This window comes from Rhodamnia argentea, chromosome 4 (assembly GCF_020921035.1).
Source record: "Rhodamnia argentea isolate NSW1041297 chromosome 4, ASM2092103v1, whole genome shotgun sequence".
Lineage (NCBI taxonomy): Eukaryota > Viridiplantae > Streptophyta > Magnoliopsida > Myrtales > Myrtaceae > Rhodamnia > Rhodamnia argentea.
Window position 1 is genome coordinate 14,715,051 of NC_063153.1, and position 108,033 is coordinate 14,823,083.

General features: G+C 40.2%; 11 protein-coding genes and 1 long non-coding RNA gene across 20 annotated transcripts; 7 read left to right on the forward strand and 5 right to left on the reverse strand.

The window, feature by feature from the left end:
- Nucleotides 1-5,160: 5,160 nt before the first annotated feature.
- On the forward strand, nucleotides 5,161-30,639 carry LOC115749121 (signal recognition particle 54 kDa protein 2-like). 4 transcript variants are annotated; one of them, XR_007198039.1, is made up of 9 exons: nucleotides 5,161-5,317; nucleotides 5,944-6,155; nucleotides 6,976-7,075; nucleotides 7,255-7,408; nucleotides 7,673-7,823; nucleotides 7,904-8,052; nucleotides 8,629-8,730; nucleotides 30,207-30,363; nucleotides 30,570-30,639. XR_007198039.1 is itself a non-coding variant. In XM_048277106.1 (9 exons), exons 3-9 carry the CDS (start codon nucleotides 5,925-5,927, stop codon nucleotides 9,042-9,044), a joined length of 1,098 nt encoding a protein of 365 aa, XP_048133063.1. In that variant the 5' UTR covers nucleotides 5,161-5,271; nucleotides 5,851-5,858; the 3' UTR covers nucleotides 9,045-9,059. The 4 variants fall into 4 exon arrangements, 3 of the variants coding, with proteins under 3 accessions (XP_048133063.1, XP_048133064.1, XP_030541679.2); XM_048277106.1 differs by lacking the exons at nucleotides 30,207-30,363; nucleotides 30,570-30,639 and adding exons at nucleotides 5,851-5,858; nucleotides 8,833-9,059 and having other exon boundaries at nucleotides 5,161-5,271; nucleotides 5,925-6,155; nucleotides 8,629-8,729; XM_048277107.1 differs by having other exon boundaries at nucleotides 30,207-30,638.
- On the forward strand, nucleotides 12,981-18,013 carry LOC115749122 (mitogen-activated protein kinase kinase 6). Its single transcript, XM_030685820.2, has 8 exons — nucleotides 12,981-13,186; nucleotides 13,780-13,864; nucleotides 14,555-14,689; nucleotides 15,913-16,137; nucleotides 16,227-16,409; nucleotides 16,563-16,786; nucleotides 17,312-17,357; nucleotides 17,472-18,013. The coding sequence occupies exons 1-8, from the start codon at nucleotides 13,104-13,106 to the stop codon at nucleotides 17,565-17,567; spliced, it is 1,077 nt and encodes a 358-aa protein (XP_030541680.1). The 5' UTR covers nucleotides 12,981-13,103; the 3' UTR covers nucleotides 17,568-18,013.
- LOC115749118 (UDP-glucose 6-dehydrogenase 1-like) lies at nucleotides 23,096-24,845 on the reverse strand. The gene has a single exon (XM_030685816.2). The coding sequence runs from the start codon at nucleotides 24,822-24,824 to the stop codon at nucleotides 23,382-23,384; it is 1,443 nt and encodes a 480-aa protein (XP_030541676.1). The 5' UTR covers nucleotides 24,825-24,845; the 3' UTR covers nucleotides 23,096-23,381.
- Nucleotides 30,640-38,325: 7,686 nt separating the features above from the next.
- Nucleotides 38,326-39,444, forward strand: LOC115749124 (uncharacterized protein DDB_G0271670-like). Its single transcript, XM_030685821.2, has 2 exons — nucleotides 38,326-38,754; nucleotides 39,076-39,444. Exons 1-2 carry the CDS (start codon nucleotides 38,417-38,419, stop codon nucleotides 39,389-39,391), a joined length of 654 nt encoding a protein of 217 aa, XP_030541681.2. The 5' UTR covers nucleotides 38,326-38,416; the 3' UTR covers nucleotides 39,392-39,444.
- A 1,518-nt stretch (nucleotides 39,445-40,962) lies between these two features.
- On the reverse strand, nucleotides 40,963-51,099 carry LOC115749119 (arginine--tRNA ligase, chloroplastic/mitochondrial-like). Of its 3 annotated transcripts, none has more exons than XM_048277626.1 (19): nucleotides 50,883-51,099; nucleotides 50,251-50,321; nucleotides 49,999-50,135; nucleotides 49,760-49,835; nucleotides 49,573-49,674; nucleotides 49,221-49,436; nucleotides 48,807-48,887; nucleotides 46,296-46,379; nucleotides 46,082-46,186; nucleotides 45,386-45,564; nucleotides 43,902-43,986; nucleotides 43,486-43,672; nucleotides 43,222-43,291; nucleotides 42,672-42,741; nucleotides 42,388-42,477; nucleotides 42,113-42,181; nucleotides 41,917-42,015; nucleotides 41,168-41,288; nucleotides 40,963-41,124 (listed from the first exon to the last, which is right to left on the reverse strand). In XM_048277626.1, exons 1-18 carry the CDS (start codon nucleotides 50,995-50,997, stop codon nucleotides 41,178-41,180), a joined length of 1,947 nt encoding a protein of 648 aa, XP_048133583.1. In that variant the 5' UTR covers nucleotides 50,998-51,099; the 3' UTR covers nucleotides 40,963-41,124; nucleotides 41,168-41,177. The 3 variants fall into 3 exon arrangements, with proteins under 3 accessions (XP_048133583.1, XP_048133581.1, XP_048133584.1); XM_048277624.1 differs by having other exon boundaries at nucleotides 40,963-41,130; nucleotides 41,174-41,288; nucleotides 50,883-51,098; XM_048277627.1 differs by having other exon boundaries at nucleotides 40,963-41,130; nucleotides 41,174-41,288; nucleotides 50,251-50,325; nucleotides 50,883-51,035.
- Nucleotides 51,100-56,787: 5,688 nt separating this feature from the next.
- Nucleotides 56,788-66,846, forward strand: LOC115749115 (serine/threonine-protein kinase VPS15). The gene is made up of 11 exons (XM_030685812.2): nucleotides 56,788-57,214; nucleotides 58,179-58,301; nucleotides 58,380-58,425; nucleotides 58,520-58,680; nucleotides 59,672-59,751; nucleotides 60,510-60,615; nucleotides 60,716-60,892; nucleotides 60,979-64,095; nucleotides 65,254-65,501; nucleotides 65,579-65,678; nucleotides 66,434-66,846. The coding sequence occupies exons 1-11, from the start codon at nucleotides 56,942-56,944 to the stop codon at nucleotides 66,608-66,610; spliced, it is 4,608 nt and encodes a 1,535-aa protein (XP_030541672.2). The 5' UTR covers nucleotides 56,788-56,941; the 3' UTR covers nucleotides 66,611-66,846.
- Nucleotides 66,847-67,562: 716 nt separating this feature from the next.
- LOC115749116 (probable glutamate carboxypeptidase LAMP1) lies at nucleotides 67,563-72,519 on the reverse strand. 2 transcript variants are annotated; one of them, XM_030685813.2, is made up of 12 exons: nucleotides 71,332-72,519; nucleotides 71,160-71,227; nucleotides 70,934-71,015; nucleotides 70,683-70,775; nucleotides 70,434-70,586; nucleotides 70,145-70,216; nucleotides 69,850-69,952; nucleotides 68,794-68,877; nucleotides 68,461-68,549; nucleotides 68,230-68,346; nucleotides 68,014-68,157; nucleotides 67,563-67,892 (listed from the first exon to the last, which is right to left on the reverse strand). In XM_030685813.2, the coding sequence occupies exons 1-12, from the start codon at nucleotides 72,280-72,282 to the stop codon at nucleotides 67,710-67,712; spliced, it is 2,139 nt and encodes a 712-aa protein (XP_030541673.2). In that variant the 5' UTR covers nucleotides 72,283-72,519; the 3' UTR covers nucleotides 67,563-67,709. The 2 variants fall into 2 exon arrangements, with proteins under 2 accessions (XP_030541673.2, XP_030541674.2); XM_030685814.2 differs by having other exon boundaries at nucleotides 69,850-69,937; nucleotides 71,332-72,518.
- A 3,109-nt stretch (nucleotides 72,520-75,628) lies between these two features.
- LOC115749113 (probable pectinesterase 53) lies at nucleotides 75,629-80,385 on the forward strand. Of its 2 annotated transcripts, XM_030685810.2 has the most exons (6): nucleotides 75,629-76,084; nucleotides 76,956-77,145; nucleotides 77,552-77,758; nucleotides 78,244-78,297; nucleotides 78,642-78,877; nucleotides 80,125-80,385. In XM_030685810.2, exons 1-6 carry the CDS (start codon nucleotides 75,714-75,716, stop codon nucleotides 80,270-80,272), a joined length of 1,206 nt encoding a protein of 401 aa, XP_030541670.1. In that variant the 5' UTR covers nucleotides 75,629-75,713; the 3' UTR covers nucleotides 80,273-80,385. The 2 variants fall into 2 exon arrangements, with proteins under 2 accessions (XP_030541670.1, XP_030541671.1); XM_030685811.2 differs by lacking the exon at nucleotides 78,244-78,297.
- An 84-nt stretch (nucleotides 80,386-80,469) lies between these two features.
- On the reverse strand, nucleotides 80,470-81,144 carry LOC125314895 (protein IQ-DOMAIN 25-like). The gene has a single exon (XM_048278185.1). The coding sequence runs from the start codon at nucleotides 81,127-81,129 to the stop codon at nucleotides 80,605-80,607; it is 525 nt and encodes a 174-aa protein (XP_048134142.1). The 5' UTR covers nucleotides 81,130-81,144; the 3' UTR covers nucleotides 80,470-80,604.
- Nucleotides 81,145-81,183: 39 nt separating this feature from the next.
- LOC115749112 (protein IQ-DOMAIN 25-like) lies at nucleotides 81,184-82,568 on the reverse strand. Its single transcript, XM_030685809.2, has 3 exons — nucleotides 81,922-82,568; nucleotides 81,644-81,854; nucleotides 81,184-81,310 (listed from the first exon to the last, which is right to left on the reverse strand). Exons 1-3 carry the CDS (start codon nucleotides 82,282-82,284, stop codon nucleotides 81,297-81,299), a joined length of 588 nt encoding a protein of 195 aa, XP_030541669.2. The 5' UTR covers nucleotides 82,285-82,568; the 3' UTR covers nucleotides 81,184-81,296.
- Nucleotides 82,569-85,877: 3,309 nt separating this feature from the next.
- On the forward strand, nucleotides 85,878-88,277 carry LOC115749114. The gene is made up of 3 exons (XR_004016299.2): nucleotides 85,878-86,023; nucleotides 88,083-88,146; nucleotides 88,240-88,277. It is a non-coding gene; the product is annotated as an uncharacterized LOC115749114 (long non-coding RNA).
- Nucleotides 88,278-95,925: 7,648 nt separating this feature from the next.
- Nucleotides 95,926-101,181, forward strand: LOC115749111 (hexokinase-1-like). Of its 2 annotated transcripts, XM_030685806.2 has the most exons (9): nucleotides 95,927-96,580; nucleotides 97,462-97,612; nucleotides 97,694-97,876; nucleotides 98,541-98,615; nucleotides 98,737-98,892; nucleotides 99,064-99,162; nucleotides 99,233-99,363; nucleotides 100,300-100,381; nucleotides 100,665-101,181. In XM_030685806.2, the coding sequence occupies exons 1-9, from the start codon at nucleotides 96,300-96,302 to the stop codon at nucleotides 101,013-101,015; spliced, it is 1,509 nt and encodes a 502-aa protein (XP_030541666.2). In that variant the 5' UTR covers nucleotides 95,927-96,299; the 3' UTR covers nucleotides 101,016-101,181. The 2 variants fall into 2 exon arrangements, with proteins under 2 accessions (XP_048133243.1, XP_030541666.2); XM_048277286.1 differs by lacking the exon at nucleotides 100,300-100,381 and having other exon boundaries at nucleotides 95,926-96,580; nucleotides 100,665-100,724.
- The last annotated feature ends 6,852 nt before the right edge of the window (nucleotides 101,182-108,033 follow it).

Sequence of the window (108,033 nt, forward strand, 5' to 3'; positions counted from 1 at the left end):
AAAAAGATCGAGCTATTGTTTCAACTCTCCACTCCTCTTTTTCTGTATAAATCGGATCTATCCAACTGATAGTGCTTGTTGGGGCTGGGCATGAGCCAAAATGAATGCAAAAGATGAATCACGATACTTTCCTCGACTTTCTCCTCATCTTCTCCTTGTAGAATCAGAACTCACTATTGTTTTTTGACATGCACTTTCCTCTGCGGTTCTCAGCATACAAAAGGAGCCTCAACAAAGATCTACATCTTTGGACCTTTTTTGGTAAGTGACATGTGATTGTAAACTGTTTGAGATCTAACATTCTGCCTAATGGTTATTTGACAATGAATTCCATCTGTCATTTCTGAGTCATCCTTTCTTAAAAAAGTTTGAAGACAAAGATATCGATCTCGGGATTCTTGTAGGTAGCTTGGAACCTCTCGTGAGTTTTCTGAGATATCAAGGGCCTGTTTGGTAACGTTTTTGTTTTTCTATTTTCATTTCCTGAAAGAAAAAAGAATCAGAAATATGTTTGGTAACGCAAATGATTTTGATTCTGCTCCAAAAATAAGAAAAAAAAAGTTATTTCTAAAAAAAAATTGCACTTTTGAGAATAAAAAAGGCAACAATAGTCTTCTTTCACTTTTGTCGGGTGCCCGCGAGGCGTGGGCCGGGTCAACCCGACCCGGTCCGGATAATTTTTTAAATAAAAATTATGAAATTAATAAAAAATAAAAAATAGAAAATGATTAAAAAATCCAAAAAATGGAAAATTCATAAAAAAAAATCTAAAAAAATCAGAAAAAGTTCCAAAAAATTTCAAAAAAATCTAAAAAATTAGGAGATGGACCATTTCAATTGGTCAATCTTATTTTTGACAATTTTGCCTTTCGATTTCTCTCAAATGACGATTTTTTCTCTCATGGACAAATCATTCCAAAAAATCTCGAAAATTCTAAAAAAAATTCAATTGGCCAATCCCGCTTTTGGTAATTTTGCCTTTCGATTTTTCCTAATCGGTGACCATCCGCATGGTATCAAATGTGATTATGTAATTATTTGATTGAAATGATAAATTGGGAGGAGAAATTATTTTCCAGAATAGAAATTTTGTGCAGTTATCAAATGCATTTGCGTTCCGAGAACAGAAATTTTATGCGATTACCTAACGCGTTCTGATTTTCTAAAACTCATCCAGAGAACAAAATCAAAAAAATTGATTCTAATCAGAATCACTTTTTTGGAACATAAAAGTTACCAAATAGGCCCTAAGCTGCAGGTGTTTACGATGTAAACATCCTCCTGCTCGTATGTATCCATCATCATGTGTGCGTGGTTGAGAATTCGAACAATGTTACTTCCCCTAAGCAGTTGAGCAGATGATGATATAAGTCTCTTACATATAGAAAGAGCATGCCAAGGTTCTATACTCAAGATTCTGCCTTGTACTTAATCCTACCAGCATAAGTAAGCTTACCCGGGACGTATTTGTTTTGGCTCCTAACCTTAAAGAGCTGATTCCGAAATAAGAAGAAGAAGAAAAGCGAGGAGACAGGCATCTATAATCCATGCTTAGCCCTTGTAATCCATCTTCATTACTATTTTCTGCTCATGTATGCGAGAAGACAGGCAGATGCATCAAGCTTTTGCTGATATTACCCATTGAACAAATCGTAATGTTACACTATTCCACATTGCTTATCTTCAAGGTTTATATGTTTTTTCACCTACATGTGGCTTCTATCCACCTTTTTGCAGTCGAATGTTCTAACAAGATATTAGAGGAAAATTCGCCCGAGTTTATTTTGAATGTGCAGCCCCTCATGTGTTGTCTTGACCTGGTAAGAGAGAGAGAGAGAGAGAGAGAGAGAGAGAGAGAGGTTGTCTTGCATGGGAGAAGGGTTTTGAATGTATCCTCTCCTTGTTTACGTGATTAATATGCTGTTTATATACATGGAATTTCTCTCTATCTATTAGCTTAAGATTGAACTTTTGGCATATCCTTTCACATTATTCAAGTTCTCCTTTCCTTTTATTTTCAGTATTTTTTTTTTGTTGCTTTTAACACACATAAACTCAACGTGAACGGCATATGTAAAGATCCGTGAACTCGAGAGACCTTTGAATCAAATTGATTCAAACCAAGACATTTAGTACATCCTTGCCATCTTTAGGGGGTCGCGACCTAAAAATTATATTTAGGTTAATGGATTATTAAGTTAATTAAATTAACTAACCTAGTTCGAGTTCTCCTAAACTCTATTAAAACGCAACTTAGGTTCAATTTCATAAAGAATATTCAATAGGAGTTGCCACTAATCATTGTAGGTAAGTTGATTAGAAACCTAAATAAAATAGCGGGAGAAAACTATTTTATTTTTATGAACCATATATTATGAGTCCAGGGACTTGGTTATGCTAGATTACTTTAACGTCCTTTTGGTACCATTTTATTTCATGAAAACATTTGGAGCATGCGCCAAGTAATATTCTCTCTTTTTGGATTCACTTTTTAAGTGAAATCTAATCTATATGCAATGCATGAATTTTAATCTAAATGCAATTATATAGATGAAAGCCATCTTCCCTAAGAATGCATATGAAAACTAATGTCGCGCAAATGTTTGCTAACCTAACATGGGATGAATTCAATTAACTATATGACTAACTCTATATGACATGCAATTAAATTAATTCTAACATGCAATCTACACGATGAATTAATTAACTTAACATGCGACTCTAAATGACATACTTAAATGACATGGCAAATACGACATGTATACATGATGACATTTTTTTGCTATTTTCGAAATTAATTATGACCCTAATTGAAACTATGCCTAAAGATAATTATCTTGCATATTTTAGGGTTTGAATTTTGCCAAAAAGTTAGTTTTAGACATAAAAATCTATTTGAACATGAAAATTCTATCCTAGAATGCAATCTAATCTAAATGATTTTAAGATTTAATTTAACATGCAAATATTATCTAGAATGCTCTAATCCAGGAATGTAAATTGAATATGCAATCTATCCCGTATGGCATGCAATCTAAACCTATATGGAAATTTATCTCCATGCAATATCTTTTAAAATCTTCAATCATGCGATCAAATATTCTAAAGATAAAATGCTTCAAAATTGGAAAGTGGATAACCAAAGATATCGCGATATTTAAATCCCATTTTTAATTTGTAATTTTACAGATCAACCTATCGGATTTAAATCTCTGCATGATTAGATGTTCTTTCTATAAGCTTAGAGATGATGCAATATGCTCAAAGTAGGCATGTAAATATTCTAATTCTAAAAAAAAGTCAGAATTTTACCTTATCTTGCGAAATTCACTTTCCTAATTCGAATTGGGTTTGCGAACCAATGGACTGGCTCGGGAGGGTCTTGTACGCACGGCCGGACAGAGGCTGGGTAGCTCGGCAACGGCTCAGCTTGTTATTGCATGGCCTGTTTCTTCCTTCAGAATCCGCGGTCATCACCTGTTCAAGCTTTCCCTGTCAAAGTATTCTTTGACTTGCATAAAAACAAAATCAAAAGCCTACAGCGTTAGTGTCACATCTGGACAACAGCTGAAAGAAGACGGATTCATGATTTAGGCTCAATTAATCAAAAGACTCTAATAGCTCTTCCTTGACCGTGGACTTCGGGGAAACAAGAGACGCTGCTTAGACTTGATAGATGATTATCACCCGTAGTACAGCAGGAACGCGTTTGAGGATCCACGGCGGGGATTACGACAAGGCCTAGCCACGGTGGCAGCTGCGGCGTCGGTGACAGCTCGACTTCAACGGGTTGCGGCGGGACTCATGGCTCAACGGAGATGACCGTGGGATCACAACAACGGCTCGGTGACTCGTGGGATGACTCAGACGACTTTGACTAAACCAGTGAATAATCCAATAATCACCGCTTGGTATCTCTTCAATTGTGCATGAGATTTTGTGGTGTCTTATTGGGTCACTCACAGATTGGAAGCAATGGATGACCCGCAGAAGAAAATATCGGCACGTAGGGGCTGTTTTTGGGGACACGACCATAAACTGGGCCGGATGAAACCATCTGGAAAAGACATCTGAAACAGCAAAGTATAATTGGAGAATTTGATCACCTGTTGGTGTCTTTGGCAAAAAGACAAGCGTGACCCGCACACACAATAAGCGATACGACATGTTGACATGACATTTCTAAAAAAATAGAAATTTTCGACACGTTTAAAATACGTTATGTATTAGGATTGCACTAGGGATGCCATGACTTTCCAATGTTTTTTTTTTTTGGTCGAAACTATCTAATGGATGACAAACAATAAATAAAACCCTTTTGAATCTATTCTAACTTTAAAAAATGTAGACATAGGGTTAAATGATTTTTCCTAAAATTTTTGGGGTTTAATACAAATCTTGCATTATCATCAATTTTGAGCACACATCGAAAAATCCATCTTAACTAGCTACGGCTTTGCCAAAAGGCGGTGCATGCTGCTTATAAGTCACTCCGGAGGGCGAGGACACGTGCGAGAATTCCTTGCATCAATCTTCGCCTTCTCTATCGATCCGTTCCATCGCTCGAAGTTCATAAGTAGGAAAGCGCCGATCTTTTATGAATTTGCAATTTTGCGGGATTGAGCCAACATTCTTGTTAAAAGAACGTGCAAGTTTCTGATTACGTTGCAATTGATATCGGCTAATGATAAATTTCTCGTGCGAATGAAGACTTCATTCGAACCAAATCCAAGGGATAAGAATTTGAATCCATTGTTGGTTTTGCTTTCTTCGTGCTCATGCAAGTTTGCTTCGATTTTGTAACCGACCGACCCTCGTTGTACCCTCACCGCCTGGTTTACGCTCCTTCTCTTTTTTCTTTAATTTTTAATTCTTTAAATTAATTTAAATAGTTGATTAAAAAAAACTTAATTTAAACACTAACTAAATTAAAAAAAGATTCGATTTGAATCAAAACGTAAATTTTTTGACTCGTTTTTTTTTTTATGTTTTTATCTACGTCCATGTTACGTAGAATAGAGAAAAACTAATAAGAAAAAAGTCAGATTAGTCAAGTGAAATGAATTTAAATGGAAAGGTTTGATTGTTAATGATACGCTGATTACACGTTCTGAAAGAAGTTCAGGATTCAGCAGATGCAAGATAATGATAAGTCTGGCAAGGAATTACGTGAAAGACCAGAAACTCTCGATCGCCATTCGTCTGTCGAATCCTCGGCCCTAGAGTCTCAGATTCTTCATCGCGATCGGTTTACGTGTTCGTCTCCTTCGTCCTCGTTTTCCGGCTGCGCGAGCGAAGATGGTGTTGGCACAGTTAGGCGGGAGTCGTGGCCGGTTAGACGGAACCGCCGGTTCCGGTTACCGCCGGTTCCGGTTCCGGGTTTGGAACCGCCGGTTCCGGGCCGGTTCCGGTTCCGGTTTGAAACCGCCGGTTCCAAAGCTCAATTGCTCTTTTCACCCAACTTACTTTTTTTTTTTTTTTTAAACCGGCCCGGAACCGGCAGTTCCGGGCCGGTTCCAACAATTTACAAACCGGAACCGGCCCTTGACGGCCGATTCCGGTTCCGGTTCCGGGTTGGAACCGTGGGCCCGGTCAACGGGCCGGTTCCGGGCCCACGGGTCCATTTGGCCACCTCTAGGCGGGACCATAACCCGCGCGGTACAACTGAAACCGCGCCCAAGAAGATACTCCCCAAATTCCCTCAATCTTATTTTCCAATTATTATTATTATTATCATCAAAATAAGATAATAATTATCTTAATTTTTCTCTTCACCCTCTTGCCCTAGAAAGGAATCTGTGAGATCAGAAACCCTGAATCGCCATTCCTCCGTCGATTACCCGGCCCTAGAGTCTCAGATTCCTCATCACGATCGGTTTCTTGTTCGTAAACTTCGTCCTCGTTTTCCGGCTGCGCGAGCGGATATGGTGTTGGCACAGTTAGGCGGGACCATAACCCGCGCGATACAGCGGATGCGCAATGCGACGATCATAGACGAGAATGTTCTGAACGAGTGCCTCACCGAGATCTACCGGGCCCTCCTCCTCGCCGACGTCCAGTTCCAGCTCGTCCGCAACATGCAGAACAACATCAGGCTCATCATCTGCTCCGGCGATCTCGCCGGCGGGCACTACGAGCGCAGGATCATCCAAAAGGTACTTTTTTTTTTTTTGGGACTCATGTTTTTTCGGATTGATTTATCTATAAGCAGTCCCTGCATTTGACTGGGCTTTTTGATGAAATTTTGCTGAATAATTGCATGCAATTTGATGAAGTTTATATAGAAGTTTTCTTGGATTGAATTAGGAGAATGCTCAACCGCGATGCGTATGAAGGTGCTTCATCCATATAGAGTTATTGGTATGCCTGTATTGGACAGTAGGCTGGGAGCTCCGTGTTATTACAAGATTCGGCATGTTTCACTGTATGAATCAGCAGTCGTGATTAAGTTTTCTTTGATTGAAGTTGGAATATATTAATCTTATTTCTTCATATGATTGGAATTTGTCAATTTGGATGGTGTGTTAGACTTTGGACTTCAATTTGGTAGGCGCTCATTCTGAAAAAGTGCCTTGATAGGAAGCATTAATTAGGAAATGTCCTATTTTCCTTTCTAGATTTGTAGTTAATTTTGATTTGCTATGTGGAGATCAAATATAATGTGTTACTTCTGCTGGCATCTCGTGTGGAAGAGCTTTAGCTCATTAAGACATGAATGCGACTGTAAATGCTTGTTCTTGTTTTTGGTGTCAATATAGTCTTTGCTTTCAGCATAGCCCTATTCCAAATAAAATTCTGTGTTTTGGGGATAAGTGGAATATCCCGGATATGTGCATATTGTGTTATTTGATCTGTTTGGGGATAATTTAAGGACATGTGTGTCACTGGCATTGTTTGTCAGGCTTTTGTCTCTCATGCGACTGAATGTGATCAAGAAGTACTCGTGTGGTTCACTTGTGGCTACTTTTGTTTCAGGCCATATTTGATGAGCTATGCAACATGTTGGATCTGGGGAAGCCTTTCTTTACTCCTAAGAAAGGAAAGACAAGTGTCATTATGTTTGTCGGTTTACAAGGTGATTAAAGGTTTCTTTAACTTGAGTTTATGCTTGTGAATTTAGTTACTTGGGATATGGATTATGCTTTGTTGCATCCATGCATTCTCTTCAAGTGCTTACAATTTGTTTGGAGGCTTTATACACTGCTTATGCTTTGATATGTATATAGAATTTTCAAGTATGCATTATTATGGCAGGATCGGGTAAGACCACGACATGTACCAAGTATGCATATTATCATCAAAAGAAAGGTTGGAAGCCAGCTCTTGTTTGTGCTGATACTTTTAGAGCTGGTGCCTTTGATCAGTTGAAGCAGAATGCCACTAAAGCTAAAATTCCATTTTACGGAAGGTACTTTCTTTCAAGCATTGCATTTTGATCTGCTCCTGTATGCAGACACCTAGTTCCTCAACCAAAATGAGTAGGACTGTCAGATTTCGTAAAAGTTAAAGTTAAGGTCTCCAAGTGCACTTTTTTTCATCATGCGTGAATTCTTTCGCATGTTGATTGGTTTATCCTTCATTTACTCACGAGTGGGCTCACAGAATTGAGCATTTAAGACTGTCATGTTTCGATGCAATTTCTTGGCCATCAATGATACAAGTTCCGTGACAGTTATACGGAATCGGATCCTGTGAAAATTGCTGTTGAAGGTGTGGAAACATTTAAAAAGGAGAATTGTGATCTCATAATTGTTGACACAAGTGGGCGTCACAAGCAGGAGGCTGTTCTTTTTGAAGAAATGCGTCAAGTTTCTGAAGCAACGGTAGCATATGATCCTTTTGGGCATTTTCAATTGGATCTCTGCTTCTCTGAGATTTTAACATGTTGCTTGATATGCTGCAGAAACCAGATCTGATTGTACTTGTTATGGACAGTAGCATTGGTCAAGCTGCATTTGATCAAGCACAGGCATTCAAGCAAAGTGTTCCTGTTGGGGCTGTTATTTTGACTAAGATGGATGGTCATGCAAAGGGTGGTGGTGCTCTTAGTGCGTAAGTGTTATTTTTGTTAAGTCAGAGACATACCATTTCATTTTCCAATTTTTCCCTTTTCATAGTTCCCACCATTGAAGTGGTTTTCCAGTATTCGAATGGGTTACTATAGTGGATTCATGCACAAAATGTTTGCAAACGGTTGCTAAATGCGTCTTTGGAGGAGATTGCTGCTTGCTTGCAGTCGCATATATATGTTGTGTGTGTATGTGTGTGTTTCTTTAAATCGTGGCGGCTGTGATCCTATTCTGAATTATAGCTCAGGAATGAGTATCACTGGTTATATTCTTTACTGAATTCTAATTGTTAGAGCATCATACTTTAGGAGTTATGTTAATATACGTCAGTTTGGGTGAAAGATCACCAAAGAAAAATTTCTACTTGTTGTAATAGAAAGTGATTATTATTTTCATGGGACCGAAGGTGAAATATTCTCTATAGGGAAAAAAAATAGTTGGGAATGCAACGTGGATAAGTTTTACCCTGTGAAAGGTTACTCAAACTTATGATACTTTCGGAATATAAAAATGCTTATGTATGTACCTTTGGTCTGAGTTTATTTGTTCACATGTGCAGCGTTGCAGCAACGAAAAGTCATGTGATCTTTATTGGAACTGGAGAACATATGGATGAGTTTGGAGTGTTTGATGTTAAGCCTTTTGTTAGCCGGCTATTAGGTAGGTAATTTCATGTGGGTTCTGCCTTTCAATTTGTCTTTTTGATATGTATGAGCGGGAGATGCATTCTTTAGTGGTTTGATATTTTGGTGGACACACATAGGTATGGGTGGGTTTATGGAAGAAATTCACGAAGTGGTCACTAAAGATCAACAGCCCGAGCTTCTACAAAAGCTTTCTGAACCGAAGCTTACCTTGAGAACTATGTATGGACTTGTTCAGAACACTCTTAAAATGGGTCCCATAGGCCAGGTATGTATTTTTTCCATCGTTGGATATGATGCTTTATCTTATCATCCGATGCTTGTATTTTGAGATTCGTGCAAAGTGAATGCATGATAATGCACAAGCATGTGCCACGTCAAGATCAGTCGATGATCTAGGCTAATGGTTTGGTTCTCTTGAATCAAGTTTTTTCCCATGGAACCGGGGGTCAATGCGAAGATGAAAAGTTACATGACCATGATGGACTCAATGACAGACGAAGGCAAGTCATGCTGTAATTTATAGTTTAGCTGTTTATTATTGTCTTATGGCTGCAGCAGTGTGTTAAATTCAAATCCTGAGCCTGATTAAACAAGTTCGGTTTGTTCCAGAGCTAGACAGTTCAAATCCAAAGATTATGAATGAAGGGAGAATCATGCGGATAGCAAGGGGTTCCGGTCACCAAGACGGAGAAGTTAGGGAAATGTTGGCAGGGTATAAGCAGATTGCAAAGATGTGGAGCCAAATGAAGGGAATTAAAATCCCAAGGAGGGGTGATATGAATATGCATTGTCGAAACGATGCACGGCACATGATCATTTAATCGGAAGCTTCAGCATTGGCGTGTCAAGTGGGAATGGTTCCTGACTCACTGACCAGACCAAAGTCTTTTGGTTTTGTATCAAACTACAAATTTAGCTTGTATTCAGGCAAAACAGTTTTACACGGATATATGGCGAGGAATGGTAGTTTTGCGTTACTTGTAATATAAGAAATTGTTCTTGGTAACATCAAAACTGAAGAAGACTCGGGCATTCCTAGAGACCGAAACACTCGACTGGGGAAGCTTCAACATTGCGCGTAACTAGTGCTAACTTGCTATTCTGTAACGTTGAGAGAGTGCCATCAAAGCAATCCACTTTTATTACTACGGAGCAGGGCTAATTATACTCATCCTCAAAACACATAGGCAAGGTGATTTTGATCTTCACCAATTATAGTTAATAAAATTGTTGTTATTGTTAGCCGCCTGAATGAGACCTTGGGATTATCACTGCTATAATCTAGAAATACAGTAATACTTTATTTGATGCGGAATAGTGGCGATTCAAAGTTCAAATATTGATCATATCCCATTCATAAAGTAACCCATTTTAGCCAAGTAGGCGAGCCGTAAAGGAGCTCACTAGGGCAAGATCCCAATCAGATTGTTCGGATCATTGATGCAAGAGCGGTCATGTGGCCCCAATCCGATGATTGCCACGATTCTCGACGGGAAAATCAAGAGGCGAGTACTCTTCTCCGTACTTAACTAACTTCAATGTCACCCTCTGCCTTTTTCCCTATAGGTCAAGTCAAATAGTCCAGTTGAATTAGGGAGAGGCCTCCACCAGAGTCTCCTAGCAACATGGTTGCTGCCATATTCATTCGAGGCCCGCCATCTTTCACTGCCTCTCGATGACGCCATCGCTTACTGCCTGCAACCATGTCACCCAATTCGTGCGAGGCGATAGTCGCTTGATGTGACCCATTCTGACAGAAAGTGGGGCAAGCCTTAGGATCCGAAGGATATGAAGTATATAGTGATGCTTCCAAGAGAGGATTTGGTTGTGTCTTAATATAATAAGGGAAGGTTGTTGCATGCGTCTCTAGGTAATTAAAGCCATACAGACTGAACTATTCAACGCATGGTCGGCTGCGATTGTCTTTGCCTTGAAAATATGGAGACATTACCTCTACGTAGAAAAGTTCGAGGTGTATATAGACCATAAAATCCTCATATATTTGTTCTTACAAAAAGGGTTAAACACGAGCCAAAGACGATGGATGGAATTATTGAAGGATTACGATTGCGAGATACTATATCACTCGGGAAAGGCCAAACGGAGTTGCGAATACCCTTAGTGGGAAATCCGCAATAATGCCAAACATGATGATCCAAAAGTGGAATCTGTTGAAAGGAGCATCATGTTTAGAATTTAAATTAGAAATAGGAAGCCTCACGAGTATTTTAGTAACTTTGAGGATTGAACTGGATATTATCCAAAGGGTCAAAGCATCACAACAAAAGGACCTTGAAATTTTAGAAGGGACTATTTTTTTTTTTCTTTTGGGTCAGAAGAAGGGACCATGTGTTGCATATTACATGATAATGTTTCATTTCACTTCTAACCCTTTTGCTTTATTCTTCACTTCTTCTAATGAGATATTTAGATATGTGAATTGTACTATGGTACTTGATTTTTGAAGATAGTAAAATTCTCTCTCTCACGTGGCTTTTCTCATTTTGGATTTTTCACGTACATCGTATCTCGTGCGATTTAATTTTTCTTTCATCTTTTGCTATTTTACGCTTCGACTTCAGTATCTTTTGGCGTTCTTCCGCAACAGATGCTTTCCTGGGTTCCTTGAACATGCAAAGTAAGAGGATTTGATTTTTCTTTTCTTTGTTAACCCCACTTTGCCCTGGGAAACTCCCCATTCACATAGAAATTCACTGGCCATAATCTCCCCTCTGGTGTGGTGAGGAAAGCTCTCCGCATAGTCACTCGTGCACCTGCACCGAACCCCGAATATAATTCCATAGGAGCTCGCATTCGAGTCCTTTTCTTTATATACATGAACACTTCTTTCCCCTACTTTTAGCGAAGTTCCAAGATATGCCTCGTTCGCAAGATGGAAGACCCGTTAATGTTAATATCACGGTGGATCGATTGATATGTTCCCACGCAGGATAGTTTCATTCCATTCGAGCAGACCCTTCATCACTTCGCGGTTGCATTCACACTTCCAAAGAGCAACAGCATCGCCAACCAAATCACGAGCAGCATCAACATAACCAAAGAACGCAATCAGCGGAACCCCAGGTAAGAATGCGCCGGTGCTCTCGATCCGCGGTTTCACGCGCGAGGGCGACTGAACGGCGAACATCTCAAATCACTCCAAACATGACTAACGGGTCAAATTTGAAAAATGTACCAGCTGGAAGCTAGGAGAAAAATCCAATATCGCTGAAGCTTTGATTCAGCAATAATTTCGCCGACAAAAAGGAAACGTGAAATCTAATCCATCGTGTGGTTTAAAAATTTGGAATTCATCGGTAGATGAAGACCCTTTGAGGAGCTTACCTGCAGCGACGTGATCTCGGAGCCTTCAGCTTGATTTCGACGAGGCAGAGACTGGAGCAGAGTCGCAAGAGAGTTCCCGAAGAGATGATGGAGAGCGCTGAGATGTTGTAACTAGATATGGCCACGGGCCGATTTGGGCCTAGAACTGGCTCGTGGAAGAACCGGAACCGACCCGGCCCCTCACGGGCCGGTTCCGATTTTAAAAAATTAGGAACCAGCAAAAAAAAGAAAATTAGGGAAAGAGCCCTCCCTCCCCCTCGGGCCCCGCCCCAAAACCGGAACTACCCCTTCAAGGGATGGTTCCGATTCCATAGTGGCCAGGAATCGGAACCAGCGGTTCCCGACCCGTGGCCATGCCTAGTTGTAACTTGGGAAAAAGCAATTTGTATTTATGTCTCGAATTTTTTGAAGAAATAAAATAAAATAAAAACATAAAATACTGGTTAACCACTACATGCATATTATAAAAATACCAATAAAAAAATGAATTCCCTTGCACCACCGAAAATATTACTCGATCTTTTTAAAGAAAATAATTAAGTATGATACGAATAAAATTACGAGAAGTCATCACTTGATTGAGCCCCGTTATATATTATCTTTCATTGGGATATATGGAAATCGATAAACATTGCAACGTCGAGAATTAAAGATGTATTCGTGCCTTTAATTGGCAAGCTATATTTCATTTCTTAACTACTGCATGCATATAAAAATAGCAATAAAATTTTCTTTATTATGGCCAATGTTTTTTTTTTTGGTCGGAATTATTATGGCCAATGTCATATGCATATATTTTTTGGCCAATATATGTGAATTAATTTATTGATACACGAAGCTTTCTTTTTAGAATTACGAAATATTCTCCCGTCTTTACTGTATTCTGCGCGGCCATTCCGGTTTGAATTTTCGGTCCTCCAACGGACTTCTCGTCACCATCTTCTTTCAAGACACAGACTAAACAATTCTCTCTCTCTCTCTCTCTCTCTCTGCCATTAAAGCATCACGAGCCATTCTGAGCTTCTGGCGAACCCTAACAATCATGAAGACGATGAGGAGCACGAAGCCGCTGAAGCCACTCAAGCTCTCGGTCCCCGTCCAGGACGCCCCGATAGCCTCCTTCTTGTAAGCTCCGCTCCCCGCTTAAACATCGTTTGCGCAGCGCGATTTGTCCGTTCAGTTCGTGAGCTGTTGGTTTAGGCGTCGGATTCAGCTTCGATTGCTTCGAAACCGACCTGGATTTCGGTTTCTCCGCTGGCCGTTTCGGTTCTCTGCGGAAGCTAAGCAGGGGATCACTGAGAAAACTGACGATATTTGAGGTTTCCGACTGAGATTAGTTTGCCGTGCTGCTGAAAACAGGAGGAGAAAATGAGATGTGGATCGGAATTCCAATTGCCGTGTAGTAGTAGCCCGTAGGATTGGGTTATGTATCCGTTGCTTGAAGAATGCTCAACTTTGGTTTAGTGGAAATGCCAGATGTACAATTAAGGACATGCGATTGAGGCATTGCGTAAATAAAGTTACCTTGGGAACCGTTCACTTGGTTTTGAGTTGAGATTGAGGCAGCATCTTGATTCAACCACTTGATTTGTTTCAGTTGATGTGCAACTTTATATCCATGGATACCTTACCAGCTAAAGTTTTCTTCAAAATCTACTGATCTAGTCTTATAAAGTCTGTTTAACTTGTGGCTAATCCAAACGACACAACTAATGCAGGACTGCAAGTGGCACATTCCATGATGGCGATTTGCTGTTAAATCACAAAGGTTTGCGGCTCGTGTCTGAAGAAAAAGATTCTCGAGTAAGTCTTCTTTAAGATCAGGTCACTAAAAGAGAGGTGATCATCTATATCCTCCTACAAATGATAGGATTGGTCACTAGGCAGGATTGTGGAATTTTTGGGGGAAGCTGATTTCACCTAGTAGGCATAGTTGTTTGAAGCTGCTCAAATGTACTGTGGACTGATACTGCTCAATTTGCATGTGATACACTGTTAGATCTGTGTCTAGGCGAGAGTAATTAGATAAGTGCACAGGAAAGAAGTCATGGATGGCGTAATTGTTTTGCTCTGAATTTTTGGATTCCAAGATGTCATCAAGTACTCTTATATGTTACATCAGATTTAGCTGTTCCCGCTGTTACTCTCTGCATACTTCACCACATAGAGTTTCCTTTGTACCACTGTTCTCTGCGTGAAGTAACTTTTTGGATTACTTGACTTTTAGATATAGCATTTGAGCTCTGTTAAGCAGTGTATTTGCCAATGCTGGTAGAAGACATCAGCATGAATGTTCTATATTGAGGATTGTGTTTCTCTATTAGAACTTCTGTGAATTAGAATTCAGTTCCTTGTCCACTTGAACTTCCTATGATGCTGGATTTGATTCTCACTTTTTTCCATTTGACATAGCTGTTTGTTTGATTTCATAGCACTTCTGTCTTAATCCAGTTTGAGCTCATGAGATTTGCTTTCCTTTTTCCACGTGGACAGCCTTCCAATGGTAAGGAATTTGACCTTGACTTCTCGTTGGAAGACCTTGAGACTATCAAAGTCATAGGAAAGGGAAGTGGTGGTGTGGTACAACTTGTTCGCCATAAATGGGTTGGAAACCTATTTGCCCTGAAGGTAATAATAGTAACATGAAAGGCTTCTCTGTTGCTCAGCAGGATTTCTTATTTATTCTCTTTTTCTACGTTGCCTAAGGTCTACAAAGAAATCCCTTGTACGAGTAACTGAGTAAGTCTGCAGTATTTCTTTTCCATCAAACAAATTTCTGATGTGATCTAGGCAGGAGTAGCATTGCAAAGGAGGATATATCCCAGGGTCAACAAATGATGGGGGCATCCTTTCTGCATTTTGCACAACATAGCAATTAAAATCTATTTATCACCTTTTTACTTTGTTAGGATATAGTTCAGTTTGAGACTCAAGCAACATATCTCTCTCAAAGGCACAGAAATCCGTAAAACACGGAATTGTATGAGGATTTATTGATTTTGCATATAGATATGTCTAATACAAAACAAATGAAAGTTCCTAGTAATCATGATTTATCATATCTTGCTGAAATAATAATCTGATCCACAGTCTATTATGTAAATCAAAACTTAGTTGTTCTACTACGATATATGCGACAGTTTTGCTATCTAGCATCATGCTATTCGAATGTCAATTTTTTTTATTATCGGCACAACTTCATTAGAGAAAGTAATTGTTAGCTATACTTTTTAAAGTAGATGTCAATAGTGTCCATTTGGAGTCATTAGGGAATTTCTAACTGGTAACGAGACAACTTCCATCACCCAAAACACCATATTTTACAATATAATTTGCTTAATATATACATGTCAATATTAAGGAGCGTGGTATTAGGACTTCACTGGATTTTATGATTTAGTTCAATTCATGTTTAAACCTAAGATTTCCATTCATAATTTGTGTATTGATCTCGCAACTATGTCACACCACCACCAAACCTCAGGGGTTGGATGTTTATCGTTAGATTAAGTTCAGTTTCTTAAATGGAAAGTGACTATTACCAACAAGCTCGAATAGCAGTGCTGTTCCTGAATGAACTATCTGTATACATGCGGCTTAGATGTTAGTCTATTATCTTCAAAATCAAAGTCACAGAATATTTTGCTAAGTGACCTGTGTTTCTGCATTAGCTTCTGCAGTTTCTATCTATGTTGGTTAGAGTATCATGCTGAATATACCTATGGCCATCTGCTTACAATTTGTCAACGACAGCTACTGCATAGAGCTAGAATATTCTTCTATTACTACTGAGTCTCTTTCATGGATGTGTCTGGTCTTTGCTTGATCGGAGTTGTATTTCGGATTTGTAGGTCATCCAGATGAATATACAAGAAGAGATCCGTAAACAGATTGTACAAGAGCTAAAGATAAATCAAGCTTCTCAATGTCCACATGTAGTGATTTGCTACCACTCGTTCTACCACAATGGAGCTTTCTCCTTGGTGTTGGAGTACATGGACCGTGGATCCTTGGTTGACGTGGTTAGACAAGTTAAGACTATCCTAGAACCGTATTTAGCAGTGGTCTGTAAGCAGGTATTGAGTTCTCAGATAAAAATCTCCAGTAAAACATGAAGAGTTTCAACGAAACTTGTCAACACTAAAGGATGATTATTTGTGTCCAGGTGTTACAAGGTCTTGTTTATTTGCACAATGAGAGACATGTAATACACAGGGATATAAAACCATCCAATCTGCTTGTGAACCACAGAGGTGAAGTGAAGATTACAGATTTCGGGGTCAGTGCAATGCTAGCAAGCTCAATGGGTCAACGAGATACATTTGTTGGAACGTACAATTATATGTCGGTATGTGGGCACCACTGCTTTTGAACTACCTTCATGAAACTGAAACTCATTTTGTATCTGAGTCAAGAAATCTAGCTGTGTTGGCACATAGAACAGACATTTTGCGTAGAACTGATATATAGAAGTTAAATTAGCTGACATTATTACTTGTAGCCTGAGAGGATTAGCGGAAGTACATACGACTACAGCAGTGATATCTGGAGTTTGGGTATGGTAGTACTTGAATGTGCTATAGGACGCTTTCCTTACATGCAATCCGAAGATCAGCAAGGCTGGCCAAGTTTTTATGAGCTTTTAGAGGCAATTGTCGAAAGCCCACCACCTTCTGCTCCGCCAGATCAGTTTTCCCCAGAGTTCTGCTCATTTGTATCTTCCTGGTAAGGATTAAACACTCACGTCACTTGTTTGCTGTACCCTCATTTTTGACCTCACGTGTAGCCAAGCTTGTGCCTTACCTTTCTGGGATTTTCATAATTCATGCTTTTAGGATTTTAATATTGGGATAAGTCCTCCGCAAAATATAAACTCTATCTAGCACATTCTTTGCCTCCGACTGGATTGACAGCAAGCTATCTGCATCCCTCAAAACTAGTGTTTGATCTCACCATAATTGTGATGTTTATGGGTTGAGACATTAATTGGTTTTGGTTCATTGTCTATATATGTCCGTTATATGTCACTTCTGTGATCAATTAGCAGCATTTGGTATTGATTATCTCCGTTGGAAATGTGAGAGATGTGCAAATCGGATCTATAAATTAGGAAGTGACCAATAGTGCTTGTTGGGGCTGGGCATGAGCCAATATGAATGCAAAGATAAATCACGATACTTACCTTAGCTTTCTTCTCGTATCAGAACTCAATATAGTATTTTGATGTGCACCTTCCTCTGTGGTTCTCAGCATACAAAAGGACCCTCAACAAAGGTCTTCATCTCTGGACCTTTTGGTAAGTGATATGTGATTGTAAGCTGTGTCTATTTCACATCTAACATTCTGCCTGATGTTTTTTTTTTTTTTTTGCCTCATGGTTATTTGACAATGAATTCTGTCGTCGTTTCAGAGTCATCCTTTCATAAAAAAGTTTGAAGACAAAGATATCAATCTCGGGATTCTCGTAGGTAGCTTGGAACCTCCTGTGAGTTTTCCGAGATATTAAGCTGCGGGTGTTTATGGAATGAACATCCTCTTGCTCATATGTATCCATCATCATCTGCGTGGTTGAAAATTTGAACAGCGTTACTTCGCTTGAGCAATTGAGCAGATGATGATATAACTCTCTTACATATAGAAAGAGCATACTGAGGTTCTGTACTCAAGATTCTACCTTGTACTTAATCCTACCAGCATAAGTAAGCTTACCCGGGACGTATTTGTTTTGGCTCCTAACCTTAAAGAGCTGATTCCGAAAGAAGAAGAAGAAGAAGAAGAAGAAGAAGCAAAGCAAGAAGACAGGCATCTGTAATCCATGCTTAGCCCTTATAATCCATCTTCATTACCATTTTCTGTTCATGAACGCGAGAAGACAGGCAGATGCCTCAAGCTTTTGCTGATATTAGCCATTGAACAAATTGTTCGGTTACACTAGTCCACATTGCTTTTCTTCAAGGTTTATATGCTTTTTTCACCTATATATGGCTTCTATCCATTTTTTGCGGTCCACTGTTCTAACATGGTGTTAGAGCAAATTCGCCTAATTTTATTTTGAATGTGCGGCCCCTCATGGTTGTCTTGTACGGGAAAAGGGTTTTGAAAGTATCATTTGCTTGTTTATGTGATTAATATGCTCTTTACATACATGCAATTTCTCTCTATCTATTAGCTTAAGCTTGGACTTTTGACATATTTTTTCACATTATTCAAATTGTCCTTTCTTTTTATTTTCAATATTTTTTAGTCGCTTTTAACACGCGTAAACTCAACGTGAACGACATACGTAAAGGTCTGTGAACTAGAGAGAGCTTTGAATCGAATTGATTTAAACCAAGACATTTAGCACATCCTTGCCATCTTTAGGATTTTTGCCCTTCCTTGTGGCGAGATAATTATGAAGTCACAACCTCCTCAACCCCCTCTCCAAAATCTCCCAAGCAATTGGTTTCTTGAGACCGTCCCGACTTTCTGCACATACCTCGCGTTTCAAGTCAATGAAGACAAGTAACATTGGTGAAATTTGGGTGTCTCCGGGTTCATATTTGGATGAGGCGGTTGCAAGACGCTCTAAGGATGTCCGCGCGGCTTGTACCATTGTCGAAGATGCGTCTCTTGACATATTTGATAGTCGAAACTTAGGTTTTGTGCATGAATTGCGTAGGGGTTGCCCAAGCCGAAACTTGTCGATGAGAGCAGGTCGTAGTCGAACTATCCAGGGAACAAAGGGCTTTACTTGGATTACAAGAAATGGCAGCCATGTGGTTCATGTATTGGCCGGGAAAATTCTCCAAAAATTCTTAAATCAATTGGAATTTTGCCAATTTGGCCCTAAACCTTTTAATTTTCTCAATTCAGCCCTGAATCTTTTTATCTTTTGCCAATTAAATCCACCCAATCAATTTTTGCCGTAAACTGCTGACTTGGATGCCGACCGTCTTACGTGGTATGTCTTCTGATTTTGGATCATTCTAGGGAATGGTTCAAACCAACTATATGTTTCGTCCTTGGCGACAATGTTCCTTTATACATTATAGAATGACTCGAAGTAGACAGTGTCTTCCTATCTATGAAAATAGATAAAAGGAGAAGGGTGCCGACATCAAATGAACAGAACATCTTGCTTTTTTTTTTTTCTTGTTTTCTGAATGCAATTTATTCAAGTTCATCCGGAAAGCATTTTTTTTGAAAAATGATTGTTTATATTGCTCACAAAAATGAATAATTGAAAGAAGTTTTTATTATCTGTGTAAAAAGTTAGAAATAAAATAATATCGACAATGAAAATATTTTTCATGGGTTGATTTTTTTTTTTAAGAGATACAATTGATTATTTTTAAAAAATGTTTTCCAAGACCCGGACTTTTCCATGAAACAAAGGCACTCACTAGGTTATAATGCGAATCCATCAATTACCCATTGACTTATAGAATTGATTTCGCAGATGGGGTAATTGTGAGTTCAATATATGGTTTTGACTTCGATTTGGACTGATGTACTCTTCACCTTAGACTTGATTTATGGGATGGACCTAATCCGGTGTGTACCATACATGACATTGATTGTTTGTCCATGAGTCACTTACTTGCAAGAATTATTTGCATCATCTTTTGCCTCCTCCGTTTTTCCGTTCCCGTCGCTCAACTCCTCAGAGCAAAAGATAACGAAGAAGAGTGATTCACAATGACAAATATCTTAGATTCTCAGGCAGATATCTGTGCAAAATGTCCTCCACAAAACTAATGGAAATTAGAACCATTGACTAGCTAAAACTAAGCTTGAATTTGTGTGCGTGAGAGAGATGACACACTTCTACTTGGTATCACGAGGATCTGCAAGGGAGGTAGCGTGCCTTCAATCTTCAAGTCAAGGGGTAAAATTTTTCTTAGCATTCTGCAGCAGAGCCACACTTTGTTCAGACATTACATTACACAGATTTTCAGAAGCGGCATGGACATAGTCCAATGGGCAGTCAATTTAATTATCAAAGAAAAATTTGAATAATACAATTTCAAATCCAGTGATTTGATATTCTCAAGGTAAACTAAATCACAAAAAGAGAAAAAGTTGAACAGCTTTTGTTAGATAGAAGTCATGAGAACATGTTTTCATGAGGAAGAGTCGTCTCAATACTAAAACTCCAAAAAGAGATTTTGTTTCGTTATTTCAAATCTTATGAGAGAGAATAAGGTTGGACAAGACCACTCCTCTCATCCTTTATAAATTCTAACACAAAATGCAAGCTCAGGTAGTAACAAACCTTGTACCAAGAATCAATGGCGATTTTAGCCAATCTAATTGTTGAAAGAACTCTCTAATAAATTAGGAGGCCTACCTTGCATTACTGTCCGGCAACTAATAGCCACCACACCTTCAAGTTCGGCAACAAAAATAAAGCTCCCACGCCAGTAAAATATGTACAAGTAATCATCTGTCAGAGCTATTGCCTTTGCAACCTCAAAATCTGGAGACATCTGTTACAAAACAACCACGCAAGGAAAGCTTAAGCAAAAGAATTGCTCTAAACCGAAACGCAAGATACTCTCCTACAATGCAAACTTGTTCCTGCTTCCTAGGACGTTGGCATAATAAGAGAGGGCAACCAGAAACACTTGTGTCGGTAGCAGCAGAAGAGAAGACCCAATGCTTTCAAGAAACCATTTTCAGCAAGTCTGACCTTGGTCCAGTTTTCGCAACAGATCAGATCAGCGTAGGAGTTCAACCAAATCGATTAAACTAAACCAATAAAAAGTGCAACAACATTCCACTGAAAACTCCTATAGTAGATATTTCTATTAAATTGAAAAATTAAAGGTTAGTCATTTGTTGTTTATACAAATATTAATACCGTGTTATAGAATTCCTGAAAATTTATTGTTAGTGTCTTGAAACTTGGTAACATGTACAATAAATCGAAAAGATAAGTTTCAGGTCATATAATTGGATTTGAGAAGAAGATGAAGATATAAAAGTACATATATTTATTTTTCCCAACTAATTAAACTATACCATTTATTTCACACTCATTTAACTAAAAATTCGCTAAATTTGCTAAATTATATGATTTATTGAATAAAAAAAATACTATATCACATTTAAGATATTTTTCATTTATCCTTCTTGAAAATTTAGATGGAATTTGTAGACTGCAAATCAATAACAAATATTGTTAACTTCGGCTTTAACTGGAAAAAAAATCAAATTAAATAAAAAATACACTATTTTCAGAGTGGGTTATGGGGCTCGGGTTCACTTTGCTCTGTCATGTCCCTTGGTTACAAACAGTATCGTGAAAGCGATGATATGTAATGTATGGTCTTCTTTGGCGAGCAGGAATTTTGAATAATGCGATATGTGATTGCTTTGATTCTCATTACGAGAACAAGTTTGACAAGTTGATGAGACATAAAACAGGTCAGGCTGCAAACTTGTCAAGCAATCTGATATAACTTAATCAATCCTCAAAGCTATGATATGTATGGCCTTCTTTGGCGAGTCTCTCGATACAGTGTTGACACATTTTGTCTCTGTACTTGTTCTTTTATATTTGATCCTTTTCTTTTTCTCTTTTTTAGTTTTGTTTTGGCAAGGGGAAGTGCAACTGTGGAATTTGTGTTTGGTGTTGTTCTTCTCGTTCAAGTTCTAATGAATTTTACTGACCAAAAAAAAAGAAAGTTCTAATGAATTTCAATATGTTTTTGGCATATTAGCATTTCACTCCTGCTAATACAAAATCATCAAAAGAATATCAGTAGGATTCGTTATGGAAGATCGTTGTAGACCTGATTATACGAGTATTGTATTGTGCTTTGATGCTTGGTGTCAAATTCAAGCCATTTTCCAAAGGTAGGATTAGCTTTGGTTTGTTTGTATTCCTTTACTTTTGAATATCCATATGAGGATTTGATGCATGAGTGGCCCCTGCCAATATCTAAGAAATACAGGGTTTTTGCGCAATTAAGTTGGGAGTTCTGTTAGTTAGTAACCTAGTATGGGAGATCCTTCTACAATTTCATTGGATCAACGAGTCTTTTACAGAAAACAACCTGTATGGAGTGATCAGAGGCATTGCCGGCGCGATCTTGTTGAGGAGTTTTGCATTCTAGCATCGTTCTTTTCTACATGTCTTCTTTAAGAGTTGCTTCTTTTGGATACCCTTGCACCTCTTGGAGAAATCTCGGAGACACTGCTTAGATTTATCTTCGTGAGAAACGGCCTTTGGAGCTTGAACTTGGACCGTCAAAGCTTCTTGCTTGCACTTCTTCTTTGCCGCTGTTGGGTCGAGTACGTTTAGTATCCTGGAATCTGTAAAAGGCCACTATTTATAGGGCTAGACTGATGAAAGAGTAATGATATTCTGAGAAATACATGATAAAGGTGCAGTTACTTTTGCCGGGTCAATCTGTAAAAAGCCACTATTTATATGTAAGGATCAAGAAGAGAACTCGCTTCCCCGAATCATTCTTCATTTTTCATAAGCAGTAGGTATATTAGAGCAAGCCACTGAGCTTTTGGTGAGATATAAAGCGAGGAATTTCTGATTGGCTTGTATAAAGAATAAGCTGTTTAATAGTTGAGTTGGCATCTTCAGTCATATACATAATGATAATGGACTGTAGATCCAATTGCTTTGACCGTCACAGGAGCGCTTTGAGAGGCTCCAGTGACAAAACTAGAGATGAGGTTGGATTAGTTGGAGCTAGGGCGACTATAAAGCCGATTGCTAGATCGGGGAAAGCAAGAGACCCTGCAGCGGTTAAGGCGACAACCAGAGTAGCTGTCGCTGCTATCGAAGGAGATAAGGGAGAGGCATTTTTGTAGTTTTCGTTAGACGCCGAAGAAAGTGATTTCTCTATTGTCTGCACCATAGCATTACTGTTGTCACTGTCTGTATATGCAAGTTCATTGAAAAATGTCAGTGCAACTTACCAGTTGATTTCCCGCTTACACAACAGTCATCATCCTGAATAGAGTTGACCCAACAGCAGTTTGCCAGTAACAAATGTAGACACAAATAGAAAACAAGGTAGTCAAGCGTTCTAGAACAACAAGAGAGTGTCTTTCTCAGAGTTGCTAACCAATCGTAAAAATATCGAACCGACAAAAATGTAACCAAAATGTAGCCGAAAAGCAGTAACAGACAGATGGAAAAATAGCTGAATACAATGTAGAATAAAAGAGTGAATTACCCTGACTACTCTAGGGAAGTAGGAGAACACTCGAAACCATCAAAAAGCGAACATGGAGGGATAAAAACGGCTGCTTTAAGAATGTAGAATCCTTGGCCATCGACAAACAAATGCCGATATCAGGTGCATCTCCATTATGCCACGGAGGGTATGTCCTTGAGCCAGGGATCCAGCGGCTTGCCGATGGAATAGACAATGAATCCGATCTCACGCAGCTTATCCACATTGGCGACATTCCTGCCATCAAAGACGAAAGCCGGCTTCTGCATGTTGTCATATATCCGCTTGTAATCGAGAGTCTTGAACTCATCCCACTCGGTGAGGATGCAGAGGGCGTGGGCATCCTTGACTGCGCTGTAGGCGTCCCAGACTACAGAAACCTGCTTCACAGTGGTGGGACTCATGGGCTGAAGGTGGACTGGGTGGTCCCAATCAAACTTTTTCATGGTAAGGTCCCTCTGGATCTGCTCCTCAGTGACCTGAGGATCATAAATGCTTAGCCTGGCCTTGTCGCCCAAGAGACCCTTGCAGACGTCGATTGCAGGGGTCTCGCGCGTGTCCCCAGTATCTTTCTTGAAGGCAAACCCGAGAATGGCAATCTTCTTGTTCGACACGGTGTTGAACATGGAGGAAACTAGGCGGTTCACGAAGCGGGTCTTCTGGTAGTCGTTGATCTTAATCACTTGTTTCCAGTACTCAGCCACTTCAGGAAGGCCATTGCACTCGCAGATGTACACCAGGTTGAGAATATCCTTTTGGAAGCAGGATCCACCAAAGCCGACACTAGCATTAAGGAACTTGGGACCAATTCTCGAGTCCTTACCCACAGCATAAGACACTTGAGTAACATCTGCCCCGGTCGCCTCGCAAAGCGAGGACATGGCATTCACAGAAGAGATCCTCTGGGCCAAGAAAGCATTGGCAGCCAATTTAGAGAGCTCTGCAGACCAAAGGTTGGTGGTCAAGATCCGATCTTCGGGAACCCAATGAGAATAGACGTCCTTCAAGGCTTGGATGGCTTTCTGGCCTTCCGGAGTTTCCCTGCCACCGATGAGGACACGATCCGGAGCAAACAAATCCTCGATCGCCGTCCCCTCGGCGAGAAACTCCGGGTTCGACAGAATCTGGAATTTGATTCCCTTGCTGTTATGGGTCAGGATCTTCTCTATCGCCTCGGCTGTCTTAACGGGGACGGTCGATTTCTCCACGACGATTTTATCCGATTTCGAGACGTCGGCAATCATGCGGGCTGCGCTTTCCCAGTAGGTCAGATCCGCTGCTTTGCCGGCACCGAGGCCTCGAGTCTTGGTCGGGGTGTTGACAGACACGAAGACAATGTCAGCCTCGGACACATGTTTCTCCACATCGGTGCTGAAGAAGAGGTTCTTCCCTCGGCACTGCTGCACCACCGCATCAAGGCCTGGCTCGTATATCGGGAGCTGGTCGCTGTTCCAGGCTTGTATACGAGAGGCGGAGATATCAACGACCGCAACTTCTATCGACGGGCATTTGAGAGCAATCACGGCCATAGTAGGCCCGCCGACGTAGCCAGCGCCAATGCAGCAGATCTTCACCATCTCTCCGCACTGATTCAGAACATCGCAGCGCACATCAGATCCCAAACGATTTTGAAAAAACACGCACGGCCCAATCGGTTGCAGAACACAGAGGATCACGCAGTCAATCGAGCAATTCGAAGATGAAGACGAAGATTTACCTTCGACGAGGAGGGCCCGCTTCTGCGTCCGGAGATGGAAGATCGCGGGATCGATCGGGAGAGAGATGACGCGGTCAATGGGGTTGCAGTAAATGTTCACGCGGTTAGTGGGAGGACACAATCTGTGAAAGGAGAGCACCCTCGCCGTATGATTATGCTTTGCGATCGCTCGTCGTGTCGAGAGAAAATTCCGAAAATACCCCCCTAAATAAAATGACATTTATTTCTCAAAACTCTTCCCCCAACTTGATATTATTCCAAGTCTCCGTTTATTTTTTACCAAAAAAAAAAAAATAGTCTCCGTTCATTTCAAAAAATAAATAATTTAAAATTTATTTTCTTAAAATCTATCATTTGTTATTGAGATATAAGTTGTTTTAGATAAAACAACATCGTAGACATTAACGCATCATCTTAAGTAGCGTGGCTAATGATGACGTGAACAGTTTTAAATATGTTATTTCTTTAAAAAATTTATTTAATTTTTTTTCTCTTTCACTTTGGCCGAACAGACGGCGGTGACCCTAGGCGAGGCCATTACGGCCTCAAAAGGCCATCGCCTAGGGCCACGACCCTCGCAATGGCCGGCGAGGGCTGCCGATGGCCCTTGCCTCCCAAAGTGAAAGAAAAAAATAATTAAAAAATAGATGCACGTAGTTCAAAGTTAATTCCAAATAAAAAGGATTTCGATTATAATTTTCCTTCGACAGTCTAGGACAAGGCTACTTGTGATATTTTCGCTTGAGACACGTTTTATTTGGTAGTTTTCTAGATGTTAAATACCATTGGGTGGGTTGCTTTTTCCAATCAACGTTGGTTACATTTATTTATGTTGTATGTAATAGTAACCAGTTTATGGGTAAGTGTTCTTAGAGTAGTTGGTCTAGCTTTGAACTCACATGCCTAATGCCTATGACTTCGGTTTTCGGGAGATTCGTGTAGCGGGAAATCCTGAATTTGAATCAAAGATCAGCTTTCACGTCAGCAATTTTCGGTCAAAATTGATCGTATGGATTGAAATTGGTATCAATGAAAAAAGGTTTGTTACTAAATTGATCAAATTGAAGAGATTAAGTTGAATTGGTAGGATTGAAATATGTTTAGAACTATTTTTTTGTACTTTTCCCCACTGTTTTCGATCGCCGACACCAAAACAACTCCTGGAATGGGAAAACTATTGTTTGCATCCATTGAAGTGCCAAGTATTGTTTGCATCCATGGAAGTTCTGATTTGACCACAATTACAACCATTGATCATTCCTCAATCTCATGGTGGAAATCGCACCTCCCTGTCTACCAATGAGAGTGCACATCCCTGTTAACCAATCACATTACAAGTAATTTTCTAGAATATGGTACATTTACTCGATTGCCCACCCCTAGTAATATTTTAGAGAACCCCGACAGGGACGTCCGTTCTTCTTACATTGTTCACTGTCGTTCGAGCTTGCAAACCTCCAGACCGTGACATAAGCATGTCCTTACTTAATTTTATCTTGTCCATGCTATAGATGGGCCAATTTAAAATACACAACATGCTGTTGTACAGACTGTTTGTTTCTATTAGCTTACAATTGTTTAGGTGGGTTTAACTAAACAAGTTAACATATTCTTCTCAACATGGTATACTTGGATATATTAAGATACATTTTTATCTATGAGATAAGTGCAACATTTACTAATTTATGAACTTCATTTCGTCGATTCAAATAACTTTTGATTTGTGCAATTAACTCTCATAATCATGTCTTTTCGTCGTCAACCCATAAAATCACCGTGTTCATGCTGCTGCTGACATGTCTAAATTTTAAGTGTCACGACTCGTCACTCGCCAAAGCCTCTCGATATAAACCTCTATGATAACATACCATTGGCATCAAAGCCTAGAGTCAACTAGGAAGTTAATCAAAACCTGAAGATCAAAGCAATCAAACAAATTGCCCGCCACGAGTGTTTGGTGATCCGGAGATACCCGTAGCCGCAGATATCACCGAGAAGTGGAGAAATCCATTTGCCAAAATGAGAAAAGGTGTCGAACTCACTTGCAAAGACTTTATGTGTGTTGGAATATATAAATATTAAAACCACGCATTCTTTTATAAGTTTAAGCTTTTAGAGCGGTTGGCCGTGGTCCCATAAAATCTTTCATGGTATCAGAGCAACATGAGGTCCCGAGTTCAAATCTTTTCAGACCCCTATTTGCCTCTCCAATGAATATTTCCACGTTTTGTACTAGTAAAAAAAACCAGATTAAGCGAGAGGGGGAGTGTTGGAATATATAAATATTAAAACCACTCCTTCTTCTATAAATTTAAGCTTTTAGAGCAGTTGGTCCCGAGTTCAAATCTTTTCGGGCTCCTATTTGTCTCCCCAATGAATATTTCCACGCTTTGTACTAGTCAAAAAGACAAGACTAAGCGTGAGGGGAAGTATTGGAATATATAAATATTAAAACCACACATTCTTCTATAAGTTTAAGCTATTTGCCTCCCTAATGAATATTTCCACGCTTTGTACTAGTCAAAAAGACCAGATTAAGCGTGAGGGGGAGTATTGGAATATATAACTATTAAAACCACACCCTCTTCTATAAGTTTAAGCTTTTAGAGCGGTTAGCTGCGGTCCCATAAAATCTTTGTAAATGAAGTCCACTGCATGGCCAATGTCAATGAAAGATGGAGCAAGGAGATAATCCCTGGTAGGTATTACAAGGCGGTCAATCGCATGGCCCTGAAGCAAACAAGCAATTTAAGTAATGAGCAGGATATCATAAGCAACTCATACATAGACCAGCACACAAAAGAAAGATATCTCTAGAATATGTGATAAACATGACAGTCCTAAATGTTCAATTCCGTGAGCCCAGTGAAACGATAAACTAATCAACATGAGAAAGAATTTGCGCATGATGAGAACATGTCCACTTACTTAGAGACCTTAACTTCAACTCTTACGAAATCTGACAGCCCTGCTCATTTTGTTTGGAGGCACTTAGGTGCGAGAACATATCAAAATGCAATGCACGAAAGGAAGTACCTTTTATAAAATGGAATTTTAGCTCTAGTGGCATTCTCCTTCAACTAAGCTCCAGAATGAGCCGCTGTCAAATTGGGGTCCAAAATCTGAAACACCTGTCCAAATTGACAAATTCCAATCACACGAAGAAATAAGATTAATATATTCCAACTTCATTCAAAGAAAACGTAATTGCTAATAACACTGAGCTCACAGCCTACTGTCCAACACAGGCGTACCAACAACTCATACGGATGAAGAACCTTCCTACGCATCGTGGTTGACTGTTTTCCGAATTCAATCCAAGACAAGCTTCTACATAAACTTCATCAAATTATATGCAATTATTCAGAAAAAATTCATCAAAAGCCCAGGCGAATTCACGGACAACTTATAGATAAATCAATCCAAAACAAAAACATGAATTCCACACCCCCCCAAAAAAAAAGAAAAAAGAAAAAACACATACATGTTGGATGATTCTTCGTTAAATTCGGTAATCAAACTAATTTTCCCATGCTAATGGTTGGTCTTGGATTCTTAATCCATATGACCCGAATCGCAAATCCGGATCGGTCGGGTTTTCGAGTGCCTTTGGTACGCAATTAATTGATCTTGAATTGACACAATTGCAATAGGTTTAAGATTTTTTTGATAATTTTCTCGAAAAAGAACAAATGGATTGGGCGGGGGTCCTTATGCTTATCCATGATGCAATTAGCCGGCTCCACGCTTATTTTATCCATCGGTCAAGGATGATAAAAAGGGAGACTAATTCCTTAAAGCTTCCGTCGAAAGATACGTTGTTATTTTCTTATATGCGTATGTATTTCATGGAAAAATTATCAAAACAGTCATAAATCTATTATGCATATATCAATTTAGTCTTAGCTTTTTTAATTTGATCAATTTAGTCTTGAATCTTTTAACAGTTCGCCAATATGATCGTTCAAGCCAATTTTGTTTTGAGAATCGGATGAATCTATCCTCGATTTTCCTTGGGAGGGGTTTCAGTTGATGGATCTCAAAGGGCTGCGGTTTGGGCTCAAGTCTGAAGGCATTGGAGGCTTGACATGTAACTTGGGCCTGTCGTGGTCTCTGACCGAAGCAAACTCATGTGTGCACGACGAAAGCAAAATCGATGATAGATTCAAAATGTGATCGGTTGGAATCCAATCGTTGGACTCTGTTCGAAGGAAGTCTTCATTTGCGTGAGGAATTTATCATTACGTTCTTTCGACGAGAATGATGGCTCAAACCTTCAATTGGATCTCTGATCCTTTGAGATTTTAACTTGTTGCATGATATGCTGCAGAAACCAGACCTCATTGTATTTGTTATGGACAGTAGCGTTGGTCAAGCCGCATTTTATCAAGCACAGGCATTCAAGTAAAGTGTTCCTGTTGGGGCTGTTATTGTGACTAAGATGGATGGTCATGCAAAGGGTGGTGGTGCTCTTAGTGCGTAAGTGTTATTTTGGTTAAGTCAGCGACATACCATTTCATTTTCCAAATTTTCCCTCTTCACAGTCGCCACCATTGAAGTGGTTGTCTAGCATTTGAATGGGGCAGTGGAGTGGATTCATGCACAAAATGTTTGCAAACGGTTGCAATGTGAGTCTTCAGAGTAGAGTGCCGCTAGCTTGCAGTCGCGTATATATGTTTTGTATATGTGTGTGTGTTTCTTTCAATCGTAGCGGCTATAATCCTACTCTGAATTATGGCTCAGGAATGAATATCACTGGTTATATTCTTGGTTGGATATACGTCAGTTATATATGTTTTGTATGTTTTGTTAGAGCTTCATACTTTACGGGTTATGTTAATATACGTCAGTTTAGGTGAAAGATCACCTAAAGAAACATTTATACTTGTTGTAATTGAAAGTGATTATCATTTTCATGGGACTGAAGCTGAAATATTCTCTATAGAAATTTTTTTTGTTGGGAATCTAGCATGGATAAGTTTTACCCTTGGATGTTCCTTTGGTCTGAATTTATTTGTTTACAAGTGCAACGTTGCAGCAGCAAAAAGTCGTGCGATCTTTATAGGTACTGGAGAACATATGGATGAGCATGAAGTGTTTGATGTGAAGCATTTTGTTAGCCGGCTATTATGTAGGTAATTTCATTTGGATTCTTCCTTTCATTGTGTCTTTTTGATATGTATGAGTGAGATGCATTCTTTAGTGGTTTAATATTTTTGTGGAAACTATTTTTCCACAAGGATATGGGCGACTGGTCTGGGTTTATGAGATAAATTCACGAAGTGGTGACTAAAGATCGACAACCAGAGCTTCTACAAATGCTCTCTGAAGGGAAGTTTACCTTGAGAGTTATGCATGAACGTTATCAGGACATTCTTAAAGTGGATCCAACAGGCCAGGTTTGTATTTCTTCCATCACTGGATATGATGCTTTATCTTGTCATCCCATGCTTTTATTTTGAGATTCGTGCAAAGTGAATACTCATGGATGCATGCATGAGAATACACAAGCATGCGGTATGTCAAGATCAGTCCATGATCTAGGCTAATGGTTTGGTTCTCTTGAATCAAGTGTATTTCCATGCTGCGGGGTTTCATGCCAAAGGGTGGAGAGAAAGAAAGCCAGGCCAAGATGAAAAGATACATGATCATGATGGACTTGACGACAAACGAAGGCAAGTCCTGCTGTAATACATAGTTTAGCTGTTTATTATTTTGTCGTATGGCTGCAGGAAGGTTTTAAATTCAAATCCTTGCCTGATTAAACAAGTTCGATTTGCTCGAGAGCTAGACGGTTCAAATCCAGAGATGATGTCTGAATCGAGAATCATGCGGATAGCAAGGGATTCTAGTCGTCATTTGGAAGAAGTTAAGGAAATGTTGAAAGTGCATAAGCGGCATGCGAAGATTTGGAGGAAAATGAAAGGACGAGATAAAATGCACAGCACATTGATTGATTGACATTCTGATGTAACTAGTCAAAATGCGCAGAATTTTTGTTTGAGTTAGGATAACAGAAGAGTAGGTGTATGTTTTTTTTCAAACTGAAGTTTTTTTTGCCTGTTTCCTCCCTTTGTCTTTATTATATTCTACACGGTATGAATTGGTATTATTAAAAGGCTTAGGACTAAATCAGCACCAATGTAATAAGTTGAGCACTTTTCTGGCACCAATTACTAGAGCTTTTCGATCAATCTAAAACTGCTCTCTTCCGTGAGGTTTACAAGTCTAACATGGCCAATGCTCGAGACTTGCAATGTACCCCTTGAGATTTGGTTGATTTTTCTTCAAGTCTTTCTATTAACTTGATTTTTTGAAGTTCCCAGATTCTCAGAAGTCAAGTACCAGTCATGAGTGACAATTAGCCCGAGAAATACCCTTCACGAAATATTGTCATCACAGGTAGAACAAGCCACTCCAGGCATCTGCTCAAGCCGTCACTAATGGAACTCACTCTGTGTCAGAATTTTCCAATCATCATTGAAGTTGCTTAGGTCTGTGGATCTTCTGTCGAGGTCAACCATGTTGCAGATTCTCCTTCTGAAGTTTCCTTCTCTGATGGGCAAAAGACTGCTTTTGTTGCAGACTTACATTCATTATGGCTGTGTCTGCTCTCTTCTTATGTCTCTCCTATACTTCTCTTGCAGAATGAAGGTCCATCTGAGCTATGTATCATCTAGAAAGGACTAGTGAAGATCACTTTCAACCCAGAGATGATTAAGAGTCCTAATATCTGTAGTCTCAAATGTGATTATGTAGAGGATTAATCGACAGAGCAGTAAAGAGATCTGAATGGAGAAGAATGAGGGAAGTTATTTTGGTGAATGGTGCTTCTTGGTGAGACCAATCAGGACATATACAGGTTAGTGTTCTCTAAAGAGCTGTGTCTCCTGATGTTCTAATGCTGGACCAATCAGGACATATACAGGTTAGTGTTGTCAATAAGTATTCTTTTAGGGTGAATTTGCTCGCCAATTACCAGCTGAAGATAATCTCATCTTCTCTCATTGAAGTAGCAGTTCACTTTCGCATTGTAAGTGGTAGGCTTCAGATTTGGGAAGAAGTTGGCTGGTGAGAGAACATTTACCATATGTGGAAGGACAGACTCTTTAGCACCAGAAGTCATCCAGGGAAGAGGCCATGGTTTCCCGGCCAACTTCTACATATTAGGTCTTCAAATAGATGCTCAATCTGGCCTGATAATCAGAAATTTTGTGAAGACGCCCCTTTTGATTTGGTTGTTTTGATTGCTCCTTGCTGCGAACTAGATCACTCTACTCTTGCTGCAGAGTGTTCGTTCCTGATGTGACACTGGGACACTCTGTGCTGCCATAGTGTCTTGGATATGGTATGCTTGTCCCCGGTCGTTTTATTTGTTCCAAAGTCCATAATGCTCACAGTGGTGTGGTGATTGCACAATGGAAGACGTCTCCAATCTGAATACTACATGCTCCATCTTATAAAAGACACCTGGATGTAATGAAGCTATAGGTGAATATTTTGGAAATTCTAGTACTAAGTTATGAGGGTGACTGCAAAACTGGTATGAGGAATAGATTTCTCCTGATCCATAGCTAAGCAGGAAATATGTAATGTAGTTCTACTGCTGTCTTTGTAAAACAGACGAGATTGTCAAACCTCTAGCACAATGGCTTTTTTTGGAAACAAGGCATGGTCAATGGATTGTGCTGAAAAGAAGTCACTTTGTTTGACACTTGTCTCAAGCAGTTAGCGTGGTTCGTTCTGCCATTTCACCGTGTTTGCAATATCTCAGTGAGATATAGCAACTGATGTGAATGACTTTCTCCTTCTGTCATCCTGAATAGCGTGAGGGTAAAAGGGTGATCAAAACAAAGATCTTTCTATAGTAATGCCACTACTACATTACCCTTTCCCTTTCTTGTGATGCTCACTTGATGCTGCTCACTAAGATGTTCTTAGTTAGGTTTAAGAGACTGGATTTTGTTATACTTTGCATCTCGAAGACTTCCATTGAAGTTCAGAAGTCTACTTTATATTGACAGCAAACCTTGAATAACATGATGGCAATAGGCACGAAGAAATTCATGCCGATTCGGATGCGGTTTCCAGGAATATGATCTAGGACTATAAATACTATGACTATTAGACATGTGTTTAGAAGATAATCCTGGAAGTGCTTGTGCCTTTGCGAGGGCAATGGAGGCCAAGGATTCTCATGTAGTTAAAGCGTACTTTAGTATTGCAGTAGCAGTGTAGACCGACTTTTGTGTTCCGTGTTCCATGTTGCTTTGAAGCTGCCTCTGCAGCATCCTGAATACCCGATGTTATGCAATGTGACACGGACCGGTTGTTCCGTGTCCCCATCCGTACAAGTGTACGATGTGGCGGATCTAGAAAACAATAACGACCCAGTTAACACGTACACTTAAGCATCTTGTTGCCAGAACTTGTCTCACCTAATTATTCGAATACAATTAATGAAATTATTAAACTACTTATTGAATATCATCACTGGTTGTTAGCAAACGAGTGAACTAGCAGCCTAGTTCCGTCGATGATACTAAGTATCTGAGGACTAAATTGGCCAAGAGGACTATATTGACAAATAATGAAAAGATTTATAACTAAACTAAAAATCATCAAAATATTTAGGATTAAATTGGATTGAAATGTTTAGGATTGAATTGACCATTGTACATTAATTCTAGGACTTTTTTGGACACTCATCCCCATATTGTCACACTCTACGATTGGCACTGAAGTATCCGAATACAATTAATGAAATTGTTATACTAATTATAGGATCATTATCATCACTCATCATTAGCAGACGAGTGAAGTAGTTCCTTCGATGATACTAAGTGTTTTAGGACTAAATTGGCCGAGAGGACTACATTGGCAAATCGTCAAAAGATTGAGGACTAAAATTACAAATCATCCACATATTTAGGATTAAATTGAATTGAAAGATTTATGATTGAATTGGCCGCAGTACAATAGTTTTAGGACTTTTTTGGGCAATCATGCCAATATGGTCAAACTCTACGATGGGACTAGTTGGAACAAAGTTAGAACCGGTAAATTTAACTATAATTAGAGGCAATGTGCGCCGAATATAATTAAAATTTTTTATAAATGTAATTGTAACTGTTGACCACTTTTTTTTCGATTGGTCGAGTAACCTTTTTATTTATTTATTTGTGGTCGGAGGTCGAGTACCCTTTACTAATTTACTAACTTAGAATTAATTGTAGATGTAAGGGTGACATTGTAAATTCGGTGTGGACACCGAAAATCGAAATCTTTATACATATTATAGCCAAACCTTGTTGCAAGAACTAGTCCCACCTGATTATTTTAATACAATTAATGAAATTATTATACAAATTATTAGATAATCATCGGTTATCATTAGCAGACGAGTGAACTAGTAGCCTAGTTCCGGTGAGGATACTAAGTGTTTTAGGAATAAATTGGCCGAGAGGACTACATTGACAAATCATCAAAATATTTAAGACTAAATTAAAAATCATAAAAATATTTAGGACTAAATTGGATTGAGTTGGCCGCCTTACAATAGTTTTTAAGACATTTTTGGACAATCATCCCCATATGTTCGGACTCTACGATTGGCGCCTAATTATGCGAATACAAAAAATGAAATTATTAGACTGGTTATTGGACTATCATCACCGATCGTTCGCAGACGAGTGAACTAGTAGCCTAGTTCCGACGATGATACCAAGTGTTTTAGGAATAAATTGGCCGAGATGACTACATTAGCAAAACATCCAAACATTTAGGACTAAACTACAAATCATAAAAATATTTAAGACTAAATTGGATTGAATTGGCCGCCGTAAAATAGTTTTTATAACTTCTTTGGGCAATCATCCCCATATGGTCGGACACTACGATTGGCACCTAATTATTACAATACAAAAAGTGAAATTATTATACTGATTATCGGATTATCATAACTGGTTGTTAGCAGACAAGTGAACTAGTAGCCTATTTCCATTGATGATACTAAGTGTTTTAGGATTAAATTGGCAAATCGTCAATTCAGAGCTAAATTAGTACAACTTAAATGTTTATATCTTGGTATAATAAATTTAGGGCTTTTTCTATAATTTTCCCAATTATATGTGATAAAAAAATTCAGGGGCTTCTAGAGTGCAAAGATCCCCCTTGGTCCACGCTCGGACTATGGACTGAAGCCTAGGGATTGTGTTAGGAGGTATGAGCCGCGCACAACTACGGAACATCACAATTTTCGGTCGTGCGGACAAGATGTGGTCAACAAAATTGCATTAAAAAAGGTGAGCAACCTTCTTCCAAATCAATCCTGTGAGATTCGAGGGGGCAATGGCATTATTAGTAGCACCCTAAAACCCAAATCCGTCTAATCAAATCATTTGAGTAGTGGATTATGTTGCCCTTGAATACTCCTCATTATATTTGGGATAATTACAAAAAAAAATGTCTAATCATATTGTGCATATATCAATTCAATGCTAAATTTTTTAATATGACCAATTTAGTCCTAAATCTTTGGACGATTTGCCAATATAATCATAGTGGTCAATTTTGGCCAAAAATCGCTAACATTGATGCCAACCGTTCTTATATAAATAATTTTGCTTTTTTTTTTCCTTTTGTGTTTTCTTTTTTCTCTTCTTTCTCTCCGCCGGTGTGCAGCCGATAGAGGTCCCCAAAACACAACTGAGGGCCAGGACGGGCTCGTTGGCCCATGCTGGATTTGGGTGTTGCTGCTTCCCCAAGATCCGGCGAGGGGTCATGAGCCCTTGCCTAGTGCCGGAGAGGGCCACCAACCTCGGTTGTGGCCGATGAGGGTCAGAAGTTAAAAATTTATAATAAAAAATTAGAAAAGTAAAAAAATATTGTTGAAATTGTTTAGGTTAGTATTCGTCATGCCACATAAGACGATCGACATCCATATAAATGATTTTTGATAAAAATTCGCCGGAATGACTATCTTGGCAAATCGTTAAAAGGTTTAGAATTAAATTGGCCAAATTAAAAAGTTTAGGGTTTAATTAGCCGATATACAATAGGTTTATAACTTGCACAAGTTCAAATTTTTAAAACGAAAAATCATATATTTGTAAGGCTCTGAGCAAGTTTTCGTAAATTTAATCGGAATTTCTTCAAGACTTCATTTAAAAACCCATCTCGAGCTCGAGACGAGCTCCCATTTTACTCGAGGACCGACTAGGAATAGGGTTCGGAACAGGATCGATCACCCCGAAACCGTCCCATCCCATCCCGTCCCGTCCCGTCGTCTTCTCTTTGCTCCGTGCTTCTTCGAAAGGAAGGATAAAGATGAGAAGAGGAGGTGCACAAAAAAGAAAAGGACCGAGAGAGAAGTGAACGGAAGGCATCAAAGAAGATAAGTGGGGCTGGCCAATATTGCCATTCCTCTATCCAATTTCCAATCCGTGGGTGCAAAATGGACATTCAATTAGGCGAAAGGCACGATCAGGCCGCCCACCCACCCCGGGCCAAAGCCGTGGGCGACGTTGAGGAGGGGAGGAAAAAGTGTGGATAAGATCATGAGAATCAAAAAGGGTGGGGGAGGAGCTGTCCAAGAAACAAACACGTGGTGTGCATCAGATGGAAAGGGAGGAAGGTAAGGGAATATCCTCTCTGCCCCCTCCTCAATCATGATGATTCCTTTACCCAAGTCAACCTCCTTATCCTCTCCTGCCAACTCTCCCTCCCCGACCCCCATGGAGAATCGCATTTATTATTATTATTATTATTATTATCTCATTAAAATATGTATAAAAAAAATTTGGTGATATTCTTTTATTTAATTCGTGGGTTACGTGGGGGCCGGTCTTTCTCGATTCGATTACTTTAATGATAAAGTGCTACGAGAAAGGTGCGACAAGGCAAGGGCAGAAGGCTGTTCTTGTCTTGGCGATTTGGGTCTTAATGACTCGGGATTGGCGCTGAAGTCAAAAGAGGAAGGAAGATTAGACAGAGAGAATAATAAAATATTTCCAGAGACACTTGGTGTGTCTGTGTTTCCATCTGTGGATTTGCTAATGAATTCTAATAATAGCGTCGAGACGGTTACGAGGGGGCTTAATTGACGTTCGACCATGCAGAGAGGCGTTGGATAAGCAGCTTCTTTTGGAAGTTGGTTCGCGATTTCATGTCAAGGAAAACAATACAAAACAGAGAATAAGAAGGGTCCAAGCTTCTTCTTTCTTTCTTTTTTCTTGAAAGAACGAAAGGATTGGAATGGGCAATTCACGTCGATGATTACTTTATGCCCTCGACGGGCAATCCCGTTCGAGCCATATTCTGCTGCTTATCTTGAGGAGTCCGACACAACTTGCCCCGTCACGATATTAGTAGGAGTAGAGTCGAGGTTATATTACGTCGGGGACGCAATCGATTCTACAAAGCAAAACGAACCGAGACTTTTTGAGATTAAGAAGTAACTTGGGGACTCGAACGCACGATTAGTGGATAATTACCGGCAATCGGCAACAGATTATGACTGATTAGCTTAACCCTCATGAGACGCCAAGCCGGTGCGACCTCCCCCAATTTATTTCAACGGGGACTCCCCGTTCTGGAAAAGGCGTGTAATATATATAAATAAACACAATTCAAAAGGAAAGGTCAAAATCTGAACACGGTGGGGTTGTTATTGCTTTATGAGGCAAAGATGGCCAAAGAGATAAGGAAGGGTTTTGATCCGTTACCCCATCAAGAGAGAAAGGGATAGCTACGTCCATACTGGTGACTCGGACATGTGTACATGTGAATTGCCTTCCAACCAAAAAAAAAAAAAAAACAAAAACAAAAGGCATGGTTGTGCCTTATCTTCTTTCCGAGAGCCGATTATGATGACTCCCGACTCCTCCTTGAGGATAAAAGTCCATCTCGTGCCAAGAAAAGGCAATAATTAAATTCGCTGACATAACAGTTTTTATTTTTATTTTTATGATCGTGAGAATAATAGCATAACGTAAGGACTCAAATTCTTAAAAGAGTGATTTTTAATTATTTAATTATTTATTTTTTGCGGCTCGTTGTATGCTGTCGATCTCATATTAAATAAAAAGAAATCGTCACGTAAACATATTCCAAAAATAGATAGATAATTAATTAATTAAATGACCAATAAATTTCCCAAAAAAAGGAAAAAGGAGAAAAAAGAAACGGTCCATTTTTAACCTATCCATGGGCAGCCTCCCTCCCTTCCGCTTTGGTATGGTTATGATAAACATTCAAGCACATCTCGTTACGTTGCCTTATCTTTTGCTGTTGGGTACGTACGTTACGTTGCGTGTGTATTTATTCCCACCACATAACGCTTCCTTAAGAGCAACCTGTGAAGGATCACTTCACAATCCATCCTGCGCATAGCCTTGAGAGATAAGACCACCTTCTCTCTCTCTCTCTCTCTCTCTCTCTCACATCTTGTTCATGACATCAATGGTTGAAGAAAACCAGAGCTTTGGCGATCTGGGTTTGAAGTTTCTTGATGATCGTCCGAGGGAAGAGGAGTGGACGATCATGGACGGTGGTGGTGGTAATGTCTGTGATGATTCGGAATCGGTAGGGACGTCGTCTGTGGAAGATCGAGGCTCGAGAGACTCTCGGGAATGGCCGTCGTGTTCGTCCGATCTCCTAGAGGACGCTTCTTCTTCTCCCTCGCCTCCTCTTCCGAAATGGTGGAGGTCCTCATCGTCCTCCTCGTCTCTCGCGGGCAAACACGGACCTTTGTACGAGTTATCGGACCTCATGGCTCACCTTCCTATTAAGTAAGTTCCAAGTATTTATCTTCCCTTGGTATGCGAACACGATCTAGGATCGAAAGACGCTAGTGGATCGGATATTGCGAGAATGAAATGTCGTTCTACATAACTTGTAACTTGATCATTTTATTCATCAAGAGAAGAACACGGAATTATCGTAGTATGGTAGTTCTCCACCATTCTGATTGAATGAGAAGGAAGATTCCGAGCCACTAAATTAGTTGAACTAAGATCATGCGGAAAACTATAGTGTTACATATTTCTCTAAGTTGATTTTCGGACAGGAAGTGGCGGTAATTGAATTTTTTTGATCTTGTCGCGGCGCAGGAGGGGGCTCTCGAGGTGTTACGATGGGAAATCGCAGTCATTCACGTCGCTGGCGAGCGTGAAGAGCGTGGAGGATCTGGTGAAGAAGGAGAGGCCCTACGCAAAGAGATTGAAGCTGTGCAAAAGCTATGGAGGAGGCTTGGACAGTCCCAGCAAATCGATTAGTCCCAAGGCGATCATATCGAAGAAGGGTTCGTCATCAAGATCTGCTTTTTCATCTTCTTCTTCATCATCATCTTCTTCTTCTTCGCATCTAGGCAAGAGGTGTACTTCGCTCGGCAATAGACCGCCCATTCGGGTACTCAAGACGTTTTGAGTTTTGATCGATGTGCATATACTCTCTTTAGTCTTGAATACATCTTTCAATCCGTGGAACATTTGTTTTTTTTTTTTTTTTTTTTTTTTGGTGGTTGCTTTGTATGATTAAGGGAGAGTTTAGGGTTAAATATAATCAGGAGCCGGTGATTTTGGATGATAACGTGATGTGTTTTTTCGTTTATTGTTATTAGTCCTAGTCTATGCATTTACAAAAGAATAAGATGTTCCGGTTTGAAAAACCAAGCGTAAAAAGAAATACGTGATATGTATTCAAAAACAACTAATGCGATGCAATCAAATAACGTTGAACGAGTTAGGTTCGAAATTAAATTTTGCGAAATTTGCTTATTTCTATTCGAGTACAGCCTCACGTGAATCGGCATAATGGTCGGTTATGCCGGCGGAGAGCGTAGTCACAAGGTGCATCAAAGAGGTTGCATATTTCCGACATGGAGGACTTGGATAAAAGCCTTATCCAATGACTTGCATCAAGCGTAAAAAGAAATACGTGATATGTATTCAAAGACTACTAGTGCGATGCAATCAAATAACCTTAAACAAGTTAGGTTTGAAATTAAATTTTGTAAAATTTGCTTATTTCTATTCCAAAAAAAATTTGCTTATTTCTATTCGAGTACAACCTCACGTGAATCGGTCTAATGGTCGGTTATGCGTTTTAAAAAAAAAAAAAAAAAAAAAACGTAAAGTTGTGCGGATTTGTATTTATTTGATGGTGATAGTCACAAGGTGCATCAAAGAGGTTTCATATTTCCGACATGGAGGACTTGGATAAAAGCCTTATCAAGTGACTTGAATCAAAAAAAAAAACGTGATATGTTTCAAGACTACGCGATATCGTTAAACTGGGTTAAGGATTATTTTTTGTATAGGATTATGTCTTACAATGGAGACTTAAATCTTTTTCTTGTAAACAAAGCAACATTTCGTTTCTTCTTTTTCAGGAGTGAAGCTCCTGAGGCTTCTGTCGGCGTAAAAATTGATCTCCAGAAAACAAGCATTGTCAATTTTTTGGCGTTCCCGCAAATACATCAGAACTCATTGACCATGTATGATGATCAACTTAAATGAGAAAATGACATATCTATAGCCTCCAATGAAAACCAATCTGATCTCCAACTAAAAAAATACACCAACATTTCTTCTTTCTATTTTCTTTAATTTCTGCAGAACACGTTTTTTGTTGATGCTTTCACTTGAAATTGAATAGCCGTTTCCCTCCATTTCTCCTTTTCTTGCGAGGATTGACAATCCTGTACTTTGCTTAAACTGGAAATGGTTATCCACTTAAATCGGGATCGATTAGGGTCAGTTTCTTACTTTGATCTGCATTTATTGGCTTCGACTTGATCTTTGACAATATCAAATTTGCCAAAAATAAAAAACCGCCGTTTAAACTCATCGTTACATGTTATAATTCGAAGCATGTAATTGCGATTTTAAAGCAAAAGGATGAGATTTGTTGTGCACTAATAGATCTACGTCCACCCGTGATAGCGTGCCGGTATTCTCTAGTACACGCGAAATGCAATGCAACAGCAATACAGTACGTGTAAAAGAAAGAGAGGATTAGGTCATTGCGAAATCCTCTTGCCCCAGCATGCATACAAAGCTAACCACGAAAAATTTCTGCTTTCATATAGTGTCCCATGACTAACCCAATCATCAGGTGCATCGGTGTAGTAAACCCACACAACTTGGAAAGTATCCTTTGCTAATGTATTTATAACTTGTGGGAGCTTGGAAAGTATCCTCTTCTAATGTATTTATAACTTGTGGACAGGCACAATCCCGAGGAGATGGAAGCATTTCCTCATAACAATGGCGGTCGCTTCACACAGTAGCAACCTGCTCGTCTCCTCTGCTGATCCAACCACCTGTGCATAATTTCAACATCTATAAGAAACTGTTTCGGGACTAATTTCAGTAACATCTAAGCTAAACTACATGAAGATTATTGGGGTGTAGTTTAAGCCCATGCGTAAGTATGTAATAAGCACAGTGTACGCATCCATATGCATTCTGATGAAAGCCACTTCCCTTAATTTGAATAGGGCCGATATAGAAACGAAGCATTCTAGTGCCAGCTATATTGCAAGGAAGTAACATCTCATCTCATACCACAAAGAATGTGCAGAGGCAAAGCTGAGACCTTAGGAATATTATCCAGAAATAAGAGTGTTTCTCAAAAACAGTAGGAGTACAATGACCACTCGAGAGATGCAATTCAAACTTCAAATTTTGAAATTTTAGCCCTTCAAAGGAGACAGTTGCATATCTGCTCTCAAGACTTTATTCACGAGAGCCAGAAATTATGCAATTTTCTTTCAAAAGCTCTACGCATTAAAATCCTACCACTTTCCAGTTATGGACTGAGATTATCAGCAAACTCAACAATCAGACAGTGAAGAGACGCAACCAACACATAGCATAAATGCTTGAAACAAGTAGCAATTCATGTCCTGCTGTCGTGAAGCATAACAAAGGCCAAGCATGTAATAGTACCTGGCAGTTCGAATAGAATTTGGTAAAATTCTCTGACAAATTGTACAGGTATTCACACAACACATTGGGCAACAAATTAGTGCAAGCCTCCTCCACAGTCTGCAAAGTGACAATCAAGAAAGTAATATTAATATACACTCCACTTTGCAAAAAGAATATTCTGACATTGTCAAAATCATGCTATTTCATGTCCTACCTCAGCGAATTGGAGCAGATGGAGTCCCAATGCTCGTTCATCTGGATGATTCAATGCTATGCTTCCAGTCTACAGCCAAAGAGCATGACTTAAAAAACAAAAGACAGAAATGATGAAATTGTAGCGCAGTGGAATTTTAGCTTCAAGTCCCAAATAAATCACCAGGAGGTCATTTAATTAGCATTCAAAAGAGAAGACATCATTGGTTAAGTTGTCGTAAAGTACCATAAACATTAATTACAATGATAATTGAACATAAAAAACAGACTACTTACTTTCTTAAGTTCCTCTATATCTTTACCAGATTTTCTGATTATTGAGCAGATCCTAGCATGGGCATACAACAGATAGACAGCAGTATTCCCCTGTCATCATAAATAACAAACTAAGCCAAAAAGGAATATGAAGAAGGGACAGATAAAGAAACAAGGAGAAGCATATGTGCATGTGTGCGTGCTGGTAAAAATGGGATATAAACTCATGGACTGAGTGAACTTAATAAAAAATGTAATAATCAAATCCACTCAACACAACCAAGAGCTTTTTGATCAATCTTCACCTTATCATTAAGCATTTGATCAAAGTTGAAGGTGTAGTTTGTGGTCCTATTGTTCTTCAAGTCGGCGTACCTACGAAGAGAAGTTGAGGATATCAATTCTTTCTACTCCTAAATCCCTATACAGGACTGAACAGACCACTACTTAGTAAGGCATGCAAAAACAATTCACAAAAATATGCTCAACCGTTTCTCTTAATAGTCAGGAAAATGCTCTAAGTAATTCTGTACAAAGAGTATATACTATCTTATCAAAAACAAAAGCATAGAAGAATAATCTCAGGAACTTTTTAACCCATCACAGTTTATAGATTAGTACGTCACTTCTGAAAATTTTCTTGTTTGTCAGTTGCTAGAGTCTAGGTTTCGTTCAGCTTGTGCTTCCTGAAGCTTTACTGAGGCCGTGAGGCCTTCTTCAACGCACTAATGTCTAACTTGCATTTTGGTAATAGACCCACTTAATGACATGGACCATCTCATCAGAGCTGTTTCTGAGCATGGAACCCGCATAACAAAAACCATGGCAGGCTTGCTAGCAGGACAGTGGACTTACTTCACAGCTCCATAACCCACTGCCTTTGCAATTTTGTCAAGCTCCTCCTCGCTCCATTCCTTATCCTTGCCTGATGAAAGTTCCACCATAAATTTGAAAGGCTTCTAAATGAAAATGCTGATCACTCAACAATATTTATGTAGTCAAAAGGTGCAAATCAAGTAATTAATTTCAACTAGGAAAGAGTCTGGTATCAATTCAACATATACATCCCAAACTGAGCCGATGAGTTCCATAAAACCCAAATAAAAAACAGTGACATACCACGTTCAACAAGTGCTGCTTTACTGCGAGCTTTGGCTTCATCCAGTAAATCCGCAAGTCTAACGACTTCAGTACTGCGAGTTCGAAAACGCTTACCATCTTCACCAAGAACAAGACCAAAGCCAACATGGCTAGCCCTAGGGTATGCTTTATCATCATCAGGAAGCCAACCTGCACGCTTTGCAGCCTGAAAAAACAGAAAAAAGGTATAAGTAAGCTTAGTTCCATGCCACTAACAGATCATATGGACTTGCAAAGAAGACCACTAATGTATAAGCCAATACATGCATGTATCCTCAAGTCGACAAGTTCATAAAGATTGAATGCAGAAATTATATTGACACAAATGGATCACAACACGTACAGTAAACAAGCAAAGAAATTAAACAGAACAGCATACAGCTCCGAATATTCACCTTGAAAAACATTTGAAAGTGCTCTGACTGACCAACATCAGTGACATAAATAATCCACTCAGCCTTTTCTATGTTCAGGCGATACCTGCACAATTGTCAGGTGAGACCTTATTGCTAACAGTCACAATAGTAGAACACCAATAAATAACATAAAATGAATTTGGAATAACGACAATGCTCCTGAATCACCATTAACGCCCCTCCTCAAATAGAGGAAAATATTGTAACATTGAGCAACCTGGGGTAAACTAGAAGAATGTCTGTGAACATGCTAACAGTCACAATAGTAGAACACCAATAAATAACATAAAATGAATTTGGAATAATGACAATGCTTCTGAATCACCATTAACGCCCCTCCTCAAATAGAGAAAAATATGGTAACACTGAGCAACCTGGGGTAAACTAGAAGAATGTCTGCGAACATGTTAACAGTTACAATAGTAGAACACCAATAAATAACATAAAATGAATTTGGAATAACGACAATGCTTCTGAATTACCATTTACGCCCCTCCTCAAATAGAGGAAAATATTGTAACATTGAGCAACCTGGGGTAAACTAGAAGAACGTCTATGAACAAGAGTTCTTGATGCAGAATGTATTACAGGAATTTCACAATTTTCTGATTAATATTTAGTTGTCTCTCAGGCTGAGATTCAAGTGTTGTTTTGAGTGAATTATAAATAGTCCAAAACCCTATCCATAACTCATAAGCCCTCCTCTTTTTAATGTTCTTTACAGCAGATTATACTTTTAGGAGTTCTTGGTTTTCTAAACCCTAGACATTTTGTTATCACTTCTACAGCTTATAATATATTTTCTGTGTTTCGTTATTCTTGTGAAAACCTTGATTCTCTGCATCATTTCTAATAGCAAAGATCATTAAGATTTGTTCACTAAAATACTTAAGAAAATGCCTCACAGTAGACTGTCAAATCAAAGGGACGGACTGCATTACAGGCTAGAATGCGAACATTTGAAGCGGATGTGTTAAGCAGAAGGGTAAATCAATTTTAAAGAAACATTTAAAGAAGATCCCTAGATGCTCCCGTAAGAACAGTAGTTTGTTACCGAGAGCATGACATGAAGAAAGGAAGAGGAAGGCTAAAACTTACCTGGGGAAAAGTAATAAAACAAGATTTAATAAAGTGGGAAATAAATTGGCGTACGGTTTGTCTTAGGATGGAGTGGAGGAAAGCTATTAGCATTGTGGAAAAGCAGAATTCCTATGTTCCAAACTGTCTTTTTTAGTCCTTTTTCCTATATATATTTATATTTTTATTTTATATAATTATTTCTTTTTCCTCAATTGGTCTTGCTTTTATTTTATTTATTTTTGGGTTCATCAACCACCGACCCCAACTAATTTGGGATAAAGGTGACATTGATGTTAATGTTGTTGATTTAAAGAAATTAACATAAATGATGGTCACATAAAATAAGAAAAGACAATGTCTTTCCAAGTTTAAAGAAATCTAACCAAAGGGCAGCGAGATCAGTTGATGCATAGTTGTAACCGCCGTCTTTCTTCACTACGATCACAGGTCTCTCATACCCTTCAACAAATATCACACGAGCTCCTTCACTTTCTTCAACTAACCCTAAGTTGCTCAGCTTCTCCAATACACCAGGAATATATGGGTTGTAGAAGCTTTCTCCCTGACAAAAGGCAATGCATAAAAAACCATTACGATTTACCAGTTAAAATGCTCAGTGGTGGAAACGCACTATTCCCAGCATGTCAAAAAACATCTCACACTAAAGTCAAATGGAAATCCATCACTCCACTATGTCACAGAAAACTAAATTAGAGGAAATGAGGACGCAAAGTTCATATAGCAATGCTCTTAAACTATTCAACACCACGAAAAATAACCATCTTTCTCACCACTACAATGTTGAATAGGATAAGTACGAGCATTCAAAAGAAGAAGATTTTCCATGGAGCTAATGTCATGGATAATATAGAAATATTCCATCACCATGACTTCCTCATATTGACTACTTAGTCAAAATGCACCTTGTAGATTAAATATATCTCAACCTAGTTATCAATGATCACTCATGTACAGGAAAGAGCATCCAATAAGTCAAAATAGATCTTAAATCACGAGATGTCTCGACAAAATATAAACCACATGCTGACTGATAGCAGGAATACCACAGTTTACTGTACCTTCTCCTCCAATGAAACTTCAAGGCGCTGATATACCCCATCAAACTCCCTTCGGCTAATATCACAGATTTGTGCCCATGCACTGCGATACCTCGGTTCCCCACCCTAAAGACAAGCTCAACAGTCACCTCACGAAAGACTACATGTCCTAATGGCAGTTAAAAAAAAAATAAGAACATGGAAATTGCAGGTGTCCTTAGTACACAACACTAACCTGAAGGCGAACCACAGCTTTCTGTGCCCTCTCCTTGAAAACTGGATCTTCATCAAATTTCTGCTTTGATGCCTTATAAAATGCCTGGCATACACCAATTGAATTGAGTAAAGCAAATCTGTAAGCCCAATCGTTTCTGTTTCAGAGAAAATTTTGAATATCCCATGTAAATTTCGTAAGCCATCGCGCTTAATGTGAAAGTTCTAATGTGTTGCTTGTATTTTGGACCCTTGCAAAATGAACATCAAAGAAAGATGAGCAACTGGGAGAAGAAGACATTAAGCATAGAAAATCTGACTACACAGAGAGGGCTACTGAGCCTAGAAATTAGTGAGATTTCACCCAATAAATGTTACAAAATCTTTCCAAAACAACAATTACCTCCATCACAAATGAATGGAACTGCAACCCTCCAAAATTTATGCAATAATCGTGCCAAACACAATAAATAACTAGCAACAGAAGACAATAAAGTTTCTTTATATCGGAGAAAGTGTTGTCAAATAGAGAAGAAATGTTGCTGATAATAAGCCATAAAAAGCATGCACTAACAGCAACATCAAGGAGAAAGAATGAGAAATTGAGAAAAGAACAATATCAACGAGGAAAAAAGGCAATCAGGAGGTAGGAAAAAGTTTCCTCTCGTATCTTTTCTCATTCGTACATATGAGAAATTTCCCAGCTGTTGTAACTTCATTTTCAATGAAAAAGAAAATCGGCGAAGAGATAACAAGGAAACAATATGAACAGCACTATACAGAATACTTACAATTTCATGTCTACAAAGAGAATCCATCATAAAAGGTTCCATTTCTTTTTTTGTTATCACTACAAACAAATAAGCAAGTCCAATCACTGTCTTATAAGAACCAAAGCAGTTAAACATAACATTCATCAAAACGCATGCTTGCCACTGGCATGGCCTATGCCCCTTCCGCGAGCTAGAGATCAAGGAAATAAAATCAAAGATAACTAATTGAGGCATTGACACATATCCTCACTCCAATTCAAACTAAATTGCACAGGGACCACACAACCAATCAAGTAGTAAGCCTATTGAACCTAACATTTACTTCTCTTTCACCAACTCCATTATTTCCCTGTCCATGCTATATAAGCAAGGCCAGAGGGACTGGAGTGGCAACAAATGTTTAGAGATTCAAAATCCTTTTGGCAATGAAAACACAGCGGTTGACGGGATGACATCATACATACGCTAAAAATGGAGAATGTTAGATTCAAGTGCCAGTCAACATATGAATGACCAATTTCGATAAAATAAAGAAAGTAGTATACATAAAAAATAAAAAGCAGCACACATCAAGACATAATTGTGCCCTTATACATGGTTGCATACACAGCATATTCCCCATATAAACAGCACTCAGATATATATGCGAAAAGAATCCTGTAACCTGCAGGTCTCCCATGGAAGTTTCACTAACATCTTCACAATCTAGGCACTTTGCAAAAAGAACTTCATCAACATGCCAAAACAGCCTTCAAAAGTGGATGGAATAGAAATGCCTAAACCTTTTCGCGATGAATGCTAAGAAAACTCAAGAATTAGTTGTAGGAAAAGAAAACTTCTTTAGGAAAATAAGTTGTCAAATAGACAAGGAAAGCTGATATAATCATATAATGGAGCCCTAAAAAAGGCATGCACTTGTAACAAGGGAAAGATTACGAGAAAATAACAAATGAATAAGAAACAACATCAATCAAGAGTTAGCAGAAAACCAAACTGGCTATTTCCGTCATTTTCAACTTTCTCATACCTAAATAATTGTCAAATCGATCCAGAGTTGCAACAAATTTCTTGAATCAGTTTAAAATTAATTTTTTTAACAAAAAAGTCACCTAATATTACAAGGGAATACAACCCCTATACAGAATCATTTATAAGAGCGAAAATCAAATACACCAGAAAAGAGAATTTACCACAATAGGTCCACTGTCGCTTGTGATAACTAGAAAAAAGATAAAACATGCATCGGAACAAACGACGTGCCATAGGTGGCAATATGTCCCTTCAGCCAGCTAGAGGAGAAGGAAATAAAACCAAAGAAAAAGAAATGATTAAAGAAAGCATTTGCCCATAACCTCACCCCATTTACATAAAAACAACAGCTAGTCACATCAAAAGCCAATTATAGAATAATTACTTCTTATTCACCAACTCCATTTTCCTGCCATGCTTGATAAGCAAGCACAAGAAGTTTGAGTGGGGAAGAACATCAAGGTTGAAAATCTTTCACTGCAAAGCCTTACCCCAGGCAGATGGAGAAGGGTTAATGGAGTAACTATCTAAATGATGGGGAATGGCTAGATTCATCGCATACTAATGTCTGAATCCAAAAGGAAGAAAGATCCTGCTGCCCGTAGGAAATAAACGAGCACTCCCCAGATCAAAGGCAGACAAGAAAGCATTTTATGCTATTTTATACAAGGTCTTAAACAGCATGTCATCAATTGAAGCTCCAGTAGTCAGAAATATAAAACATCTCTAACCTGCAGGTCTCCAATGGCAGTTCCACTAGCACTTTCCCAATCAGGGAACTTCTCAAAAAGGAACTCAATCAACATGCCAAACTGCAAAACCCATACTGCAGGTACGTTACTTATGGCATGACAGTACAATATAACAAATTTTTGAATTGTTCAAAAGAGCATATTGCATCATCAATAGTCATCAGCAGTATAGTGAAAAAAAGTAGGCGCATGTTCCCTCAAAGCGGCAAAGGCAGCTAGCGCTTGATTTTTAGGATGTATAATCTCATGAGGGGGATGAAATTTCAGATAGTAAATGATTCAATTTCCCAGTGAAGCACAAGAAGGAAGCTTTATGGCCCTTATAGATTTAAGACAAATCAATCCCCAACTTATGAAAATAGTCAACACAACAAGCAAATTTTCAGGAATCACCTGTGTCCCCCAATCACCAACATGGTTTCGACGAAGAACTTCAACATTTGAAAACTCCAACATGCGAGCCAGTGTATCTCCAATAATAGTAGATCTTAAATGTCCGACGTGCATTTCTTTCGCAATGTTAGGAGAAGAAAAGTCAACCACCACCCGTTGAATTGAGAGCCTAGGCGCCCATGTTTCAATTCCATCAATCAGCATCTTCTGAATGATCTGGAGTAACAATTAAAAAATTACAACTGTGTGAGTCATGGTGCTCGATCTGGCCTCCTACAAAAGATCTATTTCAACTGCCACAACGATATCAATGGCCTTCAATTGGAAACAGAATTTTAAGAAACGAAATCACCTTGGCAATCCAATTCTTTGATAATGTGACGTTCACAAAGCCAGGTCCAGCAACAGAGCATGCCTCTACCATTTCAGATGAAGGAAGGTTCTTCATAAGTGCCTAGAAAGAATAAATATGACAAGTTAGAAGACGCTAAGCCAGAAAATTCATGGACTAGAGAACTCTGCGGTCAATAGTATGCTACCTGTCCTACTGCTGGGGGACCCCTGAATTCGGTCTTTTTCCCTTTGATCCTTGGCCATAGGCTCATAGCATTGTTGCTACCACGCATGATCATCACAAATTATTATTAGGAAATCAAAAGTGGGAAAACAAGATGAGGCCACAAAACCTTCATATTTGGAAAATGCAAAGCAACAAATTCTTACAATTCCAGCAAACTTATTGATTTCTAAATGACCAGAAGGCGGGTCAAAAAACTACCATTGGTAATCGCCAAACTTTGCGGTGCAAGCAGCAACCAAGGGCTCAACATCTAATTCCTCGGGGACTGTTGCCCTAAGAGATGTCTCAAATAGTTTTGCCAGCTGTTGCTTTACATGGCCAACGTTTTCTTGATCCTGGGAAATGCCAAGCGAGACCATCACAAAAATAATTTCAACAGAACAGTTATTGGTGCCGGCCATGGTTGTAAAAGCAGAAACAGAAGAAAACTGACAATAATGGGTTACTTACACTCGCCATTGTTGTTACTGCTCGTGTCCTCACGGTCCAAACTGACTTTCTAGATTTCACTTTCAGGATATCTGTCTAGTTTCACAAGGATTGCAAGAAATTACCAGAAGAACTTGGACTAGACACAAACACAGAATTGACTACCAAATATCGTCCCGCACTACACACATTTATGTACACAGAACATGCATAGAAGGATCGGTCACAAAACATATCCCCAAAAGCACAAACAGCAAGGAGCACGCATCATCACAGTCCAAATTCCTTTTACATACCACCGCAGTTCCCACGGAATCTCTACCAAAACCTGACGATAAAGCACCGCCAAACTGAAAACCCCAACTTCCGAACCTAACACTCTCCGACTACCAACAAACGAACCAAAACAAGAAAAACGCTCAACGAGCTCAGTCACAGGTGCACTACACTAGTTCGGCAATCGCGAAGCAAAACGGACAATGCATCCAGCAATGCACGCACGCGGAGGCGGAGAGCACTCCGATTATCGAAAAAAAAAAAATCAGCACAAACAGCGAAAGTAGAAAGAATAAGCAGCCGAGCGCGCACGGAAGCTGAAGAATCCGAACCCAACCCAAACCTAGAGAGAGAGAGAGAGAGAGAGAAGGGCTCACCGGAGTAGAAGAGAGAGTGGAGGCGCAGGCGGAGGCGGCTGAAGCAGAGAAGAGGAGGCGGAGCCGGAGCCGGAGGAGGAGAAACCGTGGAGAGCAGTCCGAGACCTCCTCTCATTACCCCCCTCTCCCTCTATTTATTCGAGCTTTTTTGGCTTCCTTGCACCCCACGCTTTTTTGCCCGGTGGGGGATTCGGCGCCGTTGCTCGTCGCGGCTTTAGGGCAATTTTGAGGAGATCGTAGCTTCTCTCCCCACTCTTCAATTGTACACAGCTGTCCAACGAAATGATGACACGTCAGCGAATCCGGTCCAGGTGGACATTTTGGTTGGTCCATGTTAAGAATTTTGTTGGGGCAGTAAGATAAATATGAGTAAATTTTACTTACGGTAGCAAAGGGCTCCGCCACCGTTTATGACTGTCGTGGATGGGTGGCGTTGGCCCGAGATGACATGATCATATGCAAACACCGGCAGAGGGTTAGGCAACCCTCCGTCGCGGTTGTAGCAGGCCACGCCATCCTATGCAAAGGTGGGGGAGGGTTATGGGTCCTCTACCATTGCTATGAGAGTGTTGACCGACCCTATTGTCATTGATCATGCAAAAGCGAAGCGGCCCTAAAATCCTCTATTTTTCATTAGAAGAGGGCTGACAAACCTGAAAAATGATGCATTTATTTCGCGAAAAATGAATAATTTAAAAAATATATTCATAAAAATGATCAATTGTATCGCTCACCAAAACGAACAAATTCTATCGCCTATGAAAATGTTTAGACATAGCTATTGTCGATAATGAAATATTTTTCATGGACTAATTATTTCAAGAAGTACAAGTAATTATTTTTAGAAAAATAATCTTCGTATTATTTATTATTTGCGAAACAAACGGACCGCACCATTTTCTTTTCTGTTTTCCTTACCAGTTTGTTCGAAAGGAGGCTAGAATAGGCGGTGAAAGGATGGGTGAAAAAGATGACAGGGAATAGAATTTGGAAAAGCATAAAGACGGTAGAGAATAGAATTCGGAAAAGCATAGGTAAAGTCAGGTGAAAAAAATACGATAAATTGTTCTATCTTAGTCTGTAATGGTTGTTTATTATTCCTCGACTTTGAATCGGATTCTTCAACTATGTTGTTGCTCGTTTGTTTTCCTCTGGAGGACTATTTGAGCGGTTTTTACATTCGTTTTCCAAAAGTATGTTCTTAGAAAATTGCTCCTTACAATTGATTTGTCTTGTATGAAGTTGGAATGTGATGCACCTTAGGATGGTTGATCAAGAGACTCAAGGCCCGTTTGATGATCCAACTCAGTGCTGTCAATTAAAAATTCAGTACTATCAGCATTTAATGTGATTAAGCCTGTTTAATAATCTTAAACAGAACTGATTGAAATGATTCAATTAAGTAAAAACTACACTTAACCAGGTAAGTAAGGGAAGATTTGCTCTATTCATTCAATAAAAAAAATAATAATCGATGGTAATTAGAGTCTTGTAAAATATATTGATAAAAAACTACCAAAAAAACAAAAGCAAAAAGTTAAAAAAAGGGGAAAAATCAGACATGAGATTAGACCTCCCGCCTATGGCCTCCACCCCACAACCGGTAGGGCGGCGGTGATGGCCGTCGTGGTTCTCAACCCCTTAGCAAGGGCTGATAACCAATCAACTAGAGGCAAGGGCCTGTTGGCCCTCTCTCGGGTCTACCTCAATCCTAGCCAACTAGCCCTCACCGAGGCACCGGAGACCCCGACGGTCATAGTTGTCACCCTACCGGTGGTGGGGTGGCGGCCATTATCCTCTCGCATGTGTTTCTTTATTTTATTTACTTTTTTGTTTTTTGTTTTCAAACTCTTAACAAACGAAAAAAGGAAAACATAAAATACAATAGTAAATGACCAAAATGCCCCTAACTAAAGTGACTTGTCCTCATGCCCTTATTTGAAATTATGTGCACTTTAGGCCTTTTTGTTACATAATAAGGATACTTTAGATCCTTATTTGAAATAAGATTCACTTCGAAAAACAATACCACTTGGGGTGCCTATTTTATATATATATATTTGTTAGTCACATTTCTTCTATGTAATATATTGAGTCGAGTAAACTTTTTGTCCTTTATTTCAAGGGGTGGAATTCCAAACCCAAAACCAAACATTATCACATCATCGCAATCCAATCTTAAACCCAAATGTTTAGCATACATGATCCATTGAAGTCCTTAATTAAGAGAGGATTTCCAATACATAATTAGATATTAAAAAAAAAAGGGATAATAATATAAATAATCCCTAGAACTTTTGCTCAACATGCAAAGTCGTTTCGAAATTTTTAATATGTTCAATGTGGTTCATAAAATATTAGCAAATGTTCAACAATATTCTTTAGACCCCATGACAAATGTTTTAAAAAATAGTAATATTTGTGTAATTTTGCTGAGAAACTACAACAATAACAGTAATGATAATAATAATAACAAAGTGTACTCGTTCTTATCCGTTTCTCCATGTTCCTCGATCGAATCACATGCTCACACGTTCACATCACCCACACACTCTCTCTCTCTCTCCATGATATGATAGAAATCTCTTTGGCCCGCCGCTTTGTCCTATTTCGCGTCTCTGTCCAAGTATAAATCCCCACCACATTTCACGCTCCGTCTCCCCCACACCCATGTCACCATTTTCTTCCGTGGATCGCAGATGAAGAACGCAGGCAAGAGCAGCAACAGCCCGAGGGCCAACCCGAGGCCCGACGCGAGGAAGGACCGGAGGTCGGCGGCGGGGGTGAGCGGGTCGCCGAAGAAGGGCGGCCGCGGGGGCAAGTTCACGTGGTCCGGCGACGGGTACTCCCGGGCCGAGATGGGGCTCGCGACGGAGGAGGCCGTGGACGCCAAGGACCCCAACTTCGAAGATCCCAAGGAGGACGACGAGGCCCGGGCTCAGGCGGCTTGAATCCGCGATCTCGACGGCGAGGTCGCGCGGATCGGATTGTACATATTTTGCTGGTGTTCGCTGAACGGGGATCGAATAAACAAAATGTGATTATACGAGATGAATTTGTGTATACTGTTCTATCTACTGCAATCGATCGATCTCGCTGCGCGTTGTCTTTTTCTTCTTCCTTTTGTCTTGGTTTTCTCTTTGCGGATCATGTTGGCTGAGCGTCAAAGGCGACGATCATACATATCGAGATCGAAATCGCTGCTTGGTGAGTCTGCCCGATTCGTTTTCCGAGCTCACTGCTCGGGGAGACCGTCGCATCTGAACTTCATCGCGCACGACACAGCTATTTTCTCCTCGTACAAGATCGCAATCTACTACTCTTCAGGATTGGATAAGAGATGTGTCGCCGGAGAAAGAGATTTGGGATTCTTGTTTTTCGGGAAATTCTAAATAGGGATTGAAGCGCCTTCGCAACGTTGTTTTAAAGAAGACATGAACTAACTCGTTAAGGACTTTTTTTTTTTTTTTTTTTTTTGCGGCGAGGATCTGGCCACGCTCACTTGCCATTGGGTGAAGGCGTGCCGACCACGGGCGACGCGACCCTCCTAAATCTAGTCTCGCCCAAGCGAGGCCGTCCCTTGACGACGATCTAGCCTAGCCTTTGTCCGTGGTTGGCCATGCTTGCGAGCGGCCATTGATGATGAAAAGGGCAAACAAATATTAAAAAGAAAAAGTGAAAGAAAAGAAAAAATAATAATAAATGACGAAAATATATCTGATCACGTCTTTTTTTGAAATAAAGATGAATGAAATAATGTTCATTTTAAATTCTTGTTTAATAAAATGATTGTACTTTATACTATTATTTTAAATAATGTTCATTTCAAATCCTTATTTGATAAGATGATAGCAATTCTTGTTTTTATTTGAAATTCTTTTGTTTTTTTCTTTTTTTTAACCCCTATTTTCCTTTTCCTCTTTTCTTTCTCCATTTTTTAACCGCACCGCGCCGGACCATACCGGAGCTCGCTCACCGGCCACAAGCACGCCTAGCGAAGCATTTGCTGCCGGCCTTGGTCGTTCCCAGGATGACCCTGTCATTGCCACCGCTTGTCTCTACCTTACGCGACCCTCTCTCCTCGCCCCCTATGCATCACGAGTTGGGTATGGACTCGCTACACCATATTTGATGTCACTAGACCCGGGCCCATTGTCGCCCAAGGCTAGGCCACAGCATCGCGGTGGTCGTGAGGTAGGGATCAGTGGGGAAGACGGGTAGACCACGATGGTTGACGGCAAGACAATCGACGGCTATGAGACAAGGTCTTATGGCAGCGGCACGTCACGAGTGTGGCGGCATCGGTGTCTTGGGACTTGGGAGAGAGGTGTTTGGTAAATTGGTATTTGATGTAACCTTTTCAAGAAAAAAAATCCTAATACAAGGCTTCGTTTGTTTTACAAAAATGAATGATTTAAAAAATATATATCTTTAAAAATAACCATTTTTGTCGCATAAAATATTTAATTAATAAAAAAAATTGTCGTAATTAGCAATAATTATGTTTAAATATTATCAACGACAATGAAATTATATTCCATTAATTCATTTATATAAATGAAACAAATTATCATTGTTAGAAAAATATTTTTTAAATTATTTATTTTTCGCTAAATAAACCGAGTGAAAAATTACTTCTTCATTTAGAGGATCTTCTCGGCAGGTCCAATCCATTATGGGTCACATCAACCACCCTTCATACGTCAGTGGGAAAATCCTTCGTTGCACACGGGACATTTGAGTCAATTGAATTAGTACATACAATAATTAAGATGCGTTGGGGGAACGCATTCCAAAATCTCTTCGCCCTCTAAAGGCCCTTATTCGAATGCAATGCTTCTCGAAGGCCACTTGTTTAATGCCACCGGAGACCGGAATCGGGCATTGCAGCAGTCTGTTTTCCGTACATCTAAGGTTCTCGGAGGTGGCTGAAGGGGCGCTGTCATGGACGCCGACCTCGCCTCGCTTGGGTCGCACGACCTCGATGGCTCGTCACTTGCTCGTGCTAGCATTGGAGTTTAGATTTGGCTTGCATTAGGTCGTGTGACCCCGGCGAGGTCGTGTGACCCCGGCGACTCGTCGATTATGGTTTCGTGACTCCGGTGTCGCTTTGCCTAGGGTCATGCAATCCATTGCTTGGGGTGCACCACATGGGAGGCTTTTTGGTCTGGCTCGCTCGAGACACGCAGCCTCGATGGCAAATCACATGGGACACATGACTCCGGTGATACTTCAACTTGGGCTGTGCGACCTTGGGGACGGCCGTTGCTAGATTCGCCAGCTTCGCCTAAGTTATCGAGGAGGGTCACCGTTGCAATTTTTTTGTTTTTTCTTGTTCTTTAAAAAATCAAAATCCTTTATACATTTCGTGAAACACTCTTTGCCCTAAAGTAAACTCGATAATTATCCTTAAGTCCCAAACTTATTTTATGACGATCAATTCAAATCTAAATTTTTCAATTGTGTCAATTTAGTAATAAATCTTTTGACAATTTGCTAATTTAGTTTTAAAATTCTAATTTACTCAAAAACCTCAAGATGATTTGTCAATTTAGTCATAAACCTAACTACTACATTAACAAATCCTAAGAGATTTATGAATGACACAATTGAAATAATTAAGATTAAATTGGCAAATAAATAAAAACATTTGGATTAAATTAACGTAATTAAAGTTCTCATATAATAAATTCATGACTTTTTTTAGATATTTTTTTTTCCAATGAGTGCAAAGGCTTTGGTCAAACGCTCTTCCAAACGCATCCGATCCTGTTGCTTTAGCATTTTCACCGGGGCCTCGATGTCCCCCCACGAGCCCGAACGATCACATTCGGAAAGCAAACTGCACTTACCGTACCGTTGGCCGTTTCGAACCCCCACCACTCCGTCAACACAACCTCAGCACGAAACCTGTGAAACAAAAGCAGAATCTCTCTCTCTCTTTCTCTAATTGAAGCTCAAGAAACTCCCCGAAGCACATCATCCGTGGCGTCTCCGTAAGACTTGCGGCTCACGAAACGCCGATTGGGGTCGTCGCCCTGGGATGAGAATCGCCACCCATGGGCAACAAGATCGCGCGCACGAAGCAAGGCTCCGCATCGGAGTACTACCTCCACGACCTGCCCTCCTCCTACAACCTGGTCCTCAAGGAGGTCCTCGGCAAGGGGCGCTTCTTCAAGACGATCCAGTGCAAGCACGACGAGGGATTGGTCCTCGTGAAGGTCTACTTCAAGCGCGACGACAGCATCGACCTCCGGGAGTACGAGCGCCGGCTGCTCCACATCAAGTACACCTTCCGCACCATCGATCACCCCCACGTTTGGTCCTTCCAGGTTGGTCCCGGTCCAATTTGTGGTTTGATTGGAGTTTTCAGAGCTCGCTTTTGGTGCTAGAGAGAAAGAGGGGGGCGCGTTGTTTAAGTGGAAGTTGCGATTGGTGCCCGCTAGTTTGTCTTGAAGGAATTGGAAGTGCTTTTCCTCTTCGCTTCGGTCAATTATAGTTTATTAGTGAGTTCATCCTCTACCGAGTGATTTTCCATCTTCCTATTTCCCGGGTGGATCTTAAGCTTTTTCTGGAGGTAGTGGTTGCGTGGTAGCTTAGCTTCGTTGATTTTTCTAGTATTCTTGGGGTCAAAAAGTGAAAATGTGGATTTTGATTATCCTCCTCTTGAGAATGTGGGAATCACTGGGAGATTTCGCGAAGTAGAGGGAAATGATAATGCTTTTGGCACTGGTAATGCATTTGCTTTCACTTTTGGATGGAAAAGGGCATTATTCTGCAGCATTTTCTAGTTTCAAAGATGTGGGTTAGACTACTACACGTGGATGGCAGTGTAGGTTGAGGAAAACAGATATAGGTGCCTGAGATCATGTGCACATGAGATATAAGCCGATCAGTATGTTATGACATTCTGTTTCTTCTGAGTTTAAATTTGGGTCATTTTTAACTATTCTCTTTTCTGGTTTACAAGACAGATTGATTCTAAACATCAAAAGTTTCACTCGGGCTGAACTTGATGCTAGTTTTTGGCGCTCAAAGAATTTTTAAAATAACTGAGAAGGGGTATCTTAATCATGATAACCAATTAGATTCAAGTTTTCTTTTGTGATAGAGTATAGTTGCAGTTTTGGCTTGGAGTACTTTGCTTAGTTGAACTCAATGTGGACAAAGATGAGAGATGTGCTTCTAAATTTACTATTGGCTTTTTTTTTTTTTTTGGGTCCTAAAACCAACTGTTTTTTAAAACTATGAGGGGAGTGTTTGTTTAATACCTTATGTGGATGTGTCTTCTTGCAGTCTTGGCAGGAAACTGACAAAGCAGCCTATCTGTTACGGCAGTACTTCTTCAATAATCTGCATGATCGATTGAGTACTCGGCCTTTCCTTAATATCATCGAGAAGAAATGGTTGGCATTTCAGGTTTTTCTCTCACCCTCTTGATTTGATATGTCAAGTATGCATTTCAATCTCAGCTCTTATGGTCTGGGGGTTCTGCAGTTACTCCTTGCGCTGAAGCAGTGCCATGAAAAGGGAATTTGCCATGGTGGGTTCAGTTGGTTGGGCCTACCACTGATGCTTCTTTTTTCCTTTAACATTACTACTGTTTTTCCCCCTTTTTGACACTTTGCTTTATTTAGGGGACATTAAGTGCGAGAATGTGCTTGTAACCTCATGGAATTGGCTTTACCTTGCTGATTTCGCCTCCTTCAAGCCAACCTATATCCCCTATGATGACCCTTCCGATTTTTCATTTTTCTTTGACACTGGAGGTAGAAGACTATGCTATCTTGCTCCTGAGGTTGGTTTTTCCCCTAACTTTGGTTCTTTTCCAGCTCTGCCATATATTGTTCCTTTTATATCATTGTGATTTATGAGAAGAAGACCTTGATGATGTGCATTGAGTGAACAACCATATACTGAAGGAAGCAATGTGTTGTTCAACAGTCTTAAAACTGAAAGGCCAAGAGTTCTACCCATTCTTCCATAGGAAATACCGCATTCATCTTAAACTGAGGATGTTACAAAGAAGTAGCACTGTTGAAGACATTTTTCCTCTTCTGACAACACACCTGAGGCAATTTCCAATTGCTTTGTTTTGTAAAATTAGTCAAGAAAGTGATGTAACTTAATAGGAGCAGTCAATATTCTATTTCCTACCAAAGAGCAATTTCTTGTTTCTTGATAGTACCGATCTAAAGACATCCTTGCTATGCCTTCTTGTTTAGAAAATGAACAACGGGCTAACTTAATTTAATCCTTACAAGATTCTATCTTAGATGTATGGATATGCATTCAGAATTGTGACTACTGTAATTAGTATGGCTTCATGGCAAGTTTCCTTGAATCAATACAATCTGGGGTACAGATCAATACAACCTATCTAGAGGTCGGTACTTATCTTTCACACCGAAAGGTTAGTTGCATGAATAGCTTTCTGCACCAATAGCCTCTCCCGTGCCTGATCATGGTAATGCCTTTATATGCGTACAATTCCAATTTTAAGACAGCAGGTGACTCTTTGAAAATCATCTGATGTACAATTTGGCCATGTTTGCAAAACTCATTAGGTGCACATGCTTTTCCTTAATCTTTATCGCACTTCCTTAATCCTTGTTTAGAAGTCATGAGATGTATGTCTGAGAATTTCCTGTTCAAATCTTGTGAGCCTGCTCCAAGAATGTACATATGTTGCCGGCAAGTATTGGAGATTGTTCTTTGCAGTTAGTCTTCCGTGTAGTATAAGAATTTTTCACTTGGGTAACGGCCAACCAGTTTTTCCTAACTTTCAGAGATTTTATGAGCATGGAGGTGAGATGCAAGTTGCCCAAGATGCACCTTTAAGACCATCTATGGATATCTTTGCTGTAGGGTAAGCATTTTTACCATGAGAAGCAGCAGTTTACGGATTGTCCCTTCCTGAGGACAGCAGAATCTGTCTCAAATTCCAATGTTGTATTGCTGGAAGTTTTTATTATACATCATCTGTATTTTCCATGAGTTAAATTGTTTTGATTGGCTTTACAGTTTTGGAAAAGTTGATGGTTGGTGGGGTAGTGGTAAGGTTCTGATTATGCAACTTATAGAAGGTTGTTCTAAAAAGAAGAATTAGATTGATGCCAAGCAACATACTATCTTAAAAAAAATGCAAAGTCTATCTCTATGTTGTCAATAATGTGCTTCTAGGAAAGTCTGGCTAGGTGTTTCAAGAACAGCATTTCATGTACATATTGCCCGTTTATACTACACTGTAGCCTCTTCATGCTGGACAGCATGTCTGTATATGTAGTATTGGACATTTGGTTATAATGGAGCAAGTAGTGGTTAACTCATTAACTCCTAGGATTCTGTTTTGCCTCATTGGAGATATGGCATCTGAAAGAAAACCTGTCCCAGACACTCTGCATCTCTCTCTCATCCTGTTCACTGAGGTGTTTATATCAATTGGCTGTTGGTTGATTCCAATTGGTATGGTGATGAGGTGGTCCAAGTGATTGGTAATTTTTTTTTTTAACACTTACTGTATTTAAGTAATTTGGTTGTATCTGTTGAAATATTGTTTGCCTTGAATCTAGTTTGTCTAGCTTTGCAGCACAACTATCTTAGCTTGTTACCATATTGTTGTTTTAGGTGCGTAATTGCAGAGCTTTTTCTTGAGGGCCAGCCACTTTTTGAGCTCTCCCAGCTTCTTGCTTATCGGAGGGGGCAGTATGATCCTAGCCAGCATCTTGAAAAGGTTCTCTCTCTCTCTCTCTCTCTCTCTCTCTCTCTCATATACATGCACATTTCAGCTCCTCTGTTTGTTGGACTCTCATTGGTGTGCTTTGTGATCATAGATCCCAGATTCTGGAATTCGGAAGATGATCCTACATATGATTCAATTGGAGCCAGAATGTCGCCTTTCTGCGGAAAGCTACCTACAGACCTTTGCTGGCATCGTGTTTCCAGGCTACTTCTCACCTTTTCTGCACAATCTTTACTGCTGTTGCAATCCTCTTCCACCCGACGCAAGGGTAACGCCTTATCATTTCAAACCGAAAAGTGGCTGCTGCTTTCATTTCATATTATGCTCTTGATTCTATCAAAATATCTGTTATAGGTTGCAATGTGTCAGAATGTTTTCAACGAGATACTTAAGCACATGATGACCAATAGGCCCTCCGAGGAAACTTATCCTGGAGCTGGAATACCTGGAAATCGATCAGTGAAGATGATTGCAAAACTAGAAGACAAGTCGGAAAATGACTCGGTGAGAAAAAGAGGGGATATTGTGAAAGACCCATCAGAGGATCATGGCGGTGGTTTTGGTTACGACAGTGATCTGTTTAGGGATGATGCAAAGACCGCGGTGAAGGATGAGTCCAATTGTTCAATTCAGCAGAATTTCAAAATAAGTCGGATACAAGATCCTAATGAACCAAGTAAACACGTTTCGCATGTGTTTAGGGGAATTGACCATCACTTCATGAAACAGATCACAATTGAGAAGCTGAATGATCTGATGTCTGCACATGATGGCAACTTGGATACTTTTGGCATGCCGTTTTTAGAAGTACCGGAAAATAGTATGAAATGTGAAGGTATGGTACTTATTGCCTCCTTACTTTGTGCGTGTATACGCAATGTCAAGCTGCCTCATTTGAGGAGAGGAGCCCTAGTTCTGCTTACTGCATGCTCCCTATATATCGATGATGAAGACCGCTTGCAGCGTGTGATTCCTTATGTGATCGCTATGCTTTCCGATCCAGCAGCAATTGTGCGTTCTGCTGCCTTAGAGGCTTTATGCTATATTCTTCCTTTAGTCCGAGATTTTCCTCCCAGTGATGCTAAAATTTTTCCAGAATATATTCTTCCCATGCTATCAATGCTGCCTGATGATCCTGAGGAAAGTGTGAGAATATGCTATGCCAGTAATATAGCAAAATTGGCTCTCACTGCCTATCGTTTCTTGCTTCATTCAATAAGCTTGAGTGAGGCAGGGGTACTGGATGAATTGAGTTTACGACAGAAATCACCTTTGGTTTCTAGTGAAACAACTAAAAAGCTTCAAGCAGCAAGTACAGATGCACAACTTGCCCAACTGAGGAAGTCTATTGCTGAGGTTGTTCAAGAACTTGTGATGGGTCTCAAGCAAACTCCAAGCATTAGGAGAGCACTCCTCCAGAATGTTGGTATCTTATGTTGTTTTTTCGGACAGAGACAGAGTAATGACTTTCTGCTACCTATTCTGCCAGCTTTCCTGAATGATAGAGATGAGCAGCTGAGGGCAGTATTCTATGGGCGGATCGTATACGTATGCTTTTTTGTTGGCCAAAGAAGTGTGGAGGAATATCTTTTACCTTACATTGAGCAAGCTTTGAGTGATCCAACTGAGGCTGTTGTCGTCAATGCATTGGATTGTTTGACCATCTTGTGTAAAGGTGGCTTATTGAGGAAGAGGACTTTGCTTGAAATGATAGAACGGGCATTCCCGTTGCTATGTTATCCCAGTCAGTGGGTGAGAAGACTGGTTGTCACCTTCATCTCAGCTAGCAGCGAGAGTTTAGGTGCTGTAGATTCCTATGTTTTTCTTGCCCCACTTATACGCCCTTTCCTCCGGAGGCAACCAGCATCTTTAGCTTCTGAGAAGGTTCTTCTTTCATGTCTAAAACCTCCGGTATCAAAACAAGTATTCTATGAAGTCTTGGAAAGTGCAAGGAGTTCCGATATGTTGGAGAGACAGAGAAAAATATGGTACAAATCATCGGCACAAGTGAAACAATGGGAAACTGTCAAATCCTTGAAGAGGGGTTCAGGAGAAATAAACTCAATGAAAAGCTGGCTAGATAAGCCACTAAATCTTGATACGCAACGCTCAATTGACAGTACCCTAAACCAGCCTGGCCAAACTGAGTCTGATGAAAATGTGGCAAAACTAAGGTCTACAGGGAGCTATATGCCAAAGACTACTAGCTCTATAGAAGCTACATGCTCGCAGTTTTCAGGTATTATGACTTCACAAGGTGGTGGTTTGAATAGCTTCATGTGTGACAAATCATCAGAAGGGATTCCTTTATATTCCTTCAGTGTAGATAAGCGATCAAGTGGAAATCCTTCTGCACCATCTGCTTCTTCATTGCAAGTGAATTCCTTGGGTTTTGATTCGTCATCCATGCCTTGGATGGACACTGTAAGCAAATCGTTTTCCTTGGCAAGTTCAGTTCCAGCACCAAAGCTTGTTTCTGGTTCATTCAGCATCAGCGGTGGTTCTAAACAATTTTATAGGGTGGTACATGAGCCAGATAGCAGAGAGAATGATCAAACAACTTATGGTAATAGCAAATTCCAAGAGATGGGATTACCTAGCATGGTGAAAGGAAGCTCGGTCAATATAGACGATGCTTCTACGTTGTCTGATATAATGGGACTACCTTCATTTCAACGTGCATCGACCATGCCAGATTTAGGTTGGAGGCCACGTGGAGTGTTAGTTGCGCACCTCCAGGAACACCGCTCTGCCGTCAATGATATTGCAGTTTCAACTGATCATAGCTTTTTTGTTAGTGCTTCAGATGATTCGACTGTCAAGGTTTGGGATTCAAGAAAATTGGAAAAAGACATATCATTTAGGTCAAGGCTAACATATCACCTGGAAGGAAGCCGTGCACTTTGTACTGCAATTCTTCGGGGTTCTGCTCAAGTGATTGTTGGAGCTTGTGATGGCACAATACATATGTTTTCTGTGGATTACATCTCCAGAGGTCTCGGCAATGTCGTTGAGAAGTATTCAGGTATTGCTGATATTAAAAAGAAAGATGCTAAGGAAGGTGCTGTGCTCAGCCTAATGAATTATAGTGCTGATATTACTTCCAGCCAGATGGTTATGTACAGCACCCAAAATGGTGGGATTCATCTGTTTGATGCAAGAAGTAATTTGAATGCATGGAGCTTGGCAACTACACCTGAGGAGGGTTATATTTCTTCTATAGTTGCAGGTCCTTGTGGAAATTGGTTTGTCTCAGGGTCTTCGAGGGGTGTGCTTACTCTCTGGGACCTGAGGTTCCTTGTACCTGTCAATTCATGGCAGTATTCTCTTGTTTGCCCTATAGAGAAGATGTGCCTTTTTGTTCCTCCTTCAAATGCTTCCACATCTGCCATGACAAGACCACTTGTTTATGTTGCTGCTGGCTCTAATGAGATTTCTCTCTGGAATGCGGAGAATGGGAGCTGCCATCAGGTATAAGGGCTTCTTATTCTAAATCATAGCATTAAGAATCTGCCACAATAACATCGGTATAATTTTGTAGTGAGGAGTCAATTCCAAGATCTAAACAGGAATGAAAGAACATAAAATCAAAAACATCCTGCATACGTTGCATGCACTGTCTTTTCCCATGCTGATCCATAAGAAGGAACAGGCAAGAGAAATAATTTGTGAGGCAATTGAGCTGGACAAAGACAATAGAGAAAACATACTAGGTACAACTTTATCAAGAACCAATCATCTAGATACCCTAGTGCTTTTGAGACTTCTACACTTGTGAGATAATGCACGTACTGTAGCTCCTTATTGAAACTATATTACACCCCAATTATGCACCATGCAAGTGGGACCTATGTCTCTTTTGTGGAATTCTACTTGTAAATGGAGATGTAGAATAAATAGCCTTCGCGCTATGTTTGTAAGCACCAATGTGATGGAATTTACAGAGAAAGTACCACAAAATTTAAGTTTCCCTCCATTTTATCTCACAAAATTTTTCAAACTCTTCCCAACTTTCCACCCAAATATCAATCTCCTCTATTATAGCCTTGGACATGATATTTTATAAGTTCTCTTACACCAGATTTTAAAGGATTGCAATTATTTCGTGAAGAAATCTCAGAGAGATCTCAGTTATTTGAAAGATTTGAGACAGATGTGTCAATGACAACCTGGCTTAGTACTTTGCTTGCTGGGCGTGGTTACTAACTTGATGCAAAATCGAGAAGTTAGAAACAACTGATCCTTCTTGATATGTCATTGCTTTGAGAGTAAGAATATCCTCATTAACTTGTTTAACATCATGAAGAGCTTATACTTTTTGCATTTAAACTGCCAACATACTGTCATGGGCCGTAACAGGCTTTAGCATCAAAGTGTTCCCATGAACTAAGTCAGACTGAGTCAGGAAATGCTAGCATTGCCTTTCCGACAGCCTACTTAGGTCATTGCCTGACAGTGGATTTTGACTTATCCAAGATATGAACCTTAGGCTGATCAAAAGTACAGGAGGAATGTTCAGCTTTCTTCAAATGTGAAAAGTGAACTATTCGTTCTCTTTTTCAAATTGTTTGTTGCCCTCTGATATGACTTATTTTTTACCTTCACTCTCTAATACGCCCATATTTCCAGGTGTTGAGGGTTGCAAATTATGAGGGTGATGGCGAAGTGTCTGATGTGCCTTGGGCACTGGCTAGACCATCAAACAAAACAAGTTACAAAGCTGATCTGAGACGTAATGTGAACCCAAAGTACAGAGTCGATGAGTTGAATGAGCCTCCTCCTCGACTTCCGGGCATTCGTTCATTGCTTCCCTTACCTGGGGGTGATTTGTTAACAGGGGGTACCGATTTGAAAATTCGTCGATGGGACCATTGCAGGTTTGATTTGACTCTGTACTTTTTTGCTGTTATATATCAAACCAGTTCATTTTATGATTAATTTAATGGGTTTGCAGCCCTGATCGAACATACTGTGTATGTGGACCAAACATAAAGGGCATAGGAACTGACGACTTCTATGAATCAAGATCATCTTTCGGGGTGCAAATTGTGCAGGTAGGCATTCTGATTTACCAGGCCACATGCTTCTGTTCTACATAAAGGAGTAGAGAGCATATTGGCACTTCTTGAACCCAGGGCAATCTTCTGTGAATACTATCATGACAAACTCTGACAGAATGTTTTTTCTTGCCTTCACTGGCATTTATTCTCTCAAAATAGCGGGAAAAACTTCAGTATGGATTTCCATCACCTTTACTGTCTATTCATTTGACAATTTCTCAAGATACTTAAAACTTTATGTACTATAATATTGATTCTTCTGCATTTAAAAATTTGTTATGCTTACTCGAACCATGAATGAATTACAGGTGATAATGAAGATTAATTTCCTGTCCTTAAACTTGTTTGCTCTTGGATGCTGGTAGTTGGACCATACCTTAGTACTTTTAGCTGGAAACTGCTATTTGAAGAAGAAACTATTGGCTAATGCACTCCATAGCTTGTATTATATCATTTTTCTTATTCTATTGCATTGGAACTTTTCACTGCCTCTTTGTTGTCACCTCATCTAAGGAAACCAAACTTCTCTGCGACTTGCCGCCATTCAGTTTTCTCTTGGATTAAACATCCTTGAGATGAAATTTGTTAAACAATGGTGCTCTTTTTCTCCTTGGCGTGCTAGGGTTTATTTGTAGTTATCTGAAACCAAGGGTAACTTTCAGTGGAAAGAATTCCAAAGAAAAATTCGATTATAATTCTGTCAGACTGGTCAGTCAGCTGATATTTCAGCCTTTCTTCATGGTGAACAGGAGACTCGGAGACGACCTTTAACAACTAAGCTGACAGCAAAAGCTGTCCTTACTGCTGCGGCCACCGATTCTGCCGGTTGTCATCGTGACTCTATCATCTCTTTAGCCTCAGTCAAGTTGAACCAGAGACTCTTGATTTCAAGCAGTAGGGATGGAGCTATTAAGGTTTGGAAGTAAAGAAACTATCCATAACCTTATTAGTTGTACATATGTAGAGTCAACTTAGTTGTACTTTATCCTTCATGAAAATTTTCTTCTAGTCCAGCTGATACAGTTTGTACAGAATAGTAACATATTTTGTCAGTCAGGAATTCGCCTTGTTTACTATTCTACATTATTTTCTCAACCTCATATGTATGAAAGCTAATTTTATAAGATCTGATAAAGGAGTGCCTCCTCATATATTCACTTGAGCTTGTTCCAATGCCAGAGTTTGTAATGCCAAAGGGTTTTTAAGGAGTCAACTCTTGGTCAGGATAAAGGAGGCCAGAGAAACTATCCTAATGTCATGTAACTGCTTTCTCAAAAGCTTTGGTGACAAAACTGATTAATAATTTTTGGCATAAATGATGTCTTTGAGGCATCTGACAGGTGAAGTTGACAGTGGTTCAGTGGTTAAAAAGTGCAATTCGGAGGATGGGGATGTGTCTTTGAAGCATGTGTCAATCAATAAGAGCTACAGAATTGGCAGATGCAGAAGAAAAAGAAGTAATTACTTCTGGTCATGAGTTATACTGGTTGCCTATGTGATCTTTCCAGTGTAAATTACCCATGACCATTGCTAGTAAAAGTAGCATACTTTTGCTGCGAGTTACCTTTGATTCTTGTAATCAGTCCGTGCAAAAACCAGTGCTTGATTGAAGGATGTGTAGGTTTGTAATCTGCAGATTAGTGCAGAGCAAACTTATCGTTCTGCTTGATATCTGAATGGCTGATGTAAGGTACTTTTTTATTCTCCTCATAGTGTGAATTCTGGAAAAGAGGAAATAAATAGTTTGCAGCATATATCAGGGGTCTGCAGTGCATAATTATGAATTTATTAAACGGTACTGGAACAACGATTTAGAGGCTCTTTGCTCTGCATCACGCGTTAAAGGTAATGGAATTATTGTGTTTACTCAGCTGAGAGTAAGTCATCGCAATATCAACGGTTTCTTTTGATTAGGAGACCTACTGGTGGACATTGGACAAAGGCCCCATCATAGTTTGGACTCCCCTAAAACTGCATATGCTATTCATGAAAAGTTCATGGAGTACATGAAGAGATTTTGCATTATCATGTGAGTTCGCCACTGAGCACTTGTGAGGCATGCTTGACAGCCCTCGAGACTCTCCATATCTCATGTTGTACAGAATGCCATGAGTCTGATGTGCTGACTTTCTTTGCTTCCTCAATAGCATCATCTATTCCTGGGAAGGATTTACTTCCGTAATCGTTATGCTTTGAAGGGCCATAAATCTGCAATATGCAAATTCACAAGTCAATTTATTGGTGAATATGTGCATATAGTGTTCACCCCTTTTGGAAACGACCAAATCTCTTAAAACAGCTAGAATTAGTAGAGGAAGAATGAGCATACCAAATGCTTATACCACGACCTTCCAAAAAGTCCATTAGGGTCTGCGAACGCTCTTTCTGCCATCATTAATCTGTCATTCAGCTCCCTCACTCTCATATGGTCCTCTTTCCATATTGATGACCAGCTTTTGGTTTCTTTTATTGCCTGGGATTATTTTCTGCTATCAGTGATCACTATGAGAATGAAAATTCAACTGTTGCTATCTCTAAGTCCTACCTTTACATCGATGTTTATTTTGGTGGATGCTTCTCTGAAATCCTCAATGGCCTTAAACAACGGGTTGAGGTTCAGCCCCTTATCTGAAAGCTCATCTTCTAAATCCTTTGCGCTTTTCTGTAATTTTTGGACTTTGTACTGTCATCTATCTATATTTCCAACAACTTGCTGCCCACCACTGAATTTCTCAATAGTCAAAATTACTACATCCAACTCAGCATTGATATATACCTGGAGGTCAGATGCATAGGAGAGGTAATCGAAAGGTAGAAATTCCTCATCTGCTAGACGGAGAGCTATGAGACCCCAAATGCTTGCCACTGTTTACAGAGAAAGAGTAATCAGATGTCCCTGGATTCCGTTTTAACCAGTATTTTGGAGGAGCAATGATATGGCAATAAATTGATAAAAGTTCCAGTTGACACACTGGAACTGGAGGTGCAATCTTTCAGTTATAGTATGTGACAGATTATAAGCTAATGAGGCATTACTGATCCAACTGATGTCTCTTCTTCATGCACATGTATTTTCTCTTCTCCTGATTATGTGAAGTCTATGTGGTACCTGCAAGATGTCTGTGGAACATTGGATCACCATACTTTTCCATCCAAACAAAATCATCGTACATAGAGTGGTATACTGGGTATCCTGCAATGCAGAAGAAGATTACTTCACCAACATGCTATTGGTGAACTATCCTTTAGATGCTTTTGAAAGCAATGTCTAGAACTTGAGATGTTATGAGGAACCAGAAGGTACTAGTTCTGAAATATCTTAAAGCTTAGGTAACTAGGAGGTGGCATTAGAAGAGCTCTTATTTGACAAGTATGGATTATGCCATGCGTACATTAGTCATACGTAAGTACAAAATGATGGACCCAAATGATTAAAAGTGAAAACTAGAAAGTAGAAAGTCAAAATTGGCTGGTGAGAGATAGAGTTTTGTTTCCTTTCTCTCCTAACCCCTTTCCTCGGTGCTCCTGGCTAGTTTGCTTGCCTGATTTGGAAAAATAGGTACATGTTGACAAATGACTTCCTGAAGAATGTACGAAACAGTGCAAATTTGTCGACTTTTCATGCTATTTGCTTTCATCCTCGAGAATGACACACTAAGGCTTCAGAGATACTCCTTGCACGGTGAAAGAACCTCTTGTACTAATTTCTTCTGGGTGTATCCTTTTGTAGTTAGTGATGCCAGTGATGTTGCTAAAACCTCCACATCAGATCAGACTATGTATCTTATCAGTTGAGACACATCAGCAGTCTTGCATACAGAATGATAGTATGTTAAGTAGTTAATTGCATTTATTTTGAACGGAATTTTACGAACTGCACTAACTCATTGTCCTCCTTCCAGAGGAATGATTTGAAGCTTTCAGTTCTTCTAGATCCATCTTAATTAGGGCCTAAATGTAGGAAAAATTGTTGCAGTCATGAATTTCATCAGCCTCTCTAGTCAAAATTGCTGCTTACATGTTGCAGTCTTTTTAAACTCCAAGCAAATCATAGACACTGGCGTGCATAAATGAATGCTACAATGGTCTTGTTTTGTGACCTTCTGAACTAGTATTTCTATGTCAAGTACTAAGTCATCATAGCAAAAACTTTTGCCAACGTTACCTCCTCCAAAAAATAAGTCTGCAGCTGGCACACCAACATGCTGAACAAAAGCTGCATAGTCTGATCCACCACCTCCTAACCGATCAACCTCCATAATCAAGGACTAAGAATTAGTGAGGATGGACGAGACAGGATTTTACTTTAGATTTTGCTTTACGGAAGTAATATTCACTCAACAGAAGCCAATGCAAAATAAACATGATTGCTCGTAGCTGGAGGCCAGGTAATATCAGACTGTAGTTCATGTGCTTGTATCTTTGGACCCACATCTTGCTATGGAACAATTTATGCTTACCATCGGAGAAGATTCGCTTTGACTAGCCCAAGATTCGTAGAGGGTTTGGGATGAGTTATCCGGATCTTGAACCTTAGAAAAGAATTGAACGAGTGATCAAATCAGTTACAGATGTTGAATGCAGCATTGCAAAGATTGAAATCCAGAGTTCTGTAGTAAAGTCCAACTCAAGTAAAAACATATAAGTAGAGTCTGCTTCTGCAAATACTTGTTAACATCAAAGAATTGATGTCTCCATCGCCTATACGTCCCATTTAATTTGAAGCCACGGTTGTTAGTGACAAGGTACCTGCTGAGCAGCTTGCCTGAGCAGTTGATCAAGCTGTGGAGTTGACGCGGCATGGAATCCTGCACCCGATACTGCGCTATCAACGTTCAGGTAAGCAACAGCCCTTGATGCTAACAGTTCTCTGTTTTCTTCTACCCATTCAGTTGACCCTACCTGAATTGGTAGATTTTCTTTTAGCTCAATTAAGCGTGGTACTCAATACACGCGTGAGCGCATGCATGAGAGAGAGAGAGAGAGAGAGAGAGAGACCAAGCCATATTCCTCGGCATCCCAATTGCAGAAGATGATCGTTCTTCTAGGTTTCCACCCTTTATTTAGTAGCTTTCCTAGCCTTTGTGCGACCTACATCTCGCAAGGAATCAGGTCAAGCCAGCATGGAGGCGTGATGGATTTACTTGCTGAGTTTTCTTGTTCTACATTACTTGTAGTGACTCTGATTCATTTCACTCTCACAATCTTACCTAGCACTATAGTTTATTGCACAATGCAGACGTAATTACCTCTAACAGTGCTGCAGTACCACTATTAGGATCAACTGCTCCAAATGTCCATGCATCCCGGTGATTGCCTAGCAGTACATACCTGGAAAAAGTAGAATCTGAGTGATCAGTCCATTACAAGGCAGGCTAGTCAAACGTTACTATTCTCATGATGCAAGCTTATTTGGTATCACTAATACTTCCCTAAATGCATCTGCACTCTTGCTCCAGAAAGCAAAATACTTACCTATCGGGTTCTTCTGCTCCTTCAATAACTCCAATGACATTCTCTATTGTTGCTACGGTTTGATTTCCCTGACAACAATGAAACGTCTCTTTCAGTAAATTTTAGCCTCTGTATAGTCAAGATTCAAGTGGATACGTTGATGGATAGGAACTAATGATGCGTCTGTCCTTACAGAATAAGTGAGATTCAGAATTCCAGGCCCGGGTCCAACCCTATACGGAGGAGCATCTTTGCTCCCCTGCCAATCATCTTTTGCTAACTGTCCACCAAGCGACCTCATTATAGTCTCACCATCAGCTCCTGACACTGGAAGTGAAGGTATCAGAGGAACGTCCCCTTCCTTCTCTATTTCTTCATTTGATAGCCTCTCACTTCCTTTCGTGCTTGGCCATCCCGGTGTGGCGGGGTCACCCGTCCCCATGTAGACCGACCCTACTTGAACCCCACTCGGCGGCATCCACCTGTCATCTGGGAACCACTTTACATCGCCCCCTCCGCCACCGTAATCCTTCCTATCGGTGTATATGATCGCCCCTGTTGCCCCTGCCTCATATGCATTGTGCACAATATCTCCTCTAAATATCTGCCCATATTTTGCCAATACTACTGTACCCGTAACATTCACTCCCATCTCTTTTAATGTCTCGTAGTCCTCAACTCGCCCGTAATTGACGTAAACCACGGGCCCCGTGGCAGTGCCGGACTTGGCATAGCCATGAAAGGTAGGGAATACTTCGTTGGCCACATCGGCATAGGGATCACCATCATAAATCTCTTGGCGGAGGGTGAACTTTACCGCCGGCTCGGGCGGTGGACGTGCGAGCGTCAAGGAGCGCGAGATCGGGTAAGTGAGGAGGACGTCGTAGGAGGCGATGTGGGCTCGGACGTTGTAGGACGTGAGGGCGGATAGGACGTAGGACGCGGCTTCCGCGTTGGCGGGCGTTCCCGCCACGTGGGGGCGGCGGGTGAGGGTGTAGAGGTGGTGGGCCACGGAGGCGTTGTCGGAGATGGACGACGATAGGAAGAGGGAGTGATAGAATGACTTGGGAGGGGAAGGGAAGGAGAAGAAGAGAGTGAGGGTGGCGGTCACAGCAAGAAAGGCCGATGTGGCTGGTTTGAACATCGGGAGTTTCTAGCTTTGGGTCTGTAAAAGAGGTGGGTACTACTCGATGGAGGGGTACAAACAGAAGCTCTGAAATTTATATTGCAGCGAGAGAGAGAGAGAGAGAGAGAGAGAGAGAGAGGGGTGTTTTGGATGTGTTGAGGTTAAAACAGATCAAGAAAAGCTCTGAAAAGCCATTTGAGAGAGGGAGAGAGATATTTTCAACCTTAAAGATGGTGGTCATTGTCTGATCAACAGCCATTGGAGAGAGGGAGAGAGATATTTTCAACCTTAAAGATGGTGGTCATTGTCTGATCAACAGCCATTGGAGAGGCAAAAATAAGAGGCCATCGGTTTACCCTTTCGGCTAAATGCTTAAAGTCTATCTGATGACTCTGATGATGGAGACAAAATTCCAACCCACGATTCTTTAATAATTCAGGGGCCTATCTCTTCCCGGGGGCACGCCGTTCCGTGTCGTCCAAAGCAGAGATACTAGAGGAACAAGACAACCAGAAATCAGAAAAAAAATTGGATCTTCTTCTCATCATTTATTCAATCATTTTCAAGGGGAAAAAAAAAATACTAGAAGTGCTAAAAATTGTGTGCGATGCTTATTTTAGTGCCAAAATTTTCCGTTAAATCACTTAAGTGGTCGATTTTTAAAAAAAAAAATTAGCACTAAAGTGTTCGACGGAAATTTTTAATACTAAAGTGAGTGTTCTATGTAACTTTTGATACTTTTAATATTCTTCTTCCATCATTTTCCATCAGAGTGCAATGCATGGGATGTCGCGATCTTTAGTGTGAACTTAGATCCTCCGAGGAAATTGTTGTCTTGATGGTAAGTCCAAGAAGAGATTCAAGTTTGCTTGTCAATGCCTTGGCGATTATAGTTGTTTGCTTTTTCCGGAAACAAATCTTGTAGGACCGAATTTTGTTGTTGAGGGGTTAATTTGCCAGATCCTTCCTCTTAACCCTTGATTTTTCCATTCGCGTTGAGATAATGATTTTGGAGCTTCTCGCCTGCTAGTCGATTGATACTTTTAAAGTGCAATTTTGCTGGTTTGCTGATCTATGCGTTCTATAATGAATTTTGTTCTATCTTCTCATCGCCAATCGTGTCGTTGTCACCAAAATTTTCTTCCTCATCTTGAGAACTTCCTTCATGTTCCCGGAACCGGACTCGGGTATTGGACCGGGGAGATTTACCAAATTAGCCTTCTTGAGCATCAAGTCCAATTAGAGATTTGGATGGACTCGTTCACGGGCCGGAGAAAAATCGCCGAACCCATTCACCTTTTTCCGCTCTGCTTTCATGAATTCCACGAAAGGTTCTAAAACAGGGTGTCGGTCTACTTCGGCCCCGTGAGTTTCCACGTGCTTCTCTGTGCTCTCTTGTGATGTTACAGTTTTCAAAATCTTGGTTAAGGATCGTCTTTTTCCCCCTGCCATGGCCCCGTTTTGTTTGACTGGAAAGATTTTTCGGGGAATTAATTTTCTGGACTTTCATGCATTCGGTTCGCTGAAAATGATCGGTCAATAGAAAATCATTTACGATTAAAAAAAATGTGCAAGTTTAAAGTTGGAATATGAATTATTTTCGGTCAAGTTTTTCCGAAACAAACACATCCTTCGGACAGGGTAAGGCCTTAAAAAAAAAAGAACCTAACTAAATCTCATGTTGGTACCCCAAAAAGAGGTGTTGGCACCCAGTGGGCTTGGATGTTCTTGAATCCTCCATGAATTTTTTGTCTGAGCTACAGGCCCAAATAATTAGTTTCTTTCCTTTGCCAATGGGCCCAAAGATTAGTTTGATTAGTTAAAGCTAATATGCATTCACATTAACCATCCGGGAATGTTCTGACATCGCCATCTCCTAGACCGGTCCGGTAAGAAGGATCGAGCAGCAACCGGCCCGGATAACACCAGCTCAAGTGGTCGGCCACCAGGTCGAGCTTCTATCGATCCCATCTATTTCTTAGCACAAAGTTAGGAAACACCAAAAAAAAATGCAGCGAAAAAGCAAACCTCGGAATTGGCCGAGCGCAGTTAGTCGAGGCACAAGAAAATCTCCAATTTGAGGTCCGAAAGTCACCTGCTCGAATCTTATCTGCCGCGTGCAAATTGCTATGACCCAGCATCACTCACACAAGATCTAAATATTTAATTGACTTCAGCTGGCGTTCCAATGGCGACAATAACGACCCTCGGGTCGATCCGATCCGATCCGAGGAACTGCACACGCACGCTGAGCTGCACAAAAGCTGACTGCTGAAATGAAATCCCATAAAGACGTTCAATGACAGTTAGCTAGCTCCACGAGCTCAATGTCAAATACACTAAGATCCAGAAACAGAGTTTATCGATTGGTGGATGGGCATGGATCCATTCCCAATCCCAGAACGCAACCTAACCCATCGCATCAAACGCACGTAAAGACGCTCACGGGGTGTGGAACTTACAGCAGAAACAACAACAACACTTGGCAAAAAGTTAATTTGCTCCTCCCTCCGGACACCCCCCAACTTCTTTCTTCCTTAATTTAATCATTCGTGAGCCAAACAAAAAAACAAGAAAGTGCGCCCGCTCGAGTCCTGTCGTGTGGCCAGTATTGCCCTCCTGTGACCCCTGTCCTCTCTCTACGTTGATGTCAGTACTAGAAGCACCCGTGACCTTATAACCCTCCAACGGTCAATGGATTCTTCAATTCAACAAACACTTTTCGCCTAAAACCAAAATGCTACATGGGACAGAAAGAAAGAAAAGAAAAGAAAAGGCCCTCAAATCAGTACACTTTACGGTAGATTTACCTTTAAACTAATTTTTTTATCATCAAAAATCTCAAACTGGCACACATGTGATAAATTTACACTCTGTTAGTTCCCATTAAATTTTGCAGTCAAATTGCTAAGCTAAATGACACGTGACGGTTAGCGGGTGTAACGGTTTGGGGTTTTATATCATCCGTTCGTCAATTTGGAGCCTTTAGCGGTATTGACTCAATTTTGCAAAAGCTAACGGATGATAAATTTGTTGTACCTATTTGAGATTTTTGGTAGTCAAAAAATTAGTTTAGAGTAAATTTGTCACAAATGTATTTTTGAGGTTAAAAAAATTAGTTTGTAATGAATTTATCACGGGTGTATCAGTTTGGAGTTTTTCGTGGTATTAACGAAAGGAAGTTTTTATTATATAATTATTTCGTTATATAATTTTACAATCAATAAGTGTCTTATGCAAAACATACGGTGATGACGTTTGAATCTACAATTGAGATTATTAATAGTACTATTAAGGAAGTATTTTTCTTTATGAAAAGGAAGACGAGGATGAACGTATATAAAAACCAATCACCGAGCCCTCCTCTCCACCCCTTCAAACTCCCACGTCAAAACATTCCCTCCACTTCTCGTTCTCTCTCCATCCTTCTCCTCCTCCTCTCGTCACCAATGCCAGGAAACAAACTTTTCCCCACATCCCACGTTCTTGTTCTTGTTCTCTTCCTCCTCCTCAACTCGAGAACCTCGCTATGCCACACCAAGGGTTTGAGGCCCGGGAACCCGGCCGGGAAGCAGCCGCCGCAGAACGCGACGCGGACCCAGTACTCCGAGCAGCAATTCATGAGGTGGGTCAAATTCGTGGGCAGCCTCAAGCACTCGGTCTTCAGGACTGCCAAGAACAAGCTCTTCCCTTCCTACACCCTCACCGTGGACAAGAACCCCGCCGCCGGCGACTTCACGACGATCCAGGGCGCGATCGACTCGCTCCCCTTCATCAATCTTTTGAGGGTGGTGATCAAGGTTCATGCAGGAGTTTACAAGTGAGTAAAATATTTTTCCTCTCTCTCTTCTTCTTCTTGCTCTGTACACACGTTTATGTACTTCCAAGCTCTGTTTTGCAACACATTTTGTCTTGTTTGACTAATGTTCTTTGGCTTTTTGGGGCTTGGCCTAAAAAAAAAAGTTGGTCACGGAGGAGAATATCTCCCTCCGTGACCATTGATTGTAGGGTTCCTCTTGTCCACACTCACTTGTTTTGATATCTTTCGTTGGCATTTGGTTTGAGATAGTGGCAAACTAATCTCTCTCTCTCTCTCTCCCTCCTCATATTTTGATGTACTCTGAAAATGTTGGCTCTTTTGACCAAACTACTCTTGCAGGAAGTAAAACTGTCCTTGGTTTGTTCTCCTTTCTAGCTTTCTTTCTGTTCGTTCTGGCCAATTTACTTAGGGCGTGAATGGCAACCATTCTATTTCAATATTTTTTTATTTTTCTGTTCTTACTGACGGGTTTGAAACAAAAATCCGTTTGATAGAACAATTTTATTTTTCCATTTTCAGGGGCAAATAGCCCGGAAATAGATTTGAAACATAAATAATAAATATAAATTATTTATAGAACATAAACAGAAATAAAAATTCTTTCCATCGTACACTCCCTCTCTCTCTCTCGCTTTCTCGCCGCCGGCCAAGCTAGAAATTTTATTTTGTTATCAAACTTGTGTGATTATCGAACGCGTTTCTTTGATCAGAAACTTGTCTAGGACATAAAAATAGAAAAATCTATTTATAACTAAAAATAGCTTCCGAAAATAGAATGGTTTTCGTTTGAGCCCTTGGTAATCATCTTTGCCATCAGATTGCACACATGGGGTCTGATCTGCACTTCCTTGTTTTGAACTTTTTTTCGCAGGGAAAAAGTGATTATTCCTCCATTGAAGTCCTTCATCACAATTGAAGGCGCGGGGGCAGATAAGACGATAGTCCAATGGGGAGACACAGCACAAACGCCAGGGCCAAGAGGCCAGCCCATGGGGACTTATAATTCTGCTACTTTTGCTGTCAACTCACCTTATTTCATAGCCAAGAACATCACCTTCAAGGTCACTACCTCTTCCCAATTCCATCGCTAATTTCTCTTCACGATTAATGATTTTGAGGTGGTTCTGAGATCACACAGTTCTCTAAAGTGTACACATTTCAGTGGCAATTTGTGTGGCAATTTGTGTCATAGTAAAAGACTCGGTGTGAAACCTCCACTTCTTTTTTTAAATAATTTGGAGTGACTATATCAAACACGGCAATTCACTAAGCGACGCGATATGTTCACAAGCATGAAAGAAACAAAAGTCTACAAGTCGACTTGAACCGATGTTACGGCGACAGTCTTCGTTGATATGTTTTAGGTTTTTCATTTAAAGGTGCTGAAATTCGCCTATTCGTGATTTGTGACATCATTATCTAACAATGACATGTATTAAAGTTCGTCCTTCCGGGGGATTGATGCAGAACACCACGCCGGTGCCAAAACCGGGCGCAATAGGGAAGCAGGCGGTGGCGTTCCGGATATCGGCGGACACGGCTGCGTTCTTGGGGTGCAGATTCTTGGGAGCTCAGGACACACTCTATGACCATCTGGGCAGGCATTATTACAAGGATTGCTACATTGAAGGCTCTGTGGATTTCATCTTTGGCAATGCTCTCTCACTCTTTGAGGTTACAACCCCCTTCTTCTCTCATCTTCATTTTCTACATTTCAATTGAGGGAAAGAACAATTCTAACATCGTGACTGGATTGTGAATTCTGGTCCTCTGTCTTCCTTGCATTCCTGCTTGAATAAATAAAAGACTTACCTAAGCTCAATTGTAATAAATCAAACTAATCAAATTCCAGAATTAAACACCGTTATCATCACTTTTTTTGTCCATAATATGATTGGCTCTACATATCACCTCAAAGACAGAGTAAGAGAACATGATAAACTTATTCCAATTCATGTCACCTGTTGAGTTGATTTGGTAAGAGCAGGGGATTTTCCTGTTTTCCTTAGCTTTTTCATTTCTTTATCTTTATTTATGTGTGTTTTTTTTTTAACATAACTTAATGGCCACAAAAATTTAGCTTTTGGAAGTTCATTTTTGAGGGAGTGTCTAGTGGTCCAACTCCTCTCAAGCCATAAGTCAGCACCACCATTTTGCAGGCCTATGAAGCCAGCTTTAACTTTTCAAGGACGGCTAATAGAGTGGGCACTTTGGTAGGAAAAGCTCTTCTAAAACCTAAAGTATTGAATGAAATGCTTGCATCATGAATGATGACATTTTATATCGAGGAGGTTGCACCCTTAAATCTTCATCTAAGACTTGTTTATGAAATGGCACTTTGGCATGCTGGTGATTTGAGCTGAAGTTCATTTTTCTAACACGAGACCGTTGGACCAGATTGCTCGGTGCACTCCCGATGTAAGGATTGTCCTAAAGGATACTTATGTCACGGCATTTTTACAAATGACATGCTTTTGTCATTTCACTAAACTCTGGTATGCATGTGTGTGATGCTACGATTCATAAGGCAATCCGGTGATGGTTACGTGGGATGCAGAGTTGTCACGTGCACGCGATAGCACAACACATGGGCGCGCTGACGGCTCAAGGGAGGAGCAGCATGTTGGACGACACGGGGTTCTCTTTCCTCAACTGTAAGGTCACGGGCTCCGGCGCGCTATATCTCGGGAGGGCGTGGGGTCCCTTTTCGAGGGTCGTCTTCGCCTACACCTGGATGGACAACATCATCATCCCCAAGGGTTGGTATAACTGGGGAGACCCAAGTCGCGAAATGTAAGTTGATGCGCGCACGCACACACGATCGTCCTCCTATCTTCCACATTGATTAGTTCTCTTCCATCAAATTGGCACTAATTCAAGTCTATCCAATAATTTTTCGGGATAAGCTCAAAAATAGGAAGTCTCTTGATCGGGCATTGTTTAGAGGTCCACCCAAAGATCCAGTTCTAATTGTGCTATTTTAGCCTTCTCCTAGGTGCAAAATATAGTAGGCCTTCTTTTACTAAAATGCCAAGATGCTTCCTTTGCACTTTGGCCGAATTCATTGAATAAATGTTCACTTTTATTATCAAGTTCTTGTGTTCCTCCCTTCCTAGAAACTAGGCAATCTCCCCCCTTCTTGAAGATGGTTGATCTTCCCTTCTTCGTACCGACATCTTCAAATGAAACCACCATATCGACATGGTCATCGGCTCACTCAAACCCCGAATTTCATAAAATTTTGAAGTAACTTCTCGGAATAATTTTTGGAAAAAATTTAGGTCTATGGTCCAACTATTCCAAATACCTTTTCATATGATCCTAGGTCATGAAGCACCACCACTATCACATTGTCCTCAACGAACCTAGTGCTTTGGACGGTGCCACCACCTTTTTTCCAATCAAGCCAAGCTTATGGGTCTACGTCTTTGTCATCTTACTCTTTTTCCCCTTATGCTCAGCTCTCTGCAAATATCATATTATATCACCAATTCTAACCGCCGAAATGACGTAACTGCCCTCCCGAATACTCATGCACCGGTCACCTATTCCCTTTGCGAGCACGGCCGGGGGCAGCTTCGGAATTTCGTAAATGGAAAGAGCTAGGACTTAAGAGGAATAAGTGACCTAAGTGCCATGTCCTTTCTCTTTTTCCCTATGCAACATCTACGTGTAATGCACCTCACTAGGGCATACCCAGAAACATTAAAAACCCTAGACCACCTTACCTAATCCATACAATCCCACCAAGGCATATCTCTCTAGGGTCTGCAAATTTTTGGCACTTATACTAAAGTTGGCCTTACACTTGCAATCATGCGCATAGGATAATGCTTTTTGTATAGACATGCTCATCTCATTCTATTCGTATATACTTCTACACATTCTCTACAAGCAAGATTAGGGCAGGACACATCTATAACGATTTAATTTTGGCAAGTGGGTTCATTTTATCGAGGGGTCAATATTTTCACTTTAAAAAGTATTTTAATACTAATGATGTTTAAGTTCCTAACTGTTGGGAGTGTGGGGGAATGCAGGACTGTGTTCTATGGGCAGTACAAGTGCATTGGCCCAGGGGCAAGCTTTGCAGGGAGAGTGTCATGGTCAAGAGAGCTCACTGATGAGGAAGCTAAGCCTTTTCTCTCTCTTAGCTTCATCGATGGATCTGAATGGATCAAGATGTAATATCACCATTGGGATCAAGATGTAGAAATCCACCATTGATTGCGTCCTAAATAATGTTAGATACGTGTTGATTCGCTAAAGTGGTATACGAAATGACGCCGTCGATTTTTACTAAACGTTGCTCGTTTAAAATACCCATTTGCATTGTCGGAAAATAGTATCGGCCCAGGTCTACGTCCATTGGAACGAAGTCTAGCTTCTTGATGAAAATCATTGTTGTAAAATCTCCAATTCATTCCCTCTAGATGAGTAATATTACATTGTCCTTAAGCATAATAAGTGGGCAAAAGCAGGAACAAGAAGAAAAATTCTTATCCTCCCCACGCAAATCTTCACCACATCCTCTTGTCCACCTCTTTGCCACCTTCACTGTGCCTCTCAAGCTTACCTAGTATGGCATTCTTGAAATTAATCACCTCCTGGGCTCTTGAGCAAGCGCTCTGCATCCTAGCCCCGCTCAAGCTGCTCCTCGAGCCCATCGCTTCGTGGAGCGAGAGCCGCCTCTTAGACCCCGGCTCAGGCCTCTGCTTTGGCGCGCTCTGCGACCTCAGCTTCGCCACGGACGACTCTGTGCTCGCCATGTAATTCGGGGACTTCCCACTTATTTGCCCCAAGGCAGGAGTCGTCTCCGCAGGCGCTCCTGTTGGACGGGGTGACGGGCCCACTGGGCCCGCATCGGCAGGAGCTAGTAAGTCGGGGCGTGCTGTGCGCGGTGGAGAACTGGCACTCGTTGCCGTCCAGGGCCCATTCGGGGTCGTGGAGGTTCCGGCGCTCAGGGACCAACAGGCGGGACGGGACCCGGAGCGGCAGCGGAGAGGAGAATGTGGGGTGGGGATGAGGTGGTGGGGGCCCAACATAGAGATCTGGATCAGAGAGGTGTGGCCTCATGGGCCTTGAATGGGGCCCGCCAGTGTCAACTTCCACGATCTTTGGGCTTCCTTCGGCGGTGGCGATGACTGTTGCGGTGTCGAGAGACGGGGAGAGCCTCCTGCTATGAAGAGATGCTGTGGATTCACTTCCTGCATCATCCAATCTCTCCTGAAAAGTTGAGAAGAATGAACAGGTGAATTCCGGTGCAACGAAAACGTGGCTTTATCTGCTAGATTCAATGGAATGTTGCTGATTGACATTGCTAATCAGCAATCCCGATCGGGAGCCACGGCATTAGAAATCCGGCCCGGAATTCAGCTTTTACGGCACAGTTATTCACCGATCTTTCGGTTAAGATCGGCCTGTTATCTCTAGAGTAAATTTTATCACGCCCCTCAAATTTCAAGAATTTCTAGGATTATTCCTATTGAAATGATTACGACACGCCTAAAGAAATCGAGAAGTAGCGGATGCTGGCGTGTTTCTACGGCTAAATTGTACCGTGGATTGTCGCGCCCGGGGCTCGGCGGGCTGTGGAAACTTCGGGGACGGCGAGTGGAGCGCGAGCTCGGCGGGAACGGACGGTGGCCTGAGCTCGGAAGAGAGATTGCATGCAGTGGAATGCAGCAGTGGCTTGCTTCCTCACCATATAGCCCCTCACCACCGCCTGTAGCTTCACAAGCCCTCGCAGCGCTCTCAGCGCCTTTCTTGCCTGTTTCACATCCAAAGACATTCACATACAGAACAAAACAAAGAAGGGAAATCTTCAAAATGCTCACCAAATATCCCCTGAAATTAGCCTGAATCTTCACAGCGGCCCACCTCTGGCCGCCGCCGAGCACGGAGCTCCTGCCACGGCTAGTGAGCCTAACGACGGCCACCGCCGCCTGAGCCGCCGCCACCGCCGCCCCCGCCGCCGCCGCGGTGGCTGCGGCCACCGCGATCGAGTGCTTTCTCTGCTCCTCCTCGTGCTCCTCTTCGCAGAACGACCTCAGCCAGGCGGCTTCGGCCGCCGATATATTCGGCGGGATTGTCGCCGGGTTGCCGCACAGGCCCCGGACGCGGCGGTCGGCAGCGTCCTTGACTTCTTTACCCTTCTTGATCCCGAACAAACCCTTGAGCCACCTGACTGCTCTGCCCATTTTGAGAAAAACCACCAGCAACTTCTGAAAATGAATCAGAAAACAAACGAAAAACAAAAGCTTTGGCAGGTTAATCGACGCAGTTGGGTCAGCTTGTTCTTCCCTTTTCCTCTCTCTCTTTTCCGGTTTCGTGCAAAGCGGATCTTGGATTCGTTAAGAACAGAGCTGCGATCATTTGTGAAAAGAAGACAAGTTTTCTTTTTTCTTTTTGTTAAAGACGAGAAGGCAGAGAAAAGGAACAAAAGGGAAGCGAAGAGGCGGGAAACTTTGATGTTTTCTATACTGTTGTGTTTGCTGTCGTGTTGAGGAGGAGCTGTCGTCAACCTCGAGCAAAACAGCATTAGGAGACGAAAAATGGGACTGAAACATGCAGAGGCTGTACGCTTGAGAGGATGACTTGTCGAACTGTGCCGGAGGGTTTCCCCCCCGCCAAAAAAAGATAAAAAAGATAAACTTTTTCGGTTAATACAAATAAATATTGGAATTTTCATTTATGGGTGTTCATAAAAAGTTGCAAATCACGTAAATTTGGCTAAATAAAGGAGAAGATTGTGTGTTTGTGTTCAAGATCGTCGATATATTTTATCCGATTGAGCTTCGATTTGGAGAGAGTTACTGTACGAATTCCTACTTAATATCATTGAAGTTTTCTTTCCGTCAAATTATTAAGTGGGTCTATTCCTGACTATCATCGTATGTCTCCCTATTCTACCTAAAAACTGACCCTATTTTTTATTTGGCGTAAAAAATTCAAATTAATAAATCGTGTCATTTTGTTGCAACAACATATGTTGGCCAAATGATGGTATTCTTATTTCTTCATGTTAAAGACATGATTTCTGGTTAATCGGTTCTCGCATAGAATCAGCATTTTTTATGTCGGAACCGGAAAAGGGGTCTCCCTTGACCCAAGAATCGGTCCCGGTCCACATCTTTTTCGGGCCGATCCTCTGGTCGACCCGGATCCGATGAACACCCCCTCACTTAATTCCCACGGCAAACAGGCGCGCGAAATGAAATGAACTGGAAGTTGTTTCCGAGGGACAGGCTTGCGAATGCAGACAACATCCGCCGTGCTCGCAGTAAATGAAAAGTCAACGTCAATGAACAGCAACTTTTCTAGGACACTTTTGTTGTTTCTCTTCGCCCGGAGTGGATGGCGATGATAATTCTAATATCGCGACAAGATCTTCCTCTGCTTGGGTCGCAGACGAATCTGACTGCTGATGTTTTCCAGGATTCCTTGCCGGTGCACAGTAGGGAAGCCTCTGGTTGTTTTGCCCATGGTGGTGAATTCTAGTTATTTTGCAGGGCCCATTCGGTGAATTACACTGAATATAGACCGTCAGATTAGAATTCGAGATATTCGATTTTTGGTATGTTTTAATCTTGAGAAAATTTACAAAAAATTTCTAAACCTATTATAATTATGCCAATATTTTTTTCCTCGATTCATTCATAAACCTTTGCAATTGTACTAATTTAGTATATTCGGCCGTCCAACGACATAATATTTTAATACCTTTCGATTTTTTTTTCTTTTTTTTCCTTCCCTCTTCTTCCTATAGTCGGTCGCCGAACCACGAGGTTGCCCTTGCTGGCAAGGCTTGACTTTCGCCGGTTGGAGGAAGACGAGGGAAGGAAAAATAAAAAAATAAATCAAAATGCGTATTAAAATGTTATATTGCTGGTCTACCGGCTAAAATTGCCAGAATGGACTGATTGACACAATTACAAAAGGTTTAGGATTGAATCTGCAAAAAAAAAAAAAAAAAATTATGACTGAATTGGCACGCTTGCAATATCTTTATGACTATTTTGATAATTTTTCCTTGATCTTGAATATACCACCGTCGTTTGGACAATTTACAAATCCAAAAATTTTAGCAAAGGGTTATAAGACAATTTATTGATCTTGAGTGCACTAAAGTCCTAAAATATGTCACGAAAGTACAGATGAATTTTAAAATTTTCGAATAGCGCAATGAAGTCCTAAAATTTGTCACAAACGTGGAATCGAATCATGAAACTCTCAAAAGGTGTTATCAAGTCTTTAAACTTGTTACGAAAGTGAATCGAGTCCTAAAACTTCTAAAAAGTGCCAAAAAATGCAATCAATAGAGGGACTTGATTTCATCAATTTGACAAATTTTATGACTTGATTACATTTTTTTAAAGATTTAGAACTCAATTACACTTTCTGACAAGTTTTGGTACCGAATTGCACTGTCGAAAAATTTTAAGACTTAATTGCACATTCATGACAAACTTTAAAACTTTCAATGCACTCATCCCTTTGGCAAAAGATCATCACAACCATCGAGGCTAGCTAGTGCCATACTTACTTCCAAGCTCGGATTCGAGTCTTAGCTGCTTCCGTTTCTCGGGATGCCTCAACTCATACGTGGAGGGCGCTTGATTGGGGCAAGTGCCTAACTTTCTTATACGCTTGTATCACGGGCTGGTGTTTGAACTATGACCGTGTGGCGATTCACGGCGATATGAATGATGTTGCGCACGAGTCAAGCCTGGTTTGAGGATTAATCATACACGCTCACGCTCACGATTCGTGTTTGGTGGAGAGTAGAGAGTGAACTGAGAGAGAATGAGTCGTGGGGAGAATGGGTGATGTTCTATTGATGTTTGAATGACGCAAGATGATTCACGTAGTGTTCGTCCTATGCACTTGGCATGACTTGTTTGAATCCTTGGGCATGGTGTGGCGGTTCGACTCTCCATGTTGGCGTGATGTCATTTGCAAGACCCATGTGGGCATTCTAGAAGCTTGGGAGGTGAGGGGACGTGTGACTCTTCGTCTGCCCACTAGCTCACTCGGTCGCTCGCTGGGTCATCCGTAGCATACTGCATGAGTATTGCATCGTGCGATGAGTCAAGCTATACGATCCGTGCATCATATGTGAATTGATTTTGATCGATATTTGCATCGTGCAGGGATTGATGCATGGATGATCCTTTTGATCCACCTGCATGACCATCTTGGCCAATGCTCCCTTGTTGTCGGTTGATTAACATGATTGACCATGAATTGATTCATTGCATGATCGGCTGGTCGTATCACGATCGATCGTTGATTATGGATTTTGCCGGACCGTGATACTCATATAAGAAAATACCTACTGTGCATATATATGTTAATAAAAACCTCTTTTTTATTTTCCTTTTTTTTCTGGAAAAGAGACCAGTGAAAAATGTTTTTCTTTTTAGATCCTTCTTTGACGCGTCTATATTGGCTATATATATGGACATATGCATGTGAAGATGTATATCTCGAGATTCCTGAATGATCGTGCTTCTTTTGGGGCCAAACCCCCTCGAGGTCCGAGCTATGTCTTGTTCACGAGTTGGGGCAAGTATTTTAATGGGTATTTTGATGGGTCTGCAACTGAATTTGTCCTCTTCGCCTCTTGAAGGCAAGGATAGTTTTCGGGTTCTTCCGAATCGGGCCTGGGCTCATGGAAGAAGACTAGGGATCATCATTCAGACGCATAGCTGGTGGCCCAGGTCAAGACCTCGTAGGCGTCAAATTCTTCGAGTAGACCGACCCGATCGGTGTCACTTCACAGGAGAGAGAGAGGAGAAGAAGTGGAGAGGAAACGAGGGAAAGGAGAACAGACTGGGGAGAGAGAATTACGATTTGCCTTATTGCATGCTCTCTGAAGCGAATGGAAAAAGTTGGGTCTGAACCCAAGAAGAGAAAACTCAATCCACCGCCTCGCAGGTCATTCTTTTTCGTTTTTGTTCTTCGCTTTTTTAGTTATCATTGGACCAAACAAGTTATCAGGTGAAAAAATCTAATGAAATATGTGTTGGAAGAGAGTTCATGGAGGAAATTCTTTGTTTTGCTACATAGATGATTACTATTTACCCCGCTTATGGGAGGTGAAGCTTCTTGGCATGAGTCCGATGAGCATTTGAATTACTAATTAGATGATGGGTTGGATTGGAGATCTGTGATTTTTCAGTTAGTGCCTTGTTCGTTCGAGGGTTAGGTTGGTGAGATTGGTTTTGAAGTTGTACTTGGTGTTTAGGCGATCAATTGGTTCTCGGTGTTAGAAGAGGGAAACTCGTGAAATTTTTCAAGAGGTCGGGATTGAATTGCTTGATTTACATGGCAGAATTTTGACATTCTACAAGACGCAGAGGGTGATTGATTTTACTCGTTTCTCTGTTGTTCCGATGCGTGTGTGTGTGTGAAGACATTATTGAGTAAATCCCTGCCATGTTCAATCCAATGGTAGATATAGTTGAGCTCATGTCGGAAAACCAAATGGTCTGGTGAATGGATTGGAACAGAAAGCTCAGGTAGAGATGAGACTAGCCTGGTTGGTTAAGTGGATGGGTTGTAGTTCTTCTCATGGATCATGATGTATCGGATTCATCTAATAGAGTCTATCAATACTCGATAGGGAATTTTGAAGAGATGGACTCATTTGTCTATCGGGGAAGTACCGCTGTGCATTTGGACAATTTTTTGTATACAGTATGTTGCTTCAAATGACATGCCTAAAATTGTGGAATTCCGTGAGGGAGGTCTGTCTGTCCTTAGAAAGAAGTCATGAGTACTTTCGTGCAAATGAACTCTTGTGCATTAGGACTGGAATGAGCAGTTGACTGAACTATATCTGTCCACACTTTTCCACGAATTGATGTTGCTCGGAACACTGTTGATTTTTCCACATGGACTTAATAAAAGCATCAAGTGGCTCTTCTCAGTTGCTCAACCACTTATCTTGATGAATTGCTGACTGAGCTTTCCTTTCAATTCAAAGCGGATACTGGAGTGGGACCTCCAGGACGGTTTTTCTTTCCACGCTTACACTGCACTTTCCAGGGTGGCTACTCTACTATAAGAGAGGAGCTCAAACAATCTGCCTTATTTATGTGTTTTGAATGACTGTATACTTCTAGTTCTCTTTGAAGAGAAAAATGATGTGATTAGGGAATTCTATTTTACATGTTTTACGATTACAGCAATTCGCGTTTTAGTGCTCGTAATACAGTATGTGTAGCTCATTCAGAAAGCAGTCATGTTCCTAGAACGTGCAAATTTTACATTCTGACAAAACCTGATGTCCTGTTCAACATTTGGAGAAGTTACATTGCTTTCCATTTCAAACTCTGAGAGGGTTTTCATTCTCTTCTTTAGATATATTCTGTTCCGGGAAATGTGATTTCTTTATGAACTTTTTAGCTCCAACCAATTGTTGCAGGTCTGGGGGATAGAATTACTTGGAGTTATTTTCCATTGTTAAGATTAAGCACTTACAATGTGTGGTCCTGAAAGCAAAACTTTAGAAGTCTTACAGGTTATGCTTGAATTTTGTCCTGCTTCATGGCACATCTCATTCTATGTATTCTTTATCTGGCAATATCATATACTGATCTTGATCATATCTCGCGTACTGTATAGTCTGTTCATATTGGAGGAAACAATATAATCCTAGTCCTGTTATTGCGGCATTTAGTTGCCAACAACTAGTTTTAGAAGTTTGAACTTGGACTCTATTTGCTTGCCTAGCCCATCTAATACCAGCCCTCCACATTGGGTGTTGTCAATAGTTGGTTCTTGCTTATGGAAGTTGCTCTTCACTGGTCTTAAGTTTGCAATCTCCTTCTGTGTTGGCCATTTCTTTCTTCCTCGTGAGTCAGTAGTAGTGTTGCTAGTGAATCAACCCAGGTAGTGGGTCGTTGCAACCCTACCATATTTTCTACGTGTCTTGTTTGCTTATAACCTACGAGAGCGTGATATTAGCTACATAAACCGTTCATGATTGCAGGAATCTTTCCTCACCTCATGCGAATGAAGAAAGATCCGGGAAATCTACTACTCAAAGTAATATTGTAAGTACAGTTTCCTTGCTAAGTCCCTCCATGCATGACCACTTTTATTTTTGATTTCATTAGATGGCTTATTCTTTCTCTATGTTTCTGCAGGGTAGTTCTTGTGGGTCGAATACGAAGATTGAACAAGCCAAGAGATTTGCAGTTGCGCAAGCGCAGCGTGATGGTTGCACTGGAAACTACCGGATCTTCGATTCGCCTTATGGAAACTTTCTAGTACCCGTCGTTCCTACACGTGCGGACCTAAGTGGATAACCGTTCTTGCGTTTTCCAATTTCCCTGAATTGCATTGTACATACCAGTACTCTTTTTATGAAGATCATACATAATGGTAAAAATGTGCTAAGCTGTGTGTTGTGAGTAGAGGTGGCAAAATAGGTTTAGAACCCATATTTGACCCATATTTCATGGTGGTGGGTCATAAATGGATTCCTTAAGTTTTAAAAGTGGGTCATAAATTGGTTACTTAGAAACTTAATGGGTAAATGGGTTTTTAAAAATGTATAAGAAACAATTTTCTCTAAATTGGATTTTAATATTAAAGTGATTTAACAATATAGGTCGGGTCGGGTCGGGTATGTGTCACAAGATTTGTATAGCATGAAAATGTGTTAAAACGGATTAAATAGGTCAATATGAATCGGATCATATTCGATCCTATTCAAAATCAACCCCATCCGATCCATCAATTTGACACCTCTGGTTCTGAGCATCATGACTGGTCAGTCAACTGTTTCATCTTGCTGTTCCCAGGCCACGGCATCGCAATAGGTTCGTAAAACTCTCTCAGCAATTTTTGCTTCTTATTAGTTTAGTTAGTCAAAACTTGCAGTGGTTGAAAAGAGCCGGAATCCTCTGCACGTGCATGCTGCTGGACTGGTAAAGAGTGCACGAATAATTTAAGGAAAAGCTCCGAAGTCATCTTGGTGTCTGGCAGGATTAAAATACTTTCCCAAGTGGTCGGTAATATATAAAATTGCAAGCTTGGAGAAGAAGAAGATGCTCAAAATCAGATCGAACCGTGCCCATGTTTTTCTGCTTTGAATTTTTTAAGTAACGAAGGGTAACGATTCTCGTGCAACTTGCCAACTTCACAATCTTTGCACTGTTCTTATCGTGTGGACTTTTGCTATTAACATTTCCCCAGTGGCGGTGTCGTGTGGCGTTTTGGGTTGTGAAAGTTCGGTTCATGTCTTTCCTTTTGTACCTATGATTTGTGTCGTCTCGGATGGTTACTAAAATGATCCCAATCAAGGGCAATGGCAGGGAAGTTGTTGTTCCTCTTTTTTTTTTTTTGGGTCTCGGATGGCGGCTTGAATCGCCCGTTTTGTGCTTGTAATTGGTGTCGCCTCTGCGTAGATTTGCTTGTAGTTAGAAAGTGTTATAAGTAGGATTCAGAGGGGACCTACGGATGGTTCTTGGGTTAGGAACGGTTGCTTCGGTTTGAATCAGCAGTAGGCCCTTAGCTGAGTTTGATTATCTATGAAAGTTCGACAGGGCATGACCTATGTGTTGCATCCTTTGACTCAAGTTGGAGAATTTGTAGTCTCATCTTAAATTCTCTCTCTCTCTCTCTGGAATTAAGTCAACATTTTGCGGCATTTTCTAACCATGGGAAGTCAACCCTCGTAAATTGGAGGACCCAAGAATGTATTAGGCGCCATGTAATTCTCACGCCTTCTTTATTAGAAGAACGATAAGATGGAATAGCAACCCGACTTATCTATTTGTGGGCCATCGCCTTCCATGCATAGAAAAGGAAATGCGACCATTACGGCTATCGAACAATTTCCGATCATCAAATAATTTGCACGCGAATTGGTCTAAAATATCTTTCGAAATTTGTTTATTATTTCGTAAATAAAATGAGGGGATGCAGAAGGCAGGGCTGGTGATCGGAATGAAGCCGTAATAAGGTGGTTGTACTCATTCGAAATTGCGGTTGGATCTTTTAACCCGGAAAGAAAAGGACAATGTACAAGATGGGAGATTATGGATGGATATTTGAACAAGTGGAGGGTGTATGCCAACGATTTATGACGTCATCTTCCAAATTTTGTTTTTGAAAAGAGCAAAAGGACAGAGACGTCATTTTGGCAGTGCTTGAGGTCTATCTCGAAGCTTTTACGTTGTCTTGAAATGAGATGCTCGTGTTGGTGGGCTCCGTGCGGGGTTAGGACAACCTTTGGAATCTCATTTCCAATGTTCGGGGGGGAGAAATTGAACCGTCAATTTCGAAGACGTGTGCCGAATTGGCCATGGACAAGACAGGATGAGCTAAAACTTAGAACTGGTTTAGGTATAATTTTTACTTATCACCTGGGTTAGGTCTAATAGTCTGTCTGTCTGTCTGTCTCTCTCTCTCTCTTTAATTTTTTTTGTTCTGTCTTTTTGGCTCATTAAAAAGGAAACTCACGTGTACATCGGTCCGGTCCAAGGTTGTTTTTTTTTTTGGGTCGAAGTCCGGTCCAAGGTTGAATAAAGCCTTTTTTATTGGCTCGAGACTCTTGATAGATTCATATTCGTTTCGAGTTTTAGATCTCCCAACCCCTTACCTCGAAGATTAATTAAATCATCTCATGAATTAAAAACCATGAATAGTCATTGACTCTCGAGAAAAGGATAAAATTGAGACCTGTTTTGGGACATACAATGCATTACAAATGCTCGTAAGGGGTCATATTGAAACCAAAAAGTATAGGCTAAGGCGTATTAGGGACATCCTTCCATTTTGGGGAAAATGAATAGTTTGAAAGTATTCTTATAAAAAATGATTATTTGTTTCATTTAGAGAAATGAGTTAAAGGAGATTGTTTGCATTATTAATAACAAATTATGCCTAAATATGTTCGTCGATAATAAAAATATTTTTTTGTCATTTGACTTTCGTAAACAACATGAGCAATCATTTATAGAAAATTATTATTTAAACCGGTAATTTTGCACATGCAAGCCCGGTTGAATTCTCACACCTTTTTCCTTTTTTTGGGCTAAGGAATGTTTTTTTTGGTCGAAGGCTAAGGAATTAATGACCCACAAATATGGAGACAAATGTTAAAGCTTGACATACTGGAACGCCGGGGAAATAGCCCATTCGGTCCTAAACCTATTGCATGGTTACATATTCAATCATAAATTTTTTAATTTTGTGAATTTATTTTTAATTTTTAACCATTCAACATTCGGCAAATATCGTTGAACTGTCGGTGCACAGTGATTGGGTAATCCTGCCCCGCAACTCCTCGCATGGATTTCACCTCTATTTGGATCTTAGCCAATGAACCGCCACGGTTCTTGCTTTAAGCTCATCATTGATCTATTACCCCCAAAACATCATGCACGACACGAGATTCAAACACATGCTCGCGCTCGCTCTTCAAATGGCTCACCTACTCCTTCTCGCATGATCCCGCGCTTTGGTGTTCAATTTGGTGAAGGGTCGCGACTCAAAAGGGACATTGACCATCTTCCAAACTGAACTTCATAGGCAGCTAACTGATTAGTAGCAATCCATCTAACTAAGCCAAAAAGGAGGGATTGAAAATCAAAGCAGAGTGTGGCAATAGGTCGCTGGCTATATTAGGAAGGAACGCAATTTGAAATCCCTCTCAATAGACCCTACGTACGCATACGTATTCCATTTCTAGATTTGATATTCTAATGATGGGGAAAATTGCTAAAAAAAAGTTTTAAACTTTTTTTACGAATACCGATTCAGTCATAAACATTTTAATTTTGACTTATTTAGTTTTAAACCTTTTGAAAAATTGTCAATTTAATATTATGAAACAATTTTGGTAGGAAATCAAGGGCATGGAGGCCGGCGGCGGTCTTACGTGGTACAATCGGCGTTGATTTGGACAAATTTTAAAATCTTTTTACTTTTTATATTATTTTATTATTATTTTATATCTTATTTTACCATTGTGGCCGGGAAAGGGCGAGGGGCTCCTTACCATGGCCAGCGAGGCCATTGGGGCCCTCGCCTAGATCTGGGCCAGGCCTTCGTCCCCTTGCCTCGCCATTATGAAAAAGAAAAGAAAAGAAAAGAAAAGAAAAGAGATAACAAAATATAATAAAAGATTATAAAATTGTTCACGTCAGCACCAACGTCTTATAGCATTACCGGTGTCCACATTAGCAATTCCCAACGAAAATTATCTGGAAAGCTAAATCGGCAAATTATTAAAAGAATTTAGGATTAAATTGGCCAAAATTAAAATATTCATGACTGAATTGGTATTCGCACAATAAGTTAAAGACATTTTTGATCATTTCTTCCTCATGATAGTATTAACATCTTATACAATCCATCCATATCGATAATTAAATAACTCGAAGGCTTATCGTGAGTTTTGAATTGGAGTCCATGTCAATTATCATATGAAGTGACATTGTACCGCGACGCACGCAAGTATTTCTATTCAAACTCCTTTTCGCACGATTCTTGAATATTGACTGAGGACAAAGGAGAAAGGGGTCATCGAAGCTTGTCCAAAGACGGGGAATTGGAACTAGACGATCAAAAATCGATGACACTTCCCAAATTAAACAAGAAAGTACGATTTTCCTTTTTAGTGAAACTTTAACAGAAATATCAGTGTCTCTTCGTACATAATGATTCCTCATTTTTTATGTTTTTTTTTGTCTTTTTCTTCAAGGAGATGAGGAAGAGAGAAAAGCATCACCATCATCATCATCATCGATTCAACTCTCACGGTTGCGTCACTTTGCATGGGATGGGCAATTTTGATTTTCAAGGGTGATTAAAATTTAAACTCTCTTTTGGCTAAATATAAAAAAAGAATAAAAAAGAAGAAGATCTCTCTGATCGCTATTTTCTCTCGAATTAAAAGGTCGAATAACTGGAGATAGATTTACAGTATATCTCGAAACTCTCGTCGATGATCCACATCTCGTGGAAAATTATTTTCACTCTGCTTATCGCTATCCCCCCTCTAGGGGTATTTTAGCGGTTTTTCGATCTTGCTTTTCCAGTTACAAAATCGACCCCATAGACTTTCGTTGCCTCCAATAGACAGAGGAATAGTCAATTTCGAAAGAACTCCGGATCGGTCCCTCAAGACCTTTGGTCTCTACTCGGACCCAATGAAAAAAAAATGAGATAACTTCTCAATGGATAGAGAGGGAGGGCATAGCTTTTGGTTTTGGACTTGGAGTTGTTTTTTTTTTTTTTCCAGGTGAGATGGTGGAATTTTTCTTCGCCGCTAGCGGCAACGAAGTTCCTGGTAATCAACAAGAATGCAAGGAAAGGAAGATCTCCACGTTTTAGATACTTCCTATACTTCGATTTCATATGCATTCGAAGCCGTTAAAAGCACGTTACGATTGAAATATCGATCAGTTGTTCGCCACACCGAATTTGCTTAATCTTACACGTGAATATTTATTGGATTATCGTACTGAGCAACAAGTTGCTGAATTCAATTCGATTCCATATTTTTTTTTTCTCCAGACAATTTCGCTTTGTCATAGGATTTTTCCCTCTCTGATGGAAATCAAAATGCTGTAGGAGTGAAAGTGTCAAAGCAAGATCGACTCCTACCTTTTGTCTTGTCATAAGCAAATTAACAAACCATTAAAAATAGAAAGGAAGCTCAAGACTTATCATCATCGAGGCAAGAGGCGCTCTCTCCACATGAAACATGGCATGAGATTCTTTTGGGCGGGGGGGAAAATCACTTTTTTCTCGCACGTGGGAAATCAATTCGGATCATGGGGGAGGGGGGAAAAAGGAAGCAATCGGATGGCGACACGTGGCAATTAATAACATTTCCTAAAGCTCATGAAGCCCCCTACCCCGAATCGTGTTCGTCGCTGACCACCTCGGAGGGCTTAACCGTAATTTCGAGCGCCAAAGCGAGCCAGTTTTATTCCTTTCCTTTTCTCTGGTTTTTTTCCAATTTAATTTTTTAAAAATAATATTTACAAAAATATTTTTTAAAAAAAATATTAAAGTTTGGGTTTGAGCGGGGCCCGGTGGGTGCTGGCGGCTCAAGCGGCGCCCACTTGCTCGGAGTGGGCAGCCATCCTTTTTTTTTTTTTATAAATTTCGTTTTTTAAGTGTTTAAATTATTTATATTTATAATATTTTCATATTTTTTAACATGTTTATATTTATTTTATTTATATTTTTTTTGGAGCTTATCTTTATAACATAATTAGTATTAATTAATACAAAAATTATTAAGATTTATAATTCATAAATAATGTTGTAATTATGTAATTAATTGAAAATATTCACATAGGAAAATCCTCATCAAACGAAAACCTATAAAAATAGGCCCAATTTTTTTTGGGCGTTCCCACCCCACTTTGTTCGGCAGGTTTGTTCGCTTTCATTGGCCTTCGCCACTGCGATCAATTATTTTTCCCATTTTTGGCCCGCACAAAATATGTGTCGGTCATAAACCGACCGGACATAAATTCGACTTATATTAACATATATGAATTAATTGAAAGTATTCATAATATAAATTGGTAAATATTCTATAAATAATGTTGTAATTTGTTCGCTAAAGATTGAAGGGGGAGAAGGGGGGGTTTTTAATATCAGTAACATAGGAAATCAGTCCTAATTTTATCAAGTCGATCACCTTGTAGTCACTTTGATTATTTTTGGAGGATTCCGGACTCTTTACTATCATGGTTGTGAGGCCCTCGCTGCTCGTTCGCTCGCGTCCCGTTCTCCATTCTCCGGACCTTGTGTGAAGAGACTTCTGACCGTCCATCTTAGTGAGGGCCGCGGTGACGGGCTCTCATCTCCCAACCTTTGTTGTGTGGTGGATATTGCAATTGTTTTATAGCGTGATGGGCTAACTTTTGTGATAAGAAAAATGGATGCTTTTATATTTTTCGCGAACTTTCCTTTTGAAAATTTCAAATAGGGCTTTAAATAAGTGAGTATTATTTTAAATAGGGCACATATGTGCTCACTTTTAAGGTTGCAGGTTTTGTTTTATTTTTTTTTTTTTTTGACCTTGTATTTTGTTTTTTTTTGTTACTTCATATTAAATGAACCCTCCTTCCTTTTCCTCTTCATCTTTTCATTGTATTACAATTATTTTTGAATATTTTACCAATTTTATATTATGAATACTTTCATTAATTTCTTTTGTTAATTAAGTCTTATTTTTTGTGTTTATATTTTTTTCGGCAAAAATGGAGGAAATTGGATTTGATTCGGGGGGGGGGGGGGGGGAGGCCAACTGACCCGTGGAAAATCGTTGGTCTGTTTTTTCGTTTGGTTTGGATTTTCTTATGTGAATATTTTCAATTAATTCATAATTCAACATTATTTATGAATTATAAATCTTAATAATTTTTGTATTAATTAATACTATTTGTTATAAAGATAGCTTGCAAAAAAATATAAATAAAATAAATATAAACATGTTAAAAATATGAAATATTATAAATATAAATAATTTAAACACTTAAAAAAAAAATTTTAAAAAAAAAAAAAAAAAAATAAAAATGCACTCCCCCCCCCCCCCGAGGCGGCCGCCGCTGGCGCCCAGCTGCCGAGCAACCTTGCTCGGCGTTGGGGCTGCCGGCGGACCAAATCTTAATATTTATTTTTAAAAATATTTTTGTAAATATTATTTTTAAAAAATTAAATTGAAAAAAAACCCCCTTTTCTCGATCTCATCTCATCCTTTTTCTTCACGGAAAATCCCAAGCCCCCAATAATAAATAGACAATTAATTAAAAAAGCGAAATCGGCTAAAAAAAAACATTGAGCGAAAGGCAAGCCCGAGAAGAAGAGCAAGCCGGTATTTGTATTCTCTCTTCCAGCTCTTTTGTTCACTCATTTTCCAAGGAAAACAGATTATTTTCCGGGGAAATCGCTCGTCTTTCCGATTGTTCTCCAACGAATAATCTCTCATGGCCAGTCTATAGCAGCTCTCTCTCCCTCTCTCTCTCTCTCTCTCTCTACCAAAAAAGGAGGAAAACAACGCACTTTTCACCTCCTTCAATCTGTCTTCCAATCTAATAAGGAGACCCACTTGAGCAATATGATCAAGAATTGATCCAGCAGCTACAGAGAACGCAAAGAGCACGAGTTGACCTGAGGAAACCCATCATTTTTGGAGAGAGAGAGAGAGAGAGTCGTCGGCGGCGGGCTGAAGATGGGGAAGAAGGTGGCGGTGGTGCTGTGCGTGGCGGCCGTGGCGGTGGCGGTGGCGGCGACGGGGGCGGCGATTGTCGTGAGGAGGCAGATGAAGAGATCGGGGAAATGGGCCAAGGCCATGGCCATACTAAAGGAGTTTGAAAACAAGTGCGGGACCCCAATCGCGAAGCTCCGCCAGGTGGCGGACGCCATGACCGTCGAGATGCACGCCGGCCTCGCATCCGAGGGCGGTAGTAAGCTCAAGATGATCATCAGCTATGTGGACAATCTTCCCACTGGGTATACAGACCCAGTTCCCATTCATCAGTTTGATTGCAATTTGTGGTGGTGTTCATGTATTTATGTGTTTCTTTGTGTGTGGTTGTTGTGTTGATCTTGAATTTGTTGGTGGGTATAGGATTGGAAGTTCGTGTTTTCAGTGTACTATAAATTTCACTATTTTTTTTTTCCAATGGGATTGCGAATTTTTTGTTGGGTTGACGGCTTTTAGTTTAGTTTTGTGGATGGCGTGATCGAGAGCTAAAACGGAGATTCTGAGATGAATTCGAAATAAAGGTGATTAATTAACCGGATCCTCTGTTGCATCATTGGGTTACCATTGATTATTAGGATCTGTTCTGTTTAAGAAAAATTTGTCCTTGGTTGTAGGAAGTGTTCCTAGAACGGTTGAGCAATCAGCAAAATCAGTGCTTTTTGCGTTTCTAATCGAAGTTGGTTGCATGTATGCATTACAGAATCCCATCTAGCTTGGAGATGAAATAATGCCGTTGCCTTACCCCAAAAAAATAAAAAAAATAATGCTGTTGCAGTTCAGTGTTGGGATAAGATTCCCTTTTTTTTTTTTTTTTTTTTTTTTTGGGGAGGTTGGGATTTGACTGACTGTTGACAATGAGGGAACGTTATTTTTGACTTGTTGTTAATCGTCCTTATATGTTGGTGGAATGAACTTATAGTTAACTTTCTGATCCAGTGGTTCTTACGATGGAAAGTGTATTGCTTGATGTTCTTTGGAAGAGGTTTATTGAGAAGGCAACTGAGCAATGTACTTGTATCAGGAAAATGATTTGCTCATAGGTTCTTCAGCTGTGGTTTTGTGTACATCCTAAAAAACCTTTTGGTTGATTCTGCGGATCTCATGTATCTCTTCCTCACTGCTCTAGGGATGAGCAAGGATTGTTTTATGCATTGGACCTGGGCGGCACAAATTTCCGGGTCCTTCGTGTTCAGTTGGGAGGAAAAGAGAAGGGTGTTGCTTCACAAGAATTTGAAGAAGTTTCAATACCTCCCCACTTAATGATTGGATCTTCAGAAGTGAGTGCATTTCAATAACCAATAAACTTGAGTTAATTCTGCTCGTTACACTCATTCTCTAATGTTCATTCTATCTTTCAGGCTTTATTTGATTTCATTGCCGCAGCACTTGCAAAGTTTGTTGCCACAGAAGGTGAAGGCTCTCATCGTTACCCTGGTAGGCAAAGGGAGCTGGGCTTTACCTTCTCCTTCCCAGTTAGGCAAACATCTGTATCCTCGGGGACATTGATCAAATGGACAAAGGGCTTTTCCATAGAAGATGCAGTGAGTACTGCAGATCCCAATTTCTCTTAAATCTTCTGACGTAGACTCGAGTATTTGGATATCGTGGAAAATCTTTTTTATAATACAGGACAATAGTGCAATAGGAATCATGTAGCCAACCCACATAGTTGGAAAGGCTTGGCTGTTGTAGTAGAGTTGTGTACGACTGTTGCTTGTATGATGCTTAGCTATGGTGGTTGACATTGTTTCTGACTCTTCGTTCCCATGGTAACTGAGTAGCCTGCAGTCAGCTTTCCCTTGTTTTTAGTATCATATTGGAAACCATGCCTCATCTTTGAGTGGAAATTTCTTGAAGTGTTTTAATGGAAAGTTCTGAAGTTGAGAATTAAGATGGTTCTAGGAGAGCTCGCAGGGTTTAAGTTGATCAAGGTTGTTTCGTTTTTGGCCTTGCATATTTCTTCAAGGCAAAACTTGACCTTGTTCAACGAAGATCAAATCCTAGCTTTGGAATAATTTAGTCGTGATCTACTTGGAAGTGTGCAGTCCTTTTTTCAGTATTCACATGGCTATATGGCGTTTTTGAAACATGATAGATGATGGGACCTGTCTGATGTTTATTGTAGTGGTTCGGTGTTACCTTTTTATTCATATATTTTAGTGCTTCTGGTTTATATTGACTTCATGTTTGTTTGTGTTGATGTAGGTTGGGGAGGACGTTGTGGGTCAACTGACCAAAGCAATGGAAAAAATTGACCTGGACATGCGTGTAACAGCTTTGGTTAGTATTAAATGGAGGGTTGTGATTGTAATTGTTTTGCTGATAAAATATCCTGATTTCTCATCGGAGATTGCTGTTTGTTTATAATTATCGTTGGATCCTTTGACTTGCCATGGTGTAGGTTAACGACACAATCGGAACATTAGCTGGGGGCAGATACTACAACCCCGATGTAATTGCTGCTGTCATTTTGGGTACCGGAACAAATGCAGCTTATGTTGAAAGGGCTCAGGCAATTCCTAAGTGGCATGGTCCTCTGCCTAAATCAGGAGAAATGGTGGGTAATCTTTCCATTATCGGACTTTAGTTTATTTCTAGATTTTAGTCGTGAAAATTTTATCTACTTTAGATCTCTGTCATCATCTTTGGTTGTCAGAATCAGGCTACGGACTTTCATTACCATGCAGAAACCTTATAAATTAATTACCTATTTTGCTGAAATTTGCAGGTCATCAACATGGAATGGGGCAACTTCAGGTCGTCACACCTTCCCCTGACAGAGCATGATCAGGCGCTGGATACTGAAAGTCTAAACCCGGGAGAGCAGGTGACCTACTTTCCACATCCTCTTCACTGTAATTGTTACGGTTTTTTGCTTATGTTTATTTTTCTTGCAGATTTTTGAGAAGATAATATCAGGCATGTACTTGGGAGAAATTGTGCGTAGAGTTTTACTGAAAATGGCTGAAGAAGCTTCATTTTTTGGTGACAATGTTCCTCCTCACTTAAGAGTCCCTTTCATATTAAGGTGTGTTACTGTCATCTGGCATTTCGTTTGACGTCCTTGTGAATTGTGATTGCTTAGTTTATTTGCTATGGCATGTTTGTTTTGATTTTGCCTCCTTGATGTTGATTCATTAAGCTTGTGTCATTCCTGAACCAAAACTTGACAGCATTTTGCCACAACAGGTGATCAGAATTGAAAAAGAAACCATAGCTGTTTCTTGACAATGTCAGGTCAATTTATTTGGTTCAAGATGTGTTTGATCAGTTTTTCATTTGTGGCAGCTGCCAGACATAGTTATGCTTGTATAAAGCATGGACCATAATTGAACAAATCAGTACATCATTATTAGTGACCTTGGCCTCGCACCTGGAGCTTTTACCAAGTCAACCACATGCTTTTCTTCTTATCCTTTGTTTTTAGTAACTATCAGTGAGCTGGAAGTATTTTTTTTCTTCCCTTGAGAGCTCTTTATCGTGCCACTTCTAAAGATGATTGAGACAACAAGCAATTTTCGCCTTCTTATTTTGTCGTCCTTTATTTTTCATAAATGACGTTACAGTTGAATTTTGCGGTTTCAGTTCTCATTACTTGACATTCCCACTCTCTTATTTTGCTTTAAGATTTCTAACGTCTCATGTAGTCCTTTTTTACTAGTTCTGATTTCACAATGCATGCATTGCTGTGATATTTACTGAACTTATCACAAACCTCATTATGCTCGCAAACTGTAATCTGCTGAGTGTTGTAAATCGCATTTAACGAGACTGAAGTGCCTTATGTTAAATCCTGCTTTTTGAGTTGTCTTACTTTGTGTTCCTTCTTATTTCGATCAGCAGTGCCATTAGGATGTGATCCGAAGATTATGCTTCTCCATCACTAAAATTTTTCCAGCATTTTATGTATTTTGATTTTCAAGGAAGTGTTTAGAGCTTTAAATTGCGGTTGTCAAATGTGAAGGACCCCGGACATGTCTGCTATGCATCACGACACATCTTCCGATCTTAAAGTTGTCGGGAACAAACTGAGGGATATCTTAGAGGTATGTTCTGCTTTCTCCATGGAGCGATGAATTACTTTGTTGTCCATCTGATTCTCTGGAGGCTTAATACTATTATGTATCTTTCCTGAGACCCCAAGAAAAAGAATCTTCTTGTGACAGTCCCACGTTGTTTTTAGCATTACTTTGTGAAAGAATATCATCTTTCCTTTTCACATTTTCGTTTTTGTTCCTTTCAACCGCACCCTGTATTCCTCTTGAAAGGAGGGCACAGTGGTGAATACCTTGGCAATCATCTGTATAATTTGCAATCTGTGTCCATTAGATACCCAATACTACCTTGAAGATGAGAAAAGTGGTTGTTGAGCTCTGTGACATCGTTGCCACTCGTGGAGCTCGCCTATCTGCTGCTGGGATAGTTGGGATCCTGAAGAAACTGGGAAGAGACAGCGCAAGGGAAGGAGCAGAACAGCAGAAGTCGGTAATTGCGCTTGATGGCGGTTTGTTCGAGCACTACTCGGAATTCAGTTCCTGCATGGAGAGGACTCTAAAGGAGTTGCTTGGAGAGGAAATCGCGCAGAACATTGTTATTGAGCATTCAAATGACGGGTCTGGCATAGGAGCTGCACTTTTAGCGGCTTCGCACTCCCAATTTCTCGAGGCTGGAGAGCCTTGATCTCTTCTTTCCTTGTATAATTTTTTTTTTCATTTTCCTTGTTCTTGAGACATTTTGGAGAATCTAGAGCTCTTCTTACACCCAAGGAGTCATCGAAATTTAGTCTTGCGGAGCAGAGAACGAGCACATGGGTTATATGGCAGCTCGGATTTGTCTCTTGGAGGCGTGGATGTTTGTGTGCTGCAGCTAGTTGTCACTTTCTTGGATTGTAGCAATGTGTTGTGTGCTGCAGCTAGTTATCACTTTCTTGGATTGTAGCAATATGTTGGTAGCAAGGTGGAGCTCGTGTCTACTGAGCTGGTGAATAAATGGGGAAGTAAAACTGCAATTGGAGAGTTTTTTTTTTTTTCTTTTCGTTGCAAGACCCAAAGAAAAAGATAAGTTCTTGTTCTTACAACGAATAAGACAGTTTGTTCCGGGGGTAATAGAAAGTAGAGATTCTTGGTATTTTCTGTTTGTTAAGATGTTATTTTATTGATGATTTCTGCTTGTCTGAAGTTATTCTCTTGTTGAATGATTGCCCGGGTCATTCAACTTTTCTCTCCTGTTTTGTTGAAGATTTGAATGGGCATTTTTATGTGAAGATCCTTGGTGAGATGCTGCTAGAATAGATCTGGATCACTGAAAATAGGAGACCCCATGAAATTCATCGGATCTGACAAGTCCACATCTTTTGCTGCGAACACGTGGGGATGGTGCAGTGGTGGAGGATTAGAGATACAAAGCGCGGACTCAAACCCGTATGGTGGTCTCTCGTCACATTAGAGGTGGCAAATTGGTGAGTCGGGATTGGATTTGGGTGTCTGATACCTTGGTATGAGCAAAACCGACTCGGTTTGACCCAAGATGGACTCGTTTTCTTTTGATGCGATCCGGACGGCCGTACCAGACTCAACGAGGATCAAACCTGAACCAACCCACTTGACCATGGCGTGCATGCTCTGATTAGTATCTTTTTCAATCCTGCGTTTTGTTCTCTCTCTCAGCTCCAGCAGATGCAGCAGTTCCTCCTCTTTCTGAAGTAAATGATGTCGGGTTGTTCTGACATCAAAGCTATCCAAACCGGTTGGAAGTGAAGATTACCATCACATCAAAGGATTTTATTTCTATCTAATGAGATCAGAATTGTTAGAGAAGATGAGCTTTTATAACTAGCGGCATTGGCATGGCGAGGCGGTACCCAACAGCAGACCACAGCAGACCTTGGGTGGCTCCTCCTCGATCCGTCAAGCCCTTTTGCACACGGAACACCAACCGGCCCGAGATGCGGCGGTGGTTGTCGCCGGAGAAGTAAAAGATAAAGAAAATTTCTTCCATGGCTTTGCTTCCTCTGGGATATTCTGCCGAACCTATTTTCAACTATGATAATTTTCTTCACCAAAAATGATAAAAGACTCGACATACATAATGCGATGCTCGATTTTTCCTCTCTTTTTCTGCGTCTCCCTCCCGCTTTATGATGCGTTGATGGAAGAGATGAGTCTTTTCAAGAACTTGAACATCGCATAAGTTCACATCAATCACGCACATTTGCACGCGTATGACATTGTCTTTATCGCAATCCGTCCGAGAGAATCGCTGCCGGTTGTCGTCGAAATGAAATAGTTCGTCAACTTCCATATCGTACGAGGTAATTGTCACGCGATTAGTCCGACAAAGTACATCGAACAATTCATGCAAACCACTTATCATCTACATAGCCATAAGGGCCATAGCTAACATAGCTAAGGTAAGAAACAAGAAGCCCTGGCCTTGAGATCGTCGACGTTCCTCATCCTAGCGCATCTCTTCTCGGAGTTGTTGGTCCTGACGGCGCATCTCTCCTCCATCTCAGTGACAAGTTCACATGTATTTCTTCCATGCGGAGGCGATTCAATCCTCAGCTTTGATACCAAATGACCAGGGAACACCGAACAGATGAATGGGTTTTCCGATCTTGGCGAGGTTGAAGCCATGCTAAGAAGTATAAGGAGGAAGAGACTTAGAAAAACTAGGTCTCTCCAAAAAATCAGAAACTTAATCGTGTGTCAAAATTAAAGACTTGGGAGTATTTATAGCCTAAAAACCTAGGACCCTTTTCAGTAACCTTCAAGTAAAGAAGAGACCTAAATTACACGATTCGAATAAGTACCGATGATCGTCGAATTCTTAATCTAGATAAAAGCAATCCCAAAAATATTCAAATAAACTTGCCGATAGAAAAAAAAACATGGAAAATTGTCCAAAAAGCCTAAAATCTATTGTACCATGGTTAATTTAGTCTTAAATCTTTCAATTGTGTTAATTTAGTCATAAAAATTTTGATGATTTATCATCAATTTAGCCCTAAACCTTATGAAGTTTTGCTAATCTAGTCCTCAACCTCTTGAAAGTTTGTCAATTTTGTCCTAAACTTATAATGGCAAAAACGACTACATTGACAAATTATCAAAAGTTTTAAGGACTAAACCGGCAAATCGTCAAAATATTTGGGACTAAATTGGTACAATTGAAAGGTTTATGACCGAATTGACAAATCGTCAAAAGGTTCGGGACTACATTGGCACAATCAAAAGGTTTAGTAATGAATTGGCCACTGCACAATAGGTAGAACTTGTTGGGCAATTATCCTCAAGAAAATATGTTTTCGAATAACAAGAGATAATTTTGAGGTTTTCAGCGAGAAGCAGGTTGCTGGTATAGTGTGACATTATGCAGTGAATGTCCAGGTTAAACTAGCTGGTGACATTAGTGAGCAAAAACTAAATGGTGGGTATGTTCCTACTGCATTAAAATGTGAAATCCGTAATATTTAGTCGCATTATCAAACTAAATGTGATTAATATCACACTGACATAATGAAGTAAAAGAAATTGTTTTGGAGACAGATTCCACTGTAGTTGGTTTGCAATTGGGATTTCAACTTAGCTAGCTATTTAGGTTTTCTGAGCCGGCTTCGCCCAATCAAAGAATCAAGAGCAAGACCGGCCCATATGAAAGCCCCCTTGGACAACCTAACTAGAGACATGGTTGTGTCCTACCTAGTACCTAGCAACAGTAATCTCCATAGGTCGAGCGCTTTGGGAAATTTCAAGATACGAGGATGCGCTGAATCTTCTTTACACATACTTTCTCGTACTAAAAAGTTTGAACTTTTAGGTTGGATATCATGACATAAGCACAGAATATTTCGCAGAAAACGAATGATTTGAAATATATTTTCTTAAAAAATAATCATTTGTATCTCTTACAAAAATGAACAAAAAATATTTTCGCATTCTCTGAAAATGTTTAGACATAAGTTATCGGTTATAAAGAAAACATTTGTTATTGGGTAATTATTTCAAGAGATATAAGCAATCATACTTAAAAAAGTATTTTTTAAATCATTCATTCTTCACAAAACAAACGGAATCATAATATCAAAGCCCAATTCAGTATCGCTCATGCTTGATGATATGCATCATGCGGGGTCTCCGTTCATTTTTATCTCCCGTTCATCTTTCATGAGAGGCTTCTGTTTGCCATTTCATGAGGATGCCTTCTTGGCCACGAGGATATAAGTAAGCAAAGACAATCAAAACAACCATAAGCAAAAGGGTGCATGGCCAGACAAATGGAGTGCCAACTTTTTATCAGTGTCCAGCTCAAGTACGTTGAGCTAAAACACAAACCAATCCCATATATTAAAGCCATCATTGTAAACTAGGGACTATGGCAAACAACACAAAAACAAGAAATTGGAAGGAAGCGCGGCCTCAATAGAATGGAGCATCAAAAGGAAGCTTCCCTTTTACTGATCTCAATTTTGTACTAGTGGGGGCGGCCTTGACGGGCTCGTTAACTTCGGACCTTCGAGTCGCGTGTTGTGCAAAACACTAACGGCTCAAATTGGCTGTTCGGCGCCCGACACGAAACTCTTTATGATAGAGCAGAAAACGGCGGGTCTCAAGCGTTGGTCGCCCCTCCCCACCTATTTATAGATAAAGAAAACCACGGATAAGTGCTTGATTGCCGGTGCATTGTATATATCGATGACGATATCACTTGTCCTAAAACGTAAGTGGACTTACAAAGTCGAGAAATCTCCATTTGCATGCGGATCAATAACCATGTGCGGACATCCTTTTCCACAACAAGCAACTTAATTTGACTTCCATCAAGGAATGTCTTCAGAAGGTGGTCAAGGATAAGGCTACCACCTTCATGCGTGTTAACGACATCTCCAGAAATCGAAGAATGCAGATTTCTTGGGGCATCTCTCCGCGTTTTTGATTGTTTTTGGGAAGTTTTGTCCTTCCTGTTATATTTTGGACCATGTGCTTGGGCTTTATCTTATACGCTACTTGGTCACTTTGTACGGGTTCTTGTATAGTCCCAGTTTGGTCTCGGTTGATGGCCTCTGTGGCTCTTGTCTAGTTAGACTTTTTCTACCCGGCGCTTTTAGCGACACTCCGTGGTTGGGAAGGTTTGTTTTGTACTGCGCTTACTCAATATATATATTACCTTTACAAAAAAAAAATAATAATAATAACCATGTGCAGAAAACTATGTGCGGCCACATTTGTTGAAGAGGATCCCAATCTGAAGAAAAAACATCTCAGCAAAGATCTGTGTGCGAGAATTCCATCAAATTAAACTTCATATTATACCTCTATAATATAACAAATAATTACAAAGAAAAAGAAGAAGTAGAAAATCATCAGGTGGAAGAATGGTAGGTCGTCTCGCGCCCTTACTTCTCCCAGACGGATGCTCTTACAATATGAAGACAACATATGAAATTGAATCAAGGTGGATTTAGCAAACTTAAAAAAAAAAAAAAAAAAAAAAAAAAAAAGTCTAGGAAAATTAGGAAAATACAGGTGGTCACATGGTGGGATGTGATGGCATTGAGCTGGCATTGCCACGTGATGTACGCAACCATCTGCATCTCCTCCACCTTCCGTGCCTCTTGGCATTGGATGATGATGTGCCAGTTCCATTTTCGTATGCCCTAATAATTCAACTGAATTTGCTCCACTACTCCATTTTAATGAAATCATTTTCCAAGAAAGTCCTCAACTTACTGTACGAGAGTTAATTCGATGACAAACCTCTTAATTATACTAATTTAATTCTAAATATTTTGATGATTTGCCTATTCGGTCACGTACATTTTGAAAATTTGCCAATTGTAATCTTAAATTTATTATTTGGATATTTGGCCGGAATGACTACATTGGCATGTCGTCAAAAATTTGAGAGTGAAATTGACAAATCATCAAAAGATTTTTAATAAAATTGGCTCAATTGAAAGTTTTATAATTAAATCGATACAATTAAAAGATTTAAGAATGAATTAACTCCATATAATAGGTTTAGGAATTTTTGGATAATTTTTTTATTTTAATTGAGCATGGAATATATAATTTCTGTTTATAACTCGAAACGTCCAGGGCTTTTCGTCATAATTGAAATGAGAATAAATCGAAAAACAAAGGGAAAAAAATGCCACGCCTACGCGATACGACGTCGTACCTTAGGAAGATGTACTGTCCATGATTCGATGGACTATTTGAGAGCCTCAAATTTCAAGCGCAAACCGCGCTCTTCCTTCCGCGCCAGGCTTCGTCTTCTTCCTTCTCTCCTTTCGTCATGTCCAATGTGCCGTCTACCGACTAATTCTTGAGTAATAAATTTGGTTTGCTGCTTGTACACTTCGACAATTTGCATCAGTTTATCCCATTTAGCTCTGCGACGGAACCAGAATTCCCGTCCCGATTTTAGAATTCCACGTGTCGTTTTCAATCCAAGCTTACCCGTGATCACGGGGTTTCACATGTTATTTCCATGCATAAGTTCTCCGTTCACTCATCGGTTTATATTTTTGGAACAAACATTCTGACATTCTAACGAGGTGTGTTCGAATACGCTCGAGACGAAACTCCGCGATGAGGACATTGGCATCTACCCATAAACCGAAACGAAAAACAAATGGCGACGTTTCGCATTCGTGTTTAGCTTATGTCGATGAATTATGAGCCCGTCTTAGCATGGCGAGAGGCGCACGATTCGAAGCTTGTCGGACTACGCAACCATCGATGGTCCAAATTAAGGTTTAAGGAGCCGCATAGGGAACACCTAGGTTGGATTGAATGCAATCACAAACGCACGTAACCTATGGCCTTAAGCAAATAGCCAAACCGCGAAGTCAATGCGTATGAAATGGACGTGACCATTATCTTAAAGGGGGACGACATGCTGCACGATCTTCTTCATTAGGTGGAATCAAACGGTTGGTGGTGATGCGTCTGTATTTTATGAGGCTCTTTCCTTTTTAAGCGCCTAGCGATAAAATTTCGCTTCCTTCTCGTGGAACGTTTGAGTAGCCATTAAGCTAGGTTTCTTTTATGATCAATAGCGAAAAATAGCCTATCTACTTTGGTCAAATGTGTAATATCGTATCCCAACTTTTAATTTATATAATGTGGTCCCCGAACTTTAGCCCAATATGCAATATCGTGGGCTTTCAATCTATTCAATGTGATCTCTAAACTATTAGTAGATGGTCAATGTAATCCTAAAGTATATAAAAATATTTAAAAGTTCAGGGACCACATTAAGTTAATTAAAAATTCGAGAACGACATTACATATTAGATTAAAGTTCAATCACTATGTTACACAAATTAAAAGTTCCTAAACCATCTGTGTCATATCCTCGAGTCGCCCATCTTAAGATGAACTTTAAAATAAGTCAATTTGCATATTTGATGCAAAATTGAGTCCGGCCGGGACGATGGTGTATTGGATTCAACCAACTCACATGCCGAATATATAATTGAGCGAGGCATTAATTTCGTATTGAAATCGCAATCTACCCCTGCTCAAAGGAACTTTGAGGGTTACATTTGTCGATATATTGGGTAAAAATCTTACTCGGTGTTCTTGAATAAAGAGATTTATGTGTATTCACAAGATTAATCAAACAAAAAAAAAATTGTATTCTACTATTATCATAAAAGAATAGGGCATGTTTATTTAACTTCAACAAAAGT

Coding starts and splice junctions, on each gene's coding strand:
- LOC115749121 (XM_030685819.2), top strand. Junction 8,053..8,628: donor GGTGGTGGTGCTCTTAGTGC/GTAAGTGTTATT, acceptor TCACATGTGCAG/CGTTGCAGCAACGAAAAGTC. Junction 8,730..8,832: donor TTTTGTTAGCCGGCTATTAG/GTAGGTAATTTC, acceptor GGACACACATAG/GTATGGGTGGGTTTATGGAA.
- LOC115749122 (XM_030685820.2), top strand. CDS start 13,104: ATGAAGACGATGAGGAGCACGAAGCCGCTGAAGCCACTCAAGCTCTCG. Junction 13,187..13,779: donor GCCCCGATAGCCTCCTTCTT/GTAAGCTCCGCT, acceptor CAACTAATGCAG/GACTGCAAGTGGCACATTCC. Junction 16,410..16,562: donor GAACGTACAATTATATGTCG/GTATGTGGGCAC, acceptor TATTACTTGTAG/CCTGAGAGGATTAGCGGAAG.
- LOC115749118 (XM_030685816.2), bottom strand. CDS start 24,824: ATGGTGAAGATCTGCTGCATTGGCGCTGGCTACGTCGGCGGGCCTACT.
- LOC115749124 (XM_030685821.2), top strand. CDS start 38,417: ATGACATCAATGGTTGAAGAAAACCAGAGCTTTGGCGATCTGGGTTTG. Junction 38,755..39,075: donor ATGGCTCACCTTCCTATTAA/GTAAGTTCCAAG, acceptor GTCGCGGCGCAG/GAGGGGGCTCTCGAGGTGTT.
- LOC115749119 (XM_048277626.1), bottom strand. CDS start 50,997: ATGAGAGGAGGTCTCGGACTGCTCTCCACGGTTTCTCCTCCTCCGGCT. Junction 45,565..46,081: donor AAGTTTCATTGGAGGAGAAG/GTACAGTAAACT, acceptor GCCTTTTGTCAG/GGAGAAAGCTTCTACAACCC. Junction 41,289..41,916: donor AATTCTATTCGAACTGCCAG/GTACTATTACAT, acceptor AATTATGCACAG/GTGGTTGGATCAGCAGAGGA.
- LOC115749115 (XM_030685812.2), top strand. CDS start 56,942: ATGGGCAACAAGATCGCGCGCACGAAGCAAGGCTCCGCATCGGAGTAC. Junction 64,096..65,253: donor AGAATGGGAGCTGCCATCAG/GTATAAGGGCTT, acceptor CCATATTTCCAG/GTGTTGAGGGTTGCAAATTA. Junction 65,502..65,578: donor CGTCGATGGGACCATTGCAG/GTTTGATTTGAC, acceptor ATGGGTTTGCAG/CCCTGATCGAACATACTGTG.
- LOC115749116 (XM_030685813.2), bottom strand. CDS start 72,282: ATGTTCAAACCAGCCACATCGGCCTTTCTTGCTGTGACCGCCACCCTC. Junction 71,016..71,159: donor GGAGCAGAAGAACCCGATAG/GTAAGTATTTTG, acceptor TACTTTTTCCAG/GTATGTACTGCTAGGCAATC. Junction 70,587..70,682: donor ATGCCGAGGAATATGGCTTG/GTCTCTCTCTCT, acceptor CTACCAATTCAG/GTAGGGTCAACTGAATGGGT.
- LOC115749113 (XM_030685810.2), top strand. CDS start 75,714: ATGCCAGGAAACAAACTTTTCCCCACATCCCACGTTCTTGTTCTTGTT. Junction 78,298..78,641: donor CTAATAGAGTGGGCACTTTG/GTAGGAAAAGCT, acceptor CGTGGGATGCAG/AGTTGTCACGTGCACGCGAT. Junction 78,878..80,124: donor GGAGACCCAAGTCGCGAAAT/GTAAGTTGATGC, acceptor GGGGGAATGCAG/GACTGTGTTCTATGGGCAGT.
- LOC125314895 (XM_048278185.1), bottom strand. CDS start 81,129: ATGTTGGGCCCCCACCACCTCATCCCCACCCCACATTCTCCTCTCCGC.
- LOC115749112 (XM_030685809.2), bottom strand. CDS start 82,284: ATGGGCAGAGCAGTCAGGTGGCTCAAGGGTTTGTTCGGGATCAAGAAG. Junction 81,855..81,921: donor CTAATTTCAGGGGATATTTG/GTGAGCATTTTG, acceptor GATGTGAAACAG/GCAAGAAAGGCGCTGAGAGC.
- LOC115749111 (XM_030685806.2), top strand. CDS start 96,300: ATGGGGAAGAAGGTGGCGGTGGTGCTGTGCGTGGCGGCCGTGGCGGTG. Junction 98,616..98,736: donor ACATGCGTGTAACAGCTTTG/GTTAGTATTAAA, acceptor GCCATGGTGTAG/GTTAACGACACAATCGGAAC. Junction 99,163..99,232: donor GTCTAAACCCGGGAGAGCAG/GTGACCTACTTT, acceptor TTTTTCTTGCAG/ATTTTTGAGAAGATAATATC.